The sequence below is a fragment of the Salvelinus sp. IW2-2015 genome, linkage group LG18, assembly GCF_002910315.2.
Source record: "Salvelinus sp. IW2-2015 linkage group LG18, ASM291031v2, whole genome shotgun sequence".
Taxonomy (NCBI): Eukaryota; Metazoa; Chordata; class Actinopteri; order Salmoniformes; family Salmonidae; genus Salvelinus; species Salvelinus sp. IW2-2015.
Genome location: NC_036858.1, coordinates 35,065,589 through 35,209,767, shown reverse-complemented (window position 1 = coordinate 35,209,767; position 144,179 = coordinate 35,065,589). Strand labels below are relative to the sequence as shown.

Here is a 144,179-nt window from a genome sequence, read left to right as displayed (position 1 = left end):
CTCCAGGATGAAATACTCCCCCTGCACATTCAACCATCCCCCAAAATGGGATATGTCAAGCATCCACAGACCAATATCTGCTAGCATTTCAGCGAAAGTGTGAACTGAACAATGTCTCATGTCAGAGGGTAGAAAGGCAGAAAATAAAATCTATGTTGACAGGTGTGAAAGAACTGACAACTAGTCTCACAACACAACCAGCCAGTTGGAGGGAAATTCCAGCTACAGTTTGAAAAGAGAGTGAGGACGGTTCTTAGGGATAAACATCAACCTCATCTAGAAATTACATTTCCAGTTGGCTTGGTGCAATCGGTTTCCCTTAATGGCAAGCAATGTTTGTTTGAAAGCAGACTGCGGATGACTAATAACTCATTTTGTTTCAACCACTGCCAGTGGATAGCTTCAAGGCACAAACGGGGTTGGTATGTGGTGAGCTCCGGTAGAGCAGAGACCCTACAGAAAGAGCCACAGGCTACTGGGGAGTGGTTCAGAGAAGATTGGTGAGTAAAAACATCCAGATTCACTGAACTGAGTTATTAGTTGCTCTGTGAACACAATTATAGCAGATGGTGGTGTAATGTAAAGTATATTAAATGAGTATACAGTAAACCAGAAAATACTGATTTTATACAACCGCACAAGGAAGGAAAACACCCCATCTGACAGGTTGCAGAAATATTACGTTTACATTCAGAATAAGACCAGTGCGCATCCCGAGTGGCACAGTGTTTTAAGGCACTGCATCACAGTGCTAGCTGTGCCACTCGAGATCCTGGTTCGAGTCCAAGCTCTGTCGCAGCCGGCCGCGACCGGCAGACCCATGGGGCGGTGCACAATTGGCTTAGTGTTGCCCAGGTTACGGGAGGGTTTGGCCGGCAGGGATGATCTTGCCCCATCGCGCTCTAGTGACTCCTATGGCGGGTCGGGCGCGATGCACGCTGACACGGTCGCCAGGTGTTTCCTCCAACACATTGGTGCGGCTGGCTTCCGGGTTAAGCGGGCATTGTGTCAAGAAGCAGTGCGGCTTGGCTGGGTTGTGTTTCGGAGGATGCACGGCTCTCGACCGTCGCTTCTCCCGAGTTCGTACGGGAGTTGCAGCAATGAGACAAGACTGTAACTACCAATTGGATACCACGAAATTGGGGGAAATAAATGGGGTAAAAGTAAAAAAATAAACAAATTAATAACGCATAAAAAGAATAAGACCAGTGTACTTTTAATACACTTGTTAAGTTGGAAGTTCCAACAATGTAAGGCTGTTAAACTAAATAAGGACAATTGCTAGGAATGTCCTCCAGATACATATGTCAAAGTACTCACCACTGGTGTTGGCTTAGCTATTGGTTTCATTCATCAGAAACGGCAGCCCCTTTGTGAAAACAAATACCTAATTATGTAACAAAATAAAAGTAAACAGACTGCATATTAAACGTTTAACTTATGTTTACACCACTACTGTCTTAATAAAATATGAAATAGCTTGAGTGGACTAAGAACAGTAAAACCTGTCTGATAGGAGAGTAATAGACTGTCATTAATTAAGTCATTGGCTGTAATATAATTAAGAAACAAGGAACATAATGAAATATCAATTTTTTCCTGGATATACAGTCTACATTAAGAACGCTTGCTCTTTCCATGACATAGACTGACCAGGTAAATCCAGGTGAAAGCTACGATCCCTTATTCATGTCACTTGTTAAATCCACTTCAATCAGTGTAGATGAAGGGGAGTACACAGGTTAAAGAAGGATTTTGAAGCCTTGTGACGACTGAGACATGGATTGTGTATGTGTGCCATTCAGAGGGTGAATGGGCAAAACAAGATTGAAGTGCATTTGAACAGGGTATGGTAGTAGGTGCCAGGCGCACCAGTTTGTGTCAAGAACGGCAATGCTGCTGGGTTTTTCCACGGTCAACAGTTTCCCGTGTGTATCAAGAATGGTCAACCACCCAAAGGACATCCAGCCAACTTGACGCAACTGTGGGAAACATTGGCGTCAACATGGGGCAGCATCCCTGTTGAACGTTTGGACACCTTGTAAAGTGTGCCCCGACGAACTGAGGCTGTTCTGAGGGAAGGGGTGCAACTCAATGCAAGGAAGGTATTCTTAATATTCTGTACAGTCAGTGTATATGTCACATTACAAAATGAAGAGAGTGAAGCATTTAAAAGAGAAAAGATAATTCAATCAGACGATAGGAAGGGAATTACACCTAGCCTTCCCTCAGGTCAGTCTACATCTGGACTTTGGGTGTCCACTCTCAAACACAGGAAATAAGAAGTGGAAATGACAGACAACAAAGACAGGGAAGTGCAGTTTATTATAATCACTCATTCCCTTGAGGGGGCAGCCATTAGTGCCACGGCTATGTATTCCAGCCAATGAAGGGCTTGATCGTGATAAACAAAACCCAGTCGGATCCCCATGGGCCCAGCTTACAGCTTCCTCACAGAAGTCGCCCAAGTTGCTTATTGGAGCAGGACGGGGTTAATAATTCCTGCTCCGACATGAAACAACTCAACACATAACATATTTCCTCCACATTTTCCCCCCTTCAGCAGCCAAGGAGATTTTAAGTCAAAACATCACCGTGAGGGAGAAAAAATTGAAACAAAGGAGGGCAAACTATTTTATTTTCTCCATTCCCTCCAACTCTCAGTCATTGGTGCGTGAGCCGCCTGTCAACCCTCGCTCTGATGTGTCTCTCTTTGGGTTCTGGCGTTCTGGGAGAAACGGTGATGGAGCATGTCTGTCTCACAGGGGATTAGGGCTGGGTGGAGATGGGCTTGGTGTCAGTGGTGGGATCATTGAGTGATTGACGTCTTCCTTGCACAGTGATGGACAGGTGACTCCCCCACCCCCCTAGATGACCGAACCCCCCCCGCCTGTCACACGGCTCTCGCTAGAGGGCTCCCTCAGCTGTTTCGCCCCCCTACAGGTCCTGTCTGTCAAATCAGGTTTCGGGGTAAGAGTGCAGAGCTCCGTGTGCAAACATTTTAGGAGGGGAAGCTAGGGAGATTGAAACCAGACTTTCACTTTCCTTTATGTCACAAAACCATGGGGCAGCACTAGTGTCTGGCTGCTTTAAGAGTCTCCTGTTCTATACCAGACGTCGGACCGTCTTATACCAGGCCCCAACCTCCTGCTTTATGACTCTGACCTCGTCTGTCTACGACTGACAGCTCACTGCACACCTGGAGCACTGAAGCTGGGGCTGGATAGAGCAACAGGCACACACAACATGATGTCATCCCCATCAGTTTAAAGCAGCCCTGAGAAGAGCATCAATTATTCCCAGATCATACATCTGTGCATGACCAAGTATAAGTATGTCAGAGAGACTGTATGCAAAAAAAGGGGTGTGGAAACATTGGTAAAGGAGAAGAGAGGAAGGTGGGCTGGTTTCACAGACAGACACCCATGACAAATATCCTAAACGGGTACAGGAATCCCGGCACAGGGGGAGCGTGTCTGTCCTCTGCTGAGTTATTTCCCAAAGGCCCCTGTGCTTTCGCAGACAGCTCAGTGGGAATACTGATTTGGCTGTGTGGATTTCAGACGGCATGCAGCACATGTTCTTGCAGACTGTTGTGCTGATGATGTGACATATGTGACCTACAGAAAATGCAAATCCAGGTTTGGAATTTATATAATTGTGCATGTACGCCCTGGAAATGGTATGATGCCAAGTGCCTTCACTTGACAGATCAGCATTAACGGCCTTATAAATAATAATGGCTGATTCTGTGCATTCATGTACAGTATCAGACTTGATATTGTGGGCTACCAATAGTGTCGTTCACCATCAGTGTGTCAGAGTACCTCGTAGAATCAAAACTCGTGTGACCTCTCATCTTTTACCTGTGTCTGCATCATGGCCCCCTCCACCCGTCGAGAGCTGCCCCTCTCGAGGTTGGTCCTTAGACACAGCACCGTCACCACAGCCCAGAACTTGGGCTGAGATAGTATGCACTGCATGGAGAGGGTAGAAAGACGGGTAAGGACATGGAGATTCAAGACACTCACTTTCATTTCATCATAGACCAATAGGGACATCAATCTCAGATAAAAGGGACAGTCAGGTCTCTCAGATAGTGATGACAAAATACAGTAGAGGGTACAGAAATACGTAGCTATGAGTTTGACATCTTCAACATGGAAACTCAATCTGAGCCGATGAAAGCATAAGAACCAGTAAATTAGGACGCTCTTATGACAAAATCGGGAGTTTCCATGAGAATCAAGCTACTGGAAAGCCCGTATAGTACAGCTTATATAACTTAATTAGGCCCTCTAACTCCAACCAGGTCCACGCTGATGGTGGAGTGTAGACAGTCCTGGAGCTTCACATGCGAGTGTGTGTGTGGGGGTGGGGGTCTGTTTTGTGTGAGCAAGGACAGAAGAGGTGAGTCCTACTTCCTGTCTCCCGCAGGAAGCACATTACTCACTGTGGAGTCAGAGGCGACCCCTCCCTGCCAGAGCGTCAGTAAAATTTGTCTCTCAGGACCAAGGTCACGCCTACTGATTGACACATATATGGCCGACCTTATCACAGATGGACTTGGTTGCATACTACACTGTGTAGGAGACATGTAGTAGGAATATGTGACCACTAGTGGCCAGCGGCTGACTCAGTGGGAGGCGGTGTGTAAATGTAGAGATCAGGTTCCGGTGCTGTTCGCCCAGCCGATGTCCCCCTCCACGCAGGAGGAGAGATGAGTAGGGAGCTAGCAGACAGTCTGGGTGTGTCCCGTACTGTACACTGAAGCCCCCGGGAACCTCAGAGAGCAGTGTTTGCACAGGGCCCTCAGGGAAGGGGTCCACTTCTTGCGGACGAGTGAAGCAGGAGGTGCTACTGAGACCTCTGGTCACTGTCCTCCATGATGACTGGTTTATAGACACTTGTATGGTTTGGGTCTGACTGGACACATTGGAGAGTGGTGGAGACTATTCCATTGACAAGCAAAGCCATTTAGGAAAACAACAAGGAAATTGTTTTTCTTCACAACAAGAACAAGAAATCCCATTTCTTCACAATGAGACTGCTGCTACTCGCTGTTTATCATCTATGCATAGTCACTTCACCCTCACCTACATGTACAAATTACAACAACTAACCTGCACCCCCGCACACTGACTCGGTACCAGTGCCCCCTGTATATAGCCTCGTTATTGTTATTGTTATTATGTTACTTTCTATTTTAGTCTGCTTGGTAAATATTTTTCTTAACTCTTCTTGAACTGCACTGTTGGTTAAGTGCTTGTAAGTAAGCATTTCACGGTAAAGTCTACACTTGTTGTTTTCGGCGCATGTGACAAATAGAGTTTGATTTGAGTTTAGCAAACATGTTTCTGCATCTATACTACAAGGCTGCCTTACCTTAGTGTTTATTCAAGAAAAGACATCCTAACACACTGACAAATAAATAGCTGAGAACACCACCACCTCAGAGCAATATAATGCAGTCTGGTTTATAAGGAGGTTGTGTATGTGAAATATTGAATACTATCACTGGTAACAAATCATCATATGGGGAACAAATTGACAAAAACAAACCAAATCAATAAAAAAATATCAAGGAATTCCTTGCCATGGATTTCTGCTTACTGGGGAGGTGTCTATATTACAGCTCCGTTCTCCCTCCCCTATTCACCTTTGTGAGAGTCAAGACAAATAGTTTGAGGACGCAAAGAGGAGCAAAAGTCAGAGTTGAAAAGAGAAGGGAAAAGATGGCATGAAAGGAAAGACAAAGATGGTAAGGCTTAGGGTGTCATTTTTTCCAATACATTCCTTTGTCTTTGCTTCACAATTTCAAGGATAACTGTTTAGAGAACATAAACAATTCTGTGCTCGACTCTACAACTTGTAATAACCTTTCAGGAAAGGAGCAGATCAGTAAGTTTCACACGGAAACATTGTGTGACGAGCTTTGGGTTACATATTTAGCCGCAAAGGCAATGGATATTTTGTCTCTTTCACTAGCTCACTTCCTCTGAGCAGAGCCAACATGTGTTCTCCCCTGGCTATCCTGTCTGGCCTGTGGGCCATGTCTAAACATGAGACCTGATAGAAATCAGCCAAATTAGTAGCAAACTAATGCAGTGGCCTGGGATAGAAACTGAAGGCAACATGACCAGCGGTTCCCAACCCTTTTCCATTCCGGGGACCACCAAATCACTGCTCCCGAGGACCACCACTTGCGGATTCGTGATTTTATAACATAAAATATATCTTGGCGGTCAAATGTATTCAATTTCAGCAGTGAATGTAAGAAATTAAAGGCCTATTATTATTCTAAACAATTTGCATTGTGAAAAATCATGTAAAACAATACCATTAATACTCCCAACTGTTATTATATTTGTAAGAAAAAAAGATCTCACGTAACCAGAGCCGATGGGCTGAACAGCACAGTAGTATGATGTATGGAAAACAGAAGCTATGAAATATAATTATCACCCCATCAGTATGGTGGTGTACTGACAGGGGGACAGAGATTGCCTTGGAGGATGAAGTTAGAACACAGCCCTCATGGGACACCTCCCCCTCTCTCTTTGTCTTTCCCAACTTCCGTGCCAAGTTACGAGATGACTATCAAAGCGACTTCCTCTTATGGGGCCAGAGAGAAAATAACAATTTAAGATGGAATCCCTTCCCACATTGTCCCCCCCCTCCACTCGCCTCATACCAAATATCACTATGGCAACCCTTCCAGTTCGACTACTTAGCTTCTCTTACCAAAACCCTTCCCAGAAGCCCTCAGTGGGAAGCGGAGGGCGGACTAGGGAACGGTATTTAGCAAAACAGACCCTATCTTGCCCAAGGCCCAGTCAAGATTTCGCTGCAGACTGTCTTTTTTGAGTTAGGTGATGTAATAAGTGAGGCTGACACATCTGTGTAGATAGATAAGGGAAAAAACTATCTGGATTTTTAAAAATGTAACTAACTTATCAATGACGCAGAGGAAATCCTATTTCCAGCCCTAGATGATAACTCCCACGGATTTGCTGACATCAGGAAAACACTTTTGAAACTGACGTAAGGAGTTGTCTCTGTCTCTCTTTCTCTGTGTGTGTGTGGCTCTAAAGAACAGTTGACATAAAGAAACATCCGGCAAACTCAAACGGAAGCTCATTGCAGAATCACTACTGTGGAATGGGATCATTACCACACCCTAAATCTTACATCTTAACACGCTTTCTTCTTTAGAGTTCCCCCAAAACCAAAGTAGGAGCGAGATAAGATCGGTACTTTTGAAAGCTTTCAATATATGTATATGTTGGTTGATAAAAGCTGAGATAAAAAGGGACCAAGTTATCTAGCTGCACCAACTGTTCCTTTTGGAAAGTAGACTACGACAGTATGATTTCCCCCCCCCTCTTTCCTTTCGTTCAACCTAAGATCAGACAAACAAGGTGAGCTTCGTCTCCATTGACTCATCTCAGATAAGGATTTCATACTAATATCAAAACCTAAGATTCTGAGATCTCCAGAATGGAGGGAACTTGCATTGACACGACTAAGATTGGGATCTTATTGCTAGCTTGGTGGAATGTGGCCATTATGAAGAGGCCTTTTCCCCCTTACCATCTTTGTGCAATCTCCATACTCGCAGGCTTCTAAACTCATCAGTCAGCAGTACAGTAATATGGAGAGGGGAGAGAAAGGTCAGCCATTATTCCTCCCAAACACTGGTTCACTAGTGTTATTAAGCCTCAATGACCTTCTCACACAATATATTTAAAAAAATGAAACCATAACATCTTGGTAACGGTATCAGAAACACCTGTGAAACGGCACAGTACTTTACATAAAACTGGTTAGCTGCCTGAAATGCTTATAAACATTTTTGACCAGCATGATTAGTAGAAAATAGTCTATTTTGAATAGTATGTTTGCTAGCCATACATTTGATTTATATAATAAGAGTTGCTTCTCCAATTAAAATCCAACACATTAAGATGACATTCAGCAATTAACAAATATGCAGGAAAAAAGCAGCATGAAGTATGAGGTTGTGTACGAGGTTCACATGATCCCGAATGTGTTTGTAAATGCTAAACGAGTCACGATGGAACTCAAATGGGACATTAGCGCAACAGTAAATTATCATCATTATGTAGTCATTCCGCTAGAAGGTAGTAACAACATTAATCATTGTCCTGAGTTAAAGTGCAATGGCAAACTGATTTAGATGGTGAGGCAGTGCCATTTCAAATGAATATCCAGCAGTGTTTAATTGGCTGGGCTTGCTTGGCCAACTGTGTCATACTATAGCACCTGTCTGCAAACTCCGGAGATGAAAATCCTGGTGGAGCAGCAGGCCAGAGCCCCAGGCCCATTGGGGAGACTCTCGAGGAGCTCAAAGCGCTTAACAGAGTGGCCTTGCTCAGCGGCCCGCGTTGAGTCATTTATTACCTTAATTAAAACCTTTTCAAAAGCAGTTCTAACACCGCAGCTGGCTGCATGGTACTGATTTGCCTCCTAGCAGCAGAAAGGTAGGTCAAGAAAACAGACCCTGGTTTATAGGTGTGACAGCAATTCAGACAGCCTATGGGAAGTAGGGAGTCTGTTTGAGAAATGGTTGAAAATAACTTGGGAAGGTCCATTTTAATATTGGTCGGTCTAATTATTTGGGTCATTAAAGTCAAAAGGGGAATTTCAATAGGCTCCAATAGCAAACAGAGAGCAATAAAAGCATACTATAAAAACAACATTTGTTTTTATTAAGATATTTATGAAGATAAAAATGGCAAAACAAAATGGTAATCCAGATAAATACATTGCCAAAATTACAGACAACTCCAAATACAGCACATTCAAGTTCACCTTCAAAACCCCAAACTTAGTGAACTGCTGTGAGTATTTACAAACATCAAAGGCAAGTTCAGTTATTGGCTAATGACTGAGAATTCCAAATGTTCCCATAAAATCCTCTACTTGTATTGGCCCTAAAGACTTGAAGATTGGCTATACATGAGCATGGAACATTTCTCAATCCAATCCCTGACACTGTTCAGCAGTCTCAAATATACTGTAACCATGATGCTTTCGTATCTGTAATGAAAATAACAATGATGGATGCCATTTCTTCACTGGACCTCAAAGCGCTTTACATTGGAAGGGAGGAGAACTCATCTCTTCCATCAACAAATGAGCAGCATCCACCCATCTGGGTGATGCGCTGCACTTTGGTCAAATTTGGGCCAGAATGCTCACAACAAGTCAGCCATATAAAGAGGGAATGAGCACACTAAATGGTCAGATATATAGGAGGACAGTTGTACTTTTCAATTGGAGACTTTCTTGCACTAATTTGAGCTAAAGTTGAGCTTCAGCAGAGCCGATGGGGCAGGGGCAAAGTGTGTGCACATCCTAACACAGAGCAGATCAGCGAGCACACGCCAGAGCTACTCTGAATTAATAATCAGACATTAGCTCATAGCCATTGCGTCTTTATCATCAAATTTCACTGGCAGCAGCGAGAGCGACAACCCACACATTCCGCAAAGCTTAGAAGTCTCTCTCTGCTCTCTCATTTCATTTTTTCTTTAAGAATAATTTATATAAACGGCAAATAAAATAAAGACAACACATCATAAGACACTTCATGAGAAAATTGGGAAATTACTTTGTTGTTGTCCTGTATAAAAAAAAAAATCGAAAGGAAGAATAAATGACCATACAGTAAGTAAATAAAAACAGGTCATTTTGAAGGGGGCAGGTACATCTTAAGGTTCAGCAAATGGTAAAAAGGTATTGGAAAGATGTGGGTCTGTGAAGAAAAATACATGAGGATGTGTAATAACAGATCATCTCTATTAAGTCTATGACTACACCCTTCAACCACTGAGGATGGCATGACAATCTAATGCAATCAGCCATGCAGTCTTGATCCTGACTACAAAAATAACCCTCCCCATCTTTTTTGTGTGAAGCTTGACCTTCTAAGACTCATTTAGCTCAGACCCCACAATCACAAGCGGGTGACAACAATTTCAGGCTAAAATTGCAGTTCTCTGATTAGTCGTCGAAACATTTTGTGGTCCCACGAATGTGCCGCAAAACGAACTACAAGTGACAGCAGCTTTTCATTCCTGATTTATGTTCAACTAGTTTACAGAAAAGTAAGAGCAGGTTTTAGGGCAGGTTTAAAGGAGGACAAATCAGAGGTGGAGATGGCCCCAGTGCTGTGCTGACTGGAGGACATATCTGTCTCAGTCTAGGAGTTTAGGGTATGTCAGCAGCCGACTGCCAGACAACCTGAGTGTCTCATTCGGAGACAAGGCAGCCTTCACACTCCAATCGCCCCTCACAACGTCCTGGCTCAGACCGAGGAGGATACGCTTTGTTCTGCTTAAGTTATCGCCAGAGCATGAGGGGGAGGAATAATCTGATTTGACGTGCTGGGCATTGTGATCAAAATCAAGGCAACACGCAAAATCAATGCACAGAGGAAATTGAACCTCCTCGATGGGTCATGTGGTGTGGTCTGAGCCTATCAAAGTTGTTCGATTTGACACAAGTGGCAGTGCAACCAGTGTCAGAGGAAAAACAGAGTCAACCACTGAGTTACATCTTACAGGTTTCTAATGCATATAGAGACTGAGTAGCCTAATCCACATTTTTGATAAAAACGATAGCAGAGTTTGAGAAATGAAACGCGCAAATATACTTGCTTCATACACCAACAACTGTATCTGCTAATAATCTTTGAAAACCACTTTAAACTATATTTAAATAAATGTCTAAATATACATGAAAAGCCAGCTCTGGTTAAGACATCAGCCTGGAGCGGACTGGGGAGATTTACGGCGGAACAGCCACAAACTCCAGGGCAATAAATTAACCTCTGTGACCGTTCTTGCTTTTTTTCTCTGACAGACGTGAGCTTTCCAAATAGATTTCCGAGATTTTCCCCCCTTGAGTGAAGCCTAAGCTGGCCCTTGACATTGCAGAACATTCTTCACCTCATTCCTGGAACGTGAGCCAGCGCAAAGACATCAGTGGTTTGTGACAGAGGTAAGCAGCTCACTGGCATTCAGACATGCGTGCACCCAGACTAGTGACACTCATCCTCAGGTAAGAAACGTATACTTCAATACACAGAGAGGTGCACTAACTGAGCTATCGGCAATATTACAATTTATATAATGCCATATGTACATTTTTGTGAACACAAGTAATTACGATCCATTTGATCACCACAAATTGGGTTCAACTAAAGCACGGTAGTCTTGGCACACTGGTTACTGTATCCTGTTAAAGGATTCGTTTACTGGTCACAAACACAGATTTTCGGACTGTAGAGCTTGGTGTTAACAGTACCCTTATATGAGTGTTCCAGACAACCATCAGGAAGGTGACATAAGTAGAGTGCCGATGAAGAAGACCAGACATGTGACAACCATCTAACCAGCCTGCAGATTCCTGGATCCACATGTAGGCTGGGAAGATGCCTGCTCACACAGCCAGCAGAGGCTCTGGGGAGTCTAGCAACAGTGAGATGACTGGTGCCAGCCCATTGTTTCAGCTGAACTAAAGGCTGGATGGACATCAACTCCAAGCTGATGGAGTGAGCTTTTGATTTGAATTTTTGAATAACGGCACAGGAGGGGATGGCTGCCGTTTGACGGGCTCCTAACCAATTGCTATTTTTTTTTGCATTGTCTGTAACATATCTTGAATAAAATGTTGATGCTACCGTCTCTTATGACCGAAAAGAGCTTCTGGATATCAGAACAGCGATTACACACCTCAAATATTTGAGGATTTAATGTTGCTCCCAGACAAGGCCCAAATCCCCATAAAGAAAAGAAGGAACTATAGGGGGCGAAAGATCAGGGTGCCTTGTTGGAATTCGTCAGCGCCTCTACCATCCATTCTATTGGCCAACGTGCAACCACTGGAGAATAAACTGGATGAGCTCTGTTTGAGACTATCCTACCAACAGGATATTAAAAACTGTAAAATCTTATGTTTCACCGAGTCGTGGCTGAAAACAACACGGATAATATACAGTTGGCTCTGTTTTCCGTGCATCGGCAGGACAGAACAGCTACGTCTGGTAAGACTAGGCATAGGACTAGGCATAGACTAGGTGTGTCTATTAGTCAATAACTGCTCGTTTGAGATGTCTAACATTAAGGTAGTCTCGAGGTATTGCTGGCCTAAGGTAGAGTATCTCATTCTAAGCTGTCGACCACACTACCTACCAAAAGAATTCATCTATAATTTTCTGTCTACCACCACAAACCGACGCTGGCACTAAGACCGCACTCAACGAGCTGTATAAGGCCATAAGCAAACAAGAAAATGCTCATCCAGGAGTTTTACTTCATTTCTACCAGCATGTCATATGTGCAACCAGAGAGGAGGAAAAAAAAGAAGATATATATATATATATATAAAAATATATATATATATATATATATATATATATATATATATATATATATATTTTTATATATATATATATATATGACATATGACATGCTGGTAGAAATGAAGTAAAACTCCTGGATGAGCATTTTCTTGTTTGCTTATGGCCTTATACAGCTCGTTGAGTGCGGTCTTAGTGCCAAACTAGACCTTTACTCCACACACAGAGACTGGTAAAAAAGCTATCCCTCGCCCTCCATTTGAAAATTCTGACCATAATTATATTATCCTGATTCCTGCTCACAAGCAAAAACGAAAGCGGGAAGTACCAGTGACACGCTCAATAGGTAAGTGGTCGGATGAAGGGGATGCTACGCTACAGGACTGTTTTGCTAGTACAGACTGGAATATGTTCCAGGATTCATCCAATGGCATTGAGGAGTATACCACCTCAGTCACCGGCTTCATCAATAAGTGCATCGACGACGACGTCGTCCCCACAGTGACCGTATGTATATATACCAACCAGAAGCCATGGATTACAGGCAACATTCGCAATGAGCTAAAGGCTAGACAATATACAGTTGGCTGAGTTTTCCGCGCATCGGCAGGACAGAACAGCTAGAACAGCTACGTCTGGTAAGACGTGTGTTTTTGTCAATAACAACTGGTGCGTGATGTCTAATACTAAGGAAGTCTTGAGGTATTGCTCGCCTGAAGTAGAGGACCTCATGATAAGCTGTAGACCATACTATCTACCAAGATACTTTTTGGTCTATTTACCATCACAAACAGTTGCTGGCAGTAAGACCGCACTCAACGGTCAAACTTAAATCAATTTTTTTACCTAAAACCTAAAGCAGGAAGTACGTACATATCCCAACCAGAAGTCATGGATTACAGGCGACATCGGCACTGAGCTAAAGGCTAGAGCTGCTGCTTTCACGGAGCGGGACACTAATCCGGAAGCTTATAAGAAATCCCACTATGCCCTCAGACGAACCATCAAACAGGCAAAGCGTCAATACAGGAATAAGATTGAATCCTTCTACACCGGCTCTTCGGGTGTGGCATGGCTTGCAAACTATTACGGACTACAAAGGGAACCCCAGCCGCAAGCTGCCCAGTGACGCAAGCCTACCAGACAAGCGAAATGCCTTTTATGCTCGCTTCGAGGCAAGCAACACTGAAGCACGCATGAGAGCACCAGCTGTTCCGTACAACTGTGTGATCAGGCTCTCCGTAGCATATGTGAGCATGACCTTTAAACAGGTCAACATTCACAAGGCCAGACGGATTACCAGGACATGTACTCCAAGCATGCGTGGACCAACTGGCAAGTGTCTTCACTGACATTTTCAACCTCTTGCTGACCGAGTCTGTAATACCTACATGTTTCACGCAGACCACCATAGTCCCTGTGCTCAAGAACACTAAGGTAACCTGCCTAAATGACAACCACCCCGTAGCAACCACGTCAGTATCCATGAAGTGTTTTGAAAGGCTGGTCATTGCTCACATCAACACCATTATCCCGGAAACACTAGACCCATTCCAATTCGCATACCGCCCAAACAGATGCACAGAAGATGTAATCAGAATTGCAGTCCACGCCTCCCGGGTGGCGCAGTGGTCTAGGGCACTGCATCGCAGCGCTAGCTGCGCCACCAGACTCTCTGGGTTCGCGCCCAGGCTCTGTCGCAGCCGGCCGCGACCGGGAGGTCCGTGGGGCGACGCACAATTGGCCTAGCGTCGTCCGGGTTAGGGAGGGTTTGGCCGGTAGGGATATCCTTGTCTCATCGCGCTCCAGCGACTCCTGTGGCGGGCCGGGCGCAGTGCGCGCTAACCAAGGGGGCCAGGTACACATGGTTTCCTCCGACACATTGGTGTGGCTGGCTTCCGGGTTGGAGGCGCGCTGTGTTAAGAAGCAGTGGCGCACTGTGTTAAAGAAGCAGTGCGGCTTGGTTGGGTTGTGCTTCGGAGGACGAATGGCTTTCGACCTTCGTCTCTCCCGAGCCCGTACGGGAGTTGTAGCGATGAGACAAGATAGTAATTAGTAGCGATTGGATATCACGAAAATTGGGGAGAAAAGGGGGTAAAATTTATTTTTTTAAAAAGGAGAAAAAAAAGAACTGCAGTCCACACTGCCCTTTCCCACCTGGACAAAAGGAATACCTATGTGAGAATGCTGTTCGTTGACTACAGCTTAGCGTTCAACACCAAAGTGCCCACAAAGCTCATCACTAAGCAAAGGACCCTGGGACTAAACACCTCCCTCTGCAACTGGATCCTGGACTTCCTGACGGGCCGCCCCCAGGTGGTAAGGGTAGGTGACAACACATCTACCATGCTGATCCTCAACTCTCCTGTACTCCCTGTTCACCCACGACTGCATGGCCAAGCACAACTCCAACATTAAGTTTGCTGATTACACAACGGTGGTAGGCTTGATCCCCGACAATGATGAGACAGCCTATAGTGAGGAGGTCAGAGACCTGGCAGTGTGGTGCCAGGAACACAACCTCTTCCTCAACGTGAGCAAGACAAAGGAGATGATCGTGGACTACGGGAAAAGGAGGGTCAAACCTGTCCTCATTTACATCGACGGGACAGTAGTGGGAGCTTCAAGGTCCCGTGTGGCTCAGTTGGTAGAGCATGGCGCTTGCAACGCCAGGGTTGTGGGTTCATTCCCCACGGGGGGACCAGGATGAATATGTATGAACTTTCCAATTTGTAAGTCTGGATAAGAGCGTCTGCTAAATGACTTAAATGTAAATGTAAATGTTCAAGATCCTTGGTGTCCACATCACCAACAAACTACCATGGTCCAAACTAACCAAGAAAGCTGTAAAGAAACAGAAAGAGCATGGTTTCAAACTTTAGTACCCAGTACCTACATTTGAATATAAAAACGGATTTGATCAACAACAAAAAAACGATGCTACATTTTATCTCTGGGACCCTCAGGATGACAAATCAGAGCAAGATTACTGAATGTAAGTATATTATTTACCTTCAGTGGTGAATGTATCAAACCAAATACCGTGATAAAAGTTGTTGCACACTCTCCTCAAACAATAGCATGGTATTTTTTCACTGTAATAGCTACTGTAAATTGGACAGTGCGGTTAGATTAACAAGAATTTAACATTTCTGCACATATAAGATGTGTCTATATCCTGGAAAGTTGGCTGTTGTATACAACGCTGTTCTAGTCACATTAGCAACAACCGTCCCGGTATAGGGATACCGATCCCGTAGAGCAGCCTTTCTTAAAGTATGGGTCATGTACCTGTTTATGATGGGTCGCGACGTGTCAAAGTGAATGTATAATTACTTAATGAATTACTGGAATTGATTTGGCCAAGTGCAACTGCGGTCTCTTTTCAGTGCACTCTCGGCTTAGCAGATGTGTCTGCTCAGTTTGGCAGCTGCGTGAGTGGGAGAAGGAGATGCCCGTGTGTTTCGTGGTTTACCTGATCTTTAGTCTTGATGATCACTCCGCGACACATGCTGCAGCGCTGTCGTTCAGCAGCAGATGATGTGCTGTCAGCCACTGATTTGTCATTCCCACTCGCCATCACTCACCGATGTCATCAAATTGACTCAGGCTAGCAACAAGTTCTGACGGAGCTCAATCGTCATGAAAAGCCAATACAGAGAGTTTCTCTCTTTCATACAAACTTTGAGAAATAACGAGGACCTCCGTCAATGTGCTTAGTAATGAGTCATTCAAAACTTACAAATTCATATAACGACACGTCCTGACCAAACATCCACAGCATGACGGTATACCCAGGGAATTCTTTCAGAACAAGGCAGAATGCTTCAGGAAACAGTGCTTCGGCGGTGGAAAAGTCAGCTAGCAAGGCATTGTTGTCATTTTATAACAGGTGATGATAAGCAGATAAGGGAGTACTACAGTTGAAGTCGGAAGTTTACATACACTTAGGTTGCAGGCATTAAAACTCGTTTTTCGACCACTCCACAAATTTCTTGTTAACAAACTATAGTTTTGGTAAGTCGGTTAGGACATCTACTTTGTGCATGACACAAGTAATTCTTCCAACAATTGTTTACAGACAGATTATTTCACTTATAACTCACTGTATCACAATTCCAGTAGTTCAGAAGTTTACATACACTAAGTTGACTGTGCCTTTAAACAGCTTGGAAAATTCCAGAAAATGTCAGGGCTTTAGAAGCTTCTGATAGGCTAATTGACATCATTTGAGTCAATTGGAGGTGTACCTGTGGATGTATTTCAAGGCCTACCTTCAAACTCAGTGCCTCTTTGCTTGACATCATGGAAAAATCTAAAGAAATCAGCCAAGACCTCAGAAAGAAAAATTGGAGACCTCCACAAGTCTGGTTCATCCTTGGGAGCAATTTCCAAACGCCTGAAGGTACCACGTTCATCTGTACAAACAATAGTACGCAAGTATAAACACCATGGGACCACGCAGCCGTCATACTGCTCAGGAAGGAGATGCGTTCTGTTTCCTAGAGATGAACGTACTTTGGTGCGAAAAGTGCAAATCAATCTCAGAACACCAGCAAAGGACCTTGAAGATCCTGAAGGAAACAGGTACAAAAGTATGTATATCGACATAACCTGAAAGGCTGCTCAGCAAGGAAGAAGCCACTGCTCCAAAACCGCCATAAAAAAGACAGACTACGGTTTGCAACTGCACATGGGGACAAAGATTGTACTTTTTGGAGAAATGTCCTCTGGTCTGATAAAACAAAAATAGAACTGTTTGGCCATAATGACCATCGTTATGTTTGGAGGACAAAGGGGGAGGCTTGCAAGCCGAATAACACCATCCCAACCGTGAAGCAGGGGGTGGCAGCATCATGTTGTAGGGGTGCTTTGCTGCAGGAGGGTCTGGTGCACTTCACAAAATAGATGGCATCACGAGGAATGAAAATTATATTATTATATTAAAGCAACATCAAGATATCAGTCAGGAAGCTAAAGCTTGGTCGCAAATGGGTCTTCCAAATGAACAATGACCCCAAGCATACTTCCAAAGTTGTGGCAAAATGGCTTAAGGACAACAAAGTCAAGGTATTGGAGTGGCCATCACAAAGCCCTGACCTCAGTCCCATAGAAAATGTATGGGCAGATCTGAAAAAGCGTGTGCGAGCAAGGAGGCCTACAAAACTGACTCAGTTACACCAGCTCTGTCAGGAGGAATGAGCCAAAATTCACCCAACTTATTGTGGGAAGCTTGTGAAAGGCTACCCGAGACGTTTGACCCAAGTTAAACAATTTAAAGGCAATGCTACCATATACGAATTGAGTGTATGCAAACTTCTGCCCCACTGGGAATGTGATGAAAGAAATAAAAGCTGAAATAAATCATTCTCTCTACTATTATTCTGACATTTCACATTCTTAAAATAAAGTGGTGATCCTAACTGACCTAAAACAGGGAATTTTTACTTGGATTAAATGTCAGGAATTGTGAAAAACTGAGTTGAAATGTATTTGGCTAAGGTGTATGTAAACTTCCGCCTTCAACTGTTCTCATGGTAGTATATGTGAGTTTCTCTTTAAAACAATCCTCCGGCTTTGTACACAGCTAATAGCTAACGTTAGCCAAAGCAAGCTAGCTAGCTACTGATAGTGCAACCCTAAGTAACAGTACAGATGAAGATGAAAAATGATCAGGCCTACTGTACATCTTACTGTATAAATTATTATTGAAAACAAGTCTAGGTTGGAACCGTTGCTGTTAAAATAGAAGTCATCATGTTTATTCTGAACTGGAATAAACTGATTGAAGCAAGATACTTTTTGAGACAAACACACACACACAGTTCTGGGTTGCTCATCTACAGCAGGAAGCGGTCTCCTGCCTAACTGAGAAAGCAGTAGATGTTCTGGTCCAGTTTGGCACCACATACCTTTGTCAGTCAGGGTTCTCAACTCTGGATTACTGAAGAAATAAGTACAGAAACAGTCTCAATGCTGAGCATGACCTCAGTGTTGCACTGTCAAAAACTGATCTCAGAACAGACATGCTTGTTGAAAACCAGCAACACACAGACCTCTCATTAGGACTGTGTGTGTGTTTTCTGATCTACATCTGTGTGATTGTTTTTTGAAATATTTTTATTTATTTAAATTGAACCTTTTTTTAACTAGGCAAGTCAGTTAAGAACAAATTCTTATTTACAACGACGGCCTACCCCGGCCAAACCTGGACAACGCTGTGTCCAGGTTTGGCGCAATAATTGTGCGCCGCCCTAGGGGACTCCCAATCCCGGCCGGATGTGATACAGCCTGGATCAATCAGTTGTGACTTCTATTTTAACAGCAACAGCTCCAACCTAGACTTTCTTTTGACAATACTTTCTACAGTAAGATGCCTGACACGCAGGCCTGGTCATTTTTCATCAGTACTGTTCCTTAGGGTTGCACTATCATGCGTGTCTGTTCTGTTATGCATCTGTGTGATGTGATCAATCAGTTTGTTCCAGTTCAGAATGAAAATGCAATTCGAACTATTCGAACCTAGACAGATATGTAAGAGTGTTTAATGGGTGAAAATAAACATGAATAGCTATTTATATGGCCATTTAATTTAATTGTTATTTGTTTTTGTCTATATTGCATTTGTTTTAGGCATAACGGCAATGAAATGTACCAATATGTACATATAGTTGCATACGTTTCTAAGCTTGGGTCCCAGGAAAACACCATTTCTAATTTGGGTCCCAGGCTGAAAAAGTTTAAGAACCTCTGCCGTAGATGATAACTCTATTTTCTTTAAACTGCATTGTTGGTTAAGGGCTTGTAAGTAAGCATTTTGCGGTAAGGTCTACTACACTTGTATTCAGCGCATGTGACAATTATTCTAGACAGCCACATTGTCCAAAAGATGGGCCATTTCAAGAGGAGAGTGAAACAGTATTTAACATTTTAAGTATGGCAGTTGTCCTGGTTAAACGCCATGTAAACAACATGAAAACAAATGTTAAAACTCCCTACAACACAGAGGAAAGGGCAGCTATGTGGTGTACCAACTGTTTTGGTTTTGTTGTTCACGTCTCTAATGTTTAGAGAACAAGTGTTGGTTTCTTTTCTAGAGCATCATCTCCCAACAGCTTGTATAGTTTCTAACAAGCTTGTATTGATCCCTCAAATTGAACAAGCATTTGGTTTGTAAATGCTCAAGCGTATAAAACAGATACATCATCTGGACAGTGGGGTGGCCCATCAATCACTCAGTCAGGAAGGGACGGTCCAATGGGAGGAAAAATACTAATTTAGCTGTTTTCCTTCAACTCATCACCGGTCCCTCAACACTTCAAGGAAGTCAACCCATAACCCTACAAACAAGGATGCCGTTACGTCCACACCCCCAGACACCCATTATCAACCACTTTCATTGCTGACCAGAACTGTGGTCCTGCAGTTAGAGTAAATATACTCTAAACCCCTACCACCTGCTCCCCCACCCACTTACCCTATGTCATCCTCAAGATTATTAAGACAACCAAAGCAAGAACAGACATGAGCTGTGTTCGAATACCCATACTAACTTATTGTATACTACATACTTAATGAGTATATACAACTAACTATTAGTTAATTTTAGTATACTGTACACGAAACAGTATCCTTTCAGTTGAGCGTACTAGCTCTTCGCCGGTCTACCGGAAGTTGATGCTGTTGCTATGCAACCTCTTGCTATCTAGTTAGCATAACACATGACTAGTTAGATATTTCACGACTTCGGATGTGTTATTCAATTAAATCTGGAGTGCCAGAGTGAGTTCGTAAATTCAATTTACGAAAGCACCCGAATGTCCATTGTGAACGCACAACAACTATAACATTTAGCTAAGCATGACGGGAATAATCAAGTCAATAAACGTTGGGTAGTTAGTTAGATAGCTTATAGTTAATATACTGGCAAGTTTGATGTATAAGTAGCCAACTGACGTTAGGTAGCTAGCTGACATACCGGTACATACGGCTGTAATTATATGCTATGTGATTCGTAAGGCCAGCGTAGCTAGCAAATTGTCAGTCAACATAACGTGTAAGGTAACTTACTGCAAAAGTAATTACTTTATTACAATGCTCAACATTTTGATAACATTTGTCATAATTAGTTAAATGAATTTGTATCTGCTATCTTTGGTCTTCGGCTAAATATTTTCCGCCATTTTGACTGAAAACTGATCTGAAAACGATGTAAAGCCACGCCCATTTCCTGAAGAATTGCATTATGGACCCCAAAGTACGGAAATAGTGTCCTCTGCGTGTATACTTCATATTTTGACTAATTTAGTATGACATCCGGGAATTTTTGGCATACTAACTATATCCATACTATGACCAATAAGCATACTATATACTCAATTCCCGTCACAAACAGTACGGTTATAGTGGGTAGAATGAGTACTCGAACACAACTATGGTCTTTCAAGTCCCATAGGCATGATGTGTGCCATTGAAAATGAGTGAGCAATCACTTAGCACTCCAACCTCCAACAGTTCCCCCCCAAAAAACTGTTCACTATTTGAAATGCAATGGCATTCTGAAATGCTGCCTTTGGCTGTCATTAACCTTTTGAAAAAATATGAAGAATCCAATAGCAATTCAAAGTTAATTATCTCCATAGCCTTGACATTTCATTTACCAAAAACACAAATAAATGGCTGTGGCCTATTGAGGTTCACAAATGTAGCTTTGGGCTTTTAGCACAAGTAAATACTTCCCCATGCTTTTCAACATCTCACTGTAGGGCTGTGTGGTAAATACAGATGTCTTCATCCTGAGATGGAGGATGCTACCGCCTAACTCACTTTCTCAACTATTAATTAGTACTCCCACCTCTCTCTCTCTCCCCTTGCTCAACCCTCCGCAACAGACTCGCGTCTGGCTGAGGGTGGGAGCGGTGGAGCGAGAGACAGACCAAATATTTCCTTCAGCAGAAAAGAAATTACTTGCACAGAGATGACAATGACAACAGCTTATTTAGGAGAAAATTGCTATTTCCCAGAGGATAGTGCAGGGATCATCAGCGCTTGGTGGATTTTGCTACAAACCCATTTTTGCTCCGATGATATCATATGAAAAGGATATATCAGTCAACGTGTTTCAACAGGACCTCAGGGGCTGAAATGGATATTTGAATCCTTTGTTGACTCTTCTCCAGAACCGGAATCACCAGCCACTGATCTACACCTATGGCGGCTGTACAGCCTATACGCAGTGTGTTTATGTAGACCTACAACTATAATTACCTTTGCCCTATATGTTCATTGTATTCAAGAAACAATGTCTATTTTTTACATCCATCTGTTTTATATTTCATGTAAGCATCACCAAACTGAGCCCGTTGGGAACACACTGCCCTTGGCCTGCCTTTGTTAGTGAGATCAGCCCTAGTGGGGGCGTAAAGAGATTCGGAACAGGGAAACAACCCAATTCAAGAGTGCATGACGTGGCCAGCCATCATTGTTCCAACGGTGTGGGAAAATAAAACATGGGTCCAGTCCCAAACTTAAAAATATTATAGGAAATAAATCGCTGACACAAGCAGCTCAGCTTGACAACACACCAATGGGTGGCAGTTCAAGCCCTCAACACCAGAAAGAGACAAGAAGCGCTGACAAGAGAGGAAAAACATGAAAGCTGTCCAGGTGCACAGAGCCAATGTTGGGATCAGTTGACGACGCCAGCCAGGCTATAGACCAGAACATCGAACACGTCACCAGCGTAGTGTAGCAGACCAGGACACACTAACAGTTTACTATCCTCAGATAGGAGGGGAGCTGGAGTAGATGAGATCAAATTTGGAGCAGAGGAGACATTTTGGTGGGAGTGGTGCTCAGGCAGAGGTCTGTTGCATCATTACCTTTTGGGTAATATTGCAATGGGAGGTATCAAATGATGGCGTGGGGACCTCCAATGGTGTAACTACAGACCTCATACTAGCAAAAACTATTTTACACTGAACTTTGTTTGCAAAGAATTTCTTAAGTACTGATAACTCAAGGCTACTGACAGCGCTACTCTTGTTTTCTTAATAGGATAGTGCAGTTTATTGTTCGCTTGCAGCTTATGTTTAAAATAGCTTGGATTCAATTTCAACACAGGCAGTTCATAAGCACTTACCTTAAAATTCAAATGAATGTTAGACATTGTAATCATATGGATGAGTTCACAGAGCAGTGTTCACAGACATTTCTGCAGACCCTACAAAGCTTTGTCAACAATGGAAAACGTCTACGATAATGCATACCGGCTCAACCAGCTCCACACTTAGTTTAAGAATACTTCCTCATCATATAGCACGAGGAATTATGAGCAGTTCCATTTACCGGCAGACATTTTAATTCTGAACCCTACAAAATTACCATAAAAAAAAAAAAAAATGTATTTACAGCACTTAACCAGGGCTGTGAAAAAGTTCTCTGGGGTTTAATTTCAGCAGAAGTGCTAGCTCAGCTGTGCTATCGTTTACAATTTCCTCCAGCGCTCCCCTAAAAGTTAATCTAAAAGAGGAGGGAAAAAAAGCAGTGTCCCTGGTGAATTATGAATCTCACCTCCCGTCATGCACCAGTGAGCAGGTTATTCTTGGACTCTCTTCGCCATAAAATAGGATGTACATTCCATGCATTTAAATACGAGCCAGAGTAAAATGGCAGTGATCGGTCAGTCTTGAGCAAAAACAAAAAGCCATTGATTTCTTATCGAATGGACGTCTAGTGACGGTGGGCTATTCGTTGTGCACTTGTGTATCACCTCCAAACGTACTTTACAGGATTGATTGATGGTAGAGCGAGGTGGTTTCAGCCAACACAGGACTCGGGATATAACACTTTGCTCTTTCTGTTCATTTATGATCAAGCATAGACTTTCTTTTGATGGCGAAGTTGAAGAAAATGTGGATAGAAATGTCAAATGCCCTTGAAAAGGTCTAGAGAGGGAGCCGGAGATAGTGACTACTTTTCACCAGGTTTATACATGGGAAGAAAATGTAAATGAAAGTGAGAAGGCTCTTCAATATTTGCCAGGCCAATGTAAACATGCTACTGACGGTAGCACCAGAGCTGTGGGACCCATCCAATCCTCTGACACACCTCCATACCCAGTGAGAAGACCTACCCAGGGTACAGACGCCGAGATATGCCAGCGCACAGTCACAGGAAGCATATGTTTAAATTCACAGAACTCAGAAAGTTGCTGATTATTTTTCCAGAGAGACTGAGCTTTAACGGCAGAATGAGATTTTGGCCCCTGGTGATGCCAGTCCCAGGTTCAGTCTCAAGAGAATTTTCATTTTTTACTTTTTATTTCAATTTCCTGTCTCTCACGTTTCTTCAGCCCAGCACAGTCTTTTCCCTGAATGGACCCTACCCTCACCGAGCTCTTCCAAAGGCTACTCGATCGGCCGGCCAACTAGGCTATCTGATTACTGAACATGACGTCTCTGAAGTGGGGGAACATCTCCGAACAAGCTTATGGGATCTTGACTTGACTTTGGATGTTTTGGCAAATGTTTCTGAGTTACAACAGTGGAAAACCACAGCTGTGAGAAACCGCACCCAGCCCTGTTCTCTGCAGTGCTTAGTATCCATGCACCCACCTGAACCTAGGGCTGCAGAGTGGACTGGTGGGAGAGGGAGGTTAAGAGTTCAGACATTGAGTGGGATGCTGCATTCTCCAAGTCTGTGTAAGGAACCTGCTGGCAGCCACTCCAGTATTAATAACATTCACTTCCAAGATGTAAAGATGAGAGAGACGCCTGTATGTTTAAGACATTCTCCTTACGACAGAGGCTCAGTGCTGAACTGCAGAGAATGGGGCCCCTACACCCAAACCCAGGGATGTAGAGATATCACAACTCAATCAGGGCCTGAGTTAGCAGTGCTTTTCCCCAGATAATATGCAATGGAGGACTCTTAATGGATGCAAATGCATTCTGTTACCGTGGCAAACGGAGAGGGAATAATTAAGGTAAGAGGGGGAAACGAAACCAAGGACAAGCCCAAACAATAACCAAGCAAATTTTCCCTTCATATAGTTATAAATAATATCAGTCTCACTTACAGGACAGTCAGAGCTCCTTAGACGTCAAGAAGATAGCGGGATCGAGGATGAAGTTTCTGTATGTAATATATAATGCATGTAAACAGACAGAGGGAGAGAAATATAGATCGATAGGCATACATAGGCATTTAACCCACTGTTCCCCGGGTGCCGACCCCCGGGTCCCAAACCCCCTCTCTGATTCAATGCGGAAGACATATCAGTTGAATGCATTCAGTTGTACAACTGATTAGGTAACCCCCCTTTCCCTTTCCTTTCCCTACACATACATTTGAGAATGTAATTCATTATCAAGTATACGTACACAGTGCATTCGGAAAGTATTCAGACCCCTTCACTTTTTCCACATTGTTACGTCTTATTTGTTTTTATTTTATTGAATATCTAAAACTTACAATATACTTGCAGTGAAGCCACTCAACAACTACACCACACCAGTCATCCAACAGACTCCCATTCAGAGCGACACACAGAAGCATCCAGGGTCAATGCCCTGCTCAAGGGCACGTTGACAGATCTCCCACCAGGCCAAAAAAGGTGAACCCGAACCCTCCAGATCCCCCCACAGTTCCCCAATAGCTGTCCCTCAACCATTTGAGATCCCTCCCACAGTCCCCAAGAATTTTTATCCATTCCCCACCCCCAAGAACCTCCCAATGCACCAACAAAATGAACATTGTAAAATGTAAAATTTTTATTTTCCCCACATCAATCGAAGCAAAAGCAGGTTTTTTCAAATTTTTGCAAATGTATTAAAAATAAACTGAAATACCACATTTACATAACTACTCAGACACTTTACTCAGTACTTTGTTGAAGAACCTTTGGCAGCGATTAAAGCCTTAAGTCTTCTTGGGTATGACGCTACAAGCTTGGCACACCTGTATTTGGGGAGTTTCTCCTACTCTTCTCTGCATATCCTCTCAAGCTCTGTCTGGCTGGATGGGGAGCGTCGCTGCACAGCAATTTTCAGGTCTCTCCAGAGATGTTCGATTCAAGTCAGGGTTCTGGCTGGGCCACTCAAGGACATTGAGACTTGTCCCGAAGCCACTCCTGCGTTGTCCTGTTGGAAGATGAACCTTCACCACAGTGACGTCCTGAGCACTCCGGAGCAGGTTTTAATCAAAGATCTCTGTACTTTGCTCCGTTCATCTTTCCCTGGATCCTGACTAGTCTCCCAGTACCAGCCGCTGAAAAACATCCCCACAGCATGCTGCCACCACCATGCTTCACTGTAGGGATGGTGCCAGGTTTCCTCCATACGTGACGCTTGACATTCAGGCCAAAGAGTTCAATCTTGGTTTCATCAGACCAGAGAATCTTGTTCCTCATGGTCTAAGAGTCTTTAGGTGCCTTTTGACAAACTTCAAGGGGACTGTCATGTGCTTTTTACTGAGTAGTGGCTTCCGTCTGGCCACTCTACCATAAAGGCCTGATTGGTGGAGTGCTGCAGAGATGGTTGTCCTTCTGGAAGGTTCTCCCATCTCCAAAAAGGAACTTTTGAGCTCTGTCAGTGACCATCGGGTTCTTGGTCACCTCCCTGACCATGGCCCTTCTTGCCCAATTGCTCAGTTTGGCCAGGTGACCAGCTCTAGGAAGAGTCTTGGTGGTTCCAAACTGCTTCCATTTAAAAACAATGGAGGCCACTGTGTTCTTGGGGACCTTCAATGCTGCAGAAATGTTTTGGTACCCTTCCACAGATCTGTACCTCGACACAATCCTATCTCGGAGCTCTACGGACAATGGCTTGGTTTTTGCTCTGACATGCACTGTTAACTATGGGACCTTATATAGACAGGTGTGTGCCTTTATTATACAGCACCAGTCAAAAGTTTGGACACCTACTCATTCAAGGGTTTTTCTTTTTACTATTTTCTACATTGTAGAATAACAGTGAAGACATCAAAACTATGAAATAACACATATGGAATCATGTAGTAACCAGAAAAGTGTTAAACAAATACAAATATATTTTAAATAGCCACCCTTTGCTTTGATGACAGCTTTGCACAAGGCAACGGGTGGCTACTTCAAAGAATATAAAATGTTAAATTTGTTAAACACTTTTGGTTACTACATACGTGTTATTTCATAGTTTATGTCTTCACTATAATTCCACAATGTAGGAAATAGTCAAAATAAAAAATCTTGAATGAGAAGATGTCCAAACTTTTGACAGGTACCATCCATCCATCCTTTTACACTCATCATATGCTTCTGCGCTCATTATTTTATCTTGTTATTTATCCTGATGCCTAGTTACGTTACCCTTCCTTCATGTACATACCTATCTCATTCCCCTGCATATTTGATCTGGTACTGGTACTCCCTGTACAGTTGCAATAAAAAGTATGTGAACCTTTTGGAATTACCTGGATTTCTGCATAAATGTCCAAATTTGATCCGATCTTCATCTTAGTCACAACAATAGACAAACAGTGTGCTTAAACTAATAACACACAAATTATTGTATTTTTCTAGTTTATATTGAATACATAATTTAAACATTCACAGGGAAGGTTGGGAAAAGTATGTGAACCTCCAGGCTAATGACTTTTCCAAAAGCTAAATTGGAGTAAAGAGTCAGCTAACCTGGAGTCCAATCAATGAGACGAGATGGGAGATGTTGGTTAGAGCTGCCCTACCCTATAAAAAACACTCACAAAATTTGAGTTTGCTATTCACAAGAAGCATTGTCTGATGTGAACCATGCCTCGAACAAAAGAGATCTCAGAAGACCTAAGATAAAAAATTGTTGACTTGCAAAAAGCTGGAAAGGGTTACAAAAGTATCTCTAAAAGCCTTGATGTCCATCAGTCCACGGTAAGACAAATTGTCTATAAATGGAGAAAGTTCAGCACTGTTGCTACTCTCCCTAGGAGTGGCTGTTGTGCAAAGATGACTGCAAGAGCACAGTGCAGCATGATCAATGAGGTTAAGAAGAATCCTAGAGTGTCAGCTAAAGACTTACAGACATCTCTGAAACATGCTAACATCTCTGTTGACGAGTCTACGATACGTAAAATCAAATCAAATCAAATTTGATTTGTCACATACACATGGTTAGCAGATGTTAATGCGAGTGTAGCGAAATGCTTGTGCTTCTAGTTCCGACAATGCAGTAATAACCAACAAGTAATCTACCTAACAATTCCACAACTACTACCTTATACACACAGTGTAAAGGGATAAAGAATATGTACATAAAGATATATGAATGAGTGATGGTACAGAACGGCATAGGCAAGATGCAGTAGATGGTATAGAGTACAGTATATACATATGAGATGAGTAATGTAGGGTATATAAACTAAAGTGGCATAGTTTAAAGGGTGGCTAAGTGATACATGTATTATAAAGATGGCAAGATGCAGTAGATGATATAGAGTCCAGTAATAACAACTGCTAAACACGTGTATGTGACCAATAACGTTTGATTTGATTTTTACAACAGGTCTAGAGCCTAACTGGCATACGTACGCAACATGTGAGTTTGAAGTTTGGGAAGATAACTTTCACCATAAAAATGCACCTTCAATAATAAGCATTACATGCACGATCGCTTTTGCAGTCACTTTGATAATGGTGTTTTCCCGCTAATGGAACGTTGGTGTTTATAGCCTACTGCCGTGTGCACGTTGCTGCTTCTTAGGCTGTTTTCTTCACATTATAACTGCCAATTTGTAAGTCGCTCTGGATAAGAGCGTCTGCTAAATGACTTAATGTAAATGTAAATGTACATATGAGATGAGTAGATGTGGGTATATGTAAACATTATATTAAGTGGCATTGTTTAAAGTGGCTAGTGATACATTTTTACATCATTTCCATCAATTCCCATTATTAAAGTGGCTGGAATTGAGTCAGTATGTTGGCAGCGGCCACTAAATGTTAGTGGTGGCTGTTTAACAGTCTGATGGCCTTGAGATAGAAGCTGTTTTTCAGTCTCTCGGTCCTGCTTTGATGCACCTGTACTGACGCGCCTTCTGGATGATCAGCGGGTAAACAAGCAGTGGCTCGGGTGGTTGTTGTCCTTGATGATCTTTATGGCCTTCCTGTGACATCGGTTGGTGTAGGTGTCCTGGAGGGCAGGTAGTTTGCCCCGGTGATGCGTTGTGCAGACCTCACTACCTCTGGAGAGCCTTAGGTTGTGGCGGAGCAGTTGCCGGACCAGGCGGTGATACAGCCCGACAGGATGCTCTCGATTGTGCATCTGTAGAAGTTTTGTGAGTGCTTTAGGTGACAAGCCGAATTTCTTCAGCCTCTGGGTTGAAGAGGCGCTGCTGCGCCTTCTTCACAACACTGTCCGTGTGGGTGGACCAATTCAGTTTGTCCGTGATGTGTACCACAGAGGAACTTAAAACTTTCCACCTTCTCCCCTACTGTCCCGTTGATGTGGATAGGGGGTGCTCCCTCTGCTGTTTCCTGAAGTCCACAATCATCTCCTTTGTTTAGTTGACGTTGAGTGTGAGGTTATTTTCCTGACACCACACTCCGAGGGCCCTCACCTCCTCCCTGTAGGCCGTCTCGTCGTTGTTGGTAATCAAGCCTACCACTGTAGTGTCGTCCGCAAACTTGATGATTGAGTTGGAGGCGTGCATGGCCACGCAGTCGTGGGTGAACAGGAGTACAGGAGAGGGCTCAGAACGCACCCTTGTGGGGCCCAGTGTTGAGGATCAGCGGGGTGGAGATGTTGTTACCTTACCCTCACCACCTGGGGGCGGCCCGTCAAGAAGTCCAGGACCAGTTGCACAGGGCGGGGTCGAGACCCAGGGTCTCGAGCTTGATGACGAGTTTGGAGGTACTATGGTGTTAAATGCTGACTTTGTAGTCGATGAACAGCATTCCTCACATAGGTATTCCTCTTGTCCAGATGGGCTTAGGGCAGTGTGCAGTGTGGTTGCGATTGCGTCGTCTGTGGACCTATTGGGTCGGTAAGCAAATTGGAGTGGGTCTAGGGTGTCAGGTAGGGTGGAGGTGATATGGTCAAATCTTATTTGTCAATGCGCCGAATACAACCTTACAGTGAAATGCTTACTTACAAGCCTCTTAACACACGATGCAGTTTCATTTTTTTTAAATTTATATATTTTCTTAGAAAAAAAGTAGAGATAAGAAAAACAAATAATTAAAGAGCAGCAGTGAAAAACAATAGCTGGGTTATATACAGGGGGTACCGGTACAGAGTCAATGTGCGGGGGCACCGGTGTCGAGGTAATTGAGATAATTATGTACTGCAGGTAGGGTTGTTACAGTGGCTGTGCATAGATTATAACAGAGTAGTAGCAGCGTGGCGGGGGAATGAAAATAGTCTGAGTAGCCATTTCATTAGCTGTTCAGGAGTCTTATGGCTTGGGGGTAGAAGCTGTTTAGAAGCCTCTTGGCCTAGACTTGGCGCTCCGGCACCGCTTGCCGTGCAGTACGCACGGTAGTCTACTTGACTAGGGTAGCTGGAGTCCGACAATTTCTAGGCCTTCCTCTGCACCGCCTGGTATAGAGGTCCTGGATGGCAGGAAACGTGCCCAGTGATGTACTGGGCCGTAGCATTACCCTCTGTAGACGCTTGCGGTGCGGAGGCCGACAGTTCCATACCAGGCAGTGATGCAACCCGTCAGGATGCTCTCGATGGTGCAGCTGCAGAACATTTGTTGAGGATCTGAGGAACCCATGCCAAATCTTTTCAGTCTCCTGAGGGGGAATAGGTTTGTCGTGCCCTCTTCACAACTGTCTTGGTGTGCTTGGACCATTAGTTTGTTTGTTGATGTGGACGCAAGGAATCTGAAGCTTTCAACCTACTCCACTACAGCCCCGTCGATGAGAATGGGGGGCATGCTCGTCCTCTTTTTTCCTGTAGTCCACGATCATCTCCTTTGTCTTGAAAAACACTAAACAAGAATGGTGTTCACTGGCAGACACACCTCGGAAGAAGCCACTGCTGTCCAAAACCCCCATTGTTGCACATCTGAAGTTCGCAAACAGAGCACCTGGATGTTCCACAGTGCTTCAGGCAAATATTCTGTGGAGTGATTTAAACTATCAGTTGAGTTGTTTTGGAAGCCACACAACACTATGTGGTGGAGAAAAAACAGGCACAGCACACCAACGTAGGAAATAGTCAAAATAAAAAAATCTTGAATGAGAAGATGTCCAAAACTTTTGACAGGTACCATCCATCCATCCTTTTACACTCATCATATGCTTTCTGCGCTCATTATTTATCTTGTTATTTATCCTGATGCCTAGTTACGTTACCTTCCTTCATGTACATACCTATCTCATTCCCCTGCATATTTGATCTGGTACTGGTACTCCCTGTACAGTTGCAATAAAAAGTATGTGAACCTTTTGGAATTACCTGGATTTCTGCATAAATGTCCAAATTTGATCCGATCTTCATCTTAGTCACAACAATAGACACAGTGTGCTTAAACTAATAATTGTTGTTGCCACATCTGAAGTTCGCAACAGAGCACCTGGATGTTCCACAGTGCTTCAGGCAAAATATTCTGTGGAGTGAATTAAAACTACAGTTGAGTTGTTTTGGAAGGCACACACAACACTATGTTGGAGAAAAAAAGGCACAGCAACCAACATCAAAACCTCATCCCAACTGTAAAGTATGGTGAAGGGAGCATTATGGTTTTGGGGCTGCTTTGCTGCATCAGGTCCTGGACAGCTTGCTATCATCGATGGAAAAATGTATTCAAGTTTATCAAGACATTTTTCAGGAGAATGTAAGGCTATCTGTCCGCCATTGAAGCTTAACAGAAGTTGGGTGATGCAACAGGACAACGACCCAAAATACAGAAGTAAATCAACAACAGAATGGCTTCAACAGAAGAAAATATGCATTTTGGAGTCCTGACCTCAACCCGATTTAAAAATGCTGTGGCATGACATCGAGAGCGGTTCACACCAGACATCCTAGATAATTACTGACTGAAACAGTTTTGTAAAGACGAATGGTCCAAAATTCCTCCTGACCATTGTGCAGGTCTGATCCGCAACTACAGAAAACGTTTGGTTGAGGTTATTGCTGCAAAGGAGGGTCAACCAGTTATTGCAGCAGCATACCACCCTGCATACCACTGCTGGCTTGCTTCTGAAGCTAAGCAGGGTTGGTCCTGGCTCAGTCCCTGGATGGGAGACCAGGTGCTGCTGGAAGTGGTGTTGGAGGGCCAGTAGGAGGCACTCTTTCTCTGTCTAAACAAAGATCCCATGCCCCAGGGCAGTGATTGGGGACACTGCTCTGTGTAGGGTGCCGTCTTTCGGATGGGACGTTAAACGGGTGTCCTGACTCTCTGAGGTCATTAAAGATCCCATGGCACTTATCGTAAGAGTAGGGGTGTTAACCCCGGTGTCCTGGCTAAATTCCCAATCTGGCCCTCAACCATCACGGTACACTAATAATCCCAGTTTCAATTGGCTCATTCATCCCCCTCCTCTCCCCTGTAACTATTCCCCAGGTCGTTGCTGCAAATGAGAACGTGTTCTCAGTCAACTTACCTGGTAAAATAACGGTAAAAAAAATAAAAAATAAAAAATAAAAATTAAATCCAAGGGTTCACATACCTTTTCCACTCTGCACTGTGAATGTTTACACGGTGTGTTCAATAAAGACATGAAAACATATAATTGTTTGTGTTATTAGTTTAAGCAGTCTGTTTGTCTATTGTTGTGACTTAGATGAAGATCAGATCACATTTTATGACCAATTTATCCAGAAATCCAGGTAGTTCCAAAGGGTTCACATAGTTTTCTTGCCACTGTATATAGCTCCATTCTTGTGTATTTTATGTTACCATTATTTTTTTTTATTTTTTTTTTTAACTCTGCATTGTTGGGAAGGGCTTGTAAGCAAGCATTTCACGGTTAAGTCCACACCCGTTCTATTCGTCGCATGTGACAAATACAATTTGATTTAGGTCGGGTTCTTTTCTGCTTATGCATTCTGATTTCAACGCTAACCCCGCCACTGGTGTGCATGGTCAAAGAGCTCTATTTTCAAGTCATCTGACCATAGCACTGCTTCCAATCCAAGCACCAATGCCGTTTAGCAAACTCCAGGTGTTTACATGTCATTTGTTGGATGACATGAAAACAGAGCTCTTAATTATTTATTTTATACAGTCATTTTTGCTCATCTTTATCAAGGGTGTCAATAATTTCAGGCCCACTATCTTTATTTTGCTGTAAAAGTGCAGGAAAAACAAATAGACAGAAGGAGAAGGAAGTTTGAGTTCCATGTGGAAACGATATGATAGAAGCAGCAACTTGAGGCCTGCCACATCCTTTTCTTCCAAACAGAAAAACGCTTAGACACACACCTCTGTGATTTGCCTTGCCAGTGGACAAAAAAGGGGAAATATTAACTTGCTATGACAACAAAAGCAGCCAAAGCACAGCCCTTGTGTTCCTCTCCTTTACAACTCCCTGAAGTGAAACACAACAGAGCAGAGAGCCAAAGCAGTACACACCTCTCTCTCTGGGGGAGAGAACAAGGCTGGGGGAGCAAAAGGGGAAGCTTAGAGTACACGTAAGGGCATAGGTACTGTACAAGAAACTAGTGCAATGCATTAAAGGTTTAGATGTTGAATGAAGCAGCAGGACTGTTTGGCAGTGGTCTGTAATAACACAAACAGCATACAGAGAATGCTGGAGATGTCAGGGAGTGTGTAGAGCACTGAGAAGGAGCAGGGAAGGCTGGCACCCGCTGTGGGGGAGGAATTAGCGGAGAGGAAATGATACTTCCCTCCTGGTGAGATGAGGGGACATGACCCCGCATTAGGGAGGGAGGGAAAAAGAGGAGGGTGACAGGGTGCATGCTGCTTCTTCTCTCATCAGCCGCCAACATATCTTAGATTCCACACATTCTGCGACTCCCACGCCCCCCTTACTCGTAACCAAATACCCAAGGGACTTAACATGAAACTGTTGCTGTGGTTAGTGACGGATCACTCAAAGCAAAATGTCCCCTTCAGAAGAGAGGGGGAGCAAAGTTTCTTAATAGAGGACATGCAAGACATTTCACAGAGGAAGTGCTAAAACTAAACATGGTGAGACACGACTTACTGAGGTGAAGGCCAGGAGCTCTTCTTCAGTCAGCTTATGGATAGGGTCGTTCTTCTAGAAATCAGTGCTGCGAGACAGAGACACGACACACTGTAATCAACATGGAGCTCGTCTCTGCTCTCCCCCGATTGATTGCAGTGTTTTCTCCCATACATCAAGATGTTGACAGGATTCTTTCCCCCCTCCGTATTGATTTATTAACGGTCAAGTGCTATCGTTCTATCGCTGAGGACGCATCAGTGCATTGGCCATTAGACAGAATTGCCTGTTATGATAGACAGGGCTTTCCTGAGACCATTAATCTACATCACTGCACCATCTGAGGGGCGATTGATTCAGAATGAAATGTGTTCCTTGTTCTTTTTGATGAACAGTTCGGTGTAGTGTCACGATCCCTTATCCATGTGCCTGCCTGGTCAATCGGCATTAGGCAGGTGTGCGATACTCCCATGGGCAGGTGTGATATACTCTCATGGGCAGGTGTGATATACTCCCATGGGCAGGTGTGATATACTCCCATGGGCAACACACACTGTGACCTGGAAAAGGCAGAAGGCCAGACAGACATTATCTACAGTGGTATACTCTCCTTCATGGTACTAATCTGAAAACACAAGCTAGATGAAAGCAATGTGCAGAATGGCTACCAAGAATTTGTTTTCCCTTGTCGAGCAGCCATTTTAGACTATTGATATACACCCGTAAATGTATCAAATCAATGCCTGAATGGAAACGTCTGTATCCAGCTACAAAACCAGATAAGGTTTTGGCAGGAGGTGACCAGTCAGGTTGGGGGGTGTTAGGGGAGTCTGCTTTCCAGACCAATGACGATTATGATTTAATGGAGATTAGATACAACAATAACCAGCCATCCTTTACAAATGTTGTTTGTTCTCCAGCCTTGGACACTGGAGTCCAATTATTATTATTTTTTTTGGGGGGGGGGGCAGAGTGAGATGTTGCTGTGTGTGTAGGGGTGAGTTCACAGGGTTCTCTTGGAACCCTTCAGAGGTCCTAAATGAATATGGTCACATTATAGAGGAATTTTAAATATTATAAATCATGTCAAACCAACAAAACATATTTACATATTTCATTCCTTTTGAACGGCTGTTATGGTTTCCTCTGCCACATCATACTTTCTAACCAATTTCGTATTGATGGTTCATTGTGAACTTTTGATTACACATAACATTTCAGAAATTCTGTCACGCCCTGGCCTTAGTTATCTTTGTTTTCTTTATTCTTTTAGTTAGGCCAGGGTGTGACATGGGGGATGTTTGTGTGTTTTTGTCTCGTCTAGGGTGTTTGTATTGTCTAGGGGGTGTTTGTAGAGTTCATGGGGTTGTGTTCATTGTAGGTGTTTATGTAAGTCTATGGTTGCCTAGATTGGTTCTCAATTAGAGACAGCTGTCTATCGTTGTCTCTGATTGGGAGCCATATTTAGGCAGCCATAGTCATTAGGTAGGTTGTGGGTGATTGTCTATGTGTAAGTTGCRAGTGTCTGCACTTATTTGTTTTGTATAGCTTCACGTTTGTAGTTTTGTTTAAGTGTTCTTCAGTCCGTCGCTTAAATAAATAGATGATGTATTCACTTCACGCTGCGCCTTGGTCCTCTTCTCTTTCAAGTTACGACAATCGTGACAAATTCCTAATTTAATGGAGCTGAGCCAAGTTCTATAACAGTTTGTTGTTTATTAAAAAAGGTCAACTTACTCCCCAGTTATAAAGGACAGAGACCCTTAGCGCAAATTATTATTAGAACCTTTTAGAACAGTCACTGAATAATTACAAATAGGGGAATATCTGGCCCAGGGCTCTACAAACGAGAATTTGCTAACAGAATTCCAGTCTATAATTGTTTTCTGGCATCAGGCCTGTAGTCTACAGGTCCATAATGGCTAGGCGGTGGGAGGATGACGGAAACAGTGGGTTTAGAGTAGGCTGGTCCAATCCTTCAGGTTCATGTCATATGTAAGGAAGCCAACACCAGCCAGTGCCATTGACATCAAATATAACAATAATTGACTGTATGTCATTTATAAAACGCCTAAATCCAAAATGACTTACATTCATGCGTGCACTCATTTTCATGTGGGTCGCCCTAGCGGGAACCCACGATCCTGGCGTTGCAGGTGCCATGCTCAACCAACTGAGCCGTCTTATGGAACATGTCTGGGATCTTTTATTTCAGCTCATGAAAAATGTGACCAACACCTTACATGTTGCGTTTATATTTTTGTTCAGTATAATTAACCCCGTGGTCAAAGCTCTATCCAACCAAAACAGGCGGTCTTTTCAAACAGCTCTAACACGAAAAAGGCATTATCACAATTTTTACAATTTCACAATATTATTCAAACTATGGAAATATGTATAAAAAACACTGGGCATTCAAGTATATACACAGATTGCACAAAACAGGAACATGACAGACTGACCAGGTTAAAGCTTTGATCCTTTACTGATGTCACTTGTTAAATCCACTTCAAAATCGGTGTAGATGAAGGGGAATAGACAGGTTAAAGAAGGATTGTTAAGCCTGGAGACAAGTGAGACATTGATTGTGTCTGTGTGTGCCATTCAGAGGGTGATTGCAATTAGAATTGTTGTGCAACGACTGGGCTTATAAAAGCAGTTGTTTTACTCCAGCAGCAACGGGCCGAGGAGCTGCAGCAGTACAAGTGCAAATACACAAGTGGCAATTTAAATCCCACCATATCATGCAAATTCACCTATAGGCCGATAAGCATGTCAGTCAAATTCATTTTCATCAACTGGTACTTCCATCAATGAATAAAAAGCATTACTAGGCAACGGGATAATTTCTTCTCCTGGTCAATTTGGCCAGAAACTATTTATTTTGGGGGGGCCAAAAGCAGGCAATTACTATAGGGTCAATGAGCTCCAATGTGCAATGAGTCTCCTTTAGTCTCCTCTAGCGCCTTGCGGGGGTAGGGAGATGCAGGTTACGTAAGTAACCTTGAGTTCCATTTGAAATACTTGTTTCGATGTTTCACTAAGGGATATGGCAAATTGCCGTAACGCAGACATGCTCTCCAAAGCCAGGGTACTTTCAACAGCATCACCACTCAGAGGCTCCCACACTGAGGACAGTATGCGCCAATGAAGGTGCAGTGACGTGTAGTCGGTAAAACCTCAAAAGTATGAAGGGGTGGCTCGACATGCCGCCTCGCAAACCTCTTGTAAAGAGATGCCTTTGAACAGTGCCCAAAAGGAAGCCAAACCTCAGGTGGAATGAGCCCTCAGGCCCATTTTAACCCTTGCTACTATAAGTTAATATAATAACCTCCACTATCCAATGGGATAACCGTTGATGAGAGACAGTTGGTCACTCTTGCGCCATGCTCTCGTTCTATGCAAGTAGATGCACAACATGTGTACTGCACATCAACGGTGGAGACGCCCTTCTTCCGTAGAATTGAAGAGTGGTGGTTGGAAAGACATAAGGTCGAAAGGCAAGACAATTGCAATTGCAGCTGATCTTAGGAATTAAGGCAGGGTTGAATAACAGCATCACCTTGGAAAACACTGGGGCAAGCTGCAGACACGAATGATGGACTGAGTGCGTGCAATTCACTCACTCGCTTTGCAGATGTAAGCGCAAACAGCAAAGCAGTCTTAAGAGAGATTTCGGCTCAAAAGATTCCTGAGAAATCGCCTCAAGCACAATACAGGTCCGAAGATCGAGCTAAAGGCTTGGAGATGGGCCGTAAATGACGCTCAGCCTTCATGAAACGACACAACAGAAGGTGTTTCCCAACTGTGTTATTGTCCAAGCCTATACACCGAGTATACAAACATTAAGAACACCTCTTTCCAGCAAACTTGACAACTGTGGGAAGTATTGAGTCAACATGGGCCAGCATCCCTGTGTAACGCTTTTGACACCTTGTAGAGTCCATGCCCCAACGAATTGAGGCTGTTCAGAGGGCAAGGGGAGGGGTCCAACTCAAAATTAGGAAGGGGATCCTAATATTTGTTATATTCAGTGTATGGCAGGCTAAGAAGGCTGCTAAATAGACATTAACAGTGGGAAGAAAGCCTTCCCTCTGTCCAAAAGGACCTGCAACAAGCATAACACCTCAGATCCAGAGCATTGGTAAGGAATTATCCATTTTCAGTGACCCAACTTCTCAAAAACACACCAGTTGTTTCCATACAGTAGAAGGGGCTCTTGCGATCTGGATCGCCTCAATGACTTTGAGAGGAAAGCCTGTCGCATTCAGATTTATTCTCTCACAGGCCAGGCTCAGAAAGCCATGGTTTCAGGGTGGAAAATCTCTGTTTGCCTGGGTCAATAGATCCCTGCTTAATGGAAGTTGTCATGGCTCGTCATAAAGCAGGAGTATGTTTTCTGCTAACCAGAGTTTGTCTGACCATTGAGGGGATACCAAGATTAGGGACAATTATTGTTCGCTCACTCTGTTCAAAGTGGGGAGAATCAAGCATAGGAGGAGGAAATGCATAGCGCATCACCCTTGGCTAAGGGTGTGCCAGCGCGTCCAGTTCCAGTGTTACGTATTCCGCTATCAAAGACAACGGGCAGTGTCTCTTTGTGTGATGCGAAGAGATCTGGACCGTATCTATCCCAGATTTGGTTCAACACCTGGGGATGGAGTCTCCAGTACCCATATAGAGGATTGCCTTTGGACAAAAAGTCCGCTCCCACATTCAATACGCCTGAGACATGAGTAGCGTGTGGTGAAAGTAGGTTTGCCCTGCTTCACAGAATAATCTTGACAATCTGTGTAGATGCAGAGAGCGAGTGCCACCCTGGCGGTTGATGTATGCCACCACAGTCATATTGTCTGTCCTGAGAAGGATGTGACAATTTTGAAGGAAGTGCAGAAAGTGCATCAAGGAATGAAGCAATGTCAGCAGTTCGAGGTAATGTATGAGCGTGGCGGAGCTGTGGGGACCATAATCCGTTTACTGCCCTTCCCTCGTGAACTGTGTCCCACCCTGTGAGTGCCACATCTGTTGTCACTACCCTTTGGGGAATGCCAGAGAAGAAGATGGAGGGGCTCCACCCGTGAGGGAGAGCTGAAAGGCAGTCCTGGGTCACCACTATCTGTCGATTGCTGTGTCGTTGACACCACAGGCCAGCCACTCAATGCTGAAAATCTCTCATGGTAACTGCCAGTATTGATGGCTCTGATCCCCCATTGCTTAATATAGAGGAGATTTCCTGCTCTAGTAAGCAAGCTGAGTCGCTCCTTGCAGTTGAAACCCCCTGGATTGTGCCCCTAGAGGCTCGGAGGTTGAGATCCGACGCAGATCTCGCCCATTGGTCTTGGTTGGCTGTGCTCATCTATTGAGCAAATCGGCCTGGTACGCCAGCAGTAGGGATGTTACATTCAACGCCCATACTGAACGTGCCGCAGCAATGTAGACCTTTTGGAATATGGAGGCTGTAAACACTCCGCTTTCCCAGGGAGAGCAGTGCCGGTCATTGCCGAGGCCCTGGGGTTGAGGTGACTAGCCAGTGAAGGCTCGACTACCAGAGGTTTGCCGAATCCCAATTCCTCCATGCCCTGGATGTCAATGCCAACAAAGCGCTAATCTCAATAGCTAGCCATGTGGCGATAGCTAAACAGAAACTGACAAGTAGAAAATTAATTATTCAAAACAAAACCTTGAGGTCGGTACTCAACACAAATCGACAAGAACTGAAGTCCTACGTTAAGCAGCGTTAACGGTTCATTGCGAAGGCAGAAATTGAATCGTGCTGAGGAGAGCTTTAGTGAACGCAGTCACTTCCGCAAGGAAGAGAGGTGAGAATGACAAGTTTGGCGGGCGAGTGGCTCCCTTTATAGAGGGGCTCAAATCATTCGCCTCGCCACTCAACCGGTCTGTCTCCAATAGACACTGTGCGATTGGTTACTTCGAGCTTGTGGACATGCCCTGTCGTATCCGGTAGTAAGACATCAAAACAAGTATTTGAAATAGCCCAGGTTCTAACTTTCTCCTTGACTAACCTTACATACAGCTCCATCAGAAAGTATTCACACCCCTTGACTTTTCCCACATTTTGTAATGTTACAGCCTGAATTTAAAATTGATTAAATCAAACTTTTTTGTGTGACTGGCCTACACAATACCCCATAATGTCAAAGTGGAATTATGTTTTTAGAAATGTTTACAAATTAATTGAAATGAAAATCTGAAATGTCTTGAGTGAATAAGTATTCAACCCCTTTGTTACTGCAAGTAAAGGAGTAAAAATGTGCTTAACAAATCACATAATAAGTTGCATGGACTCACTCTGTGTGCAATAATAGTGTTTAACATGATTTGTGAATGACTACCTCATCTCTGTATCACACACACATACAATAATCTGTAAGGTCCCTCGGTCGAGCAGTGAATTTCAAACAAACAAAGACCAGGGAGATTGTCCGATGCTTCACAAAGGTCAACTGTAAGTGCTGGTAGATGGGTAAAACTAAAAAAAGAAGACATGGAATATCCATTTGAGCATTGTCAAGTTATTAATTACACTTTGGATGGTGTATCAATACACCCAGTTACTACAAAGATACAGGCGTCCATCCGAACTCAGTAGCCGGACAGGAAGTAAATCACTCAGGGATTTCACCATGAGGCCAATAGTGACTTTAAAGCAGTTACAGAGTTTAATGGCCGTGATAAGAGAAAACTAAGGACCGATCAACAACATTGTAGTTACTCCTCAATACTAACCTAATTGACAGAGTAAAAAGAAGGAAGCCAGTACAGAATAAAAACATTCCAAAAACATGAATCATGTTTGCAACAAGGCACTAAAGTAACACTACAAAAAATGTGGTAAAGCAATTAACTTTTTGTCCTGAATATAAAGTGTTATGTTTGGGGCAAATCCAACATATTACCGAGTACCACTCTCCATATATTCAAGCATAGTGGTGACAGCGGCATGTTATGGGTATGCTTGTAATTGTTAAAGGACTCAGGAGTTTTTCAGGATAAAAGAAGAAACAGGGTAGAGCTAAGCACAGGCAAAATCCTAGAGGAAAAGCTGGTTTAGCCGGCTTTCCACCAGACACTGGGAGATGAATTCACCTTTCAGCAGGACAATAACCTAAAACACAAGGCCAAATCTACACTGGAGTTGCTAACCAAAAAAACTGAATATTCCTGTTAGAGTGACTTAAATCTACTTAAATCTAAGGCCTGAAAATGGTCATCTAGCAATGATCAACAACGAATTTGACAGAGGGTGAAGAATGTCGAAAAGAATAATGGGCAAATGTCACACAATCCAGATGTGGAAAGCTCTAGGAGACTTACCCAGATGTAATTGCTGCCAATGGTTTTTCTACAAAGTAATGACCCGGGTGTGAGTAAATGAGTTCTGTATTTTATATCGAATCAATTTGCAAACATTTCTAAAAACATTTTCACTTTGTCATTATGCAGTAGTGTGTGTAGATGGGTGACAAAAATCCATTAAATCCATTTTGAATTCAGGCTGTAACAAAATGTAGTCAAGGAGTATGAATACTTTCTGAAGGCAATGTATTTTCCACTATATCAATGGGCCATAGGAGGATGACAGGGTTGCTGACTTATCACCATTAAAGAAGTATGTATGTGATGAGTAAGAACTGCATTCAACAAAATAATTTTTTGCCCATGTTATCTTGAGTGCTATAGGTATGTTCATCAATTTGTTCTTGTCAGTATCAATAAGGTGAACCGTATTCCACATACAATGACCGCCTAGCCCTTCATATCTAGTCTCCCAAAGGAACAGCCTTGATAGACTATTTTGACCTTTATTGACCATTGGTGGTACAGTTGAAGTCGGGAAGTTTACTTTCACATTAGCCAAATACATTTAAACTCAGTTTTAACAATTCCTGACATTTAATCCTAGTAAAAAATTCCCTGTCTTAAGTTAAATTATTCCATGTGTTATTTCATAGTTGAGGTCTTCACTATTATTCTACAGCGTAGAAAAAAGTACAAATAAAGAAAAACCCTTGAATGAGTAGGTGTTCTAAAACGTTTAACCAGTAGTGTACATAAGAGGGAAAAATAAGAGGAAAGTAGGGAAGAGATGCAGAAAGAAGAATGGATAAAAGAGGGAGTCAGAGAAGGGAAGTGTAAGAGTGGTTTTTGACTGGAGGAAGCAAGCCTCACTCCCCTTTGTCCTGAGTAGCTGTTCTAAACATTTTGACCAGTAGTGTAGTTGGAATGTGGCAGGTCCATTTAGATTTAGTTCCAGGATAAATGTTTTAGGTGAAAAAAGCCTGCTGCCATGCATAACATTTGTACACATACACCCACCTAACACTAAACCATTTTTCATAGCTCATGATTACTGTGAACTGACATCACAGTAAACAAAGGAGATCTGTGTGTTGGCCAATTTTCTAACTTGTAAACAAGTCTAGTGTGCACACACACACAAAAAATACTGAAAATGGCCAAACCTCTTGCCACCCAAATACCTTGGCCAGCATAAACCCAGCATTTGACTGCCAGGAACACCCAGTAGAAATCCCACCATCTTGAAGGGTTTGGAAGTCCAAAGTACCTGATGGTCTATTTTCTGTGGCCCTTCTAAAGGAGGTAGCTAATGGCTAAAACACACAAGGTGCCAGATGTCCTGACCTGTGTCACAAGCTGCACATGCGCCTCAGGTGGCCGGGTCAGAAGACATATGCACGGTTACACACAAACACACACTTAGGAGAGCAAAGGGGAACCCACCCACCACCAAGGAGAGCCTTCTACAGAATGGCTGCCTGGCTCAGTGGTGGTTTTATTGTGCTTTCACCTGCGCCCACCACAGATATCAGTGAGACAGTTTAATGATAAAAGCCGAAGTGTTGTTCTATTTGCTTTCCCCATTGTAATTCTCCCATTCTCTGTGATGTTCTCCTAATCGCTTTACCTCCGTCTACTTTCCCTCACCAGCTGATAAAAGAACCAGCCAGCTGTGGCAAATCTCAAATCTGGAGTTTAATCCCATATTGTATTTTTACATCAAGTGCATTGCTCTGACAGAAACCCTCCTCAATGGTGCATGACACACAATATTCTATAGCAGTGGTTCCCAACCTGTGGGGTGGGGGGGAAGGGTGCGCATGAATACACATGTGGCAAGATGTATAAAGTTGCAAGAAAATTAGCTTTAAAACGGCAGACAAAATGTGTAGAATTGCAGGAAATGAGCTATAAAACCTGCAACATTTTCTCTCCACCAACAAAGAGGGGTTTGAACAGTTTGTGTCATGAACAGTGCTTGTACCCATAGAAATAGACATGGTGCGCGCAGGGGGGGGGAGGGTGTTCCCCCAATGCTGGAAGGGAGGCCTGACTGAAAACGGTTGGGAACCCCTGTTCTATAGGTGAGAAAGAAAAATGTATGGACCAATTCAGGAACTTTTTCCACATGTTGTTATGTTAAAGCCTTATTCTACAATGGTTTGAATAAATAAAATAAATAAATCCACACCCAATACCCCATAAAAAAACAGAAATACCTTATTTACATAAGTATTCAGACCCTTTGCTACAGGATTTGAAATTGAGCTCAGGTGCATCCTGTTAAATGAATCATCCTTGAGAAGTTTCTACAATTTGGAGTCCACCTGCAGCAAATTCAATTGATTGGACATGTTTTGGAAAGGCACACACCTGTCTAGATAAGGTCCCTCAGTTGACAGTGCATGTCAAAGCAAAAACCAAGCCATGAAGTCGGATGAATTGTCCGTAGAGCTCCAAGACAGGGTTGTGTCATGGAACAGATCTGGGGAAGGGTACCAAAACATTTCTAAAGCATTGAAGAACACAGTGGCCTCCATCAGTCTTAAATGGAAGAAGTTTTGAACCACCAAGACTCTTCCTAAAGCTGGGGGAGAAGGGCCTTGGTCAGGGAGGTGACCAAAAACTCTTTGGAGATGGGAGAACCTTCCAGAAGGACAACCATCTCTGCAGCACTCGACTAATCAGGCCTTTACGGTAGAGTGGCCAGACGGAAGCCACTACTCAGTAAAAAGCACATGACAGTCCTCTTGAAGTTTGTCAAAAGGCACCTAAAGACTCTTAGACCATGAGGAACAAGATTCTCTGGCCTGAATGTCAAGCGTCACGTATGGAGGAAACCTGGCACCATCCCTACGGTGAAGCATGGTGGTGGCAGCATGCTGTGGGGATGTTTTTCAGCGGCTGGGACTGGGAGACTAGTCAGGATCCAGGGAAAGATGAACGGAGCAAAGTACAGAGATATTTGATTAAAACCTGCTCTGGAGTGCTCAGGACGTGACTGTGGTGAGGGTTCATCTTCCAACAGGACAACGGCCCAAAGCACACAGCCAAGACAACGCAGGAGTGGCTTCGGGACAAGTCTCAATGTCCTTGAGTGGCCCAGCCAGAAGTTTGGAACCACCAAGACTCTTCCTAGAGCTGGCCACCTGGCCAAACTGAGCAATTGGGGGAGAAGGGCCATGGTCAGGGAGGTGACCAAGAACCCGATGGTCACTGACAGAGCTCAAGAGTTCCTCTTTGGAGATGGGAGAACCTTCCAGAAGGACAACCATCTCTGCAGCACTCCACCAGTCAGGCCTTTATGGTGGAGTGGCCAGACAGAAGCCACTCCTCAGTAAAAAGCACATGACAGTCCTCTTGAAGTTTGTCAAAAGGCCCCTAAAGGACTCTCAGACCATGAGAAACAAGATTCTCTGGTCTAATGAAACCGCAGGAGTAGCTTCGGGACAAGCCTCTGAATGTCCTTGAGTGGCCCAGCCAGAGCCCGGACTTGAACCCGATAGAACATCTCTGGAGAGACCTGAAATAGCTGTGCAGCGACGCTCCCCATCCATCCTGACAGAACTTGAGAGGATCTGCAGAGAAGAATGGGAGGAACTCTCTAAATACAGGTGTGCCAAGCTTGTAGCATCATCCCCAAGAAGACAAGGCTGTAATTGCTGCCAAAGGTGCTTCAAAAAAGTACTGCGTAAAGGGTCTGAATAGTCATGTAAATGTGATATTTCATTATTAAAAAGGTGTTTTTGCTTTGTCATTATGGGGTATTGTGTGTAGATAGTTTTTTCCCCTCATCAATTTAAATACATTTTAGAATAACACTGTAACGTAACAAAATGTGGAAAAATACTTTCCGAATGCACTGTATATTCACAATTGTTTGTAGACACCCTTCAAATTAGTAGATTCGGCTATTTCAGCCACACCCGTTGCTGACAGTTGTATAAAATCAAGCACATGGCAATGCAATCTCCATAGACAAACATTAGCAGTAGAATGTCCTTACTTGAAGAACTCAGTGACTTTCAAAGTGGCATCGTCATAGAATGGCACCTTTCCAACAAGTCAGTTAGTCAAATGTCTGCCCTGCTAGAGCTGCCTGTCAACTGTAAGTGCTGTTATTGTGAAGTGGAAACTTCATAGAGCAACAACGGCTCAGCCGGGAAGTTGTAGGCCACACAAGCTCAGAGAACAGGACCACCGAGTGCTGATGCGCATAAAAATAGTCTGTCCTTGGTTGCAACACTCACTACCGAGTTCCAAACTGCCTCTTGGAAGCAACATCAGCACAAGAACTGTTTGTCGGGAACTTCATGAAATGGGTTTCCATGACCGAGGAGCCACACACAAGCCTAAGATCGCTTGGCATTGCGCATGGTGTCAGCTGGAGCGGTGTAAAGATCGCCGTCATTGGACTCTGGAACAGTGGGAACGCCTTCTCTGGAGTGATGAATCATGCTTCCCCATCTGGCAGTCCAACGGACAAATCTGGGTTTGGCGGACGCCAGGAGATGCTACCTGCCTGAATGCATAGTGCCAGCTGTAAATTTGTGGAGGAATAGTGGTCTGGGGCTGTTTTTCCATGGTTCGGGTTAGGTCCCTTAGTTCCAGTGAAGGGAAATCTTAACGTTACAGCATACAATGACATTCATAGCGATTCTGCACTTCCAACTTTATGGCAACAGTTTGGTGGGGAAGGCCCTTTCCTGTTTCAGCATTACAATGCCCCCATGCACAAATACAGAAAGGGTTTGTCGGGATCGGTGTGGAAGAACTTGACTGGCCTGCACAGAGCCCTGAACTCAACCCCATCGAACACTATTGGGATGAATTGGAACACCGACTGCAAGCCAGGCCTAAAAGCCCAACATCAGTGCCCGACCTCACTAATGCTCTTGTGGCTGAATGGAAGCAAGTCCCCGCAGCAATGTTCCAACATCTAGTGGATAGCCTTCTCAGAAGAGTGGAGGCTGTTATAGCAGGAAAGGGGGGACCAACTCCATAATAACGCCCATGAGTTTGGAATGAGATGCTTGACGAGCAGGTGTCCACATACACTGCATAACCAAAAGTATCTCCACAGGGTTAGCATCCCTCAACTCAGATTCCAAATGATGTTTTTCATGACGTAAGGGTATTGGATGTGCATGTCACCATTTTCTACCATTGAGAAGGTCTTATTTCAGAGGAAGACACAAAAGGCAGACAGGGTCAATTGGCACTGGGGTCTCCCCCTGCTGCCGCTGTTGTGTGGTGCTGTGGAGTGGAGTCTGTAGTGTCTACCAGTTCTCTCTGTATCTCCATTCCAGCCAGCGAGCTCTGGCTAATGATGGGCTTGATTGAGCCCATTTACTTCCCCTCAGCCTGTAATGAGGGCATTACCCTGAGTAGCAGAGCCTGGGAGCAAGCTGGATACCCGCCACAGCCAAGAGGACGATGGAGGGAGGCCAGCGCTGTTTTTGGAGATGACTGAAGAAATACAGGACACATAAGACTTGCATACAGGAGATGTACAGTATATGGTAGGGGTATTCCAATCTGGAGCTCAAGGTCAGCAACACTTCTGATTTGATTGCAATCCTTTCACTGTTAAGACAGATGGACTTTCCAATCCATCAATAAAAGTGAATAGCCCTGCTGTACAGTACCAGTCAATAGTTTGGACACACCTACTCATTCAAGGGTTTTTCTTTATTTTTTTACTATTTTTCTACATTGTAGAATAACATTTCATTTGGGTCTTTTGAGCATCATGCTATACTGTAAAAAGGCCACCAAAGCACTGCCCCACTTTCTTTAATGATTTCTCTGAACTATTGTCCTTGAGAACAATGATAAAATCATTGTGTTGGGTGACTTTAATATTCATGTTGACAAAGAGACCGACTCCAAGGCCATTGATTTTATGAATCTTTTGCGCTCTATGGACTTTATCCAACATGTTACTGGGCCCATCCACAACCACGGCCATACGCTGGACCTGGTTATAACCAAGGGGCTTTCTATTGACATATCCTCTATTCTTGATGTTGCTTTATCTGATCACGGTGTATTTTTTACTACCTTGATGAGCTTAGCACAGGATAATACTGAACACATTATTAAGAAACGCCATCTTACCTCTGAAGTTGTTACAGATTTTATTGAGTGTATGAACAATACTCCATCACCTATTCTGCCTTCCTCGTGATGATTTAATTGATCACTTTAATATCAAATTAAAAGGCAACCATTGATGCCATAGCTCCAGTAAAGTTGAAAAAAGCCACATCCAAACAGAAAGCCCCTTGGATAGGTGAGAAAACAAAAAAATTAAAGACAAATTGCAGAAAGGCAAGCGGAAGTGGAGAGAGTCAAAGTTGCAGATCCATTATGATATTCTGAGAGCAACTTGAAATATATAACAAGGCAATTAGAAATGCCAGACAGGCTCATTTTTCTAACTTGATCACTAATAATCGGAATAATTTGAGAGTGCTCTTCCCGACCATTGATGGATGGCCTGATAAATCCTACCCCCGCAAACCTATGAGAACTTTCCTCCACATCTAAATATGATGAGAGTTGAGGTATATTTCAGAGATAAAACAATTTTGGCTGGGTATTAGTCAAGCAAGACCTGATGAGAAGTTTGATGATATGTGCTCTATTCCACCACGCAAAAGCACTATGGATTTATTTTCTCTGGTTGATACAGACATGCTCAGGAAAGTGATATCACAACTTCTCGATCCTATCCCCTCCACCTTCTACAAAACAATTTTTATTTGCATATCTGAAGAAGTGCAAGCTATTGTTAAATCAATCTGGCCCACCACAGCACAGAGACAGCCTTTGTCAAAATGGTAAATTATCTTAGAGCCAACACAGGTGCCAAACAGCTCTCTAACCTACAGTTGAAGTCTGAAGTTTACATACACTTAGGTTGGAGTCATTGAAACTTGTTTTTCAACCACTCCACAAATTTCATCTTAACAAACTAGTTTTGGCAAGTAGTTTAGGACATCTACTTTGTGCATGATGCAAGTAATTTTTCCAACAATTGTTTACACACAGAATATTTCACTTATAACTCACTGTATCACAATTCCAATGGGTCAGAAGTTTACATTCACAAAGTTAACTGTGCCTTTAAACAGCTTGGAAAATTCCAGAAAATCTCATGGCTTTAGAAGCTTCTGATAGGCTAATAGACATAATTTGAGTCAATTGAAGGTGTACCTGGGGATGTATTTCAAGGCCTACCTTCAAACTCAGTGCCTCTTTGCTTGACATCATGGGAAAATCAAAAGGAATCAGCCAAGACCTCTGGATCATCAGTCTGGATCATTCTTGGGAGCAATTTCCAAATGCCTTAAGGTACCACGTTCATCTGCACAATCAATAGTACGCAAGTATAAACACCATGGGACCACGGAGCCGTCATACAGCTCAGGAAGGAGATGCGTTCTGTCTCCTAGAGATTAACGTACATTTGTGCGAAAAGTGCAAATCAATCCCAGAACAACAGCAAAGGACCTTGTGAAGATGCTGGAGGAAACAGGTACAAAAGTATCTATTTCCACAGTAAAACAAGTCCTATATCGACGTAACCTGAAAGGTCGCTCAGCAAGGAAGAAGCCACTGCTCCAAAACCGCCATAAAAAAGCCAGACTACGGTTTGCAACTGCACATGGGGATTGAGATCGTACTTTTTGGAGAAATGTCCTCTGGTCTGATGAAACAAAATGACCATCGTTATGTTTGGAGGAAAAAGGGGGAGGCTTGCAAGCCGAATAACACCATCCCAACCGTGAAGCATGGGGTTGGCAGCATCATGTTGTGGGGGTGCTTTGCTGCAGGAGGGACTGGTGCACATCACAAAATAGATGGCATCATGAGGTAAGAAAATTATGTGGATATATTGAAGCAACATCTCAAGACATCAGTCAGGAAGTTAAAGCTTGGTTGCAAATGGGTCTTCCAAATGGACAATAACCCCAAGCATACTTCCAAAGTTGTGGCAAAATGGCTTAAGGACAACAAAGTCAAGGTATTGGAGTGGCCATCACAAAGCCCTGACCTCAAACCTATAGAGAATTTGTGGGCAGAACTGAAAAAGCGTGTGCGAGCAAGGAGGCCTACACACCTGATTCAGTTACACCAGCTCTGTCAGGAGGAATGGGCCAAAATTCACCCAACTTACTGTGTGAAGCTTGTGGAAGCCTACCCGAAACGTTTGACCCAAGTTAAACAATTTAAAGGCAATGCTACCATATACGAATTGAGTGTATGTAAACTTCTGACCCACTGGGAATGTGATGAAATAAATAAATGCTGAAATAAATCATTCTCTCTATTATTATTCTGACATATCAGATTCATTAAAATAAAGTGGTGATCCTAACTGACTTAAGACAGGGAATTTTTAAAAGGATTAAATGTCAGGAATTGTGAAAAACTGAGTTTAAATGTATTTGGCTAAGGTGTATGTAAACTTCCGACTTCAACTGTAAGTGCTGCATTCGACACTGTTGGCCATGATGTCTTACTGGACAGACTGGAGAGGTGAGTTGGCCTCTCTGATCAATTTCTAAATTGGTTTAGGACCTATTTAACCGGTCGAGAATGTGTCACCCTTGGTGAACATAACTCAGAGAAAATACATAACACGTGGTGTTCCACAAGGTTTGATTGTGGGTCCGGTACTGTTCAGTTTATTTATATATATATATACACACAGTGCATTCACAGAGTATTCAGATCACTTGACTTTGTCCACATTTTGTTATGTTACAGCCTTATTCTAAAATTGCCCCCCCCCCTTCAATCTACACACAATACCCCATAATGACAAAGCAAAGACATAACATTCTACACATTTATTACAAATATATTTTTTATTTTTTATTTATGTTATTAAAAAATATATATATATATCACATTTGCATGAGTATTCAGACCCTTTACTCAGTACTTTGTTGAAGCACCTTTGGCAGTGATTACAGCCTCAAGTCTTATTTGGGTATGACGCTACAAGCTTGGCACACCTATATTTGAGGAGTTTCCCTCCATTCTTCTCTGCAGATCCTCTCAAGCTCTGTCAGGTTGCATGGGGAGCGTCGCTGCACAACTATTTTCAGGTCTCTCAAGAGATGTTAGATCGGGTTCAAGTCCAAGCTCTGGCTGGGCCACTCAAGGACATTCAGAGACTTGTCCCGAAGGCACTCCTATGATATCTTGGCTGTGTGCTTAGGGTTGTTGTCCTGTTGTAAGGTGATCCTTCGCCCCAGTCTGATGTCCTGAGCTCTCTGGAGCATGTTTTCATCAAGGATCTCTCTGTACTTTGCTCCATTCATCTTTCCCTGGATCCTGACTAGTCTCCCAGTCCCTGCTGCTGAAAAACATCCCCACAGCATGATGCTTCCACCACCATGCTTCATAGTAGGGATGGCAATTGGTATTCGGCCAAAGAGTTCAAATCTTGGTTTCATCAGACCAGAGAATCTTGTTTATCATGGTCAGAGTCCTTTAGGTCCTTTTCGGCAAACTACAAAGCGGGCCGTCATGTGCTTTTTACTGAGGAGTGGCCAGACGGAAGTCAGTAAAAAGTGCTGCAGAGATGGTTGTCCTTCTGGAAGGTTCTCCCGTCTACACACACTCTCGAGCTCTATCAGATTGACCATCCAGTTCCTGGTCACCTCCCTGACCAAGGCCCTTCTCCCCTGATTGCGCAGTTTGGCCGGGCGGCCAGCTCTAGGAAGTCTTGATAGTTCAAAACCTCTTGAAGAATGATGGAGGCCACTGTGTTCTTTAATGCTGCAGACATTTTTTTTGGTACACTTCCCCAGATCCATGCCTCGACACAATCCTGTGTCTCGGAGCTCTACGGACAATTCCTTTGACCTCATGGCTTGGTTTTTGCTCTGACATGCACTGTCAACTGTGGGATCTTATATAAACAGGTGTGCGCCTTTCCAAATCATGTCCAATCAATTGAATATACCACAGGTGGATTCCAATGAAGTTGTAGAAACATCAAGGATGATCAATGGAAACAGGATGCACCAGAGCTCAATTTTGAGTCTCATAGCAAAGGATCTGAATAGTCATTAAAAAATATATACGTTTTCGCTTTCGCGTCATTATGGGTTATTGTGTGTAGATTGAAGAGGAAAACACATTATTTCATACATTTTAGAATAAGGCTGTAAAGTAACAAAGTGTGGAAAGTCAAGGGGTCTGAATATTTTCCGAATGCACTGTATATCACTGAGTATGGCTAAGCTATTCTTCGTACTGCCAGTGAATTGAAGTTGAACAGCGCCAAGCATCAGTTTACTTATGCCTAAAATGTACAATAAAAAGTATTGCCTATAGCTTATTTAATGAAACCCTGGCTGGCTGTTGATGTCCCAGGTCAGGGCTCTCCAACCCTGTTCCTTGAGAGCTACCTTCTTGTAAGTTTTCACTCCAACCGCATTTGTAACTAACCTGACTCCGCTTATCAACCAACTAATTATTGATTCAGAAGCACTAGATTAGGTTTGGAGTGAAAACCTACAGAATGGCAGCTCTCCACGAACAGGGTTGGAGAGCCCTGTCCAAGGCAATCGATCTCAAAGCAGCGTCCTCGCAAAACTTTTTGTTAATGGCAAGTTCACTTACTCATCCATAAATAGTCAAGTACAAATACGGTTCAGCAGCTCAAATCAGCAGGATGTGGGGCATTGTTATTAGGAAGGACGTCTACCGTGAATGAATCGCTAAAATAATGATTATGACCACACTTCATAAATTTAAATATTATGGGGAGAGCTATACATTTGGCAGCCAAGCACGAGTTATCAGTGTGTAGCCTATTATTGTCCAGACATGACATTGAAATATCTTCACACCTACAATAAAAGCCTCCAAGCTTCTGTCATAAGAGTCAATTAAATTTGAAAAAATTAAGAATTAGTGTGAAGTTTGGAAAAACTAACCCTGTGTGAATCGTCCTCTGGAATAACGCACATGCTTGGACAATAATTACAAAACCAACGCCTCTACTAATACCGTGCGAATAGGGCTATAACATAGCAAAGATTAGGCTTATCAGGGTCGAGTGAGCCGTGTCATCAGTCAAGGATGCTCATGCGAGTCATCTAGGACGCAAATGTAGTCTTCCTAGTTGGACTATGCAATAATGAGGTGGTGTGTGTATGTGCGCATCCGTTCCAGCGTGTTCACAGGAGTCAGTGACAGGTCCAGAAATCCTTGAGTCGTGCACTACTAGTTTTAAGGTCTCTGCACTGGCTGCCTGTGAGTTTTAGAATGACTTTTAAGATTCTTCTACTGGGTTTTAAATCAATCCACGATTGTCCACCCAATACATGTCAGACATGCTTTTAACTTCTTGTGGCAGTATTGAGTAGCTTGGATTAAAAAGGTGCCCAGAGTAAACTGCTTGCCACTCAGGCTCAGAGGCTAAGATATGCACATTATTAGTAGATTTGGATAGAAAACACTCTGAAGTTTCTAAAACTGTTTGAATGATGTCTGTGAGTATAACATAACTCATATGGCAGGCAAAAACCTGAGAAAAAATCCAACCAGGAAGTGGGAAATCTGAGGTTTGTAGGTATGCCTATCCAATATACAGTGGGATGTTGGTCATTTTGCACTTCCTAAGGCTTCCACTAGATGTCAATAGTCTTTAAAACCTTGTTTGATGCTTCTACTGTGAAGAATGAGGGAAGGAGAGCTCTTTGAGTCAGGTGTCTGGCACGAGCTGAACATGCGCGGTCACGTGAGAGCGACCTGCTTTCCATCGCATTTCTGAAGAGAAAGGAATTCTCCAGTTGAAACATTATTGAAGATTTATGTTAACATCCTAAAGATTGATTCTATACATCGTTTGACATGTTTCTACGAACTGTAATGGAATTGTTTGACTTTTCATCTGAACTGCGCGTCATGAATGTGGATTACTGGACTGAACGCGCAAACAAAATGACGGTATTTGGACATAAATGATGGACTATATTGAACAAAACAAACATTTATTGTGGAACTGGGATTCCTGGGAGTGCATTCTGATGAAGATCATCAAAGTTAATATTTATAATGCTATTTCTGACTTCTGTTGACTCCAAAAAATGGCGGATATCTTTATGGCTTATTTGGGCTCTGAGCGCTGTACTCAGATTATAGCATGGTGTGCTTTTTCCGTAAAGTTTTTTTTAAATCTGACACAGCGGTTGCATTAAGGAGAAGTTTATCTAAAGTTCTATGTTTAATACTTGTATCTTTTATCAATGTTTATTATGAGTATTTCTGTAAATTGATGTGGCTCTCTGTAAAATCACCGGATGTTTTAGAGGCAAAACATTATTGAACATAACGCGCCAATGTAAACTGCGATTTTTGGATATAAATATGAACTTTATCGAACAAAACATACATGTATTGTGTAACATGAAGTCCTATGAGTGTCATCTGATGAAGATCAAAGGTTAGTGATTCATTCTATCTCTATTTCTGATTTTTGTGACTCCTCTCTTTGGCTGGAAAAATGGCTGTGTTTTTCTGTGAATAGGTGCTGACCTAACATAATCGTTTGTGGTGCTTTCGCCGAAAAGTCTATTTGAAATCGGACACTGTGGTGTGATGAACAGGCGGTTGTTGTCCGTGATGATCTTTTTGGCCTTCCTGTGACATCGGGTGCTGTAGGGGTCCTGGAGGGCAGGTAGTTTGCCCCCGGTGATACGTTGTGCATACCTCACTACCCTCTGGAGAGCCTTACGGTTGTGGGCGGAGCAGTTGCTGTACCAGGCGGTAATACAGCCCGACAGGATGCTCTCAATTGTGCATCTGTAAAGGTTTGTGAGTGTTTTCGGTGATTACTCACCCTGTACTGAAAGAAGATTGTTTCTTTAACGAGTCAGACGCAAAGGATTTACTTCAGACGCCTGACAAGGCCCGCATCCTCATCATTCATAGGAGAAAGAGACAGAGATATTGGGGACGTAGGTCTGGGTGCCTTGTACGGATCTGACGGCGAGTGGGCAATCTGCCTTTACCAACGGTCCAATTAGCCAACGTACAATGATTGGATAATAAAATAGACTACGAGGATGTATATCCTACCAACAGGACATTAAAAACTGTAATATCTTATGTTTCACCGAGTCGTGGCTGAACGATGACATGAATAACATACAGCTGGAGGGTTTTATGCTTTTTTGCCAGGATAGAACAGCTGCCTCCGGTAAGACAAGGGGTGGCGGTCTCGAGGTTTTGCTCACCTGAGATAGAGCATTTCATGAGAAGCTGTAGACCACACTATTTACCAAGAGAGTTTTCATCAATATTCTTCATAGCTGTCTATTTATCACCACAAACCAATGCTGGCACGAGAACCGCACTCAATGAGCTGTATACGGCCATTAGCAAACAGAAAAATGCTCATCCAGAGGCGGCGCTCCTAGTGGCCGGGGACTTCAATGCAGGGAAACTTAATATCCTTTATCATCATTTCTACCAGCATGTTAAATGTGCAACCAGAGCGGAAAAAACTACAGACCACCTTTAATCCACACACAAAGATGTGTACAGAGCTCTCCCTCGCCCTCCATTTGGCAAATCTGACCATAATTCTATCCTTCTGATTCCTGCTTACAATCAAAAACTAAAGCAGGAAGCACCAGTGACTCGGTCAATAAAAAAAGTGGTCAGATGAATCAGATGCTAAGATAGAGGACTGTTTTGCTAGCACAGGCTGGAATATGTTCCGGGATTCTTCCGATGGTATAGGAGTACACCACATCAGTCACTGACTTCATCAATAAGTGCGTCGATGACATCCCCCCCAGTGACTGTATGTACATACCCCAAGCAGAAGCCATGGATTACAGGCAACATCCGCACTGAGATAAAGGGTAGAGCTGCTGCTTTCAAGGAGCGGAACTCTAACCCAGACGCTTATAAGAAATCCCACTATGCCCTCCGACGAACCAGCAAACAGGCAAAGTGTCATTACAGGACTAAGATTGAATCGTACTACACCGGCTCCGAAACTCGTCGGATGTGGCAGGGCTTGTTTCCCACCTGGACATTATTACAGACTACAAAGGGAAGCAAAGCCGCGAGGTGCCCAGTGACACGAGCCTACCAGAAAAGCTAAATTACTTCTATGCTCGCTTCAAGGCAAGTAAAACTGAAACATGCATGAGAGCATCAGCTGTTCTAGAAGACTGTGTGATCATGCTCTCCACAGCCGATGTAAGACCTTTAAATGGGTCAACATTCACTTGGCCACAGGGCCAGACGGATTACCAGGATGTGTATTCCGAGCATGCGCTGACCAACTGGCAAGCGTCTTCGCTGACATTTTAAACCTGTCCCTGACGGAGTCTGTAATAACAACATGTTTCAAGCAGACCACCATAGTTCCTGTGCCTAAGAACACTAAGGTAACCAGCCTAAATGACTACCAACCCGTAGCACTCACGTCTGTAGCCATGAAGTGCTTTGAAAAGGCTGGTAATGGATCACATCAACGCCATTATCCCAGAAACCCTAGACCCACTCCAATTTGCATACCGCCCAAACAGATCCAATCTCTATTGCACTCCACACTGCCCTTTCCCACCTGGACAAAAGGAACACCTATGTGAGAATGCTATTCATTGACTACAGCTCAGCGTTCAACACCATAGTGTCCTCAAAGCTCATCATTAAGCTAAGGACCCTGGGACTAAACACCTCCCTCTGCAACTGGATCCTGGACTTCCTGATGGGCCGCCCCCAGGTGGTAAGGGTAGGTAACAACACATCCGCCACGCTGATCCTCAACACGGGGGCCCTTCAGGGGTGCGTGCTCAGTCCCCTCCTGTACTCCCTGTTCACTCATGACTGCATGTCCAGGCACAACTCCAACACCATCATTAAGTTTGCTGATGACACAACAGTGGTAGGCCTGATCACAGACAACGATGAGACAGCCTATAGGGAGGAGGTCAGAGACCTGGCCGTGTGGTGCCAGGACAACAACCTCTCCCTCAACTTGATCAAGACAAATTAGATGATTGTGGACTATAGTGAAAGGAGGACTGAGCACGCCCCCATTCTCATCAACAGGGCTGTAGTGGAGCAGGTTGAGAGCGTCAAGTTCCTTGGTGTCCACATCACCAACAAACTATCATGGTCCAAACACACCAAGACAGTCGTAAAGAGGGTAAGACAACGCCTATTCCCCTCAATTTCCAGCACACAATGGCATAGGTCACTACACTCGCCACAACACTGCTATAGAGCATATGAAGCATTTTGTCACATCTATTAGATCTTAGATAATTGAATGTAGGGACAGACCAGGGGGCTAACACTGTGAAGTCTACATACCAACCAACAGCGAGAAGTCAATTACTGGTACAGATGCGGTCAAGTATATTGGCCCCCATGCACGATTCAATCCCTTCTAAAATAAGTTGAAATTGAAAAAACACTGTGCGATTTACAACAGCACAGAACCAAAAAATAATAATGAAATTAAGATTTTTAATTTCATAGTCAGAAAATGCCTGGGCAAAATTATTCAAAATTCTAATGTATTTGATTGGAGGCAAGTGATTTTAGGCAAGTGTCATTTACCCTATTTGTTGTAAGTTGCAGGTGCCTACAAGGTAATTAAAAAAAAATGGTTTAACCAGTTTTGATATGAGAAAAGAGAATTCAATATATTTGCACACAAGAAAAATACAAAACCATGTAATGAGTTAAAAAGGCAAGCGAAAAGTGCATGTGCTGGAGAGGAAGAAAAAACTACCCTGAGGGGCTTTCAAGGCACCTCCACTTTCAAATATTTATACAAAATAAATCAACTATATCCTGATTAATAAAACAGAAATACATAGTTGAGGATTTAAAGAAAATGAAAAACAATGCATCAGGGGTTAATCAATAGCGGCAGAAGATTATTGCAATCAGTCAATGTACGGAATGTCCAGGAGATTCTTTTTCATTTTGTATTTGAAGGAGGGCAGTTTTTGAGGTGTTCCTGGGAGATGTTACCCAAAATAACTGAGTATTGAATTTGAAAAGATATTGAAAAGAAACGGAGAATGTTCATTTTGAATTGGAATACAAAATGACATAAATTGAAGTTGATTGATTTCTTAAATGTTGAGAATATGAAGATAAGAGTGGAGAGAAACTGGCACGACTGTCGGAATGAGTTGCCATCCTCAAATAGTCTCCAGACCAGAGGTGTCAAACAAATTTGTCTTCAACAAGGTCTGGAGGGCCACACTGAAAATGTGTTATATTTCCTCGCCGTCAAAATACAAAAGTCCTCCATCCATCATTTTTTGAATGTTCTATCCTCCGACTGTCTAGCTTTCATTTTGGTGTTTATTAGAGAGCTGGACCCAGTCAAGAAACTGCATGAATGAAGGTCCATTATAATTTCTACAGTTTCCATTTGTTTTTTGGTCATTTTAAAGTACAATACATTCAGAAAGTATTCAAACCCCTTCACTTTTTCCACATTGTTACATCACAGCCTTATTCTAAAATGGATTAAATTATTTCCCCCCCTCAATCTACACAATATACCCCATAACGACCAAGCAAAAACAGGTTGACACACTACAATTCAATTCAATTTTCAAAATAAGGGTGGATCCAAAGACGAAGCCTAGGCTGTATAGCAATAGAAATGCCTACTTGGATCACATATGTGTAACGAGATGATGAAGCTACACATTTCATCTAATTTAGAACCGAGAACTTGCGAGGAAATCTGTGGTGAGAGGAGTCTCCGCAGATCATGCAGGCCAGGGATGAGGTGCCTTGCAGTGGCAAGCGGAGTGGATATGAAGGAGCACGTAGGGGTGCGTGCGTGTGTGTAGTGTCAGGGTTTCCGTTAGGAAAATGTGGCACCAGACACTGACCGGGAAGATTTTTAATTTACCGGCCATTTGATAAATATACCGGACCCTTATGCATTCGGTGCGTAAACCCATTAGGGCGTCCACCGACGGGGCTCAGAATGACAGAAATCACATTTAGATAATGGAGTCACTTTTTGTCTTGATCTTCCAAGGCCATTTCAGCGCCACAACATGATATCAGTTATGGTCGAGGGGTAGAGGTCCCCCTCTGCTGGAGACACTTAGTATCACACTGGATTTGCCCCCCATGAGTGAGGGTGAAGGTGAAAGGGGTAGAGAATGCTTACCTGGGGCAGGCAGGCCAGTGGGGTGGGGGAGAGGGTCAGCTCAACGTCTAGCTCGGGAGCTGGGGTACCCTCCGTACTCTTGACATCCAGGATCAGCTGGGCAAGGAAGTTCTGCTGGAAGCGAGTCCGTTTGCCCAGAGCACTTCCATGACCATAACTGTAGGCCTTCTAAAGCCCAGGCTGTTACTGTATGTTGAGATTGTTACTTACCTATCATGTTCATCTCTAGGCCAGTTAGGAGAGCTCCTTGGCCCGTTGGAAGTGCTCCTTGGCTGGGTTGTTCTCATAGTAGTTTAGAGAGGTGAAGCCACATTCAAGTTGGAACTGGATGGACAGGTTCTGGAGGGTTCCATCAGAGAACAAAGGCTCACACTTCATTACTGCAGAGAAGATGAGGGGGGTTAAAATTCTAAGATGTCCTTTTTCTATTTCAGTTGAATGTATTACTATTTGCATTGATATCATAAATCAGTTCAGCGGTGAAAAAAAAAAATATTTAATATTATTTTTCACTTATTCCAAGTTCTCAAAACATACCATTCCACTTAGCACTAGAAGATGGCACATCTACACCTAAAACAAAAGTATTCAGCATTATTTTGATCAGACGTCCCCTGAAGACCATCCAGAGGTCAATTAGAGCTCAGTGCACCTGCAGACCAATCCCATGAGGCCATTGGTCAGCAACATCGTGAGGGAGAGATACCTTGCGGCGACACATTAAAGAGAGAGGTGTTTTGGCTTTGTCCTTGGCTCCACCTCTCCCCGTCTGACATGATTACCAGTTTGGTGTCGTTGAAGGCTGTGCGCGGTGTGGAGATTATTCCTCGCTTCTAATGTGTATAATTCATGGTGCAGTGTACTCTCGCGTTCCCCCATTCAAAATTTATAGAGGCAGCCCAGGCCAGCGCCAAGGAGATTTACTTTGCGCCTTGTCACCTTCATACAAGGAAATTCGCTTCCTGGGCTGTTGTGAAATGTGCAAGGGGAGGGGACAATTTACTTATTTATTTTACACAAATGACTTGGAGTCAAATATTGATATAATAATGTCCAAAAATTATATTTTGCGATACATAACTATATTGCTCACCCCATTACTACTAGCTAACCATTTCACTTAGCTTCAAAAAGTTATCCTATTTCATGCCTACTGATCACAACCCTGGCAGCAAATGAGTACACCGTGACGTGCAAGCAGCCATATTACATTAGCATGGGCCCACACAGAACAAATGAGCATTTATCTTGACGGGTTGCCAGCTAATCCTTTTATTTAGTCTTATCTGGGCATTGTTAGAATGAACATTGACTGATTTATGAATTCTCAGGAAATATTATGGTAGAGTGAAGAAGAGAAAATGAAAACAGGTCACAATAACAGTCAATGCTTGAAATACATGTTTTATTTTATCCCATTCTCTCGGTGTCAACTCAAAACCAACAGCAATGCTAGAGAAAGAGAAAGGGTGAAATTGGATAGTAAAAATCCCCTTTTCCATCTGCATGCCTTTCACAACCTGGAGCTCAAACAGAGTAGTAAAAAGGATTGTGTGGTCTTTTACTGGCTGCTCCTCTGGAATACGGACTGGCTGTTTCATAGCCCGCAGAATCTGGTCACCCTTCACACACTGTTAAGCACCCCTCACACACACCCCCACAACAAAAATCAGCAAACCAACATTTCAAGCCCAGCAGAAGTCAACTATAATTAAGCAGAACAATCTTAAACTGTGATCTGCTACTAATGACCTGGTGGCAGGACTGTAGGACAAACGAACGCTGGGCAAACAAGTGGACTATAATGAGCTCAAACCACCCTGAAAGGAAGGAGGGGAAAAAAAGGTTTTCAAGAGGGATCAGAGTTAAGAAAGTGCCCTTTAGTCTCATTTTAACAATTTCTTCAACTTATATGAGGAAAAGGGGAAAACTCAATTGTGCACACTGGCTAAACCAAAATCAAAAACTTCATTACAGAAGGGATAAACGTAGACGTTCTCAGAAACAAGGCGAAGCAGAGTCCCTTTGCGGAGTTCATTCTTCCAAGGCAATGTACAGAACGGAGGCGTTTATTCAGCTCATACCACAGTTGCCAAAAAAAATTATCCTAAAATAACACTTACTGGTAGAAATACAATTTTGTTCATATAGAGTGCATTCGGAAAGTATTCAGACCCCTTCGACTTTTTCCACATTTTTACATTACAGCCTTATTCTAAAATGAATACAATTGTTTCCTAATCAATCTACACACAATATAACAAAATGACAAAGCAAAAAAACTGAAATACCTTAACCATAAGATTTCAGACCCGTTGCTATGAGACTGAGACCCATCCTGTCTCAGCCTCCAGTATTTATACTGCAATAGTTTGTGTCAGGGGGCTAAGGTATACAGCTGAAGTCGGAAGTTTACATAAACTTAGGTTAGGAGTCAATAAAACTAATTTTTCAACCACTCCACAAATTTCTTGTTAACAAACTATAGTTTTGGCAAGTCGGTTGGGACATCTACTCTGTGCATGACACAAGTAATTTTTCCAACAATTGTTCACAGACAGATTATTTCACTTATAACTCACTGTATCACAATTCCAGTGGGTCAGAAGTTTACATTCACTAAGTTGACTGTGCCTTTATACAGCTTGGAGAATTCCAGAAAATGATGTCATGGCTTTGGAAGTTCTGATAGGCTAATTGACATAATTTGAGTCAATTAGAGGTGTACCTGTGGATATATTTCAAGGCCTACCTTCAAACTCAGTGACCCTTTGCTTGACATCATGAGAAAATCAAAAGAAATCAGGCAAATTGTAGACCCCCACGAGTCTGGTTCATCCTTGGGCGCAATTTCCAAACGCCTGAAGGTACCACGTTCATCTGTACAAACAATAGTACACAGCCGTCATACAGCTCAGGAAGGAGACGCATTCTGTCTCCTAGAGATGAACGTACTGTGGTGCGAGAAGTGCAAATCAATCCCAGAACAAGAGCAAAGGACCTTGTGAAGATGCTGGAGGAAACAGGTACAAAAGTATCTATATCCACAATAAAACGAGTCCTATATCGACATAACCTGAAAGGCCGCTCAGCAAGGAAGAAGCCATTGCTCCAAAACCGCCATGAAAAAGCCAGACTATGGTTTGCAACTGCACATGGGGATTGAGATCGTACTTTTTGGAGAAATGTCCTCTGGTCTGATGAAACAAAATAAGAACTGTTTGGACATAATGACCATCATTATGTTTGGAGGAAAAAGGGGGAGGCTTGCAAGCCGAAGAACACCATCCCAACCGTGAAGCACGGGGTTGGCAGCATCATGTTGTGGGGGGTGCTTTGCTGCAGGAAGGACTGGTGCACTTCACAATAGATGGCATCACGAGGAAGGAAAACTATGTGGATATATTGAAGCAACATCTCAAGACATCAGTCAGGAAATGGCTTAAGGACAACAAAGTCAAGGTATTGGGAGTGGCCATCACAAAGCCCTGACCTCAATCCCATTGAAAATGTGTCGGCAGAACTGAAAAAGCATGTGCGAGCAAGGAGGCCTACAAACCTGACTCAGTTACACCAGCTCTGTCAGGAGGAATGGGCCAAAATTCACCCAACTTGTTGTGGGAAGCTTGTGGAAGGCTACCCGAAACGTTTGAAACAAGTTAAACAATTTAAAGGCAATGCTACCAAATACGAATTGAGTGTATGTAAAATACTGACCCACTGGGAATGTGATGAAAGAAATAAAAAGGTGAAATAAATAATTCTCTCTACTATCTACTATTATTCTGACATTTCACATTCTTAAAATAAAGTGGTGATCCTAACTGACCTAAGACAGGGAATTATTACTAAGATTAAATGTCAGGAATTGTGAAAAACTGAGTTTAAATGTATTTGGCTAAGGTGTATGTAAACTTCCGACTTCAACTGTATCTGGAGTATTTCTCCTGTCTTATCTGGTGTCCTGTGTGAATTTAAGTATGCTCCATCTAATTCTCTCCCTCTCCTCCCAGAGGACCTGAGCCCTGGGACCATGCCTCAGAACTACCTGACCTGATGACTCCTTGCTGTCCCCAGTCCACCTGGTCGTGTTGCTGCTTCAGTTTCAACTGTTCTGCCTGCAGTTCACAGGACGTGCTACCGTGTCCCGGACATGCTGTTTTCGACTCTCTACCACACCTGCTGTCTCTGAATAATTGGCTATGAAAAGCCAACTGACATTTACTTACTTGCAGCCTCTACAACAACTGTGATTATTATTTGACCCTGCTGGTCATCTATGAACATTTGAACAGCTTGGCCATGTACGGTTATAATCCCAACCCGGCACAGCCAGCAGAGGACTGGACACCCCTCAGAGCCTGGTTCCTCTCTAGGTTTCGTCCTAGGTTCCCACCTTTCTAGGGAGTTTTTCCTAGCCACCGTGCTTCTACATCTGCATTGCCTGGTGTTTGGTGTTTTAGGCTGGGTTTCTGTATAGCACTTTGTGACATCGGAGGTAAAAAGGGCTTTATAAATACATTTGAAGGAGACTCAAAATTGAGCTCAGGTACATACTGTTTCATTGTTCATCCTTCAGATGTTTCTACAACTTGATTGGAGTCCGTCTGTGGTAAATTCAATTGATTGGACATGATTTGGAAAGGCACACACCTGTCTACATAAGGTCCCACAGTTGACAGTGCATGTCAGAGCAAAAACGAAGGCATGGGGTCGAAGGAATTGTCCCTAGACCTCTGAGACACAGATCTGGGGAAGAGTACCAAAAAATGTCTGCAGCATTGACGGTCCCCAAGAACACTGTAGCCTCCATTCTTAAATGGAAGAAGTTTGGAACCACCAAGACTCGTCCTAGAGCTGGCTGCCCGGCCAAATTGAGAAATCAGGGGAGAAGGGCCTTGGTCAGGGAGGTAACCAAGAACCCGATGGTCAATATGACAGAGCTCCAAAGTTCCTCTGTGGTGATGGGAGAACCTACCAGAAGGACAACCATCTCTGCAGCACTCCACCAAATCGGAACTTTATGGTAAAGTGGCCAGACGGAAGCCAGTCCTCAGTAAAAGGCACAACAGCCTGCTTGGATTTTGCCAAAAGGCACCTAAAGGTCTGTCAGACCATGAGAAACAAGAATCTCTGGTCTGATGAAACCAAGATTGAACTCTTTGGCCTGAATGCCAAGCGTCACACCTGGAGGAAACTTGGCACCATCCCTACGGTGAAGGGCATTAAAGGGTCTGAATACTTATGTACATGTTTTATTACATTGTAACGTAACAAAAAAAATGTGGGAAAAAGTCAAGGGGTCTGAACACTTTCCAAATGCACTGCATAAACAGTACCAGTCATAAGTTTGGACACACCTACTGATTCAAGGGCTTTTCTTTATTTTTACTATTTTCTACATTGTAGAATTATAGTGAAGACATCAAAAAACTATGCATTTACATATGGAATCATTTAGTAACCAAAAAAAGTGTTAAGGAAATCAAAATATATTTTATATTTGAGATTCTTCAAAATAGCCACCCTTTGCCTTGAAAGCTTTGCACTCTTCACATTCTCTCAATCATCTTCATGAGGTAGTCACCTGGAATGCATTTCAATTAACAGGTGTGCCTTGTTAAAAGTTAATTTGTGGATATTCTTACCTTAATGCGTTTGAGCCAATCAGTTATGTGATAAGGTAGGGGTGGTATACGGAAGATAGCCCTATTTGGTCAAATATTAAGTCCATATTATGGCAAGAACAGCTCCAATAAGCAAAGAGATACGACAGTCCATCATTACTTTATTTTAGACATAGTCAGTCAATCCGGAAATCTTCATGAACTTTGAAAGTTTCTTCAAGTGCAGTCACAAAAACCATCAAGCTCTTTGATGAAACTGGCTCTGACGAGGACCACCACAGGAATGGAAGAGCAGAGTTACCTCTGCTGCAGAGGAGAAGTTCATTAGTTACCAGCCTCAGAAATTGCAGCCCAAATAAATGCTTCACAGAGTTCAAGTAACAGACACATCAGCATCAACTGTTCAGAGGACACTGTGTGAATCAGGCCTTCATGGTCGAAATGCTTTAAAGAAACCACTACCAAAGGACACCAATAAGAAGAAGACTTGCTTTGGCCAAGAAACACGAGCAATGGACATTAGACTGGTGGAAATCGGTCCTTTGATCTGGAGTCCAAATTGTAGATATTTGGTTCCAACCACCATGTCTTTGTGAGACGCGGTGTGGGTGAACAGATGATCTCCGCATGTGTATTTCCCACCGTAAAGCATGGAGGTGGTGGTATTATGGCGTGGGGGTGCTTTGCTGGTGACGCTGTCTGTGATTTTTTTTTAATTCAAGGCACACTTAACCAGCATGGCTACCACAGCATTCTGCAGCGATACGTCATCCCATCTGGTTTGCGCTTAGTGGGACTATCATTTGTTTTTCAACAGGACAATGACCCAACATACCTCCAAGCTGTGCAAGAGATATTTTACCAAGAAGGAGAGCGATGGAGTGCAGTTTCAGATGACCTGGCCTCCACAATCCCTCGACCTCAAACCAATTGAGATGGTTTGGGGTGAGTCGGACTGCAGAGCGAAGGAAAACAGCCAACAAGTGCTCTGCATATATGGGAACTCCTCCAAGACTGTTGGAAAAGCATTCCAGGTGAAGCTGGTTAAGAGAATGCCAAGAGTGTGCAAAGCTGTCAAGGCAAAGGGTGGCTATTTGAAGAATCTCAAATATATTTAGATTTCTTTAAAAGGAAATTGGTTACTAAATTATTCCATGTGTTATTTTATAGTTTTGATGTCGTCACTATTATTCTACAATGTAGAAAATAGTAAAAATAAAGAAAAACCCTTGAATGAGTAGGTGTTCTAAAAAACTTTTGACCGGTAGTGAGTATGTATATATATATATTTTTTGCAACAAAATAAAACAATCCAGTTGTTTGTTCTATATGTTCCCTTGCTTGTTAGCCAAATAGCTACAGCTAACAGTCACAACCCTCTGCAGCCAGAATAACAGCAAAGGCGCTGCGGTTTTCTACTGACATTAAATTTGGATAAATCCATAATGAGCGGATACCTGATTTTGCCTGGCATAGCTAGAAAAGTTTACCTTCGTCAGGACACGCGACACTACTCATTACAAGGAGATCGCATTGTATATCAAACACCAGGCTAGAGGCCAGCTAAATAATTTATTGCTAAGGAGCCTGCAAAAATGACAAACGAATTTAAAAATATCTGTTGCTAAAAACAACTGGTCAAACTAGAAAACATGTGGGAGGATTTGACAACATACCGCCACTTGTGTAATGACTGCAACAGTAGGGAAAGGAGAAATGCATGTTCATCACTCACCATGTCAAGTCATCAAATGCTCCCCAAAAATGTGTCTGCAAAAACAAATAAATGCAAGCTAGTTTTTCTTAATTGGACCTGCGGTAACAATGTATAACATTTTGGTTTGTGTGATTGTCATTTTAGCTTTCTGTAACTTTGTAGCAAGTAGTATGGTCTGATGGTGTAGGCGCATATCGCGTCATGATTGCAAGGTGTCACAATCTCTTTTCCAACTGCCCTGTAATCTGGATTTAATGCCAATCAGAAACAAGTATTCAACAATTCTGTGGTATAAACATAAACAATAGGTACTATGTCATGTCTTTCTTCCGTGATTTGTTGCCCACCACTGCAGTGGGAACGAAAGCAAAGTACAGCGCAGCCAATAGAACCACCACAGAGGCCAACAGGGAACAGCACAACAACCAAGCCATGTCATTTCTTCACAGCACCACCACACTGGGGGCTTTTGGCAGACAATCTGTCAACAGTGAAAGGTGCAAACCGCAGGAGAACAACTGCACATACCTGTGTTTGTGTCACCTGTATTAGGTGTCAGGTGTTTTAGTCATGCTCAAATCAACCATCACTTTGGAGAACGCAGAGGGCATGGATTTTTCAAAGATGCGGTATGACTATTAGAGAATGTCTCAGCGAACAATCATTTACTTCAATTCACAATATGGCAGTACAAAATTCAATTAATGACAAAAATAAGTAACACTTAAGAGAGAGGGGAGCAAACATTGAGAGAGATTGCGTTCAGAACCTAACATCCCCTTCTATGTGTGAACCTCAGCAGAGCTGCTTCCGGGAAAAATTCCCCAACATTAAAGCAATGTGTTTGGCAGCAGGGCTGGAATCAGCAGCTCTCTCCTGGGTGCAGTGGCCAAGCAGCAGTGACAGGTTGGCCACGACGCCTGGCGACCTCTCAAACTGGAGCAGGTTTCTACCCTAGCTGTATGATGCATAGATCTGGCCGGGCACTGGAGGTGTCAGCACGGCTGCTTGGGATTTTCAAACAACCCCAGCGTTCTGCTGTTTTCCGTCATTGTTTCTGCCAGACCATTGAGCATATATAGACAAAACGCTGACATGGAAAACATACTTTATTAACAGCCAAACCGACAGGATTAAACAATGTCCGAGTAGTCCATTGCCCTGCTATTCATTACAGGAGGAGCCAATGCTGTATTCAGTACCAGTGCATCTACTCATCAACCTACACTAAGAGCAACTCTAGCCAGCCCACTAATGATCATCAAATCACATGTATCACACATTTATTAGTCACATGCGTCAAATACAACAGGTGTAGTGAAATGTTTACTTACAAGCCCCAAACCAACAATGCAGTTACGAATAAGAAATAGCACCAGTAGGTCGAGGCAATATGTACATGTAGGTAGAGTTATTAAAAGTGACTATGCATAGATGATAACAGAGTAGCAGAGGTGTAAAAGAGGGGGGCAATGCAAATAGTCTGTGTAGCTATTTGATTAGATGTTCATGAGTCTTATGGCTTGGGAGGGTAGAAGATGTTTAGAAGCCTCTTGGACCTAGACTTTGCGCTCTGGTACTGCTTGCAGTGCGGAATCAGAGAAAACAGTCCATGACTAGGGTAGCTGGAGTCCGACAATTTCTAGGGCCTTCCTCTGACACCGCCTGGTATAGAGGTCCTGGATGGCAGGAAGCTTGGCGCCAGTGATGTACTAGGCCATACACACTACCCTCTGTAGTGCGTTGCGGTTGGAGGCCAAGCTGTTGCCAAACCAGGTAGTGATGCAATCAGTCAGGATGCTCTCGATGGTGCAGCTGTATACATTTTTTAGGATCTGGGGACCCATGCCAAATCTTTRCAGTCTCCTGAGGGGGAATAGGTTTTGTCGTGCCCTCTTCACGACTGTCTTGGTGTGCTTGGACCATGTTAGTTTGTTGGTGATGTGGACAAGCTATGGTGGTCTGCTGAAAACATGGTGGTATTACAAACTCGGACAGGGAGGTTGAAAATGTCAGTGAAGACACTTGCCAGTTGGTCAGCGCATGCTCGCAGTACACGTCCTGGTAATCCATCTGGCCCTACGGCCTTGTGAATGTTGACCTGATTAAAAGGTCTTACTCACATTGGCTGTGGAGAGCGTGATCACACCGTCGTCCGGAACAGCTGGTGCTCTCATGCATGTTTCAGTGTTACTTGCCTTGAAGCGAGCATAGAAGTAGTTCAGCTCGTCTGGTAGGCTCGTGTCACTGGGCAGCTCTTGGCTGTGCTTCCCTTTGTAGTCTGTAATTGTTTGCAAGCCCTTTCACATCCGACGAGCACTTATTGATGAAGCCAATGACTGATGTGGTGTACTCCTCAATGCCATCGGAAGATTCCTAGAACATATTCCAGTCTGTGCTAGCAAAACAGTCCTGTAGCTTAGTATCTGATTTATCTGACCAGCTTGTAAGCAGGAGTCAGGAGGATAGAATTATGGTCAGATTTGACAAATGGGAGAGCTTAGTACGCATTTCTGTGTGTGGAGTTAACGTGGACTAGAGTTTTATTTTACTCTGGTTGCACATTTAACATGCTGATAGAAATATGGTAAAACCGATTAAAGTTTCCCTGCATTAATGCGCCGCCTGGATGAGCGTTTTCCTGTTTGCTTATGGTGGAATACAGCTCATTGAGTGAGGTCTTAATGCCAGCATCGGTCTGTGGTGGCATGTAGACAGCTACTGAAAAATACAGATGAAAAACTCTAGGTAGATAGAGCATCTCATGATAAGCTGTAGACCACACTACCTCAGGCGAGTAAAATCGAGAATTCCTTAGATATCGTGCACCAGCTGTTGTTTACAAATATGTATAGTCCACCCCCCCCTTGTCTTACCAGACACCGCTGTTCTATAATGCCGATACAGCTGCCTGGTTATACGCTGTATGTTGATAATGTTGTTGTTCAGCCACGACTCAGTGAAGTATAAGATTACAGTTTTTAATGTCCCGTTGGTAGATTAATCTTCCTCGTAGGTCGTCAATTTTATTTTCCAACAATTGCACGTTAGCTAGTAGAACGGAAGGCAGGGGAGATTTATTTGATCGCCTACGAATTCAGAAGGCAGCCAGACCTCCGTCCTCTTTTTCTCCGTCGTCTCTACACGCAAATTTGGGCCTGTTCCCGGGAAAGCAGTATGTCCTTCACGTCTGGCTCATAGGAACTCGTTAAAGGGAAAAAAAATAAAAATAAACTTCTGCCAGTTCGTGGTGAGTAGATCGCTGTTCTGATGTCCAGAAGTTATTTTCGGTCATAAGAGACAGTAGCAGCAACATTATGTACAAAATAAGTAAAAGATAAGCTAAACCACGCGAAAATACTAACAAAAAACAGAATTGTTAGGAACATGTAAAATGTCTGCCATCTTCTTCAGCGTGAATCAGGGTATTAGCTCCATGCGGGAGAGGTGGGGCGTTGCTGCAGTGTGCCAACTAACACTGCGGTACCATTCTACCTCTATTAAATCTCTCATTCATCCCCCTACCATGGGCTCTCAAGGGATGCCTCCCATTGTTGAGGAAATTAGGTATTTCACTGTAGTGCTCACTATAGCCATTGAGATGACAGGCTGCCTGGCACCAGTACAAATATTTAGATCCCCCACTCCCACCAGCATATGCCCAGGTACCTCAGCCCACACAGAGCCCCTGTAGCAGGCCAAGGTAGGGCAGGGCTGATCCATCCTGCTTACATCTCTCCTAGGGTCTGAGGCAGACGGGAGTTCTACTGGCAGGCTGACTGACTTCATCCTCCAGGTGGTGGAGAGAGACTCCAACGCTGCTAACGTTTCCCTCCTCCGCTTTCCCAATTACCTCACTCCCTCCTTCCTTCACCCACTCCCTCCCATGCCCCCTCGGTATTAGTCATACAGTGCGGGGGTCAGGCTCCTTAGTAGTCAGACACGGCCGGTGAGAAATGCCAAGGTGCCAGCGTCAGAAGCATGTTGTCATGCTAGTACAGGTTGTTAGGCAAAGAAATACACAGACAGGGCTCCAGAGTGTGACAATTTGAGTTGGTTGTGCAAGTTTACTTTTTAATTGGTCGCACTGGTGCGAGCTGCAAATTCTAGCTCGTCACTTCACTCAAAAAGTTATATTTTGATTCAGTCAAACAGTAGCCCAATGTGCATTAATACCCTGATTCCTGCATGAAAGTGTCTGCCCTGCCCCTATGCGAGTTTATCCATGTGCTCCGACTCAAGTATAGGAGAGGGAGAGAAAAATGCTTTCTGATTGTACAACATTTCTAAATACAATAGCATTGTTTTGAAAACTACTACTGTTGTGACTGTTGAGAGGAGGGTCTCAGCTTTATGTAGGTATTACAATTATATTCTCGCAATATTGACAGTTTTAGCAAGTATCTGGTATGGCATTGAGATGTACGGAGCGCGTGAAGCGTGTGCATCTGCCATTTGAGGTGATTACATGTACTGTTAGGTTAATCAATTACACAGCTAACGAGCAGTGCATTTTATCCTCCTTGTGGGTATTTGTGTTTGCTAGACTTTATTTTTTAAAGAAATACGTATTTTAATGTAAGTGCAAAATTGTCCTCTGTGGTGATCATTAATAAATTCATTATTACACAGTCCTTAACTATTCCTGAGATATTCACATACAAGAAACAATTTGAATATCAAACTCACAAAAAGTATAATTACACACCTATTTTCAAATTTCCATAAAATCTGCTAATTTTGATGGCAGACAGGGTTGAAGGTCACACCCCTACTACACATGTGATATCATTGACTTTGTGCCTTGTACGACCTCAGATGCGGAACAAGAACTGATGTCCACTAGAAAGGACAAAAATGAATTGCTGGGTCTCAGGACGATATTTTAGCGAAATAACCAATGCATTTGAGTTTCCACATCTTTAGATAAATTATTCCCTAATTAATTAGCCGATGGGAAATTCAATTAAAAAACATTATCCCCGGGCAACATTGCTACACAAAAATATTATATTTATATTTCAGTAGAGAACAAAGAGGACGGTGTTGGTCCCCCTTTTGCTGATATAACAGCAAGGGCTGGGCGATATGGCCTAAAACGCAGATTTTTTCGAACTGATGAGCGATTCACTATCTATATGTATCTATACCTATCAGAAACACTACCGTTCAAAAGTTTGGGGTCACTTAGAAATGTCCTTGTTTTTGAAAGAAAAGCTAATTTTTTATCCATTCAAATAACATCAAATTGATCAGAAATACAGTGTAGACATGGTTAATGTTGTAAATGACTATTGTAGCTGGAAACGGCTGATTTTTTATGGAATATCTACATAGGCGTACAGAGGCCCATTATCAGCAACCATCACTACTGTCTTCCAATGGCACGTTGTGTTAGCTAATCCTGTCACGTTCCTGACCTGTTTTCTGTTAGTTTTTGTATGTGTTAGTTGGTCAGGACGTGAGTTTGGGTGGGCAGTCTATGTTTTGTGTTTCTATGTTGGTTTATGGGTACCTGATATGGTTCTCAATTAGAGGCAGGTGGTTTTCATCTCCTCTGATTGAGAATCATATTAAGGTAGGTGTTTTCACATTGMMMGTTGTGGGTGGTTGTCTCCTGTGTCTGTGTATGTTGCGCCACACGGGACTGTTTCGGTTTGTTTTGTTCGTTCGGTTTTTGTGTAGTCTGTTTCTCCTGTTCGTGCGTTCTTCGTTACATGTAAGTTCTTACGTTCAGGTCAGTCTACGTCGTTTGTTGTTTTTGTCTCTATTTCAAGTGTTCTTCGTGTTTTCGGTTTTGTTTAATAAATATCATGTCAAGTTACAACGCTGCGTTTTGGTCGAATCCCTGCTCCTCCTCTTCGGATGAAGAGGAGGAGGAATTCCGTTACAAATCCAAGTTCATCATTTTAAAAAGCTAATTGATCATTAGAAAACCCTTTTGCAATTATGTTAGCAAAGCTTTAAACTGTTGTTCTCATTAAAGAAGCAATAAAACTGTCCTTCTTTAGACTAGTTGAGTATCTGGAGGATCAGCATTTGTGGGTTTGATTACAGGCTCAAAATGGCCAGACACATAGACCTTTCTTCTGAAATTCGTCAGTCTATTCTTGTTCTGCGAAATGAAGGCTATTCCATGCGAGAAATTGGCAAGAAACTGAAGATCTCGTACAACGCTGCGTACTTCTCCCTTCCCAGAACAGCGCAAACTGGCTCTAACCAGAATAGAAGGAGTGGGAGGCCCCGGTGCACAACTGAGCAAGAGGACAGCTACATTAGAGTGTCTAGTTTGAGAAACAGACGCCTCACAAGTCCTCAACTGGCAGCTTCATTAAAGAGTACCCACAAAACACCAGTCTCAAAGTCAACAGTGAAGAGGCAACTCCGGGATGCTGGCCTTCTAGGCTGCATCCTTTTCTTTCAAAAACAAGGACATTTCTAAGTGACCCCAAACTTCTGAACGGTAGTGTATATCTTTATCTTTTAAACATTCTCTAAATAATCTTTGTTGTACAATTAACGGTCAAATACACTGCATTTAAAGCGGTCAACAATAATCAAAATTAACTCCGAGCTTATGAAATTACACATTAATACATTTATTCCTCCCACAACCATAAGACCCACTAATAATTTAATTAAATAATCAAAATAGTTGTGCATTCTTATTTAAAAAGAAAAAAATCCCTGACTTTTAGGTCTGTCAATAGAAATTCCCATGAGCCAGATCATGTCGGTGCTCATGGAGGCGGGCCAATGACTTAGTTAAACTTTAAAAACGGAATACAATTCTCTCACATTAACAGTTTAAAATCACATTACATAATTTCACAAATAGTTTAATCTTTTCTCATAAATTTTATACAATAATTAGACACAAACCTCATAACGGAGGCTCCTGTATAAACAGAGTTATGGTAATGTGGCTGTATTGTCTTTCATGAGGTCACAAACATGAAACAAAATGGACCGGGTCGTAGCTGGCGTTTCCACCAACCGTTTCCACATTCTCCAAAACATGAATATTGTTCAGTTCTCAAGTTCTGTGATGTAGAAGAAGTTCCTTTGTTCTCTCTCCAGGAATTTACAACCTTAGATAACAGAACCTGGGTGTTGGAGGGAGATGGTGAAGCCACTCACTATACCCAAAGGGCCATGCCACATCGTGACTAATATATATATATATATATATATATATATATATATATATATAAATCTGCTCCAAAAAATAAAGGGAGCACTAAAATAATACATCCTAGATCTGAAGAATGAAATATTCTTATTAAATACTTTTTTCTTTACATAGTTAATGTGCTGACAACAAAACCCACTCAAAAATTATCAATGGAATCAAATTTATCAACCCATGGAGGTCTGATTTGGAGTCACACTCAAAATTAAAGTGGAAAACCACACTACAGGCTGATCCAACTTTGATGTAATGTCCTTAAAACAAGTCAAAATGAGGATCATAGTGTGTGTGGCCTCCACGTGCCTGTATGACCTCCCTACACGCCTGGCATGCTCCTGATGAGGTGGCGGATGGTCTCCTGAGGATCTCCTCCCAGACCTGGACTAAAGCATCCGTCAACTCCTACAGTCTGTGGTGCAACGTGCATTGTGGATGGAGCGAGACATGATGTCCCAGATGTGCTCAATTGGATTCAGGTCTGGGAAGGCGGGCAGCCCATAGCATCAATGCCTTCCTCTTGCAGAACTGCTGACACACTCCAGCCACATGAGTCTAGCATTGTCTTGCATTAGTAGGAACCCAGGCCAACCGCACCAGCATATGGTCTCACAAGGGGTCTGAGGATCACATCTCGGAACCTAATGGCAGTCAGGCTACCTCTGGCGAGCACATGGAGGGCTGTGCGGCCGCCCAAAGAAATGCCACCCACACCATGACTGACCCACCGCAAACCGGTCATGCTGGAGGATATTGCAGGCAGCAGAACGTTCTCCACGGCGTCTCCAGACTCTGTCCAATGTGCTCAGTGTGAACCTGCTTTCATCTGTGAAGAGCACAGGGCGCCAGTGGCAAATTTGCCAATCTTGGTGTTTTCTGGACAATGCCAAACGTCCTGCACGTGTTTGGGCTGTAAGCACAACCCCACATTGTGACGTCGGCCCCTCATACACCCTCATGGAGTCTGTTTCTGACCGTTTGAGCAGACACATCACATTTGTGGCCTGCTGGAGTCATTTACAGGGCTCTGCAGTGCTCCTCCTTGCACAAAGGCGGAGGTAGCGGTCCTGCTGCTGGGTTGTTGCCCTCCTACGCCTCCTCCATGTCTCCTGATGTACTGGCCTGTCTCCTGGTAGCGCCTCCATGCTCTGGACACTACCTGACAGACACAGCAAACCTTCTTGCCACAGCTCGCATTGATGTGCCATCCTCATAGACTGCACTACCTGAGCCACTTGTGTGGTTGTAGACTCCGTCTCTCATGCTACACTAGTGAAAGCACCGCCAGCATTCAAAAGTGACCAAAACATCAGCCAGGAAGCTAGAACTGAGAATTGGTCTGTGTCACCACCTGCAGAACCACTCCTTTATTGGGGTGTCTTGCTAATTGCCTATAATTTCCACCTGTTGTCTATTCCATTTGCACAACAGCATGTGAAATGTATGTCAATCAGTGTTGCTTCCTAAGTGGACAGTTTGATTTCACAGAAGTGTGATTGACTTGGAGTTACATTGTGTTGTTTAAGTGTTCCCTTTATTTTTTTGAGCAGTGTATATACATACACACACTTCAAGTTTAGTCAATTTAGATCTAGGTATAATTTCACAAGCTCTGAATTCAGCTAACACAAAACAGTTGAATTGTTATGAGCACAACCTTCTGTCCATCTCCAACTGTTTGAGCAGCATGCTAGCCTGTCCACTTTGTTCAGATGTTGAAATCAAGTTGCCTACCTTATTTCTCAATGAAAACAAGTTGCCAATTCCTTATATAATTAATTTAAAATGGCTCTGTTGGTTAAGGGCTAGTAAGTAAGCATTTCACTGTAAGGCCAGAAACACCTGTTGTATTTGGCACGTGAAAAATACAATTTTCTTTTAAACTTGATTATTTCATGCTTATTGCACATTTATAAAACAGTCATTCATCGAAACAGCTAGCATAACAATCTTTATTTGACTAAAATGCTGCTACCGATACGTGGTACCGTAACGCGTGCGCAACAAACTGAGCATTCATTTTTCAGAATGAATATTCATTAGTACAGTCGTGGCCAAAAGTTTTGAGAATGACACAAATATTAATTCTCACATCGTTTGCTGCTTCAGTGCCTTTAGATATTTTTGTCAGATGTTACTATGGAATACTGAAGTATAATTACAAGCATTTCATAAGTGTCAAAGGCTTTTATTGACAATTACATGAAGTTGATGCAAAGAGTCAATATTTGCAGTGTTGACCCTTCTTTTTCAAGACCTCTGCAATCCGCCCTGGCATGCTGTCAATTTACTTCTGGGCCACATCCTGACTGATGGCAGGCCATTCTTGCATAATCAATGCTTGCAGTTTGTAAGAATTTGTGGGTTTTTGTTTGTCCACCCGCCTCTTGAGGATTGACCACAAGTTCTCAATGGGATTAAGGTCTGAGGAGTTTCCTGGCCATGGACGCAAAATATCGATGTTTTGTTCCCTGAGCCACTTAGTTATCACTTTTGCCTTATGGCAAGGTGCTCCATCATGCTGGAAAAGGCAGTGTTCGTCACCAAACTGTCCCTGCATGGTTGGGAGAAGTTGCTCTCGGGAGGCTGTGTCTTCTCCGGACAAGCTTTTTTCCGGATGCTCCAAACAATCAGAAAGGGGATTCATCAGAGAAAATGACTTTACCCCAGTCCTCAGCAGTCCAATCCCTGTACCTTTTGCAGAATATCAGTCTGTCCCTGATGTTTTTCCTGTAGAGAAGTGGCTTCTTTGCTGCCCTTCTTGACACCAGGGCATCCTCCTCCTTCCTGCTGCCATTCCTGAGCAAGCTCTGTACTGGTGGTGCCCCGATCCCGCAGCTGAATCAACTTTAGGAGACGGTCCTGGCGCTTGCTGGACTTTCTTGGGCGCCCTGAAGCCTTCTTCACAACAATTGAACCGCTCTCCTTGAAGTTCTTGATGATCCGATAAATGGTTGATTTAGGTGCAATCTTACTGGCAGCAATATCCTTGACATAAATACCGTGCCAAAACATACAGTACCTGTCAAAAGTTTGGACACACCTACTCATTCAAGGGTTTTTATTTTTTGCAATTATCTACATTGTAGAATAAGAGTGAAGAAATAAAAACTATGAAATAGCACATATGGAGTCATGCAGTAACCAAAAGAGTGTTAAACAAATCAGAATATATTTTATATGTGAGATTCTTCAAATAGCCACCATTTATCTTGATGACAGCTTTGCACAATCTTGGCATTTCTCTCAACCAGCTTCATGAGGTAGTCACCTGGAATGTATTCCAATTAACAGGTGTGCCCTGTTAAAAGTTAATTTGGGGAATGTCTTTCCTTAATGTGTTTCAGCCATCAGTTGAGTTGTGACAAGGTAGGGGTGGTATACAGAAGATAGCCCTATTTGGTAAAAGACCAAGTCCATATTATGGCAAGAACAGCTCAAATAAACAAAGAGAAATGACAGCCCATCATTACTTTAAGACATGAAGGTCAGTCAATACGGAAATGTCAAGAACTTTGAATGTTTCTTCAAGTGCAGTCGCAAAAACCATTAAGCGCTGTGATGAAACTGGCTCTCATGAGGACCGGCACAGGAAAGGAAGACCCAGAGTTACCTCTGCTGCAGAGGATAAGTTCATTAGAGTTACCAGACTCAGAAATTGCAGCCCAAATAAATGCTAGGTGACCGGATGATCTCTGCATGCATGTTCCCACGTGAAGCATGGAGGAGGTGGTGTGATGGTGTGGAGGTGCTTTGCTGGTGACACTGATATATTTTGAATTTAAGGCACACTTAAGCAGCATAGCTACCACAGTATTCTGCAGCGATACGCCATCCCATCTAATTTGCTCTTAGTGGGACTATCATTTATTTTTCAACTGGACAATGACCCAACACACCTCCAGGTTGTGTAAGGGCTATTTGACCAAGGAGAGTGATGGAGTACTGCATCAGATGACCTGGCCTCAATCACCCGAACTCAACCCAATTGAGATGGTTTGGGATGAGTTGGACCGCAGATTGAAGGAAAAACATGTGCTCAGCATATGTAAGAACTCCTTCAAGTCTGTTGGTGGCGCAGATCTGGGTGACCTCCAGGCCTAGGAGGAGAGATGCCTGACCGTTTTATGTGTGGATTAATTGTGGGAGTAGAGGACCTTGTGCATTTCAGATCAAGTAACAACTCAATGTTTATATCCCAGGACAAATTAGCTAGCAACAGCAAGTTAGCTAGCTAAATTGCCATAAATGTTTAATGTTTTTCGACCTGTCCCCAAATTAATGTAAATTGTTTTGATATTTTATTATTATTATTTGTTTGTTTTTTTCACCCCCTTTTTGTCCCTAATTTCGTGGTATCCAATTGTTAGTCGTTACTGTCTTGTCTCATCGCTGCAACTCCCGTACGGACTCGGGAGAGGCGAAGGTCGAGAGCCATGCCTCCTCCGAAACACAACCCAACCAAGCCGCACTGCTTCTTAACACAGCGCGCATCCAACCCGGAAGCCAGCTGCACCAATCTGTCGGAGGAAACACCGTACACCAAGCTACCCGGTCAGCGTGCACTGCGCCCGGCCCGCCACAGGAGTTGCTAGTGCGAGACAAGGATATCCCTGCCGGCCAAAACCTCCCTAACCCGGATAACGCTGGGCCAATTGTGCGCCGCCCCATAGGCCTCCCGGTCGCGGCCGGCTGCGACAGAGCCTGGGCTCGAACCCAGAGTCTCTGGTGGCACAGCTAGCACTGCGATGCAGTGCCTTAGACCACTGCGCCACCCGGGAGGCCCTTGTTTTGATATTTTAACCTGCGTGTCGTGATCGCGTTTGGTGTCGGGGGACAAAACATATGTATGCACGATGGCGCACGCGCGCAGCCGATTTGGGTTCCATGTAACAGTGCAGAAATTTCAGGAACCAACTTGTTGGAAAGGTGGCATCCTATGATACTGCCATGTTGAAAGTCACTGAGCTCGTCAGTAAGGCCAGAGCATACATGCTGATGGGGAAATAACAGAATGGCAGACTCAGTATAAAAGTTTTATATCTCAGCTCTGCGTCAACGGTGGGTGCTTCCACAGTCTCAACCAATGAGAAATGTCAACATTATGGCTCGAACTGACTGATCTCACTACCGTGACTGTAAAGTTTTAACATTCTCTAGAATGTCTCAAGTTTATGTCAGTCATCAATATCATGATAATGCAGGTAGTCAGTCATATCACAACTACATAATCATCTAGATAAAACGGTATTAAAATTGCTACTCAAGTAAAGAGTTCGATGCATTACAGCACTGTGTCAATGGACAAAAGGCTTACAGCTTGGTAAAGGTAACAGCTTGCTATACATCATTTGAGTTTTATCTGAGTTCTTCACGTACTTGTCTGCTGTCCTGCACAACCTGTTGGTTATCTTTTCTAGTAAGTCCTCATTGGGAGTCCTGTGTAGTGGTGGTCCAAAGATAAAGAGAATAGAATGTGCTTACTGCTGAGTTTTCATTAAGTGGACTCCTTTTAGTTTTAAGACCATCAGGAAAGTGTACCTGTCCGTCCTCACCCACCCAACACTACTGAACCGCTGCAAATTAAATAGTCTCATTTAGAGGAGCAATCTCCACTTTAGCCTGAGCCTGCCGACACAGCAACACCGATGTTATGATCCCATCCATCCCCTGCCGCGATTTGCCTACACGCACACATACGGACAAAGACAAGCGCTCACACAAACAGTGAGGCAGACACAAACATCAACCTGCGAAGAACACTGGGGCTCCTCCGCCTCAAAGCCACCGCTGACATCAGCCCTCTTCAAAGATAAGGACTTAATTGGAAACGGCAGCTGCATTATTTCTCCTCAACTCTTCAGCGTGTTTATATTGACGCTCAAGTACCTCACTGACGTCCCACTCAAGGCCACCATGACTTAGATAGCCAAAGTGAGAAATTATATGTTCACCTAGCAGTTTAAATTAATTTATTAATGCCATATGACACTGGATTGCAAACATGCATGAGTAGAAGCAACTTTGTCATACACGCATACTTTTTTGTATGGTTGGTCCCGGGAATCAAACCTCCCATCATGGCGTTGAAAGTGCCATGCTCTACCACACTGGGCTACAGAGAACCACCTATAGGAGTTAGTGAGTATGTGGGGGAGTATTTAAGTGGAACAACAAACAGGCAAGTGAATATGAGAGAGTGCGCTTTTATACAAACAGCACAATACATAGATGGGGTCACTCAAAGTACAACTAAATAAATAAAACTACTGTACTAGTGCCTGAACACATATGACAACCCACTAAGAACCAACATACAATGGTATAGTTAAGTGCTGATCCAGCGATAAAAATGGCCAACTCTCTCTTTTTCAGCTCTCTGACCAAAACGTAAAGTGGCAGGGAAAAATAACAGCTCAAAGCTTTGTAAGGGTTTCTCTCCTCTCTCTTACACCCCCCCCTCTCTCTCTTGCATTGCCAAAGGTAGTGAAACATGTAAAAAAAAAAAAAAAAAAAAATGTGCGTGTCAGGGAGGATATCTGCATTCTCATTTGCGATGCACGAGGCCAGCTAACCGCCTCTGTCGCCATATGGTGCTCTGTCTGCTTCCCTGAATCAATATTCCTAATAAAACGGCCTCCTGGGTGGCGCAGTGGTCTAAGGCACTGCATCACAGTGCTAGCTGTGCCACCAGAGATTCTGGGTTCGAGTCCAGGCTCTGTCGCAGGACCGGGAGGCCCATGGGTCGGCGCACAATTGGCACAGCGTCGTCCGGGTTAGAGAGGGTTTGGCCGGCAGGGCTTTCCTTGTCTCATCGCGCACTAGCAACTCCTGTGGTGGGCCGGGCGCAGTGCACGCTGACCAGGTCGCCAGGTGTACTGTGTTTCCTCTGACACATTGGTGCGGCTGGCTTCCGGGTTGGATGGGCATTGTGTCAAGAAGCAGTGCGGCTTGGTTGGGTTTCGAAAAAAGGGGTAAAAATAAATATTCCTAGTAAATACATACAGGCAAATACAAAACTCGAACTGGACGAAGATTTTTTTCTTTAATGAATCTGACGCCAAGGATATAATGTTGCTCCCGGACCAGGCCCAAACCCCTGTCATTTGCATTTGGAAAAGACGGAGATACAGGTGGCGCAGATCTGGGTGACCTGTGAGAGTTTGTCGGCGAGTGGGTAACCCATCTCCACCATCCACTCTATTGGCCAACGTGCAATCACTGGAGAATAAACTGGATGAGCTCTGTTCGAGACTATCCTACCAACGCGACATTAAAAACAGCAATATCTTATGTTTCACCGAGTCGTGGCTGAACAACGACACTGATAATATACAGTTGGCTGGGTTTTCCGTGCATAGGAAGAGAACAGCTATGTCCGCTAAGACCAAGGGTGGTGGTGTGTGTATTTGTCAACAGCTGGTGCGCAATGTCTAATATTAACGAAGAAGAGGTATTGCTCGACTGAGGTAGAGTACCTCATAATAAGCTGTAGACCACACTACCTATATTTTTTGTAGCCGTCTATTTACCACCAGAAACCAATGCTGGCACTAAGACCGCACTCAACAAGCTGTTTAAGGCCATAAGCAAACAAGAAAATGCTCATCCAGAAGCGGTGCTCCTAGTGGCCGGAGACTTTAATGCAGGCAAACTTAAATCCGTTTTACCTCATTTCTACCAGCATGTCACATGTGCAACCACAGGGGGGAAGAATACCACATCAGAGAATACCACATCAGACACCGGCTTCATCAATAAGTGCATCGACGACGTCGCCCCCACAGTGACCGTACATACATATCCCAAACAGAAGCCATGGATTACAGAGAGCTGCCGCTTTCAAGGAGCAGGACACGAATGCGGACGTTTATAAGAAATCCCGCTATGCCCTCCGACGAACCATCGAACAGGCAAAGCTTCAATACAGGACTAAGATTGAATCCTTCTACACCGGCTCTGACGCTCGTCGGATGTGGCAGGGCTTGCAAACTATAACAGACTACAAAGAGAAATGCAGCCGTGAGCTGCCCAGTGACACGAGCCTACCAGACGGGCGAAATGCATTTTATGCTCGCTTCGAGGCAAGCAACACTGAAGCCTGCATGAGAGCACTAGCTGTTCCAGGCGACTGTGTGATCACGCTCTCTGTAGCTGATGTGAGCAAGACCTTTAAACAGGTCAACATTCACAAAGCCGCAGGGCCAGACGGATTACCAGGACGTGCACTCCGAGCATGTGTGGACCAACTGACAAGTGTCTTCACTGACATTATCAACCTCTCCCTCACCGAGTCTGTAATAGATACATATTTGAAGTGGAGCACCATAGTCGCTGTGCCCAAGAAAGCAAAGGTAACTTGCCTAAATTACTACCGCCCTGTAGCACTCACATCGGTAGCAATGAAGTGCTTTGAAAGGATGGTCGTGGCTCACATCAAAACGATCATCCTCCAATTTGCATACCGCCCCAACAGATCACGCAACCTCAATCACACAGCTCTTTCCCACCTGGACAAAATGAACACCTTTCTGAGAATGCTGTTCATTGACTACAGCTCTACGTTCAACACCATAGTACATAGCGCATCACTTAGCTAAGGACACTGGCACTAAACACCTCCCTCTGCAACTGGATCCTGGACTTCCTGACGGGCCGCCCCCAGGTGGTAACGGTAGACAACACATCAGCTATGCTGATCCTCAACACGGGGGCACCTCAGGGGTGTGTGCCTAGTCCCCTCCTGTGCTCCCTGTTCATCCACGACTGCGTGACAAAACACGACTCCAACACCATCATTAGGTTTGCTGATGACAACGATGGTAGAGCTGATCACTGACAACGATGAGACAGCCTATAGGGAGGTGGTCAGAGACCTGGCAGTGTGGTGCCAGGACAACAACCTCTCCCTCAATGTGAGCAAGACAAAAGGAGCTGATCGTGGACTACAGAAAAAGGAGGGCCAAGCACGCCCCCATTCTCATCAACGGGGCTGTAGTGGAACAGGTTGAGAGCTTCAAGTTCCTTGGTGTCCACATCACCAACAAACTACCATGGTCCAAACACACCAGGACAGTCGTAAAGAGGGCACGACAATGGCCCTCTTTAAAAAGATTTGGCATGGGTCACCAGATCCTCAAAAAGAAATACAGCTGCACCATCGAGAGCATCGTGACCGGTTGCATCAGCGCCCTGGGAACTGGCAACTGCTCTGCATCTGACCATAAGGCGCTACGGAGGGTAGTGCGTACGGTCCAGTACATCACTGGGGGCAAGCTTCCTGCTATCTAGGACCTATGTACTACACGGTGTCAGAGGAAGGCCCCAAAAAATTGTCAAAGACTCCAGCCACCCAAGTCATACTGTTCTCTCTGCTACCACACAGCAAGCAGTACCGGTGCGCCAAGTCTCCTTAACAGCTTCTACCCCCAATCCATAAGACTGCTGAATAATTAGTCAAATGGCCAACCTAACTATTTGCATTGACCCCTCCTTTGTTTTTACACTGCTGCTACTTGCTGTTTCATAACCATGCATAGTCACTTTACCCCTACTTACATGTACAAATAATCTCAATCACCACGTACCCCCACACATTGACTCGGTACCGGTACCCCCTGTATATAGTCTAGTTATTGTTATTTTATTGTGTTACTAAATAAACTAAAGCAAAAAAGTAAATACTTAAACTTCTTTTTTTTTTTTAACTGCATTGTTGGTTAAGGGCTTGTAAGTAAGCATTTCACGGTAAGGTCTACATCTGTGGTATTCGGCGCATGTGACAAATAACATTTGATTTGATGACATGCAGATGAGCAGTGCAGCCCAATCTCTCATCCTCTCTTTATGACTGGGATGGGAGAGGTGGAGAAGCTGGGTGACAATAAGACTTTACAGAGGGATGGAGGTGGCAGCGGACAGTGTGCCCTTGAGTTAAAAACAGTTAGCTGTTGAACTCCCAGATGTTTGCTGAAGGTGGTTGTAATTACTTCCCTATATCTCATTAGCATTTTAAAGGCTGAATGGTAGGGGGATGCGGTCCCAAGCAAAGTACGACGGTACGTGTGTGTGTGTGTGTCCCAACTGTAATAGTAGGATCACTAGAATGGATCTTATTGTTAGAATGGAGCTTATCAGCAAACTACACATTGCAGCATGTAGTAATTTGTAGGTATCAGTAATACTAAAATAGCCTTCTTTATAGCATGATCTTAGGATGTTGTGGTGAACTTCTGAAACTCAAAGGGAGCCAATACGCAGTTATACACTGCTCCAAAAAATAAAGGGAACACTAAAATAACACATCCTAGATCTGAATGAATGAAATATTCTTATTAAATACTTTTTTCTTTACATAGTTGAATGTGCTGACAACAAAATCACACAAAAATTATCAATGGAAATCAAATGTATCAACCCATGGAGGTCTGGATTCACACTCAAAATTAAAGTGGAAAACCACACTACAGGCTGATCCAACTTTGATGTAATGTCCTTAAAACAAGTCAAAATGAGGCTCAGTAGTGTGTGTGGCCTCCACGTGCCTGTATGACCTCCCTACAACGCCTGGGCATGCTCCTGATGAGGTGGCGGATGGTCTCCTGAGGGATCTCCTCCCAGACGGACTAAAGCATCCGCCAACTCCTGGACAGTCTGTGGTGCAACGTGGCGTTGGTGGATGGAGCGAGACATGATGTCCCAGATGTGCTCAATTGGATTCAGGTCTGGGGAACGGCGGGCCAGTCCATAGCATCAATCTTCCTCTTGCAGGAACTGCTGACACACTCCAGCCACATGAGGTCTAGCATTGTCTTGCATTAGGAGGAACCCAGGGCCAACCGCACCAGCATATGGTCTCACAAGGGGTCTGAGGATCTCATCTCGGTACCTAATGGCAGTCAGGCTACCTCTGGCGAGCACAGGGAGGGCTGTGCGGCCCCCCAAAGAAATGCCACCCCACACCATGACTGACCCACCGCCAAACCGGTCATGCTGGAGGATGTTGCAGGCAGCAGAACGTTCTCCACGGCGTCTCCAGACTCTGTCACGTGCTGTCACATGTGCTCAGTGTGAACCTGCTTTCATCTGTGAAGAGCACAGGGCGTCAGTGGCGAATTTGCCAATCTTGGTGTTCTCTGGCAAATGCCAAACGTCCTGCACGGTGTTGGGCTGTAAGCACAACCCCCACCTGTGGACGTCGGGCCCTCATACCACCCCATGGAGTCTGTTTCTGACCGTTTGAGCAGACACATGCACATTAGTGGCCTGCTGGGAGTCATTTTGCAGGGCCGTCATGGCAGTGCTCCTCCTGCTCCTCCTTGCACAAAGGCGGAGGTAGCGGTCCTGCTGATGGGTTGTTGCCCTCCTACGGCCTCCTCCACGTCTCCTGATGTACTGGCCTGTCTCCTGGTAGCGCCTCCATGCTCTGGACACTACGCTGACAGACACAGCAAACCTTCTTGCCACAGCTCGCATTGATGTGCCATCCTGGATGAGCTGCACTACTGAGCCACTTGTGTGGGTTGTAGACTCCGTTTCATGCTACCACTAGAGTGAAAGCACCACCAGCATTCAAAAGTGACCAAAACATCAGCCAGGAAGCATAGGAACTGAGAAGTGGTCTGTGGTCACCACCTGCAGAACCACTCCTTTATTGGGGGTGTCTTGCTAATTGCCTATAATTTCCACCTGTTTCCACCATTTATTGTCAATCAGTGTTGCTTCCTAAGTGGACAGTTTGATTTCACAGAAGTGTGATTGACTTGGAGTTACATTGTGTTGTTTAAGTGTTCCCTTTATTTTTAAAAGCAGTGTATAATTCATATTTAGCCATTACGGCTCTAAAATATACATATATACACAGGACAAGTCAAAAGTTAGTACACATGTACTTATTCAAGGGTTTTACTTTATTTTTTACATCGTACAGTAATAGTGAAAACATCAAAACTATGAAATAACACATATGTCACCAGCAAAGCACCCCCACACCATCACACCACATCCTCTAATGCTTCACGGTGTGAACCACACATGCGGAGATTCGTTCACCTACTCTGCATCTCACAAAGACACGGCGGTTGGAACCAAAAATCTACAATTTGGACTCTAGACCAAAGGACAGATTTCCACCGGTCTAATGTCCATTGCTCGTGTTTCTTGGCCCAAGTAAATCTCTTATTATTATTGGTGTCCTTTAGTAGTGGTTTCTTTGCAGCAATTCGACCATGAAGGCCTGATTCACACAGTCTCCTCTGAACAGTTGATGTCGAGATGTGTCTGTTACTTGAACTCTGTGAAGCATTTAATTGGGCTGCAATTTCTGAGGCTGGGAACTCTAATGAACGTATCCTCTGCAGCAGAGGTGACTCTGGGTCTTCCTTTCCTGTGGTGGTCCTCATGAGAGCCAGTTCATCACAGCGCTTGATGGTTTTTGCGACTGCACTTGAAGAAACGTTCAAAGTTCTTGAAATTTCCCCAATTGACGGACCTTCATATCTTAAAGTAATGAACTGTTGTTTCTCTTTGCTTATTTCAGCGCTTCTTGACATAATATGGACTTGGTCTTTTACCAAATAGGGCTATCTTCTGTATACCACCCCTACCTTGTCACAACACAACTGATTGGCTCAAACACATTAAGAAGGAAAGAAATTTCCCAAATTAACTAAATTCTACAATGTAGAAAATAGTAGAAAAGAAAAAAAAGTGTTTCCAAACTTTTGACTGGTATTGTATATATTTTTTTAGGGGGGGGGTGATTATATCTTACCTGAAGGCTGCCCAGCTTGATAGCACAGTTGACCAGCGGGACCCTGGCTAGCAGCAGGAAGGAGTTCCACACCAGGCTTTACACAGACTCTCCATCCAGTAGAAGACTGCCGAGCAGGGCTGAGGTCAGGGCCCCAGGCTGGGAAGTAGAGCGATAATAAAACTAGGCTACAAGTGAGGATTTCCTACACTGGACAACTTTTTACAGCTGTTGATAAATCATTAATAATCTGCCCCCCCCCCAAAAAAAAGTAATTACATTAAGGGGAGAACATGGTTATATTCAAGAAAATTCACACATTGATTTAAAACCTGTTTAACCCTTTTTAATGGTTGTCTTAAAGGATTTGTCCAAAATCGTGCGACAAAACATTTTACTGTCCTTGCATGTATGGCAGTGTAAGTTGTCGTTATACAGTATCATATATTAATCAGTTAAATTAGACATTGAACCATGGATCTAGCTGCTGGATCTACATGGATGTTGGATCTACAGCTAGACATGGATCAGGCTGTTGGATCTACATGGATGTTGGATCTACAGCTAGACATGGATCAGGCTGTTGGACAGTATTTTTGTATAGAGATCTCAGAAATTCAGTTTAACTACTGAACATTTCGTGAGAACCCTGTTTAAAGGATGTATAGTCCTAAGACTGTTGTATAGGTGGAGTTATAGGCCGATTTGCACATTCACCTTTATTCCTCTAAGTGTGGAACTGCATTAAAAAAAAAAACGTTGTTGTTGTTTCAAACCCTTTAGAAAATGTAGATACCAATGTCACACATTGGCCCCATTATTTACAGACAGACCCACATACCCAGACAAATGTCTTGATTGGTACCTGTGCTTCCAGTCCCCTACTTTGAACAAGCAATATTTTTCCTTTATGTGATCACCAACTCAAAAAAAAATTGGACAATGCAGTGGCACATTAGTGAAGGCACGCACTTGAGTTGTTCTCCCTAGTCTCCAGGCCATAACACATAAATGGAAAATATCAATTTACGAGGGTCCTCTACACAACAGGGCAGATAAATCACAGCCAGGAAAATTATTTGACAGTAGAATCACTCTCTCTTCTGTTGTAATATGTGATTAAGTCCACCAATCTGGTGTCTCCACCAGGCACAGGAGGAAACTTCTCTCCTCACATAGAGCGGGGCGATATGGCCAAAATATCATATCATGGTATTTTTCAAATTTGACGGTATGAGGGTATTTGACGTTATTTTATGTTTTTGTTTAATAAAAGTTCTAAATTTGCTTCATGAATAGTGTTTAACCCTAGGGTGGCAACACATATTCTAAATTATTTCAATGGGTTTTTCTCCATTCCGATTGTTTTATACTGTTCAATTCAAGTTCAACCTAAAATAATTTCCTTCAATTTCTGCACTCATTTGACATTTCCACACTACCACGATATGGGCAAAAATAAGTTGCAATTTAGATCAAAACACTTGGAATCATGGAAATAGAATGTTTATTATAATTCTATAGTTAGAATATAGATAATAGTGGGCACTTTGAATACAGTGTTGTTTGACATGACAATGAATGAAAATGCCATGGATGAGTTATTGGGTCCCGTGTGGCTCAGTTGGTAGAGTATGGCGCTTGCAACGCCAGGGTTGTGGGTTCAATTCCCACGGGGGGACCAGGATGAATATGTATGAACTTTCCAATTTGTAAGTCGCTCTGGATAAGAGCGTCTGCTAAATGACTTAAATGTAAATGTTATTGTGACAGGGTAGGAACTAAAGTGATGTTCAGTGTTTCCTAAGGGACCCTATAATCTTTGGCAACATTAAATCTTTATTCATATAGCCAACATATTCATGCTTCGCCTGTTCCTCTTTGATTTAGATGATACTGTTGCACAAACAACATGCTGATTTAAGCCTCCACCAGTGCTGGTATCAGGCTGTATTAGCTAGCCACATTTGTTCTGACTCAGTACTCTTAATAGCTAGTTAGCTAGCGATTAGCATTAGTGGCTAACACGATTTAGATTAACTTGCTAAGAAAATACAAACTAGCTGTTTGAAGATGTAAGAAACACAAACTAATATTGTAATTATATCACCTTTGTGGATTAATATTAAGATGGAAAGTGGAAACAACATCGTTGTCATCAACATTGTTGCATGTGCTGCATTGACCATGCAGACTGAACGAAAGTCTCGTTGTCAAGCAACAACAAATGCGCTCCTTGATTGACAGGGGGTGGGACTAGGTCTGTGTGGAAAGCGGCATGGAGAGAGAGATAACAGAGAGGGTGATGACTCGAGTAGAGGAGTAAAATGTACTTAATCACAGCATATCACATTTAACAAACCAAACATTAAAATACCGCTATAGATTGTAAAGTAAAATCCCAAACCGACCATGCAAAAATACCGGTATATAGTAAAATACGATATACCGCCCAGCCCTATCCTCACCCCCGCATAATTGGGACACAAGAGAAGGTTAATTACTAGGGCCTGTCCCCCTCGGTCCTCACCATTCATCACACTGTCAGAATCACATCCCAGTGCTGCCACACACACTCCTTGTGTCCAAAATCACCTTCTAAAACGTCTGGTCTGGAAATGTCTTGTTAGGGAAATAAAATAGTCTAAAAGGTCGAGCTCCTTTAGGTTAGAGATGGGGAGGGGGGGGGGGGGGGGCCTATGGATACATTTTAAAAAGCAGTGTGTGTGTGTGGCGAGAAAACACATAGGGGTGTAACTGTACCTCAGTGAGTGAGGATAGCAGGGCCCGGGGGCAGCAGGTCAGGGACATGGATGGTGACAGGGGGACTCGTCCAGTTACTCTGACGAGGTGAAGGCTGGCGACTGCCAGGGCCAACAGAGCAATCTCCCTGAGAGAGAGAAGAAAAATAAAGAAAAAAGTCACAATGAGTAGGAATAGGAAAAAAATAGGACCTAAAAGAAAAACAGAGAAAACAGAGGGAAAAAAACAATGGAGGGAAGTACAGGACACACAACTAGACACTAAAGAAACAAAACAGAAGAGAGAAGGAGCAAAAGAAAAGCGAGAGGACAAAATAAATGGAGAGCTCAGAGAATAGTCAAATGAGGCTTCCCAAAAGAGCGAGCACAAGCTCAGTACAGAGATGAAAGAGATAACATTCATATTGAACAAAAATATAAAAACGCAACATGTGAAGTGTTTGTCCCATGTTTCATGAGCAGAAATAAAAGATCCCAGAAATGTTCCATATGCACAAAAAAACGTATTTCTCAAAAAATGATTTGTTTACATCACTGTTCGTGAGCATTTCTCTTTTGCCAAGATAATCCATCCACCTGGCAGGTGTGGCATATTAAGGAGCTGCCACAGATATTTTCAAGTTGAGGGAGCATGCAATTGGCATGCTGACTGCAGGAATGTCCACCAGAGCTGTTGCTAGAGAATTTAATGTTATTTTCTCTACCATAAACCTCCAACGTCGTTTTAGAGAATTTAGCAGTATATCCAACCGGCCTCACAACCGCAGACCACGTGTAACCACGCCAGCCCAAGACCTCCACATCCAGCATCTTCAACGGTGGGATCGTCTGAGTGGGATGCTGAGGAGTATTTCTGTCTGTAATAAATTCATTTTGTGTGAATAAATTCCTTTTCTGATTTGCTGGGCCTGGCCCTCCAGTGGGTGGGTCTATGCCCTGCCAGGGGCCTAATTAGCTTATTTAAATTGACTGATTTCCTTATATGAACTGTAACTCAGTCAAAACTTTTAAATTCTTGCATGTTGGGTTTCTATATTTATTCAGTATTTTAATTCAGTAATTTAGCAGGTGCTCCAATACAGAGTGACTTACAGGAGCAATTAGGTCGTCTTGCTCAAGGGCACATCGGCAGATTTTTTAAACCTAGTCGGCTCGGAGATTCAAACCAGCGACCTTTCGGTTATGGGCCAAACGCTCTTAACCACTAGGCTACCTGCCGCTTAACGAAACGAGTAAAGATACGCCCATTTGATTTCCACACCGCGAGCCAAAGTGGATATGGCCGGCTGCTCCAATCCTCACAGCAGGACTCATTCAATAAGATGTCTGGCGTAAACAGCCACAGGTTGGGGGCAAAGAGGAACAAGAACAACGCTGCTTCCCATCTCCCTCAGGGCAATTAAAGCCATGCATACATTCTGTACACATACAGGCTCCTCTGACACATGTAGTTGACTACAATCGCTGTAAGAGAAATGGGAGAGCGATAGAGGATTGAAAGCTTCTGATACGGAGGGTAGCAACACTTGCTGTAATACCCATTCTTCCACAGACATCCCCATGGGAGAGAAGGAGATGTGAAGCTGTCCTTATTAAAAATGTATAATTCATGGCAGCAAGAAGCTCCACTCGGCACCATTCAGCGAGAAGCATCAGCCCATGCCTGGTAATTCCCCTACCCCTTCACTCAATAAAAAAAAAGTTGCTGTACTGGCACAACGTTCCTGCCGTCAAGAACTTAACTGTGGTGGGCCTCCATTTTGAGGCGTCACCTGGCAGCACAGCTTGGCCTAAACTCAGGTCTAAATCATGGCATGAGGTATTGTTTTCAAGATGAAGTCACAGATAGTTTTATTCATTCATAGTGATGTACACTTAAAAAATAAATACATGGGCTTGAGTTGAAAGGATAGTAAATCTTGTTAAAACTTGTTTATAATAAACACTGAATGCAGTGGTCACTAACTCTGGTCCTGGGGAGCTACAGGGTGTGCAGGCTTTACCCCAACACTAAAACACTTGATTCAATTAATTAAGTAACAGTAACAGTAACATTGAATAAGGCATCAGCATGAAATCCCTACCCAGATATTGTTTCTACCCGTCAGCCTTGCCCTCCTCTGTGCTGTCATTGAGGTAGGCCAGGACCCGTCTCTTCAGGTAGGCATCAATGGCCTCTCCATCGCTGCAGTCTCCTCCACCCAGCAGGTCCAAGACCTGAGGACTCATCAGCACCGCCTCAAAGTCCCGATCAAACAAGGACTGCAGCACGGGACCCACCTCTGGAAAAGGAATAACCAGTGAGACACACAAGAAGCTGACAATGTAACATCTTCAGAGATGTGTTTTCTGTGTGTGCGCATATGTGATAATGGGTGGCTCAAATATGATAGACCATGTAAAAAGAAAGTCGTTACTTCTTCTGGCACCATCACAATTTTGCTATTGTGTGTCCATTATTTTTACTTTGTCTGCCTGGTGAAGTCTCATATTTATCTGTGGATCGCCCATTATCTTGAAAGGCATCCTATGGTAGCCTCATTGTTTGAAATAGGTAGATCATTATCCCTCAGATACCTGTATATACACGTCAAATTACCTCAAAGGCTACTGTTTAGAGTAAAAGCATTAGAGCCAAACCATCTCGTTATTGTTGTCAGGGTTCTCCCCAGCATTTTTGGAGACCTTTAAGTAACTGCCATTTCCTGCAATCTAGAGCAAGAAATTGCCTTAAATGATAACAAATCAAGTTTAAAAGTTTGGCGGCCTAGGTAAGTTACGGTATTTTAACTTATTTTAATGACTTGTTTTTGTTTTATTTTTTACAGTGGCCCAGCCAGTCCACAAGGTGGCCGAGCACCTTTCTTACATTATCTGGTGAGAACCCTGGTTGTCCCATAACCATTACCACACCGGGGTGGAGAAAATGAAGCATCTCGCTGGACCTAGCCAGCAGATTCCGAGCCAGCAGATGCAATCGTGTTTACATTAAGACAGTGGTTCCCAAACTGTGGGGCACGAGGGGTCAGCATGGGGAGCACGTAGGTCTGGCTTTGAACTTACTCTTGAACGTTGTAATAGTAGAATGCACAAGCGACAATGAAATTAAGTAGTGTATCATCAGTTCCTCTTGTCATGTTAGTCATTGCATACCTTAGAGAGCTATTATAACTTGGGATAATTGATTTGGACATCTGACATGTCTGCTAACTAAAATTTGCCCATACATACTATTGTTATAATTTTTTTAATCAAATATCACATGAATACACATTAGACATGGCAAAATATATAGAATTACAAAAATTGATTTGTACCCAATGTTTTCAGAACTTTTAGTTCCTTGACTGATCAAAACTTGATTTCTCATGGCTCCCTCTTGTCCCTCTGCAGCAGACATATGGTGAGCAATGATTAGAACATTGAATCACAAAAATAACAGCACACATATAGAATCATGAAAATCGCAATACATATCGTATTGGCACCTAAGTAAGGTCCCTGACAATTCCCAGCCCTGCTAGTTAGCAGTAGCCACAGAAGCCATTACAGAACGGCACATTGTGTTGAACAACAAAGGAGCTGATTAGAAAACTGTTTAATTCTCTGTCGTGTGTTTAATTAAAGAAGCTTGCCAGTTAGTCATAAGACAATAAGGCTTTAATGAAGTTGAATTGTTGTGATTGGCAAGGCCATTCCAAAATGGCTGATGTGGCGACTGCTAGCTAGCTAGCTAGCTAGCATGAGGACAAAAAGGATATCTGCTGGCTACGCTGCACCATACACTCTGCCTTGCTCCACAACATACCCACTCTCATTCTGTTTCTCACAGATCATTAGTGCAAAACTTCAGTTAATATCCCGGGCGTTTATTTGCTTAAATCACTGAACACAACAGGTTCTTATTAGAGACAGGCTTCTATGCGAGCCAGGTGTCTATTTCCTTAATGCACACATCTTTTCCTCATTCGCAACGTTCATTGTTTAATTCCAGCGTTCACCTCCAGAATGTTTATACATTTCTTCATTTCCTGCGCTAATGTGTTATCATTTACACAATGTCACGTTTGTCTTATTATGACTCTATATTTAAAAACAACCCTTGCCTTAAATGTTTAAGAAAATTGAGGAGAGAGGAAACCACAACTTAATTAGGTCTATAAATCAATAGACTAACTGTTAAATGTGACTGGCTTTATAAAATCATCCATATATCTACAGAAATAAGACAGACCCTAATTCCGCTGCCTGTTTGAGTGTTTGTTTAATATCCTACTGATTCTGTGAGCTCTAACAATAGAAGTCGTTCCTATTTCTGACGCAGATCGCACTGAAAGTCACCTCCTCATTGGTTTATAGAAGCAAGTACCCACGTGCCATCTCATTAGTTTTACCCATGTGGGTGACTGAAAGACGAACTTTGTTGCCTGTTGTCGTGGTAATACTATGAAAGTTTAGATGCGATCACCATATAAGTTCAAAGATGAAAAAGCCTGGAAGGAGGAGAGATGACTAGAAATGATTCGGTTGGCCGTGGATTAATTGTCGGAGTAGAGGTCCTTGTGCATTTCAGGTAAAATAACAACTCAATGTTTATATCCCAGGACAAATGAGCTAGCAACAGCAAGCTAGCTAAATAGGACAAATTAACGTTAGCTAGCAAGTGCAAGCTAGCTAGCTAAATTGCCATACATGTTTACTGCTTTTCAACCTGTCCCCAAATTAATGTAATTGGTTCAGAGTTTGTTTTGATATTTTAACCTGCGTGTTGTGATCGCGTTTGGTGTGGGGGGCAAAATAAATGTATGCACGATGGAGCACGCGCGCAGCCGGTTTGGGTTACGTGTTAGCCTCACGCAACCACATGTAAGATAAACAATGTAACAAATTCAGTGTTTTTAATCTGTACTAAAAGGTTTATACTTTGGTTCGATAGACCAGCCTCTCTGGTCTGAATGAATGAAATTGTATTTTTGTGTCAAGTTGCCAGTTGGCAACCCATTCCTTAATGGGATTAATTGATACATAAATAAACATTACAATAATTCACTGTGATAATTCAGTGATAATTCTTCCGGTGTTTTCCAGGGCAGTGCGCGTCACAAAGAGTGAAATTTTTTTAGATAAAAATCAATATATCACAGTAAATAAGGTTATCCAAACAATAATTATATCCCAGGAACAGTAAAAAAATATATATATTAAAAAATGAACACACACACTACCAGTCAAAACACACACCTACTCATTCAAGGGTTTTTCTACTGTAGAATAATAGTGAAGACATCAAAACTATGAGATAACACATATGGAATCATGTATCCAAAAAAGTGTTAAACCAAAATATATTTTATATGAGATTCTATATATATGAGAACCACACATGCGGAGATCATCCGTTAATCTACTCCGCGTCTCACAAAAGACACGGCAGTTGGAACCAAAAATCTCACATTTGGACTCATCAGACCAAAGGACAGATTTACACCAGTCTAAAGGGTGGCTACTTTGAAGAATCTCAAATATATATTTTGATTTAACACTTTTTTGGTTACTACATGATTCCATATGTGTTATTTACCCGTACTTCCGGGTTGGAGCGAGCGGTCGCACTTCGCACTTTGGTCCGCAGGTAGTATAACTTTTCATTACATTTCATTACATTCATATAAGCTACAACGGGTTGATTTGTCTAATCTTAGCAATTTCTCTTTAGCTAGCTACTATGAGCCGTCTTTGTATCAAAGATAATTGCGTAATTATCGTATTTCGTCTCCTACGCGAGTCTACGCTGCTATCTGCTATCTGATTTGTTTGATCGTTAGCTAGCTACATAGCTAGCTACATAGCCGTCTTTGTATCAAAGATAATTGTGTAGTCTAGAGCGATTTTCTTAGGTTAGCTAGCAGCTATTGTCGTTCTTTTAAGCAACGTAACGTAATTCAACACTGCTAGCTAGCCAGCTAGCCCCGAATAGCAGCACTGGTAGATACTATTACACTCAACGGAACGACTTGATTAGTGTAGTGTCAACAACGCAGCCACTGCCAGTGCTACCTACAAAGTCAACAACTGCCAGCTAGCCTACAAAGTCAACAACGCAGCCACTGCCAGCTAGCCTACTTCAGCAGTACTGTATCATCTTAATCATTTTAGTCAATAAGATTCTTGCTACGTAAGCTTAACTTTCTGAACATTCGAGACGCGTAGTCCACTTGCCACTCCAATCTCCTTTGCATTAGCGTAGTCTCTTCTGTAGCCTGTCAACTATGTGTCTGTCTATCCCTGTTCTCTCCTCTCTGCACAGACCATACAAACGCTCCACACCGCGTGGCATCGGCCACCCTAATCTGGTGGTCCCAGCGCGCACGACCCACGTGGAGTTCCAGGTCTCCGTAGCCTCTGGAACTGCGATCTGCGGCCAACAAGGCAGAGTTCATCTCAGCCTATGCCTCCCTCCAGTCCCTCGACTTCCTGGCACTGACGGAAACATGGATCACCACAGATAACACTGCTACTCCTACTGCTCTCTCTTCGTCCGCCCACGTGTTCTCGCACACCCGAGAGCTTCTGGTCAGCGGGTGGTGGCACCGGGATCCTCATCTCTCCCAAGTGGTCATTCTCTCTTTCTCCCCTTACCCATCTGTCTATCGCCTCCTTTGAATTCCATGCTGTCACAGTTACCAGCCCTTTCAAGCTTAACATCCTTATCATTTATCGCCCTCAGGTTCCCTCGGAAGTTCATCCAATGAGCTCGATGCCTTGATTAGCTCCTTCTGAGGACGGCTCACCTCTCACACGTTCTGGGCGACTTTAACCTCCCCACGTCTACCTTTGACTCATTCCTCTCTGCCTCCCTTCTTTCCACTCCTCTCCTCTTTTGATCTCACCCTCTCACCTTTCCCCCCCTACTCACAAGGCAGGCAATACGGCTCGACCTCATCTTTACTAGATGCCTGTTCTTCACTAACCTCATTGCAACTCCCCTTCCAAGTCTCCGACCACTACCTTGTATCCTTTTCGCCTCTCGCTCTCATCAACACTTTCCACACTTGCCCCCTACTCGGATGGTATCGCGCCGTCCCATAACCTTCGCTCTCTCTCCCCCGCTACCCTCTCCTCTTCCATCCTATCATCTCTTCCCTCTGCTCAAACCTTCTCCAACCTATCTCCTGATTCTGCCTCCTCAACCCTCCTCTCCTCCCTTTCTGCATCCTTTGACTCTCTATGTCCCCTATCCTCCAGGCCGGCTCGGTCCTCCCCTCCCGCTCCGTGGCTCGACGACTCATTGCGAGCTCACAGAACAGGGCTCCGGGCAGCCAAGGGAAAAGGAGAAAACTCGCCTCCCTGCGGACCTGCATCCTTTCACTCCTCCTCTCTACATTTTACTCTTCTGTCTCTGCTGCTAAAGCCACTTTCTACCACTCTAAATTCCAAGCATCGTCCTCTAACCCCAGGAAGCTCTTTGCCACCTTCTCTCCCGCCTGAATCCTCCTCCCCCCCTCCTCCCTCTCTGCAGATGACTTCGTCAACCATTTTGAAAAGAAGGTCGACGACATCCGATCCTCGTTTGCTAAGTCAAACGACACCGCTGGTTCTGCTCACACTGCCCTACCCTGTGCTCTGACCTCTTTCTCCCCTCTCTCATCCAGATGAAATCTCGCGTCTTGTGACGGCCGGCCGCCCAACAACCTGCCCGCTTGACCCTTATCCCCTCCTCTCTTCTCCAGACCATTTCCGGAGACCTTCTCCCTTACCTCACCTCGCTCATCAACTCATCCCTGACCGCTGGCTACTCCCTTCGCGTCTTCAAGAGAGCCGAGAGGTGCACCCCTTCTGAAAAAACCACACTCGATCCCTCCGATGTCAACAACTACAGACAGTATCCTTCTTTCTTTCTCTCCAAAACTCTTGAACGTGCCGTCCTTGGCCAGCTCTACCGCTATCTCTCTCAGAATGACCTCTTGATCCAAATCAGTCAGTTTCAAGACTAGTCATTCAACTGAGACTGCTCTTCTCTGTATCACGGAGGCGCTCCGCACTGCTAAAGCTAACTCTCTCTCCTCTGCTCTCATCCTTCTAGACCTATCGGCTGCCTTCGATACTGTGAACCATCAGATCCTCCTCTCCACCCTCTCCGAGTTGGGCATCTCCGGCGCGGCCCACGCTTGGATTGCGTCCTACCTGACAGGTCGCTCCTACCAGGTGGCGTGGCGAGAATCTGTCTCCTCACCACGTGCTCTCACCACTGGTGTCCCCCAGGGCTCTGTTCTAGCCTCTCCTATCTCGCTATACACCAAGTCACTTGGCTCTGTCATAACCTCACATGGTCTCTCCTATCATTGCTATGCAGACGACACACAACTAATCTTCCCTTTCCCCTTCTGATGACCAGGTGGCGAATCGCATCTCTGCATGTCTGGCAGACATATCAGTGTGGATGACGGATCACCACCTCAAGCTGAACCTCGGCAAGACGGAGCTACTCTTCCTCCGGGGAAGGACTGGCCGTTCCATGATCTCGCCATCACGGTTGACAACTCCATTGTGTCCTCCTCCCAGAGCGCTAAGAACCTCGGCGTGATCCTGGACAACACCCTGTCGTTCTCAACTAACATCAAGGCGGTGGCCCGTTCCTGTAGGTTCATGCTCTACAACATCCGCAGAGTACGACCCTGCCTCACACAGGAAGCGGCGCAGGTCCTAATCCAGGCACTTGTCATCTCCGTCTGGATTACTGCAACTCGCTGTTGGCTGGGCTCCCTGCCTGTGCCATTAAACCCCTACAACTCATCCAGAACGCCGCAGCCCGTCTGGTGTTCAACTTCCCAAGTTCTCTCACGTCACCCCGCTCCTCCGCTCTCTCCACTGGCTTCCAGTTGAAGCTCGCATCCGCACAAGACCAGTGGTGCTTGCCTACGGAGCTGTGAGGGGAACGGCACCTCAGTACCTCCAGGCTCTGATCAGGCCCTACACCCAACAAGGGCACTGCGTTCATCCACCTCTGGCCTGCTCGCCTCCCTACCACTGAGGAAGTACAGTTCCCGCTCAGCCCAGTCAAAACTGTTCGCTGCTCTGGCCCCCCAATGGTGGAACAAACTCCTCACGACGCCAGGACAGCGGAGTCAATCACCACCTTCCGGAGACACCTGAAACCCCACCTCTTTAAGGAATACCTAGGATAGGATAAAGTAATCCTTCTCACCCCCCCCCTTAAAAGATTTAGATGCACTATTGTAAAGTGGCCGTTCCACTGGATGTCATAAGGTGAATGCACCAATTTGTAAGTCGCTCTGGATAAGAGCGTCTGCTAAATGACTTAAATGTAAATGTAAATGTAATTTCATAGCTTTGATGTCTTCACCATTTTTCCACAATGTAGAAAAAAAGTCAAAATAAAAATAAAAACCCTGGAATGAGTAGATGAGTCCAAACTTTTGACTGGTACTGTATATGTATATAATATACATACATACCATATATTGGTATTATTTATAATTGATTTAGTGTTGTTTACATTGTTCCAATTTATCTGAAAATGTATATTTATAATAATCCTCCTTTTTCCTTGAACTCCTTATTGTTATTATTACTATTATGATCATCATTACAATAATAAGTAATGTCATTATCATTAGTAGGTTTAGTATAGCAGCCTTGTATAACCACCATCAAGCTGTAGGTCTAAGAGCGCATCCTGTTAAGTCTTAATACCGTCACTTACATAGGCCTATATTTCAATACTTACAGTGCATTCGGAAAGTATTCAGACTCCAAAACTTTTTCCACATTTTGTTACGTTACATCCTTATTCTAAAACGGATTAAATAGTTTTTCCCCCTCATCAATCTACACACAATACCCCATAATGATAAAAGCTAAAACAGGTTTAGACATTCTTGCTCAATTATAAAAAATTAAATAAAACTGTAATACCACATTTACATAAGTATTCATACTCTTTACTGTGAGCAAGCTTTTGGGTGTTGGAAGGGCGTCGCTGAAGGGGGGGGGGGGATTTTGATTGATAAAGATAAGTGTAGCTATGAGGCCAAGGCGTCTCGGCCTGGTATAATTGCATTTAATGCAATTGGTGTGCTACGCTTCAGCGTCTCTCCAGCTTTCATTAGTTCTTTATTTGAACAGGGATGCCGGTGGTGCTCATTAGCATTGATTGCATTGTGCTCACCTGATGGGAGTGAGGAAAGGGATGAGAGAGGGAGAGAGAGCAATGGGAAGGAGGAGAGGCTGGGTGTACAGTAACAGAACTGGTAAACCTGAGCAAACTAAAACAGCCCTGCAAGCTGACAGACATTTGCGGCAGGTAGCCTAGTGGTTAAGAGCATTGGGCCAGTAACCGAAAGGTTGCTAGTTCGAATCCCGAGCTAAATAACTATAAAAATGAAATAAAAACAAATAAAACAAACACACAGTATGCATCCCAAAAATCTCTCCTTGCTCCTGAAGTGTGCACTCCTTCACAGCTGCCGACAAAAATATAATCTATGATGGGTAGTGAACAAGTGCATCAGGATTTTGGGAGAAAGGAGAGATTATTGGGACATGCCAATGGTTTCACTGATAAAGCTGCATTGTTACATGTTTTCAATACAGAATGTTATAGCAGCAATCAAGAAAACCAATCATCCATTTCTAACCATCTTGTCATTTCAATATAAAGCCATGTGTTTTGAGATTGATATTCAATGACAACCTGACATGCACCAAATGCTATTCTATTTCAGATTTGTCAGGGAACAGAACAGCAATTATGGAAAACAACTCGACCTCAAAATTCAGCAATTCATAAAATGGTTCTCACATTAAGCAGTCCTTAATGTAAGTAAGGCAAATCAATATGAATTGCCCAGGGCCTCTCAATATTCAAGCAACATTTAATGCATTACATTAGCGTAGATTTCGTAACTAGTCAGTGCAACAGCCTCATCTCTCTCCTACAAGCACACACACCGGAACAGGGAGGTAACTAGCTACATTGTATGTCATCAGTGTAGACTTGCTGGATTTAAAAAATAAATAAACTTGCAGTGTAATGAAACAGGGCTAACGCTTCATTCACAATATATCATTTCAATCCAGTCTGATGTCAAAAATTGCAGATAAGAAATGTCTCAAAATCACAGCCTAGTTTGCTTTATCCAAATATGACCAAAATATGTCATGTCTATTCCCGACAACAGCCCAGACAACCATTACATAGCTAGTGCTACATCACTTAATACAGCTACTGTGCCATCAGTGACTGGATGATGGGCGAGAATTCTATGACAGGGCTGATTATTGTGCAAAGCCAGTGACCTCGGATTTAGCACAAATACATATCAAGAAAATAGCCGAGCATACATACATGTCAAGAAAATAGCCGAGCATATAGCCGCAGTGCATGGTGATTGTCCAGAGACCTAACGTTTTCCATCACTGGGGCTGGGATGCTTGCCCCACGTGCGTGGCCGCAGCCTCAATGCAGTAAATTGACAAAAGTGTGTTCAGCGAAAGAGCCTGACAGCAATTAACTCACTATTGCTGCCTCTCATATTATATAATGTAGCAAGAAAACATTACAGAGACCAAAGCTACTCGTTAGTTTTGCTAGACATCTAGCTCCCGGTAAATTCCGGTCGAAATGTGCAAGTTTCACAGGCTGCTCCCACACTTGTGTTGTGAACAACATTGGCATGAGCAAAAGTAGTGGAATCGCCAGTTGGCCTTCAAAATAAAAGTCCCCCATTGCAATTTATGCAAACGGTAAAAATAGTGGAATCATGCCACAATTGGATTAGATCATCCTAAACAAGGTTGGAATGTTAAATAAATTCAACAAAATGACAATTATTAAATTGTACACAAAAGTTTAAAATATGTTGGAAAATGAACTGTGGATGTATTAAGACTTCACATATACATAAAATAGCTACAACGCTAATATTTGTGAAAACTCCTCAGTTGTGTTCTGTGAGTGCCACTGAATAGGCTGATAACCCATTTAAATGGACCCAAGATCCATAAGTAAGCTGTACATTGCAATATGTACAATAAGGGCTCCCGAGTGGGCAGCGGTCTAAAACACTGCATCTCAGTGCAAGAGGCGTCACTACTCACTACAGTCCCTGGTTTGAATCCAGGCTGTATCACATCTGGCCGTGATTGGGAGTCCCATAGGGCAGCGCACAATTGGCCCAGCGTCGTCCGCGTTTGCCCGGGGTAGGCCGTCATTGTAAATAAGAATTTGTTGTTAACACTTGCCAAGTTAAATAAAGGTTAAATAAAAAATAAATACAAATTAAATTGTCCAATGCACACAATAGGCCGAATAGTGTGATTTCCCACAGTTAAAGTCCCTCACTAAAAGCTGCGTAAACTCCTTCGAATTGTAATATGTGGGAGTCACTGAGTAGGCTGGTAAAGCTGTACGTACATTGCAATATAATGCAATTCTGAAATCTAATCCATGCAGTGCAATTTCAACAGGTTTTCTGTTCGTTTTTTTGTCCAATTAACTAATTGTCTTTTGTGGAATTTATATAACATTCCTACCTTGTTTAGCATTATCTAGTCTAATTGTGGAATGATATCACAATGTTTAACCTTTGCATGTGTCAATGGGGAACTTTTATTTTGCAGGCTAACCGCCGATTACACTATTGTTGCTAATGTTGTTTCTTATGTTGTTCACCGCACGCTGGTGGCTCACGCGAAGGCAGTGAGAGGTTGAGATGTGGCACAGCCTCGGGCGAGCTTGCTACCTGTATAACAATATTGTGACAATAACGTAGCTAGCTATAGTTGGGTTTAAAAGTTACAGTATGAGTCTATGATATTAATATTCAGTCAATTGCATGTGCCAAAATTTGACTACTCTGCGGTGTAGTAGTTAAGCCACTACTCCATTCTCGGCTCGTGTTAACCGTTAAAGTTAGATTCTAAGGTGTCTCCCACAAATTGACAGCTAGTTTTCTAGCTAACAAGGTAGCATTCAAACCTGTGTTGTCATGAACTAACTAACTAGTAAGTTTCAATGAATCAGAATACGTTGCCCAAATATTTAAAATTTAAACATTCCACATTCAAATTACGCTATCAAACCATTGACAAACCGACTGACAGTGGCTAACTGCGAGCCATGCATTTCTTCGTCTCCACATTATTTTAGTCAGCTAGCTACTCATTGGCTGAACGTATTCGCCACCAGCTTTATTTGTGACGGTAGCTAACATACTCACAAAACACACCAAACTAGGTATAACTACACCAAAATGTACAATTTGATTTATACTGCTTGTAGAATAAATTATTAATAATCTCACCTGCAGCGCTGAAAACATTCTGCTTCCATTCAGTTGCCTCGCCGCTTGGTTTCAGAAAACCCCGGAGCACGGGAATCTCAGCGTCCCGCAACATCCCAAAATGTGATTTGCAGCAGTCTTACAAATGAAGTCAATACTGTTTCCAACCGGGATCGGCATAATTGTACATTTACAATATATACCCTTACTGCTGTAATGTAGGTTATTTCAACTCAATGGTATACATTTGTGTATTTCAACCTATGTGCTGTGAGTGACATCAGTGTGCAGCCATGACAGATACTCATTGCGTCATCGGAAACCTAATAAGGAGGATGCTGGCATTGATACTTTTGTAATATCTCTGGTGCTGGTCGCGCAAGTGACTTTGGTGCCTGTGAAGAACAGCTGCCTCACAGGCCGATGTTTGCCTTCACTGCTGTCTCACAGGCTGACGTTTAACCAACTCCGCCCATTCTTTCCCAGCCAATCAAATTAATGTTGCCTCACAGGCTGATGAGAGAGTGGTGAGGAGGAGGAGTCTACAATGTCCAGAATGGACTTCGCCATTCATTTTCTGTATTCAGGGTTCACTCAAACAGCGTTTTAAGCTTTTGTTTTAATATTTACAATTACTGTTGATTTCAGGATTGTATATCGATTTGCTCTCCTTAAATTGAAGTTATCTGATTTATTCCTTTCATTCTCTGAATTGTTTACTCAAACTTTTCGCCACCAGCTCCTGATATCAGGGCATAAAAACTACAATCTGTATCCTGAATTATGTGGGCGTACATGCGCACTAGGCTCAAGATCGTTTTCCATGGTTTTCTCTGGCTAAACTAGCTGTCTAGGTGAACTATGCTAGTTTCCTCATTGCCAAACTTCATAAATACTGCACCCTCAACTTCAAAACTCCCAATGGCAGTCATACAATCATTTAACTAAGAAATTCGCTGGAAATAACATTGAACATTATTTATTGTTTTGTTGCGGAGGATATCATTGCTACTTAACGCGGTTCCAAGTTCAGTTTTGAGATCCACCGGCGTCAATGGCGTAGGGTTAGCTGGACGTTTCTGACTGCTCTTGGAACTGTGGCAAAGGGCAGCCTCTCCCCGCTTGGCTCATTGGGATATGTAGATACACTATTTATACAAAAGTATGAGGACACCTCTTCAAATTAGTGTTTTTTTTGCTGACAGATTTATAAAATCGAGCGCACAGCCATGCAATCTCCATAGACAAACATTGGCAGTAGAATGGCCTTACTGAAGAGCTCAGTCTGGGGTCTGGTGCTGTTTTTCATGGTACGGGCTAGGCCCCTTAGATCCAGTGAAGGGAAATCTTAACGCTACAGCATACAATGACATTCTAGACAATTCTGTGCTTCCAACTTTGTGGCAACATTTAGGGGAAGGCCCTTTCCTGTTTCAGCACTACAATCCCCCCGTGCACAAAGCGAGGTCCATACATAAATCGTTTGACAAGATCGGTGTGGAAGAACTTGACTGGCCTGCACAGAGCTCTGACTTCAACCCCATCATACACCTTTGGTATGAATTGGAATGACGACTGCAAGCCAGGCCTAATCACCCAACATCAGTGCCTGACCTCACTAATTATCTTGTGGCTGAATGGAACCAAGTTCTCGCAGCAATGTTCCAACATCTAGCCTTTCCAGAAGAGTGGAGGCTGTTATAGCAGCAAAGGGGGGACCAACTCCATATTAATGCCCATGATTTTGGAATGAGTTGTTTGACGAGCAGGTGTCCACATACTTTTGGTTATGTTGTGCATGTACAGTCTTGTACACTTAACCTTTTTTAACAGACTATCGTTTTTGTTGATTAAATCCGACTTTATTAATATAGTGAGTAATCCAGGGTGGTCTATAATAAATGTTCCTTTCAGGCTGGTCAGTGTAAATAGGGGCCTTGCAGGCAGGTCTATCATAGAGTTTCCTTGCAGGCTGGTCAGTGTAAATAGGGGGCTTGCAGGCCGGTCTATAATTAAGGTTCCTTGCAGGCTGGTCAGTGTAAATAGGGGCCTCGCAGTCTAGTCTATAAGGGCTCCCGAGTGGCACAGCGTTCTAAGGCACTGCATCTCAGTGCTAGAGGCGTCACTACAGACCCTGGTTCTGTTGTATGCTGGGGGTCCTGAGCAGCAGTAAGACTGGGAGTCACTGGTACCCTACAGAGATGTCACTCCTGTCATCCTCCCCTGGAGGAGTAGAGGGAGAGGGACGTCACCGCTCTACTGTGGGACAACATGGCCCTCCTCTACCCTAGCAGAATTCAGGCACTCTCCATGGATTAATAACAAATATATTCCTACATTTGATTTAGTTTTGTCATTTTTCTTTTTCAGAGGGGGGTTACAGGTGCAAAAACAAATAAATGCATACAAAGATAATCCCAACCCCTCCCCCCTCAGTCCCCATCCACGTGCCCATATCCTCCCTCCCCACCCAGAAACACTGCCTCCTACCCCATCCCACCCAGCAACCAATGTTGCTTATCAGTCCCCCTCCCACCCATTCATCCCGAGTCTCCACTTAGATTCCCCCAGCCTCCCATAACGACCAAAGATCCCCTTCCCGTCCCACCACTTCTCTGTGGGCCTGAATGGAAAGAAAGTAACAAAAGTCTAAATAAATATATATAATTGGTTTGTACTGTATGTTTAGGGCTTTAGCGGAGATTGTTCATTACAGATTCAAGTATATTTGTCCAGGCCTCAATTGTTCCTTTAAAAATAATAATAATATTTCACCTTTATTAAACTAGGCAAGTGGGAGAGAGTGAGGTGGGAGAGAGTGAGGTGGTTGCCATGTTAGAGCCCAGCAGTGATCTTCCCTGATTGATTGAGAAATTCAAGGGGCTATCATCATTAAGTAACATAATAGATAGAAAGCATTGAATATTTATATTACAAATTAATTTTGTTACTTTGCTCCCGAAGCATTTAACTGAAGGGCAAGATTAACGCTCTCCTTCTGTCCCATCAGGAATACTGACATAAGGCTGCAGGGTGTGGTGCTGCGTAGGCATCTCCAGATCAGAGCTGCTGCCCCTGGGATTGGTCCCAGACCATCTAATGCGGCAGGGGTCATAACCTTTTACAATAGAGATGACATTCACATGTTGATCTCTCCTATATTTTGTGTGTCATCATAGTACTCTCAGATCATTGTTTTCATAAATAGATGAAGGAAAAATCTATGACATTTTAGATAATCAAATATTCAGTGGTGATTGTGTGGAAAACTAAAATGGACAGTTAGTGACATAATACAGTTATTTTGAAAATGTTATTCTTTATCCTTTATACCTAATTAAACCCTAAGCTGTACCCTACATCCCTTTGGAGATATGGGAGGACTTGACATGTACACTACCGGTCAAAAGTTTTAGAACCCCTACTCATTCAAGGATTTTTCTTTATTTTTACTCTTTTCTACATTGTAGAATAATAGTGAATACATCAAAACTATGAAATAACACATATGGAATCATGTAGTAACCAAAAAAGTGTTAAACAAAGGTAGTAAGGTAGTCACCTGGAATGCAATTAACAGGTGTGCCTTGTTATAAGTTAATTTGTGGAATTTCTTTGAAATCATGTAGTAACCAAAAAAAGTGTTAAACAAATCTAAATATATTTTATATTTGAGATTCTTCAAATAGCCACCCTTTGCCTTGATGACAGCTTTGCATACTCTTGGCATTCTCTCAACCAGCTTCACCTGGAATGCTTTTCCAACAGTCTTGAAGGTGTTCCCACATATGCTGAGCATTTGTGGCTGCTTTTTCTTCACTTTCCAGTCCGATTCATCCCAAACCATCTCAATTTGGTTGAGGTCGGGGGATTGTGGAGGCCAGGTCATCTGATGCAGCATTCCATCGCTCTCCTTCTTGGTAAAATATCCCTTACACAGCCTGGAGATGTGTTGGGTCATTGTCCTGTTGAAAAACAAATGATAGTCCCACTAAGCCCAAACCAGTTGGGATGGCGTATCGCTGCAGTATTCTGTGGTAGCCATGCTGGTTAAGTGTACATTTTATTCTAAATAAATCACAGACAGCGTCACCAGCAAAGCACCCCCACACCATAACACCTCCTTCTCCATGCTTTACAGTGTGAAATACACATGCAGAGATTATCCATTCACCCACATCGCGTCTCACAAAGACATGGTGGTTGGAACCAAAAATCTCAAATTTGGACTCTAGACCAAAGGACAAATTTCCACCAGTCTAATGTCCATTGCTCGTGTTTCTTGGCCCAAGCAAGTCTCTTCTTCTTATTGGTGTCCTTTAATAGTGGTTTCTTTGCAGCATTTCGACCATGAAGGCCTGATTCACACAGTCTCCCCTGAACAGTTGATGTTGAGATGTGCCTGTTACTTGAACTCTGTGAATAATTTATTTGGGCTCATGAGAGCCAGTTTCATCACAGCGCTTGATGGTTTTTGTGACAGCACTTGAAGAAACGTTCAAAGTTCATGAAATTTTCCGGATTGGCTGACCTTCATGTCTTAAAGTAATGATGGACTGTCGTTTTTCTTTACTTTTTCGAGCTGTTCTTAATATGGCCATAATATGGACTTGGTCTTTCACCAAATAGGGCTATCTTCTGTATATCACCCCTACCTTGTCACAACACAACTGATTGGATCAAACGCATTAAGAAGAAAATAAATTCCACAAATTAACTTATAACAAGGCACACCTGTTAATTGCATTCCAGGTGACTACCTCACTACCTTCGTTTAACACTTTTTTGGTTACTACATGATTCCATATGTGTTATTTTATAATTTTGATGTCTTCACTATTATTCTACAATGTAGAAAATAGTACAAATAAAGAAAAACCCTTGAATGAGTAGGTGTGTCTAAACCTTTTACTGATAGTGTAAGTAGTATCATAATGGCTTTATTAGCCCTACCAGTTTTACAAGTGGATAAACAGTACATCAGGAGTCCTGTGATATTGTACACAATCCATTAGACAATAAGGGGCAGTTTCTAAGACACAGATTAAGCCTGGTCCTTGACTAAAAAGCATGTTCAACAGAGAATTTCCATTGACAGTGCTTTTTAGTCCAGGACTAATATGACTGCAGCTCAGCATTCAGCACTATAGTACCCTCCAACCTCATTATTAAGCTTGCTGGTGCAGGTCTCAACCTCGCCCTGTGCGATTGGGTCCTGGACTTCCTGACGGGCCGCCCCCCAGATGGTGAAGGTAGGAAACAACATCTCCACTTCGCTGATCCTGAACACTGGGGCCCCACAAGGGTGCGTGCTCAGCCCCCTCCTGTACTCCCTGTTCACCCATGACGCCGTGGCGATGCATGCCTCCAACTCGATCATCAAGTTTGCAGACAACATAACAGTAGTAGGCTTGATCACCAACAACGACAAGACAGCCTATTGGGAGAAGGTGAGGGCACTCGGGGTGTGGTGTGAGGAAAACAACCTCTCACTCAACGTCAACAAAACAAAGGAGATAATAATGGACTTCAGGAAACAGCAGAGAGATCACCCCCCTATCCACATCGACAGGACAGCAGTGGAGAAGGTGGAACGTTTCAAGTTCCTCGGCATACACAACACGGACAACCTGAAATGGTCCACCTACACAGACAGTGTGGTGAAGAAGGCGCAACAGCTACAGCGCCTCTTCAACCTCAGGAGGCTGAAGAAATGTGGCTTGTCACCTAAAACCCTCACAAACTTCCACAGATGCACAATTGAGAGCATCCTGTTGGGCTTTATCCCCGCCTGGTACGGTAACTGCACCACCCACAACTGCAGGACTCTCCAGAGGGTGGTGCGGTCTGCACAACACATCACTGGGGGCAAACTACCTGCCCTCCAGGACTCCTACAGCACCCGATGTCATAGGAAGGCCAACAAGATCATCAAGGACAACAACCACCCGAGCCACTGCCTGTTCGCCCCTCTACCATCCAAAAGGCGAGGTCAGTCTCTCTGGGACCGAAAGACTGAAAAATAGCTTCTATCTCAAGGCCATCAGACTGTTAAACAGCCATCACTAACACAGAGAGGCTGCTGCCTACATACAGACTTGAAATCATTGGCCACTCTAACAAATGGATCACTAGTCACTTTAATAATGCCACTTTAATAATGATGTTTACATATCTTGCCCTACTCATCCCAGATGTATATACTGTCTTTTATACCATCTATTGCGTCTCGTCTATGCCGGTCGGTCATGGCCCATCCACATATTTATATGTACATATTCTTATTCCATCCCTTTACTTAGATTTGTGTGTATTAGGTAGTTATTGTGGAATCGTTAGATTACTTGTTAGATATTGCTGCACTGTCGGAACTAGAAGCACAAGCATTTCGCTACACTCGCAATAACATCTGCTAACCATGTGTATGTGACCAATACAATTTGATTTGATTTGACTAGGCTAAATCAATGTCTGGGAAACCAGCCCTAAGAGTACCTTAAAAACTCAATCTAAAACTTTGGGGCCTATTGCAACCATCGATAACCACCAGATTATCTCCAGCTGATCTCTTGTTAAACCATCAATACTAGCTAAATTAACTCGCATAGCAGTCACTTGTGCGCTTTGCACATGGGCCATGGTTATTTTCCCTTTATTGTCTGCGATCTGGCTACTGTAAATGTGTTAGTGAAATGTAATCTTATTTTAATTGAGTAGAGCCCAGATTCCAGATAATCACTGGTCAAACCCAAAATTATATAATGTATATGGAAGGAACTGTCCATAGCTGAAACTGGCATCTCTGTATCTGTTTTGTTTCAAGGTTGGAAGACCAATAGTAATGAAAATATATTTATTTTCTAAAGAATATTCTTTTACAACATAACTACTCAGGTGACTACATGGGTTGTGTCATGTCATAACGCTTTGAGCATTTGACTGTCATCTTTCTGTAGGATCCTAGGGGTAATTGGAAGGTTCTCCTCTTTATAAAAATCAGATGGGTGATTTATCTTGATCATGCTAAGTGGATCCCAGAGGGAGTGTGTGTGTGTGTGTGTGTGTGTCTGTGTCTGTGTGCAGAAGGAACGTTTCAGGTAAGAGGAATATGAGTTACAGGAATTGACTAGAAGCATTCAGGTGAGGCACTGCCTATCCCCACCAAAACCTGTAGTACTGTGCCTCAAATGGGAGCAAGAGGACAGATTGTACTTGAAATAGGTTGATTACCCTACATTATTGTTTGCTCTTTCATGGGACGAGAACAGTAGTGATGTAGTGATGAACATGACCCCACAACATCACCACTAATGAACAATTATCATGAAAGCACTACTACAGTCATAGCCTTTACTTGTGCAGAGCTTCTCACAAAATATTTCCTTGAGCAGGGCATTAAGTCACATGGACTCTTAATGAAAATGATCCCATGGCTGGCTGACCTTTTCTTCTCCACTGTCAGTGGTTTACTCCAGTGAGACTCTAGTACTGTACGCTGCTCCTGGAGATAAAGCCAGTGAGTAAGCCTACTGTTTGACATGAGACAAAAACAACATCAAAATGATTCAGAGCGCCAGCATGGCGCATTGATAGAGCTCTCGGCTGTTTTTCTCAAAGCACGGGAGGCTCTAGTCTAATGTTTGTTTTCTCCTCCACTCGTTCTCCTTTCCCCTCCCCTCTCCATCTCCCCCTTCCTCCTATTTGTGCGTTACATTTAAGAGAAGTGTGCTTGAGCGTGTCATGGAATTCTTCACAGGCTCTTTGGAGTGGCTTTGAGGAACAGAAGAAAGACCATGGTGAATAGGGCTGTGATTTACCTTTCCAGAGGCATGCTTCCAATTTAAAGAGCTGTCAAGGACACGCCACTGTTCAACTGATGAGAGGTAATTTTCAAGACTTTATTTCAGGGGAAACAAACAAAAGATTTGCTGTTAAAGACAACCGGTGACACCTGCAGTGCGCAGATGCTGTTTGAAGCTCAGGCTACTAAACCATATGTCCAAATCTCCAACACGCATACCATTCTCACATTGATTGCCAGAGCAGTGTGAAGAGAAATTGTTTTAAAAAATCCCCAGACACCCGTGTTTTTTACTGCTCTATAAATGTATACAAAGGAAGGTGTGTTCGTGCTTGGGGAGATAAGGGAGATGTTGACTTTCATTGTTGCAGTCTGAATTATGTCTGTTTGGAAGCCTATTGTAGCTTGTTCTTCTACTGTTGGAGGCCATGAAACATTACCTCATCAGTCCTGCAGGAAAGGGCTGAGCTTGGCTCTTTCAAAACAGAGTACCTTTCTTTGAAAGCAAGTCTGTGCACACTGGCAGATAGCTAGCAAGGTTGCATTGCCAAGGTTAAATGATACCAAACCACAACACCAAAAGCTGAGTGAGGCTACCATCTCCTATAACAAACCAGGGGCTGTGTGAATAACACAATCTACTGGTAAAATACAAAAGATGGTTTAAGTTAGAAGGAAAAATGTACGATGAAAACCAGTGCCCTAGAAACAATTGTACATTAATTAAATTATCAAAACATTTTGGAAAAGGTCATATTTTGCAATAAGAAATTTGAGACAAAAACAAACTGCCTCAAACTCACCTTTCAACATTTCAGGTGTTTCATTTGGATTGATTCCCAAAAATTCATTCAAACCCTGCTGTATGTACTCTGTAGCCCATAGGATTGGCACATACCATGTTGTGAAAGATTCTCCATGCGGTGCTTTACACTCAATGCATTTTCCAGAAGGCATTTCTCCCTCTACTTCACTGTGAGGTTTAAAGCATAGGATGAAAATTGCATAGTGGGGGCTAAATCACAGAAGCACATCCACCGTGTTATTCTCCTTCATTCTACACCATAATCCCTGTGTATCCAAGTTTGCTGTACAACAGTTTTGTCAGTCATTCCCAAAGGCAGAGTTCATTGTGGGAAAGGGATAGCAGGAAAGGAAAAGGTTTCTCAATGAGTCTCAATGTTGTGCAGTCTTCATATAAAACTGTTGAGATGTATTAATTTTATTTGGTTAGGAGACACCTAACACAACATACAGCCAGCCATGATTCACACTAAATCAAGCTGGATGTTGACTTTGGTAATTACATTGTTCTGATAGTAAAATGCAAAAGCCAATATAAGCAGTGGCATAAAGTACTTAAGTAAAAATACTTTAAAGTACTAATTAGGTAGGTATTTTTGGGTATCGGTACTTTATGATTTATATTTTTGACAACTTTAACTCCACTACATTCCTAAAGAAAATAATGTACTTTTTACTCCATACATTATCCCTGACACCCAAAAGTAGTTGTTACATTTTGAATGCTTAGCGGGACAGAAAAATGGTCCAATTCCCACACTTATCAAGAAAACATGCCTGGTCATCCCTACTGCCTCCGATCTGGCGGACTCACTAAACACAAATGCTTCCTTTGTAAATTATGTGTTGGAGTGTGCCGATGGCTATCCGTAAATAAATTTAAAAAAAACAAGGAAATCGTGCCATCTGGTTAAGGAATTTGAAATGATTTATACTTTTAATTTTGGTACTGTAGCAAATTTAAAACCAAATACTTTTAGACTTTCACTTGAGTCATTTTTTATATGAAGGTAGCTTTACTTTTTCTCAAGTATGACAACTGGGTACTTCCTCCACCACTGAATATAGGCTTATCTAGCTTATGGTAAGGAGGTTAGGAAGGCTCTACCCTCAGAGGGCTGACAGTTGTGGAAGGCCAAACTAGCAATGGAAACAATCTGCAACCTCAAAACTGTACCAGCAAAGACAAAAGTATATCTAAACATGTTACTCGTATACAGTAGATGGCCTGTTTCCCTGCACTGGCAAAAAGCACTGGGCCTCATCTGACTGTACAGTAGCAGCTCATGCTCCTATGTGGATTGGTACCATGTTTTCTTTATATATACTTTTAGACCAGAGATTCCAAGTATTGTTCAAAAATGCAGAAAGAACCATTCGCACAATCAATAAATATTTTCAAGCTCCATTTAATGTCCTACCAAAAGGAGTATGTGACTGAACCGCGATTGAGTAAAATAGAAAGTGCTTTTTCTTTTACTGGAATCAACATAAAATAGATGAAGGGATTTTAGCCAAACAGTGGAATGATCTGTGTGTAGAAATTTCAAATAAATCAGTGAATAAACTCTTTCAAAGTATCTGGTGGTATGATGTCAATGTAGATAAAAAGGCACATGGCAGCTTGGTATCTTATGAGGATTGTTGAACACACACAATCGCATACACATGCAGAAGCGTTCACATACATATCCCCAAGCACATCTTACATACACTCATCTACACAATCAGATCAGTGTATATATTCGGGCAAAGTAAAACAGGTTGCATTTATTAAACTTGCATTGAGAATTAGTGAGGGACAAACAAACAAAAAAGTGTGCATTTTTTTTAACAGCCTGTAAAAAAGGTAAGTAATCATAGCAATTAAGAACGTCCATTTCAGCCTTTATTGAAGTTTACAGGATCCTGTAGAAATCAATGGGCAAACAGAAGATTTCTCAAATTCAGGAAAGTGTATGTGTTCTTTTCTTTTAAATAGTATCCTTAAAGAATGACCAATACATTCTTGGTTACAACTGTTCTTGCGCTAACAGTCCCAAAAAAAATTGAAATTAACATTCATTAAACATTCTCTAAAGGTATGCTAGTTCCCTTATATATTCTGTGATTCCCTCTGTCATTATGTATACATAAACAAGTTTAATAACATACCAATCAGTGGTTAATTCACAATTGAAAAAAAAAGCACAAAAAGTTTACACTTTTACAGGTAAATAAAAGAATTTGTTTGTCAACTGTTTCCTTAAGGGCATAGCATAGTTCGGAGTTTTGTTTTATTTTTGTTGGTTTGTATGCAGTTTCATTCTCATCTTGTTTTTTGTCCTATTTTTTCAGCTATTACATAATTAGATTCTTACATACAAATATTGACAAAATGGTGGCTTGTGCTTCAAAGCCTTCAAAGTCTATTTAATAACAATAGTAATAGTCGTGAGGAGGAGTAGCCGCGGCTAAGGGTGCAGGGAAGGGCAGGACTCATAGCAGGCCCTCGCTGCAGGGGCCGTCTTGGCTGCCGCTCGGCTTCTCCGCATCCTGATTGGGCAGCTCTTTGACCATGAGGGCAGCACTCTTCTCTGAGAACTCCTCCCCGTCAGGCTCCAGGCCCTCGGGGCAGGGCAGCTTCAGCAGTTCCTCTCGTAGCTGGGCCGTGTGCCTCTGAATGGGGGAGAGGGACAGAGGACACAGGGTTCAGTTCAGAGATACTATTTGCTGTGAGGGGGCAAGTACAAACATGGGCTCTTACAAGGAAACTGATTTATACTCTACCCAACAATTATGACAAGGCCTGTGAACTCTAAATACTCTTCCAAACCAATACTAATTTCAAGCCCATCATTTAAAAAGATGCACAATGCAGAAATCACTTTGCCATTTCCTGATTGCTAAAATGTTCGCCTAATTCCAGTTTATGTGACAAAACAAGCAAGTGTAGTATAGAGAGTCATTGTATAATCTAAATCATTGCAAAATATATTTTCTATAAACAAAATATTGTATTTTCAGCTGTTGTACAAAACCTAAAGTAAAAGACGCAAAAACAAAACTTTAAAAAAGGAAGCGTATAAGTAGCGCCCATAGAACAGATCTACCGCTTCTTACACTTGCTTTCAATGAGAATGACAGATCAAGAGCTCATATTTCTGTGTGAATTTTGTCAGGTCGCCCAAAAAGTTACATATTGTAGCTTGAAGTTTGTCCAAAATACTCGAGCTCACATGAATCCATTCCAGTTGCCTTCAGTATCTCTGTGACGAGAGCATACAGTAAACCAATGAAAAATGACCACTTCCAGCACTTTACCTTAAATAATGTTTTACCAAAAAACAAAACGAACAGAAAACGACAATGTGCACCAAAACAAACCCATCGTTTCAGAACCTGAACCAGTTTTCTAGAGCAAGAGGAAAAACCATGAAGGTAATGGGACTACACAGACCTCTGTAGGCCTGCTTTAAAACAGCACTGAGTGCTTCCACAGCACTGTGCTGCGGCCCCTCCGTCTTTATCAGTGTGTCGGGGAGATTATTTACACTGGGTATTAATTGTGGTTATTAAAAGCCAGAGGAACGGAGTCTGGCTGCCAGTGAGCTTAGGGAAGTAGGACGCAGGCCCCTTATCTGTTCCTCCATGGCTGCCTCGAGACTGTCAGAGGGGGAAGACGGCTAGTGCATGAATCAAGCCTGTCCACCATGCATAAAACACCAGGGATGTCACTCTCCTCCTGAGCAACCAATTCAGACTTCCTTAACCAGGACTGTGTGTATAAATATAAGTGAAAGGGGGATGGGGTATTCACTTCTGTGGAGAAGGACAAAATTCTGATACAACGCGAGGTCTCCTGTAGATGAATAGTGTTTGTTTACCTTCAATGCAGCAGCGTGATGGGACATGGTGCGGCCCACTCTCTTGTCACTGCTGTACTGCTGGATGTCTGCGATCCACTCCTCACACTGCGCCATGACTTCCACCCGCTTCAGGTAGAAGTGCTTGTGGATCACCTGGGGATTACAACACAGCCATGAGACTCAGAAACATGCAACACCTGCAGGTCATCATTACTGAAACTCATCTCTAGTTTATAGCCATTTAGTAGGCCCAGGAGTTTTTCCTGACCAGGAAAACCTCTGGGACCTAGTTAGAATGCTTGAAATATGCTGTGAAATGTAAACGTTGCATCCATGACACACTGGATAAGGAAAATGACCATAATGAAAATATAATTCAATCAAATTTTCCATTTGTTCTTCCTTCAATTGATCCTAATATAACATTACTGAACTGCTGTCCTATGGCCCAGATTATGCAATAGTGAAATGAGAGCCAGCAAGTGTTGGATTAAATTTCCCATGGTTCATACTGGAAAGGACAATTGGTGAGCGCAGTGAAACTAATATTTATTTTTTGGGCAAATTTCTGATCAGGCCCCTCCAGGTGCCGTAACGGTCAGTGCTATCCGGGATCCCTACACTACACCATAAACCCCTACCTTAACCCGTACGATTTTAAAATGACAACTTCAATGGGGTAGGTATGTCCCAAGGATCCCGGATAGCACAGACCTTGCCCCAACTCTTCTCCCTACCCAATTGGTAAGTTTATGAAGTTTATGAAAAAGCAGGATGTTGTGAAGAAAAGCATAACCTCTGAAAGTTCTCCTCTGCAGCAGGAAGCAGCAAGAGGACTGCTTGTTTCACTGACTGGGAAGGGAGTTGGATATCTGCAGTCCTTTGAAGTGGAGCGTTAACAAACAGAAGCGCCATCTCTCCACTGAAAATGTTTTGGAGGAGAAGTGCTATGATGTCTCCCTTGACAGAGTTCTCTAGGTCTGCACAGATCCTGAGATGCTGGGTATGTATAAGAACTTTACGCCAAATGGACTGATAAGCAGAGTGATTTTTGTGATTGTTAATTATTTTTTAAATTCGGATCCCCATTAGCTGTTGAAGAACCAGCAGATATTCTTCCTGGGATCCACACAAAACATAGTGTTCTGTATTTTGTCATGTTCTAATGGACAAGAACAGCAACACAAATTTGAACTAAGAACACTACATATGACCATTTTTTTACATAATAAACATGAGAAAAGAAAGCTTCTCCCAGCCACTGTTCTGGACTTGGGGACTGTGAAGAGACCCCTGATTGCGTGTCTTGTAGGGTACGTATACATTTTTGAGCTATGTTTTGCCCAGACAATTCGGTACTTTCAGCATGTCAGTACTTCTTAGAAAGACCAGCAGTGATGCAGTAATTGTCTCCTCTACTCTGAACCAGGAGAGACTGACATGCATGTTATTGACATAGGCCCCTCTCTGTACATTTGAGGGCCAGACGTGCTGCTCTGTTCTGGGCCAGCTGCAGCTTTTCTAGGTAATTTTTTCCACACCTGACCATACAACTGGGCAATAGCCAAGATGCGACAAAACCAGAGCTTGCAGAACTTGTTTGGTTGCATGTGATGTTAAAAAAGCAGATCCTCTCTATCAAAGACAGACCTCTCCCCATCTTTACAACAACGGAATCAATATTCTGAGACCATGTAAGTCTACAATCTAATAGTGCTGAGCGATTAACCGTTATGTCGGTTATTTTTCAGTTTTTAAACAACTAATTGACATTGGTTCAATTATTTGAATTCCATGATTTTTTCCTTCTCTATAGATAAATCCAATCAAGCCCAAACTATGCGATGTAGTAGGGAGTTGTAGTTTCCAACAGGCCAATATTCTACATAGAAAACTTGGTAATTAACTACAATGACCATAATACATTGGGTGTCTACTGGTCTGGTCTGTGGTTCTTTTATGCATGCTATGTCAGGTTATTGTGCAGACAGAGTGCGAGAGAAGAATGGCATCAAGAGGGATAAGAGCAGTGCCTTATTTACGTTGAAGAATTACTAAAAAAGTGATGACAGCATAAGCAGCAGCTCTCTAGAGATGACTTGGAGGGAAATAATAAACCAAATCAAATGAAACAAATCTAATGTACACAACTGAAATAAAGTAGTGTGAATAAATGATGGTAAATAAGTGATAAGCAGTAATGGGCAGTCACTACCATCATGGGACTTTTAATAATTGTTCTATTCTGTGCTGTTGCAGCATTCAAACCACATAATGCAGTTAATATATAATTTAAAAAAAAAATATTGAAACCAAAATCGAAAAACCTGGATTATCCAGAAACATGAGTAAAGGGATAAATTAGTCCGCGCGACTGGCATTACACTTTTTTATTTTAAACGCCCGCTAAAGAGATGAGCCACCAAATCACAAATGCGAGACGAAAACCCCAGGGGTAGAATTGCCTCTCCACAGACACCAATATTAGAAAGCCTAGTAGTATAAACCGTGTGGCGATCTAGATAGTCCTAATGATTGGGATGCAGTTCTGTATTTTAATGGAGCAGGCTTGACTGGCAACTTGCTCTCTCAGTCAAGTTTAATACACTTCACGCATCACCGGGCCTCTCTGACGTCACAGCAGGGATGTGCTCCAGTCAGCCTCTTCAGCCTGGCTGTCACCACATCCACCTGGTCACGTTAGTTTTTGTCATAATTTGCAAAAAAAAAAAAAAAAAAAAAAAAGTATAATTATTTATTCAAACAGTAATGTGCAATTGACCAAAAATAAACCAACATTCTGAAGGAGGTCACAACGGCACGGAAATGCCCGTCTGTGCAGTGTGCGTAGGGCTTATATGTCTACCACTTTGTGTAGCCGTTAGCGATGCTAGATTGAACGGCAATTAAAAGGAAACTACAAAGTAGCCTATCCCTACCTGGCAGAATCATGATTATTTGCATCAATCCAGAGGCCATTAGTTTTGAAAACTCCATCACAAGTCCGCTACCGACATAGCCTGCTTCCCCTAAAGTCAATTTTATTGCCAAAATTATATAGCCTACTCCTGTCTACACAGAAAAAAAAAGAAAAAAAAAATCAAAATATGCTACTACACCAGAAACCATGAATTGGCCACAGAGGATCATTAGCTTCTTAAAAAAAAGTTAAATCCCATTGTCTTACAGTCGGAATAGGACGCAATTTCGGCAGTGTGTACGACGACTGAGTTGCGACTGCCAGTGAAAAGTACAGGCGCCCAGCCAGGTATGTCACAATATTGAATCAGTTTGTAAAGAAAATGGCTATTGCTGTAATGACAAAATTACTACTCTCTTTCATAGTTATCAAAATTCTCAATTTAAATTCAATCTTATTGGCACCAGTGGAGAGCATCGGCCATATCCCAGTGAGCGAGCATATTCACTATCATTGTTGGGTAAATGTCACTCAAGTTAATTTCCTCCTCCAGGTTAGATTAATGTCATATTGTAGGCCCTTCTCATAGCCCTATTAATGTACATGGATCAGACGTCATTTCTATTGCTCTGTCAGTGTCAGCAGAGTAGGCTACCCTGTCATTTTTGTTGTATTGAAAAAAATATTATTCTAATGTCTCCAGTCATATAAAGTATAGTAGAATTGCATGAAATGTGTCCATAACAAGGCCAAGAAAAGCATCTGATATACTGTTGCCTATAGCCTACTCTACTCCACTACCCGCTCAGCCATGCATTGAACTGTCTTTTATTTTATTTTTTACAAACAGTGATTGAGTTATATTATTAGCCTAAATTATGACCATCCAATCTACACATAAGTCCGCAAATGCGATGATGCATGGAATGCTTTATTATAAAAGTTATAAAAATATTAGCTTCCCCAAACGTGAAACTCACATGCCGCTTACGGCTAAAGAAACACAGCTAGCCAAACAGTCTGGCTGGTGAGCACCTGAATTAAATGGTAACTACAGGAAAAAATCAAAATCTCAGATTTTCCCCCGGACTTCGAAACTTGTTCCTCTGATGTGGTTTAAGCATTGTTGTTGACCTGGAACATCCAATGTTGTTTTTCACAACAAAAAAGTGATTTGGGAGCTAAACTACTAAACACATTTTTTCCTATTTTATAAAAGTCCTTCTCCCTGCTTTATTTTGTTGTTGCCGTGGTATTGTTTTGGTATCAAGTATTGTCAAATTATGCAATGTAAGAACATAAGGGTTTGGCTCGTCATTATGAGGCTGGTTCTGTATGGAACGCAGGCACATTATGGGACACAGGCCAGGTCATTATACATTTATTATAAGAAAATGGGTGCAACCAAATCATGTGCTGGTGCCACCAGTGGATAAAGTAGAACACTGAGGATTAAAATCCAATATAATCTAATATATTATATTGAAAGGCAGATCTAGACCTTACATTATGTGGGAGACCTCCATTTAACATAGTCGTTTTGAATTGGTGAGCGTTTCTAAATGCCTAAGTACCCAGGGGCGTTTCGTGTTGGAAGGGCAGTGCACATGTGACTTCGGTACACGCATCGATCACAGTATGGACGAAAAGCGCTGTGTACATATCCAAGAGTCACTGAACATGGAACACGTGTACCCATCAGAATAGGGCGTCTTGACAAATTACCAATCCATGTGAGAGAGAGACTCAATACAACCAGACAAATGCCCATACGTACACACACTGGCATGGTCTGTTGATTGTGTGCTCCATTTCCAGATAAATTAAGTGACCTTTTAGGTGAGCTGCCGTCCACTCATTATTCCAGAGGGCAGACGTGTGCATGTTTCCATGTGCTCCACACACACAGGGGTCAAGGGTGAGTATGAATCATGCTGTGGCCATTCAAATACATTTTTTCATCCCGTCTGCTGTATGCTCACTCAGCCCCAGGTCTGCTCCCCTGCGAGCTCAGGTCTGCTACACTGACTACAGCATTGTAAATACTCCCACTCACATCTAGTCTCAACTTCAGCCTCCCCTCTCAGTGTTCATACCGAGTAGAGAACAAGAACCTCTGGAGGGGTAAAAATCACTACTTCGGGCAGAAGATTATGGGGTAAATCATTAGTTGGGCTTCATTCAAGTAACGTTACCTTAAAAATGCATCCTCACTTCATTTCTTACTCGCCATTGATCTTACGTGACTGGATTGGTGAACAGCATGAATGTATTGTATTGCTTTCACCTTTCCAATCAACGAAATCTTACCAAATTAGCAGTGCATATACGATAAGGTAATTGCTAATTTGCTGCTAATACGCACCTATCCACAATGACTTCATGGCTAATTAGCTGTATTATACTCAGCGTCATTTAGAGTACCAAGGAAGGTATGGGTATGACAATCTACTGATTGGGTCTACTGAACAATCTACTGGGTATGAATCTACTGAACAAAAATATAAACGCACACATGTAAAGTGTTGGTACCATATTTCATGAGCTGAAAAAACAATCCCATAAACTTTCCATACGCACAAAAAGCTTATTTCTCTAAAATGTTGTGCACAAATTTGTTAACATCCCTGTTCGTGAGCATTTCACCTTTGCCAAGATAACCCATCTACCTGTCAGGTGCGGCATATCAAGAAGCTGATTAAACAGGATGATCATTACACAGATGAACCTTGTGCTGGGGACAATAAAAGGCCACTTTAAAATGTAAAGTTTTGTTATACAACACAATGCCAAAGATGTCTCAAGTTTTGTGGGAGCGTGCAATTGGCATGCTGACCGCGACAATGTCCACCAGAGCGGTTGTCAGAGAATTGAATGTTCATTTCTCTACCACAAGCCTCCTCCAACGTCGTTTTAGAGAATTTGTCAGTACGTCCAGCTGGCCTCAACTGCAGACCACATATATATTTTTGTTCAGTATATAAGCATTAGAAGAACTAAAATCTGCTCCATAGTCAACTGCTAGGGAGGTGGTCTCAAACCTAGTCTCGGACCCCCCTCCCCATTCATTCTAGGTGAGCATATACTGGGAGTAATTCATTTGCCGGTAATGACGATTTATTGTTGCAATAGTAACAAAGTGATTTGTTGTGTTCGGAGTTGCAGTCACACGCCTTGTCGCCATTCGGAGAGGGAGTGCGTGTGTGTGACTACAGCTGGGACTGAGGCGGGGGTGGGCACAGCAGAGGGGAACCATGGCCTCCTTTCCCAAATGGGCAAAGGCGGCACGGCAGATGGCATGGCTTGGCCTCTGGATGGAAAAACAGCTCAGGTTTATTTACGCTGACCTCAACACAACGGGTCCAGCGGTGTGGTTCTGTTCATGTCAGCATTCTCAATCATCGCCCCGGACACCGCATCATCCTGACAAAGACGAGGAGACGCTCAGTGGCACGCCTGTAGAATCCCTCCCTCCCCGTTGCCAAAGACAAGGCCCTACTCAGTCACACAGATCCTGGTGACTAAACAGTGACATTTTAAAAAGCCCCCATCGTCACTTTTGACTGACACTCTTCCCATCTGCAGAGGCAAGCAGTCGCTGCCACAGAATTGGGCCATGGGAGGGAAGGAGGGAGATTAGGGCAATGATCAATTTCCTTCCCAGCGTAGCCATGGAAACCCCGGTGGCTGTGGCACATCGCTCCTCCACTCTTGGCTTTCCCTGCTCCGTGTGTGTGTCCAAAACCAGGCAAGCTTTCTCTCCCCATCTCTCAGTCACGAAACCCAGTACAGGAGCCTTATCTCTCCTCCAGCTAGACTACAAAGCATTATTCTCAACCAGGCTGTGCTGGGTTAGCAAGTTACACAGAGAGAGGAGAGGAGTCAACGCCCCAGCCTCAATAGGTCCCACTGGGCAGAGGTGTCTTGTTAAAACCCATCAATAATGCACCGTAATGGAGTGTGCTCAACACAATGACTAATTTCCTTGACAGGGTGTGCGAGCTGCACTCTCTGTGTGTGTGTGTGTGTGTGTGTGTGTGTGTGTGTGTGTGTGTGTGTGTGTGTGTGCGTGCGCGGTCTCGCCACTGATGCATCCTCCTCTTGTTTACATGATAAATGAACACGCAAAGTAGCTAGCTCCATCTGCTCTGGAAAGGTCCTTGAACCGTGAATCAATCACACTGTATAATACACCTGGGCTGGTAGAGGTCAGGACAAGAACACGCTCCTCTCTTAATGGTTTCCATAACTTACCCCTTTTCATGACCATACAGCCCCACAGTGGAAGTGTCGTAATAGCCATAAAATCAGGCGGTCAAACAGGGAAATGGTTCCAATCGTATTTCATTTTTCCCATAGGGGTTTTAGAAAAACGTAAAATATGGGCTGTGTTTTATGTAGGCTTACCCTGGCGTTTTGATAACCATGTAAATCTCTCTCGGACAAGACTCATTTAATCAATATATATTCGGCTGTATTTACTCAGTTTCGAAAATGATAATTAGCATCAAAGTAGACATCATGCAAGACTACAAAGACTACAAATCTCTAGCTGACACCTTTGTTAACAGGTAGTGTCAATTAAAACAAACTTTCAGGAGACAGTTCACAGAATTGTCAATTTAATGAAATTTTGCCAATTTATTCAATACTAAATGTAGCTAACATTATATAGCTAATCCAGAGATTCTTACCTTTGCCTCCATTCGGCAGTCTGGTCCAGATCATGGCATTTGTAGTTCTTCATGATAGCCACATTAGCAACTAATTAGCGTTTTATTTAAATCGAGCCGAATATATTGATAAGTCACCTTGTCCAAGAGAGATTTACAGGGTTAAGAAAACGTCACGCCAGGTTAAGCCGAAACACAGCCCTTATTTTAAGTGTTTCTAAAAATCACCTATGGGAAAAAAAGAACGGTGGAAAATTATTGGAAACCTTTGTTTGACCACTAGGTTTTAAGGTTATTATGACTCGTACTGTGGTACTCTTGCCACCTGTGGTAATGAGCTCCATCCCTGTGTGGCCTGACAGGGGTGTCGGTCTCGCTAAGCTCCTGAGGAGAGAAAACGCTCCTTTCCTGAGATTTGGAGGGGTGGGTTTTGGATGTCACCCACAGCACCGCCTCCCCTAATAACCTACTCACACTAGAGCCGGCTGTGCGCGCGGACACCCCTCGGCTCTCACACACACTGGGAACTAGATTTCAGCGGCCGACCTGTTGTTCCTAACACCACCTGACAATCTCCTGCTGCATTATTCAAGGTTGCTTTTTATTCTTCATCTCAGACTATAAATAGGGCATAAAAACTTTGGAAATCTCACACATAATTCCCCCGGCCCCAAAAATAAATGTCTATGGTGTCAACGCTTTCACGGTTGACATGAGATCGGAAAGAGACCACGCTGAGCTTGATGCACCATCAACACGGAGACAATAGTACTGTATGCGTGTGTGCCACGGCTATACTTCCTACAAAGGCAAAGTAAGTAAAACATGTAACGGCAAAATCTGACAGAAAGCAATTTCTGGTACTTCATGATGTTTTCTGATCGACTGGCTTCATTTTTGTGTCAAGAAACAAAATGCCACATTAATCAGATAATATACCTGGCCATCACAACAGATCAAAGATTTCTGACCAAATTCGTAGTTTCTACATTTCGCCTTTGTAGGGCAGTATAGCTCGCCAATGTTTGCGGACAGTATTTTCGTCTGTCTCCGCCATGGGCTTAGACGGGTAAATGGCAACTCAGGAGTGTCACATGAGCCTAATTGAATTTCAGGAGGGCACTCGGGCAGTATTGTAGAGGCATGCTGGTTTTCCCAGCTCCCATGGTCCATTTCATATTGAGCCACTGATGTCAGAACTCTGTTTTATTACAAAGGCTGCTATACCATACTACAGCTGACGATTTTGTACCTGGGACCCGAAAAAGAAACCGCCACCCTTCTACCACAGAGCATGGGCTAATACTGGGAGCTGGTGACACGAGTTTGGCTGTGTGGAACACACACACAATGTACTTCAACAGTACCTCTACCTCAATAGACCAACTTAAACAATGGAGACCAATTGTCTTGAACTATTCCCCAAACTATACATCTGATTCTTCTCTGTTAATGTGTTCCCCCGGTTTGATGCATTTCTCTAGGCAATTCCGTAAATCTATATTTCGGGGGAGACGGGTATGGTTCTATATCTATAAAATGGGGGAACACGGGGCCAATAGATTCTGGACTAGCCTCCATAATATTTCAGTCTGGCTTCCCTCCCGGTCTCTCTATACAAATGACAGAAAGGACATGGCAGTGCTTTCCAAAATTCCACATCCCCACTCTGTCTCCCCAGCCTGGCCAGCTAACAGGGCTAATCACCTGTGTCTGACGGCCTGCTAAATGATGTCTAGTTGAAGGAAAACATTGGTCCGGAGGCTCAGGTTGAGACCCACAGACAGACGTCCTCTCTTTTCTGATTGCAGGTAGAGAGAGACCGGAAAATACATTACTGTTTGGCAAAGCGGAGGTTGCTTGGCAGAGCAGCAAGCATCTGGGATCTTAATTTAATTCCGTGTTTTCATCCAGGACTACATTACCAGAATCCAATATTTTAATCGATGTTGGCTGTGTGCGCGCGTGCATACACACACAGGTGAACAACAAAGCAAAGCCAATGACAATGGCATTATGAAGAAGTTATTTGTTGCCGTGTCATGAAGCTCCCATGAGCTACAGTGTGACAGAGGAGCAACAGAGTGAGTGGAATATCGGATGCTGACTTCGATCTGTTCGCAGTGTGAGTGATTAGATATAGCACGTTAGGAGCCAAACTGGAGCGGCTTTGACCTGTCTGTGGTTCCTTAGTTCCCGCCATCAGATAGCAGCACCCACACAGGGCTGTATGCGACACTGACACCCGCCTCCCCAGTCTGGAGGAATTCATTAGAAACACCTTTTTCCTCTCTTTTTCTACTGCTCTCTACCTCCCAACCTCCCTCTGTTTCACTCTTTCCCGCCGCCTCCGCACCATCTTCCCATCCCTCTCAACCTCCCTCTGCTACACTCTGTCCCTCCATCTTCCCATTCCTCTTTCTACTTTCTCCCTCTCCCTCCCAAACTCCCTCTGCATCACTCTTTCCCTAGACCCCCGCCCTCTTCCCCTCCCAACCTCCCTATGCTTCTCACTACCCCCCGCCCTCTCTTTCTAGGCACCATCTTCCCCTCCCTCCCCCTTCTCTCTAAGCAGAGTTGGTGACTGATCGCTATCTGCCACGCTATCAGCCTGCACGGCCCGTGTCAAGGACAGGAGGAAATTTAAAAAACGAGCGATATGATCTACCTGGGAAATAGTAAACAGTGAATTTATTATCTGCCACTATCCTAATATCGTCCCAAAGGAGGCAATTTATTGTCCTTTATCTGCCGGGTTTTGTTTTGTGTGCAGAGGCTGGTTGCTACTGTAACAAGGGAGCATGGTGAGCGTAATGCTTTGTCATGACAAAGAACGATACTACAGTAGAATTGAGAGCCATTAAACACTGGCGTGGGCCAGGTTGAGGTGTCAGGGAACCTGCGGGGTAGCCTAATTGTATGTACGAAAGGGTGAGCCACTGTAGGATAGTATGGGGGGGGTTAGGGACAAAAGAGATTTTACCGCTCACCTCTTTGAAGCAAGGCGAGGGGTTGCGTAACTGCTCCAGCATGGCCCACTTGACGGAGGCCTGACGGATGTTTCCGTCGTACTCGCGGGAGCTCTGCGTGCCGCTGGGGGTTCCGCGTGAGCGCTCGTAGCCCGGCTCGTTGAAGTAGGGCTCCGACACCAGGATCAGAGACTGCACCGATACCAGCACCTGTAGAGCGAGAGAGGGGGGGAGGAGAGAGAGATTAATGGAATATTTTTGATCATTACAAAATACACATACAGCCACTTGTAGGGAGGTTACCAAAGGGGGTGTGTGGGGAGAAAGAGAGAGGAGGGGGAGCAAGAGCGATAAGAGAGCAAGAAAAGTTGGAGGAGACAAAAGCAGGGGGATAGGTGAGAACATTGCAGAGACCACAATGAGCAACGCACAGAATGCATGGGGGACATTAAGGGAGCGTCAGACAAAAGCATGATTTTTCACCCTCCTTCAATATATCTTTATTAACAATTCAATTAATACCCCGGGCTGTCTCAAGGAGACTGGGTACACGGCTCGCTCCATCACACCGCCCAGCATATATTAACCACAGAGCCAGACACTAGCTGGACGGCTGCCTGCCCGTCTGCCAGGCCAAGCTGGACAACACTCAACGTGTATCCTGACGGTCAAATAGCTGTCAGCCTAACAATAGATCTAGATTACCCCAATCCTTACCTCAACCATCAGTGGAGATGAAGAAATTGATACTGTATGACTGCCACGGGACACTGTCTACTAACTCAGACCCTGGTGACCTTTCTACCCTCTCCCTGCCCCCACCCTTCCCCAACCTGCTCACCGCAACTAGATATCAGGACCAATATCAGGGCCGGCTGATTTTGACTTGATTCCACCATATCGCCATTCAGCCTGCTATTTCCATTATTGATCTGGCAGACACCAACTAGAATGATAATCAATGGAGACATCTCTATGAACTCTCCAACACTGAAAATGAGGGAATTAGAAAAGGGAACCATTTCTAAAGGACTCTAGCTAGGCTTGTTGCCAGATCAATATCCACAGAAAATGACTCTTTCCCTCCCCCCTTCAGAGGACAAATAGCACTTTAAAAAAACATTTTTTATTTTTTACAGCTTTTCTGCTCCATATACCCTACCGTTCAAAAGTTTGCGGTCACTTAAAAATGTCCATTTTTTGTCCATTAAAATAACATCAAATTGATCAGAAATACAGTGTAGACATTGTTAATGTTGTAATTGACTATTGTAGCTGGAAACGGATGATTTTCTACATAGGCGAACAGAGGCCCATTATCAGCAACCATCACTCCTGTCTTCCAATGGCACGTTGTGTTAGCTAATCCAAGTTTATCATTTTAAAAAGGCTAATTGATCATTAGAAAACCCTTCTGCAATTATGTTAGCACAGATGAAAACTGTTGTTCTGATTAAAGAAACAATAAAACTGGCTATCTTTAGACTAGTTGAGTATCTGGAGGATCAGCATTTGTGGGTTTGATTACAGGCTCAAAATGGCCAGAAACAAAGACCTTTCTTCTGAAACGCGCCAGTCTACTCTAGTTCTGAGAAATGAAGGCTATTCCATGCGAGAAATTGCCAAGAAACTGAAGATCTGGTACAACGCTGCGTACTTCTCCCTTCACAGAACAGCGCAAACTGGCTCTAACCAGAATAGAAAGGAGTGGGAGACCCCGGTGCACAACTGAGCAAGAGGACAAGTACATTAGTGTCTAGTTTGAGAAACAGACACCTCACTAGTCCTCAACTGGCAGCTTCATTAAATAGTACCCGCAAAACACCAGTCCAAACGTCAACAGTGAAGAGGCTACTCTGGGATGCTGGCCTTCTAGGCAGAGTTCCTCTGTCCAGTGTCTGTGTTCTTTTGCCCATCTTTAATATTTTATTTTTATTGGCCAGTCTGAGAAATTGCTTTTTCTTTGCAATTCTGCCTAGAAGGTCAGCATCCCGGAGTAGCCTCTTTACTGTTGACATTTGAGACTGGTATTTTGCGGGTACTTTTGTCCATTCCGACCCAAGGGCTGTTGCTCTAATGACATCATATTCCATATACAGTGTACTACTTCAGACAATCATGTCACCCCATTTCGCATATAGTGCAAGTGCACTACTCAAAAGTAGTGAACTATATAGGGAATAGGGTGTTATTTGAGATTTGCCCCGAGGTCTCTACCAGTGTGACACAAACTACAGACTGGCAGTCAACGATAAAGCTGGTGATAAAACCCCTTAGCAGCCCAGCTCAGAGTGATAGGTGTCGAGATGGTATTGCTTTGGGCTCCCAAGTGGCGCAGCAGACCCTGGTTCAATTCCAGGCTGTAACACAACCGGCCGTGATTGGTAGTCCCATAGGGCGGCGCACAATTGGCCCAGCGTCGTCCGCGGTAGGCCGTCATTGAAAATAAGAATTTGTTCAAAACTGACTTGCCTAGTTAAATAAATTAAAAACAACACACACGCCAACATAAACTCTATTGATGGCTTTACAGTATGGAGGATCTTTCATGGCATCTGTCAAAACAGCCACCTATTAATACACACCCTGTGGTCACAGACACAGGCTGATGATCAAACATCACCAACAACTGATGGAGATGGACTCGGGTATTGACAGCAGAAACAACCAAACAAACACAGACCCATGAAAGGGTGGTGGAGGTATAGTACAGTGGATTTCTGTCTCACCTGTAAAAAGCTAGAGGTCTGAGGGTTCCATTTCTCCTCTGGTCTCCCGTGCCAGGTGTTGAGGATACTTAAACACACCTGGAGAAGACAGAAACAGATCAAGGGTTGAAGACAAGTGAACGACTGTCAGGTAAACATCCACAGGCCCTCCCTCCTACCCATCCACCCCTCAATCCATCCCTCATTCAGAGGGAAAGCTGAGAAGCAGTTTGCCCTGGCCTCCTCACCAGAGTGCTACCTCTGCTGTAGAAAGCCCACAGTAATTCTTAGAGCAGCTGTCTCCTTCCATTATGAAAATAGATGTTCCTTGTCAGAGCCTTCCTAATGAGGAAGAACAGATGAGGCAGGCTCCAGCACCTTCACGGCTTTTCACCAGGGGAGAGGGGGGGGAATAGTGCGCTTCTTTTTCATTTTGGCAACACACTGAAAATAAACTAGTGTGAAGGGAAGGCTACTCAAATCAAGCTCTCTCTCTCTCCACTCCAAGCTGTGAGGTTAACAGGTTGATGGTGCCACAGAGGGATCACTCTGGACAGACTGGTGCTGAATATACACTCAAATTTGACATATTTTTGTGGAAAGCCAGAAGTTGAAGGGACGGTAAACATTTTTCACTAAATGAACCACACCCCCAACATTTAAACTGTTGATTAAATGCTAGGCAGTTGACCCAACTCCTCACCAACCCCCTAACCCTGAGTAACTATATGGGACTCACTTTCCCGTCGTTGTAGAGGTTTGGGTTAAAGCGCACACTGTGTCCCCCGGTGGTCTCCAGGTTGACCAGGGGCGGGGAGTTGGGGTAGTCCTGGGGGAAGTACACGTCAAACTCAAAGCAGCCGTTGGCGTACGGCGTGTCTGCCGGGCCAGTGATGAGAACCTGCAACACACAGACCACAAGGGGTTAATGACAATTCACTACCCCCTTTTTTCTTCAACACACCCATTACCACTAGAGGTGGCTGACACAAAAGGACAGCATTTTTTGTCTGAATATCTCGTGGCTATTATAGAACTCCAATTCATTTCCACACTAAACTGAGATTAGCTAATCAATCAAGGAGACCACAGGAAGTGAAAAAGAAAAGAAACGGCAGACAGATGGATAGGCTTGGGAAGATCCCAAAAAGGATCAAATAAGGGAAAAGGGATCTTGGTAATTCTGCAGGAATACCCTTGTGCTTTCAGTGACCAGGAACTAAAGACCTTTTGCCTGTATAAGTGGCTCGGTCTGATCGATACAGGGGAAGACCTCGTGGGGAGGTAGCCCGCACTCCCCCCTCTGCTCTGTTCTTTGCTCACACGCGCTGAGTAGCGGGTTATTAGCTAGTCACAGGTATTCAGGCTCAAGGATGGCATGCCCGAATGGGGGGGCTGTGATTTACTGCATTAGCCGCTCGCAGAAGGCCCTGACAGCGGAGGGCTAATCTGATCTGAAACCCACTGCACCGAGACCTTGTTTCAAGAGCATTTGGCTCTGGCTTTTTAAAACAAAAAACCCTTTCAGAGTTTCTGTGGGGGCCAAGCTCAGAGAGACACTATCTAGACCAAGGAGGAAGGGCCAGGGATGCAAACTGGTGAGGGCCCCCAAAAAAATTATATGCACAGAAACACGCAGAAAATATGTGTAAATTGCTAGAAAATTGTAATGAGGTTGTCACAACACCAAGATTGTACTAATGACGTGATACCAGGCCAAGTTTCACAATACTGAGTAGTATCGTGATACATTGGGGTTTGGCCCGTCCCCCCAGGACGCCTGTTCCCATTTTGTATACTTTCTGCACAAAACCCGGATATTCACACCTCTACTCAATAAAACACGTTGAATTTAACGTTACGCTTCAGCGTTTCCCTTAGGATTATTTTTATAGCAGCGGTGGCAAAGTTAGTGTGGGGGTGGCGGGGTGTGGTAGTGGCTGTGGCCAACGGAGCAGCCTCCGACCGCAAATTGTAGAGGCCGCTGAGACAATTTAGCTGTTTTAAAGCAAATTTCCTGCAATTCTACACATTTTGCCATGGATTATGCAATGTTCTTATGAGTGACTCATAAAATCAAATGATGGCCCCATGCCATTTTTGAAATTTTTGATTATCCCCTAGTCGTTAGTTCTCAAAGATGATCATTTAAGCATCTCTTAGAGAAGGCAGTGTATCTCTTTTCTGTTTTTCCTGTGCAATCCAAATGTGTGCATAGCCAAAGGGTACTATGTTAGCTAGCTAGCCAGGTAACATGACTAAACAAGGTCGTTTGTTATCAAACCAAAAACGTAAGGCCCGCAACATGGTTTATAAAAATACGTAAATGGTGCACCAATTTGCAATAAGAATGGGGTTTGGCTAGAAACTCAAGGCGTTCAGTGACGTTAAGGTGCAAGCATGACCGTCCCTGTGCTCTGTTTTTTCTCTGGCAGTGGCACTCCGAGGCTGCGCCACAGTGAAGACTAGTCAGATTGGCCTGCTAGTCCTTACAGGCGAAATTAAAATATATCTACATATCCATAACAAAACCCCATCACTGTCTGCACACCCCAAGCTCACCATCACGGCTAAATAACATTTTAAAAAACGATGGGAGATGCGCAGAGAGAACGGACGGAGAGAAGCAGCCGAGTAGGCTTATGGCTGGTTCGGGGGTGCGGCTGGCTGTACACAGCTGTCACATTGTGAGATCAAAACGGTGAATATCCCCTTTCATCCCTGAAGGGGGAGAGGGGGAGATCCTGGGAGTGTCCTGTGTTCTTGCATCAACAAACAAGGTGTCTGAGTGAAGTTTCAGGCAGGTTAGCTTTCCCAGCTGTAGAGGAGGAGAACGGGGAGGGGGAGGAGGGGGGGGGCTGGCCACGCTGCCAGCTGTAGAGAGCAGCTTGCTGATGGAGGAGGAGGAGAGGCAGAGAGAAGCAGGCAGCGTGGGTTTGGAACAGGAACAAGACACAGAATAATCAACAACAAAAAAATCAAAGAATCACTGATCCAGGGGAGGGAGGTAGGAAGATACGAGAAGACGTGTGACGGTAAAGAGGACGCGGACACACTGTAGGTAGGTAGTTTGTGTATGTGAGAGAGAGAATGTGTGGGGAGGGTGAGAGTCAAACACTGACTGACTGACCCCTGTCTCAGCAGCGTCAGGTGTGAGGAGGAGCATGCCTATCCAAACCAGCAGAGCGCTCGCAAGATAGCTTGAGGGCACCAAGTGTCACTCAGGCGGTAAGTAGATTTCAAATTAACATTCAGACACTTTTAGTGCGCTTCCCAGAGAAGTAGGTGGGAAAACTGGAGCAAGTGGTTTTGCTAATAATGTCTACTAAGATAGCTTGATGCTGGCAGTATTTTTTATTTTTTATTCACCTTTTTTTAACTATGCCAGTAGAACAGGGGCTCTCTGGGGACACGAGGGCAACAACCCCAGATGGGTCACTAGACATCCACAATGTCTCACCACGTCCTCCAGCCTCTGTCAACTAGTGGTCCGTTCTTGTGCTGCTAAGGAAAGAGTTGTGTTCTTTGCAGAAATAGAACCTTAGCAGACGAGGGTTTTGACATTTACCAAATGAGACTTTGCCATTAATCAGAAAAGGGGTCAGGGCCATTTATTCAACGTCATTGGAAAATGAGTAAGACTTTTCAATGACGGCAGTTGCCGAACGACCATTGGAATGCGAAGCCATAGGCTATCAAGACCAGAAGCAGAGTCTCCAAGAGACCAAATTCGTTCCCCCCACCCCCTGCTGCAACAACCGCAAGTAGCGCAAGTCCTGCGGTTTTAGTGCCCCAGACAACATCCATTTGACTGGAACAGTACTGGAAACACCCTGCTCACTTTTACAAGCATCTCAATCATCATCATCATCATCATCATCAGCTGACCATCATGCCCTGAGGGCATCTCTGAATCAGACAGATGGGGTCTCCGGTAAAGGCATTTCATAAACACCTTGAATACCAATGAACAGATATCACTTCTATAGATGATTACGTAAAATGTGAGTGGCTAGTACTGTATGTATAAAACAGGGGGGGAAATGATAGGCTAGGTGGATTGGGCGTTGTAAAAGACATGCTGAAAGGTGTGTACAATATCAAATCAAGTGGATTGATTACTGTAGGTGTAAAATAGTCCTAAGAGAATGGGACGTGTGACTGAGTATAGACGGTACAGCACAGAGGGCCGTAGAGGACAGGGCAGTATACATCTGTACCTTCATGATGTCCAGTCGTTCTTCGTCGCAGCGGACAAAGACGCTGGAGGAGGAGGAGAGGGGCAGCGAGGTGGAGAGCGTGACGGCCTCCTGTGCCAGGCGGCGGGCGCGGGCAGCGCTGTTGGCGTCGCTGGCGTTCTTCACCTGAGACATGTAGTGGTAGTTCACCTTGAACACCAGCTTCCCGTCATCGTCCTCCGAGACCATCTCAAAGGTGTCTGCCAGGGAGAGACCCAACACGGGTATTAATGTCAATACCTACTGGGACTGCTGTAGAGAAGGTTTAAACACTTTCACATGGTTCACTCCACATCAAAGAATAAAAGGCATGAAACAAACACCCTGTTGGCATATCATGCAAATATCCTCCCACTTGGACGAACTAGTACGCATGTATCTGGCAGTAAATCTCTATTCAGTAATGACATGGCCCCTATGTCCTTTAATCATATTCCACACCGGGGTTCCTGCCTTGATACCTTGGCTCGTCGCCGTCTCGCTCTTGTACTTGGGCCAGAGCAAGCCCGTTTACATTCATGTCACTTGCGGTTACTTTAGACGTGTGCCGCTCGCAAAAAAATCAATTGCGGGCACAACAAAAGTCCCGTAATCAACCACGGCGTGGCAGGATGAGAAGTGACAGACAGAAAATACCTTCCTCCCTGCAGACAGGCGGCAGGACTGCGTTATCTATCATTTCAGAAAGAGGTAGGAGGGGGTTTGGGGCTGTGCTGCTGCTGTGTTCTGGGCATTACGTGCACTGAGGAGGGAGAGACCAACCAACAGCCAGCCTCAGAGTGAAGAGCCCTGCCTCTAGTATGTCTAAGCATTCCTCCTCTGTCTTGAAAAGAAACCACCACATTTCCAACATACTGTATCTACCAAACCACAACTGGCCCAACTGTACACCACACACTGAACACAAACGCACAGAAACTTAAAGCACTCACCAAACTGGAGCTTCTTCATGATGGCCACATACTTCTCCTCCAGTGAGCGTAGGATGGACATGGGTTTGGGTCTGGTTGTTGCCTTCTTCGAGGACTCGGCCAACTTCCTCTCTGGTGGAGGGAGAGATAAAAAGAAAACCTTGTTACCATGGCAGGTTCAAAGTCATCCCTGTTTGAGAGCCTGGCTTGAGAGCCTGGCTTGAGAGCCTGGCTTGAGAGCCTGGCTTGAGAGCCTGGCTTGAGAGCCTGGCTTGCCTGCATCTGGGTCCAGACCTACCATCTTTACATTAATCTTCCTGGCAAACAAACAAACAAACCACACTGTGATAAAGGACTGCTGAGGTCACCGCTTCATTGATATTACTACCTAGTCCACGCCGACTAAATCAATTAATATCGAAAACACAAAAATTCATATTCAAGCCATATTCCTCTTCGGTTCAACAAGATTATCTCAGAATATGATGGCATTCGCAGCTAATGGCAGGGTTTGTCAGACCTCCTTATCCTCCCGTTCATATTGATGAATGAATCTGAAATCAGTTGGAGATGCAAACATGGACTTCTCCCACCCCCAAACCCTCCAAGTTCTTCTGGGTCTTGTCGACAGCTAAAACCATGTCCAAGACAAATGACAATGGAAACGGCCACCAATTTTCGCACCGACAGTCGAGAGATGGGATAGAAACCAGTTAATGCATTCACATAATTAACTGTCTATTTATAGCACCCCAGCCCCGCTCTCATCCTCTGCTTTAGTTACTGCTACCTGGACAGATGTACCTCCCATTAAATTACTGGTGCATTTTACTGGCCTATTACGACCAGACTTAAGGATGCAAGGGGGACATTAAAAAAAACGGGGCCGTCGATACTTTATTTACTCTCATTTCTGTTGGCACGTTAGCGTTGGATATCAATATTTCTTGGAACAGTTTCCCAGTTTAACCAGTCTAATACCAGGCTGTAGGAACAGAGCTTTAAACGCCCGCCTCCTCGTAAGCCTTTCGCTGGGCCATTTTAAAGACGAATTAAAACAATTACATATCGGTCCAGCCCTCTCTGCTGCCCATTCCCTTTTGGAACATAAATCCAGTGGCCATTATCATACGAATTTCCTTGTGTAAAGTGACGGCTGCATTGATCTGAGCATTCCCGCCCCCATCCCCCAATAGAGCGCCATTGATGTGGCTGACTACAAGAGAGCCACCGGGAGCTACCGGGGAGGGGGGCATTACGGTCAATCATACATCAGACGCATTGATAGGCAGCTTTCTTCAGCAACGGTGAGGAACGGCTGGCAGGAGCTCCCTGACAGCGGGTTTTATGACCCGATGCCCTCTCACTACCAAACCCTCCTGTCCTTCTCGTGATTGTCTCCACTATGGGTCTCCCTGCACCGTAGGGACGCGGACAGAAGAGCTGCATGGACAACAGGTGGCCACAATAGAACATACGTCTCTATTTAGCATCAAAGCGATGTAAGAGAACGGGTTAACTTTTAACCTGTCACTGACGGAGTGGGGTTGGAGTTGGGTAAGGGATGTTCAGGCCTAAAACAGGACGCGTTTCCTTGATTAAGATCAAATTGAGAGTTAAAAGCTCCAAGTCAATGACAGCCCATGGAATTTGTACTTGTGGAGACTAAACTTAAGAGACCCATTTTCTTGTCCTTGTCCCAAGAACACACAGGACAAAAGGGAGAGGTAGCGAGAAAAATGTAGAGTGGGAAGACATGCTGAAATAATTCAGTCGAACTTCTAGGGGGAGGGGGAGAAAATCCTGAAAGAGCCAAAACCAGACAACCTTTAAAAAGGCACTGGCTAACATTTTACTGTGTCACTTCGCATTACAATAAATGTCTGTAAAAATAGCCAAGGAGGGTCCAGAGTAATAGTCCCCTTGCTCAGCATGGTTTGGCCCTAGGCCAGAGAGTGACGTGTGTGCGGCCAGCCTTACCCTGGTTTGCATGCCGTAGGCTGGTGGTGGCAGCGTAGACAATCTCAGCCGTCCTCTGGATGTCAGGCACCAGCAGGGTCAGGCCCTCAGGCTCTGGGTCGGAGCTATCAGGCTTCACCACGCCTTTTGCCTTGTCTTTCTTTGACCTGAATAACAAAAAGAGGAGTTCAGTAAATCAACATAATCCTCGCCTGCAGTGACATATATCGCTAATTTACTTGCATTGCATTCAATCACGGAAGGAAATCTGAGGCGACTATATTACTGATGGGAATAGAAATGTTCAATGGTCCTAAGGAGTGCTCTACAGTGCAACAATTAAACATTTCGGGCGGTTCTGTAGATGATACCCGTGTCCATCTGAAAAAGAGCATATTGCCCAGTGAGCCACAATCCTGTAGCAGAATTGATATACCCATTCCCAGTATTTTTCATGCTCTGTTAAAGGGGTGTGCATCCAACGGTGAAGCCTCAAAACCAAGAAGCAAAGACCATCTGACCCAATGTACGAAGTGGCAAGGACACCATTCCTCTGTCCAGGTGCCATGAATACTTTAACCAGTTTTGTGAAGACTTGCAGGATAAATAACTTGGCGCTCACAACTAGGTTACCAGAGACCAATTTCTATGGAGGTTTGTATGGGAACTAAACCGGACATTGAAAAAATCAAAACTCCTGGGTTAAGTGGAAAACCCCAGAGGTGGCTGAAATACACGAGGGACGTAAACAGTCCTTCAACCTTGTGCATAAAAACGCTGTGGGAGCTGAGAGGAGAATGGATTCCGTGGCCTTGCTGATGGGTGGCTGAAAAAGACACTTTCCACATGACCTTTTGTAAAGTTGAACAGCCGCCAAGTTCCCTCCCCTTTCTCGCCCCTCTGCTCCACCAAGGACAGTCAGCGAAGGTCTTCTGTCACCAACCCCCCTCCCCCCACCCCACGTCCTCATCGGCCATTTCATTCCATTCCATTGCAGGCCAGGCGGCCAACACAGGCCTTGGCAGGCTGGACACAGATGGGGAGAGACAGTTGAAGAGAATGCCTAATGCTCTGCTGTAGGATGCCCAGCTGTCCCAACCGCCCCAAGGCCCTGCTTTCATTAGAACTCTCTCGGTGTGTCTGGACCTCAGCCCTCAGAGTCCAGCCTGATGTAATGCCTGTGGATATGATGCTTATGAATGCATTATCGCTGAGGCCTGACGGAGCCGATAGCAGGGCATTTTCCTTCCTCGCCCCCTATCACTGGTGAAGAAACCACAGCTTCATGCTGGACCATCCTCAGACAGTAATCCTAATTGTGTTGCTGATAAGCAGCAGGGGTACAGACTACTAGGTAGGTGTGTCAGAGTCTCCCAGGGCGGATTGGCTATTCTGCTGTACATTGTGAAAATAACTGTCATGGGTCCTAGCATGTTTGTTGGTGGGACATTCAAGAGGGACGGGCTGTGCCTTCTAAAAATAACACCCAGCTGGAGCATTAAATTCATAATATGCCACCAGGAAGGAGACATGCATGTCTGTGGGAATCGTACATGCGCTGGAACGGTTTGATACGTCTCCACGTCTAACCACGCATGGGTCACATCCTTTAAATATCGACTCCTCGGATGGGATCCCACGGAATACCGATGATTCCGCGCACTGGGCGGATGTGTGTAGCTAGCATAGAGGCTAGGAAGAGGTTAAGAGTGCCTTGGCTCCTCTGAAGTGTCCTGCTCTTTGCGTAGGGGGGGTATATGAGAGGGGTTAAGGATCCTTTACACAAACTGTTAATTGTGCTGCTGAGGCAGAATAACATGGACTTCCTGCACACTTTGGGGCTGTGATTAATAATGGATGGTCACAGACCCACAGGTCAGGTCTACAGGCTCACTACGGCTGATGACTCACGGTCGAGGAGGTTGGCCCAGGATTTGAACCCCCTTGAAACGCTAATGCTCAGCTGAAACCATCAATTTACATTGATTAAATGGGCAGTAAGACTTTATTCTTTGCTTATTTTGTATATTCTTACTCTGTCCGTCTAAGTCCCCACCTGAGGCGGTTCGTGTAGGTGTCCACGCAGGTCTTCATCTTGGCCAGCAGCATGCCCACAGACGTCTGTCCCTCGGAGCTTTCCTCCTCCTCTTCCTCCTGGCTGGGGTCTCCTGACAGAGGCAGCAGCAGGGGCACCAGGGCCGTGGAGGTGGAGATGGCCCTCAGCAGCTCCAGCAGCGCCCGGTACAGGGGCACGTGGCGTGCCATGTCAAGCACTGGGGGAGAAGAGAACACAGGAACAAGGGCGTTAAGGAGGAAGGTAACTCAAACTGAAGAGTGCATAAGCGAGAGCCAAGAGAAACCTGGTAATAGGGTTGTTTTGGAATCAATCCGAATAAAAACATGGACAAAGACAAGACACCCATAATTACGACACCTCTCCTGCTATCAAACTACGCATCGCTGTAAAAGGAAATCCAATTGGACTGGCACATCTGAAGACGCAACCAAATCAAAATGTGCTTCCAAGACACCAGTTTAGAATTCAATATAGGAGTACATGAGAGAACATAACAAGAGTATCCGTCACATTGCCTTGAGTCAACCTGTGTGTGTGTGTGGTGTGTGTGACAGGATAGATGGGGGCAGGTCGGAGAACTCCAGATTGCACTTGGAGAAAGGAGAGGAGCAGCATGACTAGAGATGGATTGTAGTTAGCAGAATGCCAGTGAAAGAGATATTAAATATGATTAGAGTTCCAGGAATGGACAAATGACATGCACGCACTAGGAACAGCCCTCAGGCGGCCAAACCAAAGTCCAGAACTCAATTTAAACTGCTCACAAACAAAAACGTGAGCACGACTTCTGTCCAATACCAACAACACGTCCCTGAACGCAACTCAAAAATGTTCCAGGCCCTGAAATGAAGCCGAGCCAGCTAGTCAGGAAGGCAGTCACCAATGGAAGCTAATCTAAAAGTTAAGCCTGGGGCCGAACAACCCCCCCACTTACGTTCCCAGATACATGATTGAATCAAATAATGAATCTTAGGGTGTCATTTTCTAGAATGTAGGATGAGTCTGGCAGTGTGATAGATTGGAAAATCCACAGCTGTGCTGTGGTCCAAGGAAAAAGGGGAGTGTGGGAGAGAGAAAGAGGTGGAGACATATTAGATTTACGGGGATGGAATAATCCTGACGTGGCTGTGACAGGAGCAGGCCCAGCTGTTTGTCCTGCAGCTCTTCATTGTGATGGGATTCCATACAGTATAGGTACCCCTCATCCGCATCACGAGGACTGACACTTCCCACTTCATACCCATAAATGGAAGTTTAAATAACATTGGGTTGTGGTGGCGAGCCTGCTGAGCTAGGCCCCTGCATTCCCTTGTGAGGGGCTTGAGCGAGACAGAGAGCAGGTGCGCTCAGCGACCCACAAACCCCATTAAAATCTAACCTGGTACCACGTGGTTGTGGTGTGAGAAAGGACTCTACAACAGCCCTTTTAATCGGGTTAAAGGATGTGTAGGTTTCTTTGTGTGTGGTTGGTTGTGTTCCTAGTTGGGGGGGGGGGGGGGGGGGGGGGGGGGGAGGGGGGGGGGGGGGGGGGGGGGGGGGGGGGGGGGGGGGGGGGGGGGGGGGGGGGGGGGATAAAAAGAACACCCAGACATAAATCCCTTGGTGAAAGGAGAGGATTTGAAGGATGTATTCAAAACGGGTCTGACTTGGAGAAGCACAAAGGCATTTTGATGCATTGGAAAAATCCAGCAGAGAGCACCTAGGAGCAACTGTGTCCTCGCTCCTTTGTCTGATGTTCTCCGTTTATTTAGCATCATTGTTTACAAGCCTGTCTGAAAAGCATAAAACACTTCTTGTGGCCTACGTCCCTTAAGATGTGTTTTTTAAGCAGTCGTGGACAGTCATACTCCTGCTGCGAACAAGATCGTGTCCATCATTGTCAGAGGCATATCCAGTCTTGTGAGTGGAAAGAGATTTGCGGCGACGGCACAGAAATGACCATTCGCGCATACACGTGTTCACTGTCTACCTGAGCGCAACTGTGTCGTGTCAGACTCAAATGGAGCAGAACGGCCCTCAGTTTGCACCCAGTCTGCTTTACATTTATATTGGAATGTCCCGGCCCCAAACGTCCCTTTCCCAGATTTTTTAACATTGACCTCTCGTCCTTTAATCTGCTCCTCAATCCCCTCTTAGTGTGTGGGCGGCACACAGAGCAGAATCCAAATCCCACCCTACTGATTTCCATTTACGCAATTACCCAGCAAGGCTCCGGTCAACTGGTATGATTGATGTGGGAGATGTCACTATTCATCCTTATGTCTAATGTCCCCGTGTTGAGTGAGTGTGTGTTGCTTTTAAACTCCTCACATGCCCCCCCCCCCACCCCCCACCCATTCTCCTGAACTCTCATGGTCAAGTACATCCTGTTTCGTCATCATTTAACTTGGACTAGAACCAACAAGAATTTAGCTTTCTATGCGCAAGGAAGAAGCTGGACTGAGAATCTAATAATACAATTAAGACTCTTTTTTCCCCCCACATGGGTGAAAAACAAGGTTAGGAAATCTAACGACAGCAGTAATGCTGGCAGAGACAACAAATGGGTCTGATATGACCTTCGTTCCTTTAAGGCAAACCATAATTCTGTCATACAGATAAATTTAAAGGACACAAAAAGTCACAAAAGGAGGGGCACTCCCCAGACTTTAAATTGGGCAATACAGAAGGTACCCGTGATACTCTTGACAGACGAACAGAAAAGGAGCTACAGTGTACTGGACATCTTGGCCACAGCTGGCTTGCGAAGACTGACGGGGACGGGGACGAAGAGCATATACAAGCTGCATTCGAGAAGAACCTTGTCCCACATTTTAATTACGTTAGACTTGTTCTAAAAAATATTACAAATAATAATAATTCCCAAGTCTACACACAATACCCCATAATGACAAAGCAAAAACAGCTTAGACATTTTTGCAAATGTATATAAAACTGAAATATGTAAATGTGATAAGTATTCCGACCCTTTACTCAGTACTTTGTTGAAGCACCATCGGCAGCAATTACAGCCTCGAGTCTTCTTGGGTATAAACGCTACAAGCTTGTCAACACCTGTATTGGGGAGTTTTCCATTCTTCTCTGCAAAGATCCTCTCAAGCTCGGTCAGGTTGGATGGGGAGCATCGCTGCACAGCTACTTTCAGGTCTCTGCAGAGATGTTCGATCGGTTTCCAAGTCTGCGCTCTGGTTGGGCACTCAAGGAGATTCAGAGACTTGTCCGAAGCCACTCCTGCGTTGTCTTAGCCTGTGTGCTTAGGGTCGTTGTCCTGTTGGAAGGTGAACCTTCACCCCAGTCTGAGGTCCTGAGCACTCTGGAGCAGGTTTTCATCAAGGAGCTCTGTACTTCGCTTTGTTCATCTTTCCCTTGATCCTGACTAGTCTCCCAGTCCCTGCCACTGAAAAACATCCCCACAGCATACTGCCACCGTTCTTCATCGTAGGGATGTGCCAGGTTTCCTCCAGACGTGACGCGAATCTTGTTTCTCATGGTATGGGAGTACTTTGTGCGCCTTTTGGCAAACTCCAAGCGGGCTTTTTGTGCCTTTTACTGAGGAGTGGCTTCTGTCTGGCCACTCCACCAGAACGGCCTGATTGGTGGAGTGCTGTAGAATTGGTTGTCTTTCTGGAAGGTTCTTCCATCCCCACAGAGGAACTCTGGAGCTCTGTCAGAGTGACCATCGGGTTCTTGGTTACCTCCCTGACCAAGGACCTTCTCTCCCGATTGCTCAGTTTGGCTGGGCGGCCAGCTCTAGGAAGAGTCTTGGTGGTTCCAAACTTCATACATTTAAGAATAATGGAGGCCATTGTGTTCTTGGGACCTTCAATGCTGCAGAAATTATTTGGTACCCTTCCCCAGATCTGTGCCTTGACACAATCCAGTCTTGGAGCTCTACGGACAATTCCTTCAACCTCATGGCTTGGTATTTGTCTGACATGCACTGTCAACTGTGGGACCTTATATAGACAGGTGTGTTTCTTCCCAAATCATGTCCAATCAATTGAATTTACCACAGGTGGACTCCAATCAAGTTGAGAAATATCGAGGATAACCAATAGAAACAGGACGCACCTGAGCCCAATTTCGAGTCTCATAGCAAAGGGTCTGAATACATATGTAAATAAGGTTTGGTTTTATATTTTGAATACATTTACAAAAAAAATGTAAACCTGTTTTCGCTTTGTCATTATGGGGTATTGCGTGTAGATTGATGAGGGAAAAAAATATTTAATACATTTTAGAATAAAAATTTGGAAAATTCAAAAGGCACTCGCACATCTGAGCAATCTTATTTGCAGGTGCATGGCAACAATTGAACAAGATGAAGGAAAAAGGAAACCGCACACTGCTCTTGATAGTATCACTGATATTTAATAAGCTTACGTATCGGCCTCACGGCCTTCGTCAAAGCTTTTGTGATTTTTAGAAATGTGCACCCTTATGTAGACCTGGCCCCGCTCACATCCGTTCTACACATCGAAGGGGGTTGGAGTCAAAGGAAAAACAAATAAGTGCTACCAAATATAACAATATGCATTTCATAAATATTACAAAATTGTATAAATAAGGCGTATTGAACACGTCTGTAAAACCTCAATGAGGACATAGCAAGTTTTCATTAGTCATTTGGTACATCGTACGAAAAACGTCAGAGTAATCTACAATAGACACATATTTCATGTTCAAATTCACAACATAACATACATAGGCATTTCATCATTAAGTCCTTTAGGAAATAATGTTTGGAGGGTGAAAATCCCAAAACATTCTCTTTTACTCAGAGTATTATTAATATCCCCTCCCCTGTCTGATATCTTAACTTTCTCTATGCCACAAAATCTAAAAAGGTGGAAATGTCATGCTTCAGGTCATTGAAATGTACAGCGACTGGATAATCCCTGTCGTTTCTCCTGATTGAACTTTTCTGTTCACTAATTCTCTGTTTGAGAGAGCGGGTGGTTTTACCGACATAAGAGCCCACATGGACATTTAATCATGTAAATAACTTGGGTGGTGGAACACGTAATAATGTCATTTATTTGGAACCGTTTTCCTGTGTGTGGGTGGCAGAAATATTCACACTTCATCATATTGTTGCACTGTGCGCATCCTCTGCATTTATAGCTACCATTTGGAAGAGGGCGTAAAAGAGCTTGGCTGATTTTATTTTGTGGCTGGCAGTTGGCGTGAACCAATTTATCGCGTAAATTGCAACCTCTCCTACACACAATAAGTGCTGGATATTTAAATTCAGCCGGCAAGGTTGGGTCCGATGATAAAATATGCCAGTGTTTCTTGACCACACCTCCCACTTTTCGTGAATTCAAAGTATATGTGGTTGTGAACATTACGGAGTGTTCTTTAGCGGGTATTTTTTGTAGCAGTTCATCTCGTGTTTTTTCCAATGCCAAATGATGAGCTTCATCCACACATTGTGACGAATAGCCTCTTCTTAGAAACCTCATGCGAATCTCCACTGCCGTTTCTAGATAATCCTCTGTGGAGTGGCATATACGGCGCAGTCTAAAAAATTGGCTTCTTGGAAGTCCTCTTTTTAATGGCTCAGGGTAGAAGCTGTCACCCTGTAATAGAGTATTTCTGTCCGCTTCTTTTCTATACAGAGTTGTAAACAGGGTTCCATTTGATTTCTCAATCCACATACCGAGATAATGAACACGTTGAGTGTCACGTTCAATAGTGAATTTGAGATTAGGGTCAATGTCATTGAGTAGTGCCATAAAATCTGACAGTTCAGTTCTTCTTCAGTTCCTTCCCATATACAAAAAATGTCTTCAATATATCGATACCACTTCAGAACTTTATTCAAAAATGGATTCTCGTTTTCATTATTAACAAAACGTTCTTCAAAAAGACCCATATAGAGGTTAGCATAGCTCGGAGCAAATGTGGAGCCCATTGATGTACCATTCGTTTGGAGGTAGTATTCATCATTTACATTTAAGTCATTTAGCAGACGCTCTTATCCAGAGCGACTTACAAATTGTCAAACCTGAAATAGTTATACGTCAAAACATATTCAGCCAGCTCTAGAATGAAGTTTGTTGGTGGATATTCATTAGTATCTCTGTCTCCCAATTAGTGTGCTAGTGCTGCCAGCCCCCCACATGGGGAATGCTGGTATATAGACTCCCGAATAAAAATGTGGAAAAGGGGTCTGAGTACTTTCCCAATGCACTGTTTAGCTAGGTGCTTCATACTAAAAACAATCTGAGCAGGCGCGTGAGATGCAGGCAGGCGCGTGAGATGCAGGCAGGCGTGGGAGCAGATGTGTGAGCATCTCATGTGAGCAGACATGGACACAGAGGGCCTGAGCGGGAAGGCCGGAGACAAGGAGAGAGAAGTTGATAGAAAAAGCGCGAGAGAGAGGAGATGGACTGGAGCACTGATGCATTCTCTAAAAACCCAGAATCTCAACCAACCAGAGACAAAAACGAGATGCTCTTTGCATATTGTATTTTAAAAACAAGGCCAATAGCTAACATCTTAAATAGTCTTACAATGGATTTTTGTGGTTTAGGGGAAACATGAAACCGTGGCTATGCTACAGTTTAACAAAAGGCCAGGAAGGTCGGTGACACAAACCAGTCAAAATACTAAACACATTTATCTTCGCACTGTGGCTTGGTTCAAGTTTAATTGGCTTCTCGACAGGGCGCACAACTGCTTCTGACACACGAGAGAAGATGGGGAATCGCCTTGGATTTATCCACGGCACTTCTATTCGAAGCTGGAAGAGCATGGTACTGGCTCGCAGGGGCAACCACCACCACACGTTGATATTCATCACAACATTCCTCAGTCTATTTGGGCATCTGTGAGAAAAATAATCCCCAGAACATCAATAGCCTCTCACCCGATATAAAGCCCTTGCAGGAAATAGGGCTAACTAACCTGACAGAAATATGACTAAAAAAGTGAAAAGTGAGAGGAAGGTGTGCAAACCAAATGCAAATTGGGTTTGTTCCACCAATTGGGTGCCTTTTGAGAAGTGTAACTTTTGGTGGGGAAAAAACAAAAAATGTTTTATTTCAACAAATGTTAACATTGTCATAAAGAGCACTTTCAACTTAATAAAAAGCACTCTTCCCCATCTCAAGATGTTAAATAAGTGAAATAAAGTGCCTATTAAGTACCAAATAAAGTAACAGGGTTGACGATGTCATCTTATATCAGCCATAAATCCTTTTGTGTGCAACAGGGCGGGGCAATTGAATGCAAGCGTCAGAAAAAAATGTAATTGTTAAAAAATGTCTAGCCTGTCTGACGTGTAATACTTGACACCAAAAAGAGTAGAACCAGCTGAGCTCACCTGCTTTTACACTAGGATTTGACTATTATATGTTCAATGTCTGTTTGTTTTTTTAAACGTAAAAAGGAATAGTTTCACCATATTAAAACAAGAGTTCAGTTCACGTAAAAAGTTTTTTTCTCTTCCTTAAAATGAATCACTAATAACATGCAATAAATAATCTTCATAAATAACTTTCAAAGCAACTAAATAACTAGGGCTCGATAATGAAACTTGGAGAAATGTTGGATTGAAGTGGGTTAAAAAAACTTCCTAGAAGTCAGAGGATGCACAGAGGGACACGTCAGATTTATTGAATTTTCCATGTCGTCTATATTAAAAAAGGGCACTTCATTTAATATAAACAGGCTTTTAAAATTCTATATTTGTACACAATTTCCACTTAAAGGGGGCTCATTTTAGGGAACAACCCAATTCATTAAAGAGAATGAGATCAAAACATTAAAATGTGGCAGTGGAGCCGTCCTAATAAGTGCCAAGACATGATGGCCTGAAATGTCTCTTGGCTGCAACAATGCATAAACAATTCAGAGACGACATCCAAAAAGCC

At 43.6% G+C, this 144,179-nt stretch overlaps 3 protein-coding genes across 23 annotated transcripts in view; all 3 read right to left on the bottom strand.

The window, feature by feature from the left end:
* Window positions 1-4,486, bottom strand: part of LOC111978762 (tetratricopeptide repeat protein 27-like) — a 60,335-nt gene extending 55,849 nt beyond the window's left edge. The window contains exon 1 of the mRNA XM_070448487.1: window positions 3,867-4,486. The gene's annotated coding sequence lies outside the window, so the exon portion shown is untranslated. The remainder of the gene's footprint in view (window positions 1-3,866) is intronic.
* Window positions 4,487-58,257: 53,771 nt separating this feature from the next.
* On the bottom strand, window positions 58,258-101,816 carry LOC111978763 (tetratricopeptide repeat protein 27-like). Its single transcript, XM_070448488.1, has 5 exons — window positions 101,413-101,816; window positions 90,172-90,369; window positions 88,089-88,215; window positions 85,347-85,484; window positions 58,258-58,421 (listed from the first exon to the last, which is right to left on the bottom strand). Exons 1-2 carry the CDS (start codon window positions 101,504-101,506, stop codon window positions 90,185-90,187), a joined length of 279 nt encoding a protein of 92 aa, XP_070304589.1. The 5' UTR covers window positions 101,507-101,816; the 3' UTR covers window positions 58,258-58,421; window positions 85,347-85,484; window positions 88,089-88,215; window positions 90,172-90,184.
* Window positions 101,817-111,389: 9,573 nt separating this feature from the next.
* The window catches only part of LOC111977543 (dual E2 ubiquitin-conjugating enzyme/E3 ubiquitin-protein ligase BIRC6), a 144,940-nt gene continuing 112,150 nt past the window's right edge, over window positions 111,390-144,179 (bottom strand). For 15 of the 21 annotated variants that reach the window (XM_070448444.1, XM_070448458.1, XM_070448450.1 and 12 more), the window contains 9 exons: window positions 136,258-136,495; window positions 134,244-134,389; window positions 132,285-132,395; window positions 131,335-131,552; window positions 127,854-128,015; window positions 127,136-127,213; window positions 124,428-124,616; window positions 113,863-113,997; window positions 111,390-112,654 (listed from right to left, as the gene is read on the bottom strand). In XM_070448444.1, the coding sequence (XP_070304545.1) occupies window positions 112,475-112,654; window positions 113,863-113,997; window positions 124,428-124,616; window positions 127,136-127,213; window positions 127,854-128,015; window positions 131,335-131,552; window positions 132,285-132,395; window positions 134,244-134,389; window positions 136,258-136,495 (1,457 nt within the window). In that variant the 3' untranslated portion in view covers window positions 111,390-112,474. The remainder of the gene's footprint in view (window positions 112,655-113,862; window positions 113,998-124,427; window positions 124,617-127,135; window positions 127,214-127,853; window positions 128,016-131,334; window positions 131,553-132,284; window positions 132,396-134,243; window positions 134,390-136,257; window positions 136,496-144,179) is intronic. The other 6 variants (XM_070448451.1, XM_070448459.1, XM_070448463.1 and 3 more) reach the window with 1 other exon arrangement.

Coding starts and splice junctions, on each gene's coding strand:
- LOC111978763 (XM_070448488.1), bottom strand. CDS start 101,506: ATGTTGCGGGACGCTGAGATTCCCGTGCTCCGGGGTTTTCTGAAACCA. Junction 90,370..101,412: donor GAATGTTTTCAGCGCTGCAG/GTGAGATTATTA, acceptor TTCCTTTTCCAG/AGGTGGGTCCCGTGCTGCAG.